This window comes from Anser cygnoides, chromosome 24, assembly GCF_040182565.1.
Source record: "Anser cygnoides isolate HZ-2024a breed goose chromosome 24, Taihu_goose_T2T_genome, whole genome shotgun sequence".
NCBI classification, from domain to species: Eukaryota; Metazoa; Chordata; class Aves; order Anseriformes; family Anatidae; genus Anser; species Anser cygnoides.
Window position 1 is genome coordinate 6,256,594 of NC_089896.1, and position 108,960 is coordinate 6,365,553.

The window sequence follows — 108,960 nt, forward strand, 5'->3', positions numbered from 1 at the left end:
TCACATGCCAGGATCTTTTTTTTTTCTCTCTCTAACCTAGTTACTTGCCCATAAATGCAGCCTGCCCTGGAGGTGTTAGAGCCTCAGTGAGCAGCACCGCAGCCTGCTGAGTCCCAGCTCAGCCGTGGGGCTCCAGCAGCCTTGGGGCCGGGCTGGGACGGAGCCTTGTGCACGGAGGGGTGCAGGAATTAATGCCTGAGAGGGGTGGAATATTTCTTTAGAACGTCTGAGGAAAAATGAAACGCAAAAATAATTTGCAGAATTGAGAAGATACAGCTGGGGAGGAGAAAGACTGAGGAGCAGATGCAGGTGGTGTGACCCCGTGTCCCATGGCTGGCTGCATCCACATCCTCTGCTGGTGTGGGACCATCACATCCCCAAATCTTCCCTCCTCCTCCTCCCTCTCTTCCTCCCAGGGCCCTGGCAGGACCAGGAGTCTCTCCCTGCTGCTTCCCTTGAACTGGAGGCTCGCAGGCAGGTGCTGGTTGTGGTCCGGGAGCAGGGCTTCCAGCCCCAGACAGCTCTATTCCTCACCTTAATTAAATTAGGGCTCTTTATAAATAACCAACTTTCTTCCCAGTCACTCATCATTTATTCATGCAGCGCTCATTATTTTTGAAATCCCTTTGCTCTCCCCCCCCCAAAAAAAGGTGCTCTTCTTTAAGTCTCAATTATCACCCAAACCCCAGATCCTGGCGAGTGTTTCATTCCTCGGAGCGAGGCCGTTTGAACTCTGCCATCGCCGCCTTCAGAGGCATCAGCATTGCACCGAGCCTGCTCCATCACCACTAGCATATGCAGTAATTTATACAGCGATTTTAATTGAATGCTCAGACCTCGGGGTCGCGTATGGAAATTAAACAATACGAGGAGCGGCTCCAGGAACTTTGGTGGCTGCGAGCGTGCACGCAGACACCCGCACGAGCGCGGGGACCTGGGGAGCAAAAGGAGGATGCTGATGGCGTGAGGAAGGAGCTGAGCAAGGTCCCTGCTGCCCACGATGGGGTGGAGGAGGCGGATCCACCCCAGCTGCAGTGGGGAAACTGAGGCAAGCCCATCGGTGGCTGCTGTGTTTTGCTCTGCAGATCCCCATCTCAGTTTGTTTTCCGTGGTTGGCACCGTTCTGGGAAACGTGAAAATAATAATAACCATTAAATGCTATAATATGCAGTGATCCAATGACTCATGGGTTAATTCTCACTCAAAACCAGACATTTATTCCCGGAATGTAAAACATTTTAACAATATTAGTCGTGAAAACGGAATGGGGGCTCTTTTGTCAGGATTGTTTTTTTTAAGTTCCATTAATTCTTTGTTCAATTGATGCATATTCAAAATGGTATAAGTGGGGCCCTCACTGTTTCAATTAGCATTAATGCACAATTATTTTTCTCCATATTTATGCTGCTCTTGCAGGGCATGGTTTTTGGTTGTTGTTGTCGTTGGGCTTTTTTAACATTTGCATGTTAATTCAGCGTTTAAAAGATCTTCTCCCCAAACTGCCCGCATGGTGATAAAGTAAAATGAGAGGGCGAGAGATTTGTGGCTAAAACACCAGAGGAAGAAAAGGCCGTCTATCAAAGCAGGAGATAAATCCTGGCTTTTACCAGACCGTAGGATATAATTGCATCTAAGGTGGAGATCTCACAGATCTGGTTCATCCTTGTTTGGCAGGACCCGGCACCAAACAACCCGGGGGTGCCAGGGGTTGGGGCGCGGAGCCAGCCAGCACCCAGCTCCTTGCCGTGCCCCCGTGCTCAGCCCACACCTGCTGGTGGAGCAGCCCCGTGCACGCAGGAGGGGAGAGCTCGAGGTTTGGGCAACCCGAGATGAAATTGGAGCAGCTCTCCCCGCGCAGTGATTTTGCCTGGAGGAGCTGCTAAATTTCGCAGCGCTGGTCGTCACCTCCTGCCCACGCAATGGGGCGAGCGTGAGAGGAGGCAGCAAGCTTTCCCCATCCCTCGTCATTAGAGATGCGCAAACCTCAATTTTTAAATGCTTCTTTTTTTAATCGAGTGGTGGTTTTTTTTTTTCCTTTTTAAAGTGCGTCTTTCTCCGTTGGCCTTCCGCAGCACCCAGTTTGAAGCTGTGCCCCCACACTGCTGGGATTCAGAGGAGGAAACATCCCCCAGTGACCCAGACCCAGGCGTGCAGCCCTGGGGCACAGCCAGGATCCAGCACAGATCAAGGGGCTGGTGCAGGACCCAGCGTGGTTTGTGACGATGCTGCACGGGCTCGTGGTGCTGCTGAACGTCCTCCCATTCCTTTCCTAGCAGCTCTGCTTAGCAGCTGCTAAAGAAACCTTATTCCGAGGCTAGAGAACGGGCTCTTTTCCTCAGGGCTCCGGGGAGCCACGCAGGCAAACTGCTGATTCGTCTTCCCCGGCCTTTTGGCAGCGAGCTGGCTGGGAAGGAGCAGAGCTGAGCCCAGTCAGTGCCCCGAGCGGTGCTTTAGAAGGGAAATGTTCCCAGCTCCCCCCGGTGAGGGCGGTGAGCCTGCTGCCCGCTCCCCTGGAGGGGTAGAAGGGTCCCCCTCCGGGGTGGGAGATGTCATTAGCGGGGCTGCAGCCACGAGCGAGCTGCTGCTGGCATCCCAAAATCGTACGCTGCTCCTCGGCAGTGCGGCCAGGAGGACATGGAGGGTCTGGCTGTGACCCTGGGGACGTTACACCCGGGCAAATGATGGAGATGTTTCCATGGAAAGGGCCAAGTGGCTGCTGCAGGTCCTGGGAAGGCCTTGCCAGGCTCAGGGGATCTCCTGCCTCCAGGGGGCTGCTTTGTTCTGCATCACTGGCACCCCCCCGTCCCACCCTGAGCCCTGGGCTCACCTCTCCCCTTTGCTCCACCACCATTTTCCCCGGGATCCCTGCACCCATCTGCATGCTGCTGCTTAATGGTGGCTCCCAATACAGGAGCCAAAGTTGCTGTAGGATTCCCTGAGATGAGCCGAAAATAGAAAGCCAGAAAGCCCTCCCTTTCCCACCCGGCTCCATAAATCCCGTATTGGTGCTGAGCCCCTTGAGCCAACAGCTGGAAAGCCCGACCTGAGCTCAGGGCAAGTGGCTGAAATAACGGCCCAGGGCACCCTGTGCACAGCTCCAGCTTGTGTCCTTCATCCCACGAGCATGCAGAAACTCAGAGGGCAGCAAGTATCATTTCCAGGTCTCTTCTCCTGGCACAAAATGACAATTTTCTGGCAGGGGAGCAAGCAGGACAGTGGTGCAACTAATGCCTGCCCAAGCTAACCAGGGCTGCTCCAGCTCTGGGTTGTGGCCCCGGGTAAAAACAGGGCCAGGATCACCTCAGGAAGGAGGAGATCTGCTCAGATCCACTGCAGAAACACGAAGCCCTGGTTGCACACGTGGCCGCAGGCCAAGTCCTTGCCTAACATCAGGCAGGGTCCCTCCGTCCGACAAGTTGACGGAGGATTTAGGACTTAATTTCCCATTAAATACATACAAGCTAAAAAGGGCCGAGGGGATTTCTAATGCCAAAGAACATCTGCAATAGTGAGACGTGTAGTCAGGGACAAGGATATTTATAGATTCATTTATTTTGGCTCTTTTTAAGCATTTCAGAGGCATTCCTCTGTGCAATGCAAGTTGGTTTCTGTCAAAAGCAACAAGCTCAAGCAGTCAGGAGAGCAGGGCTGGGGGGTGGCACACACCGGGCACGCTGGGGACACCCAGATTGTGCTGGAGGGGCCATCGAGGTGCTGCACCCCTGCTAGGGTGCAGTGCTGGGACCTCAGGGACCCTCCTGGGGCAGGGGACAAGGGGAGCGGGAAGGGGCTGGCTGCAGGGCAGCTGGGTGATATTAAGCTCAGGGGATATTATTTAAAGTGCGGTGTGTGAGCCAGGGCTGAAAGGAGCCCCGAGACAGACCCCGGGGGTGTGAACCCAGAGGTTTTCATCCCAACCACCCAGCCCTGCAGTGTTTGCCCTCTAAGGCTGGTGTTCTCACCAGGGCACAAGTGATCCTGGGAGCCAGCGATGGTGGTACTGCACTGGGCAAGCAGCAGGAGCTGCGGCTCTAGCACCGAAGAGCTTGAGGTTCAAGCCTCATCCTTAGCTCATCAAATTCTCTCATGCAGAAAACATTTAAATATTGGGACCCTGTTCTTGCAGGCTGCCAGGGAGGTGTGCATTAGTGCTTCCCTTAGTCCCTAACCTGCCGTTATGAGCCCCAGCAGCTCAGCATCATTTCCATGCACCTTGAATTGGAATTGGGAGCAAAACGCACCCAGGGCCGAGCGTGGGCAGCGCTGGGGACACTGTGCAAGGAGCATCCCGGGCACCAAGGAAGACACAGCTTAACTTGAAAGTAAGCAATAAAATAAGAATTTTAGGAATTAGCTGCCAATCTCTGATTAATGATTTAAAAATGCCACTGCAGCACGTTCTCATGGTTCTGAACTTTGCCAAACGTCTCGCATTGCGCGGGACAGATCCTAACGGAAAGGTCTCACGTTCCTAATTTCATAGTTCAGTGTATTAGAAAATAGGAGGAGGAGGTGTAACGAGAAGGAAATGCTTTAAAGCACCTCACGGCTCTCCACGGCTGAGCAGAGCTGGGTCCTGCATCCCAGCAGACGTGGGAGTGTGAAGTACACGCAGAGACGTGTGCCACGGCTGCCTTTATTTTAGGATGCGCCGAGCGTCGGTTGCAATATTTGTGGGGAAAGCCATATTTTCCTCGGCAGGAGGCAAGAACCCCCCCACTGGGCATCACTGTTACTGCAGGGGCCCAGTCTCAAAGCCCCCGGAGTTGGCTGCAGGTCCCAGTGGCACACGCACGCTGCGCCAGCCCCGCACCACTGGTGCAACTGGGACCGATGGTGCCCGGCTGCCGCTGCCCGGCACTTTCTGGAGGCAGCCTGCCCCGCGTTGGCTGCGCAGGTAGGAGTGCCCTGCAGGCACAAACCTCCTCGGTGTCCATTTCTCCATCACTGTGCCCCGCCGTATGTGCCCGTTGTTCGTGTCTGAAGGGCCTTGAGGCTCTCAGGTCCTGGGCAGGCAATGTCAGGATGTTCTGGGCTACTTTTGTCAGATGAAGAGGTTGAGAAATAATGTTCCTCACCTGACCAAAGTCCACGGAAAATGCCACAGCTTTAGGAAACACCCATGCATTTTCTGCCTCACGCTCCGCGGTTTCTGACTCTGCACACCGCCCCTTTTGTAGATTTTCCTGACAAGCCATCTATTAAAAACGAGATACCCATTTCTCACAAGTTCAGTGCTGAGCGTGGTACCGCCGAAGGGGTTCGGCTCAGGCGGTCGTGGACCCCCAGCGAAGGGCAGCATGCCTCCGGGGCTGCCGATGCCCCCTGTTTTGGGCACCTCCACGTCGGTCGGCTGCGGGCTCCTGCCCGTTGCAACCACCGCTGCCATCACTTCTGAGATCAGAGGCGCTGGGACAGCCCCGTCCCCATACCCCAGCCTGGGGACACTTGGGGTCCTCCGGCTCGAGGCGAGAGGCTGGGAGGAGGCAGGAGACCCCAGGGAGGATGCGAGCAAACCCCTCCGGGCGAAGGAAGGGAGAAGCTGCTCTGGCATCGCCCCCAGCCCCAGGGGGCAGCAGGCAGGGCGCTGCGCCCCTAAAAGACCCCTGGGGCTCGGGGAGGCCGCCGGCGGAGGCCGGGCCTCGCCCTGGAGGCTGCGGAGCGGGGAGCGGGGCGCGGGGCGCGGGGGGCGGGGGGCGGCTGCAACCTCGTCGGCGGAGCTCGGCCCCCCCCTAGCGTCGGCGTGGGGACGGGCAGGGCCGGGGCCGTCCTTCCCCGCCGCTCCCAGCCCCAAAGCAGCCCCCTCCCGGCTGCGGGGTGCGAGGCTTGGCTCTGCGTTTGGGAGCTGGGAGGGCAGGAGGGGAGCTGGGAGGGGTGGGAGCCAGCGGGAGAGGAGATGCAAGCCGCGGGTACCCTGGGCATCCCCTCCCTCCCCCTGGCCAGGGAGCCCCCAGAAGCTCTGTGGGGCTGGGGGGCGAAGCTTCCAGCCTCCCCAGCCTCCCCCCTCCAGCTTCCAGCCTCCACCTTCCAGCCTCCAGCCTCCCCAAACTCCATCTTCCCCAGCCTCCCCAACCTCCAGGCTCCAGGCTCCAGCCTCCAGGCTCCAGCCTCCCCTCCCCGGCCTCCAGCCCCCAGCCTTCAGCCTCCCCGGCCTCCCCAGCCTCCATCCCGGATCTGTGCAGCCTGCAGCAGGGCGCTGGGTACCTGCCCTAACCAAAACCCACCGGCCGGCCGTATCCTGCCAAAATGCCGGAGCAGACGTGAGCTGGCAGAGCGAATTCACACCGGCTCAGCGCGCGGCGTCGTGTAGCCACAGCGGGTTCTTTATCTGGCGCTGGGAGCCCTGAAGCTGGATTTACAGGGCCATGAAACCCCGTGCCTGCTCTCTAGAGATAGGGAAGAAGTTTATCCCAGGAGGAGCAGAGCGCCTTTCAATCCATCTCTATGGGACAATGGGTTTTAATGGAAAGCATTATGCTGCTCCTGTCCTGTAATGCTATTGACACGGTCTCTTTAGATTTTGGCTTGCCTTACCTCCACCAGCACGCAGCAGAGCAGGCACAGGCACTACAAGCAGTCTGCACCACTGTTTATGTACATGCAAATCCCCTCACGTTGAGGCAAACCGAGAAAATCCATCTCCATCTTGATCCAAATCCCTAGAAAAAAAAATGATCCTTCTACGTCCCGCTGTCCCCCAAGCACCTTTGTTTGCCTCTCGTGCATCTGAAATACGGACCTTGGGGCTGAGACATCCAAGATTTCATGCAATGGAGGCAGTAAAGAAAGAAAGAAACAGGGCAGAGGGCACAGAGTTAATGCAAAACATTATTGTTTCTCCTGGTAGGAAGGAAAAAATATTGACCTGAAATAAGCAAGAGAGCTACTGAGCTGGCCTGGGAAGAAAAACTGGCCGAGCAGTGGGCAGAGAGGCTCTGGTGTCTCCGAGAGGCTCTCTGCAACAGGAGTCCACCAAGCTGCAGGGACAGCTCAGCCCCCAGGGGATGCAGGACGGGGGGACGGGGTGGTGTAAAGGAGGAGAGGTGTCTGCCAGCTTGGGCTTCCCTAACACCTCATGTCTGTAATCCCAACCACCAAAACGAAACCTGTGCAGTGCCCCCCGGGGGACTCGTTGCACACACACAGCCCAGCACAGCCACGAGCGGAGCAGGGGATTGTGCCGTGCCCCCCCGGGGCACCCAGGTGCGGTTGCAACCATACGCAGAGAAGGCAGAAATGAGAAAATCAGATCTGAGTGAAACTCCGGGGAGAATCTAGGCCGCTCATGCAGAATTAATCCATCAGGAAAAACAAGGCTACGGCGTCCCTGTCTTTAATGAGGGAACCTACTGGAGCGGCCAACAAGCCGTGAGCTCCGCAGCAGCCAAAAAGGCTGGAGGTAGAGCCCAGCGCCGGCTGCTGCAGGAGAGGAACCATCTGCAGGAGGCCCTGGTGCCTGCATTGCTCAGCAGCCAGCAGGCTGGCAAGCACTGGGTGGGACGGGAGGGCTCCAGCTTCAAGATTTGGTTCTTCCCAGGGTGTTTCAAGGCGCATTGGGTCCTGCTACTGCTGCATCTTGCTTTAACAACCGAGTGGGGAGCCCCAACAGAGAACAGGGGCAGGAGATTCAGTGGGCATCAGCAGGGGTCTCCATGCAAGGGGAAAGCTGCAGGTTTTTCACCCGAAGCAGAGGACACCATGTTTCTTGGTGCTTTCAGAGCTGCTGCTGCAGAGAGAGAAAGAAACGGGGAATTGCTGGCACTATTTGCAGCTTGAGCGGTTTTTCTCTCGCAAATCATAATTACCCTCATTAAATCCATCTCCACAGGAATGGAGACACAGGATTAATAATACACATGGAAAGATTCGAGTGCAGATTCAGGGCCTCGTAAACCCCTGACAATGGCAGGGCCCTGATGTGAGAGAGAGGATTAGGGTTGTCAGCAGAGCGCAGAACAGCCTCTAAGAGGACTCCAACCGCCCCACGTCCTGCCATGAGAAAGAGCAGCAAAGCCGCTGCCTACGGACGGAGCTGCTCGTTCTGCTTTCTAATCCCACCATTGTGCAGGAAAGCCTGGGGCAGTGGTGTGCCTTTTGTGAGGATCCGGGGGGAGGCACCTCTGCTGGGATGCGTCTCGGTCCCCAGCACCCATCCGTTCTTCCCCCAGGGCTGCCAGCCCGGGGCACCCCAAGTATAACTGCACCCTGTTCTTGCTGCACCCCTACTGCTGCACCTGCAGGAAAACTGCGCCCATCATTGCCTGCAAAGCACCTGCAGAGATTTCGGTGGACGTTTCCCAAACCCCAGCCAACAGGTCTCTAACAGCCTCCCGACACACTCCTAACAGGCAGTAATTCCATTTTTAAACTGCCATCAAAGCCTTTGGTTCAGACAGCAACTTGAGGTGTGGCTGGTAAATGCCAGAAGCCTTTGAGGCATCAAAAATCCGTGGCGCGAGCTGTTTGTGGCCACTGCTCGCAGTGTTGCGTGGGGGTGGCTGTTCCCCCAGCCAGCACCTGCTGACAGCTGCTGGGATCTGGCTGTGCTTGGGATGGGGACGTATTCTGGGTGGCACTGGGGGACTCACGCCCCACCACGACCCTGGGTGCACCCCAGCTCAGCCAGGTTTCTGCACGGAAAGCCCCCTGGTGGGTGCTCCCCCCCAGCTGAGCTCAGGGGGCAACACAGCTGCGCCCCACCACCTCCACGGGGAGCTGTTGCTGGGCAGGATGCAGGCAACACCTTTGGGGTTTGGTTTTAGAAATGAGTTTCTTTCAGAAAACATACCCGGGGAAATGAAAGCTGACATGACCTTGATAAAATTATTAAGGGTATTGATCGGGCTGGGAGCTCAGCGCTGCTAATTCCATCAATAAGAAATATGATATTGCAACAGTTGGGCCCGATGATTGATGGCTTGGCTACGGGCTTAACCCCTTGCGCCTCTACAGCATCTCTCTGGATACACCTTGGTGTGTCACAACGTGTCCTGGAAACACTCATGGATGGTGCACCACAAGGGGAGAGCCCAGCCCCGGCCCCACAGAGGGGGGGGGTTAGGGCTAGGGTTAGGGTTAGGGTTAGGGTTAGGGTTAGGGCTAGGGCTAGGGCTAGGGTTAGGGCTAGGGCTAGGGTTAGGGCTACGGCTAGGGCTTAGGGTTAGGGTTAGCTCTGTCATTAGGGTTAGCTCTACAGTAGTGTTAGCTCCTCCATTAGGGTTAGGGTTATGGTTAGCCTTAGGCTTAGTCTTAGGATAAGGGTTAGGGATAGGGTTAGGTTTCGGGTTATTTTTAGGGTTAGGTTTAGGGTTAGTGTTAGGTTTAGGGCTAGGTTTCGGGCAAGGTCTAGGGTTAGGGTTAGGGTTAAGGTTAGGTTTAGGGTTAATTTTAGGGTTAGGGTTAGGTTTAGCACTCTCATGAGGGTTAGCTCTGTCATTAGGTTTAGGGTTAATTTTAGGTTTAGGCTTAGGGTTAGGGTTAGTGGTAGGGTTAGGGTTAGGTTTTGGGGTTTAGGTTTAGCACTCTCATGAGGGTTAGCTCTGTCATTAGGATTACCGTTAATTTTAGGGTTAGGCTTATGGTTAGGGTTAGTGGTAGGGTTAGGGTTACGGCTAGGTGTAGTTTTAGGGCTAGGGTTAGAGGCAGGGTCAGGGTTTTGGTTACTGTTAGCTCTGTCATTAGGGTTAGCTCCGCCTTTAGGGTTAGGGTTAGGATTAGGATTAGGGTTAGGGTTAGTGTTAGGGCTAGGGCTAGGTTTAGGATTAGGGTTTGGTCTAGCGTTATGGATAGGTTTAGGGTTAGTGTTAGGTTTAGGGCTAGATTTAGGATTAGCGTTAGGGTTAGGGTTAGGGCTAGAGCTAGGGTTAGAGTTAGAGCTACAGCTAGGGTTAGGGTTAGGGGGCTTAAGGTCAGGGTTAAGGTTTTTGTTAGTGTTAGTGTTACGTTTAGGGTTAGTGTTAGGGTTAGGTCTAGTTTTATAGTTAGGATTTAGGTTAGGCTTAGGGTAAGGGGTAGGGTTAGGATTAGGGTTAGGATTAGGGTTAGGGTTACCTCTGTAATTAGGGTTAGCTCAGCCTTTAGGGCTAGGTTTAGGGTTAGGGTTAGTGTTAGGGTTAGGGTTAGAGCTAGGGTTAGGGTTATGGTTAGGTTTAGGGTTAGGGCTAGGTTTAGGGTTAGGGCTAGGGCTAGGGTTAAGGTCAGGGTTAAGTTTTTGGTTAGTGTTTGTGGTTCCTTTAGGGTTAATGTTAGGGTTAGGGCTATTTTATAGCCCTTTTATAGTTAGTTTTTTTATTAGGGTTATTTTTTATAGCCCTTTTATTTAGGTTAGGGGTTAGCGTTACAGTTATGGCAAACGTTAGGGTTAGGGTTAAGTTTTGGATTAGGTTTAGGTTTTGGGTTAGGGTTAGGGTTAGGGTTAGCTCTGTCATTACGGTTAGCTCTGCCATTAGGGTTAGGGCTAGGGCTAGGGTTAGGGTTAGGTTAAGAGTTAGGTTTATGGTTAGGGTTAGGTCTAGTTTTATAGTTAGGGTTTAGGTTAGGGTTAGGGGAAGGGTAGGGTTAGGGTTAGCTCTGTCACTAGGTTTAGCTCCGCCATTAGGGTTAGGGTTAGAGTTAGGGCTAGGGCTAGGATTAGGATTAGGGCTAGGGCTAGGGTTAGTGTTAGGGTTAGGGTTAAGGTTAGGGTTAGTGTTAGTGTTAGTTTTAGGTTTAGTGTTAGGGTTTGGGCTAGTTTTAGGGTTAGGCCTAGGGCTAGGGCTAGGGTTAGGGCTAGGGTTAGGGTTAGGGTTAGGGATAGCATTAGGTTTAGGGTTAGGGTTAAGGTTAGGGTTACGGTTAGGGTTAGAGTTAGGGTTAGGGTTAGGATTAGGGCTAGCTCTGTCATTAGGGTTAGCTCTGTCATTAGGGTTAGCTCCGCCATTAGGGTTAGTGTTAGGGTTAGGGTTCGGGTTAGGGTTAGGTTTAGCTCCGCCGTTAGGGTTAGGGTAAGTTTTAGGGGGCCTCTCTGGTTGAAGTTTCAGTATCCTGAGTGCGGATCTTCACCCACCGACACCTCTTCTGCTGGACACCAGGCCCAGCAGCACTTACATGCCTCTTTTGCTGATTATAAGCTGGTGACAAGTGAGAATTTTTCCCTTTTAATGTAATATTCCCCTCTGTTGGTGCGATTCACATTTGTGCACATTGCATCGATTACTGGAGCAAAGCTGGCACATGGCCTTGAGTCCTGTGCCTGGGGACAGCCCTCTCGCCATCACACCATGGGGAGCTCTGGGGACAAAGCAGCTGGGCAGGGGCTGGCAGTGCCCCAGGGGCAGCGTTGGTCCCCCAGGGGCAGCCCCTCTGTGCTGAGACCCGCACGGGTGCCACGAGCCCAGGATTTGTGCACAGGAACAAAAACCGAGCGGTGCTTCCCCCAGCCCAGCCAAAATCGCCTCTCACCTGGAGGCACAACACAGCGCTGGTGGTGGAGATAAATGAGAAACGTGGAGCTGTAATTAACTCCTGCAAAGAGACATTTCGGTTTCATTCCAGGCTCCGATCCGGCAGGTGCCTGAGCATGACAGGCACCGGCGGAATTGCCCGGGACCTCATTTATTCCAGATGCAGAGTTGCAGCGCGTGTTTTGTTGTATCGATTCGCTCGTGTTGAACACGACTCTATAAACAACAAATCTGCTGGGGATTTTCTCTCCTTTTCCTGCAAGACAGGAAAAAAAGAGTGGGAAAAGAGAAAGGAAGGGAAGGAGCAGGCGCCTCTCGGGCAGCACAGAAAAGGCATTTTCAGCAGGCCATAAAAATGGATCTGACACCAGGCTGCTTGCTGACGGGAGCAAGTTATTATGATAGAAATCATTGTTTAGGGGCAATACTCGCTCCTCTTGGGGAACTGGGGGCCAGAGCTGGGCTGGTGCTCAGCAGGGCTGCTCCTCCTGGGAGCCAGGCCTCATCTTGCCCTGCCATCTGGGGCCGTTTCCCTTTTTTCTCTGCTTTCTTCCATTTCCACCTGCCCGTGTGCTCCCAAACGCGGGAAGTCAGAGCCTGCCCTGGGCTACGCAGGGGGGCAGCAGACCCGTTCCCGGTGTTATTTCCCCCTTTTCCTTTGCCTGCCGTGGGGTTGCTGGCACGTGGAGCTTATTTATGTCATGCAACACATGCAGGGCGGTAAATCCGTGTTACACCAGTGCTGCAGGGAGAGGATGGGGAAAACACCAGCATCAAACAGCAGCTGGGGTGAACGAGGGGGAACAGTGGTTGTTCTCCACACCAGGCAGGCTGTGGGGCTTTTAGAAAGCAAGCAGGGAACAGCCCAGCCTGAAAGCAATTATGGGGCTGACGGCTCCCCTGTGGCACCTGCCCGGGTGGATGCTCCCCTCCCCACCCACCTGGGGCTGCTCTGGTATAAATGCGCCTGGCCGGGCAGCCTCAGCTTTTGGGGGGGGGAAAGCAGCCAGCTGATGGAGCCTGCACCAAGGAACCCCCCCAGTATTTCTGTTTAAAAGCTGTGCAAGCCTGGGCCTGGGATGCGGTGGCTGCAGGGAGACACGGTCCTCTGGGGAGGAGCAGGTACTGAAGGGTGGGGTAAGGGGAGGTGGGGAAGGGCTGTGACCTGCCAAGGCCACCTGAGCAGGAGGGATGGGGAGGGAGGGCCAGGAGCCTGCTTGCTTGGCCTCGGCTGGTTGCTCAGCCCTGGCTGGAGGAGCAGGGCTCTGTGCTGTGACACCGAGAAGTTCTGATTTCTCCTCCGAGAGGAGAATGAGGTCAAGAATTAATCCTGCTAATGAGATGTCAGGATTAGTTTGTGTGTCCTTGTCAGCCGGGCAGGGTGACAGTGTGAGAGGTGCCGAGGGGACCCTGAGGCAGAAAGTTGCTGGGTTTTTCCTGGAAGGAGACCAAGCTCCCTGCAGCGCCGTGCTGCGAGCAAGGGCAGCCGGGGGCATGGGCAGGACCCTCAGCTGCTGAGCACGGGGCTCATCCTGCTGGGACCTGGTGCCCTTGGCCACAGCCCCACGGTGCGGTGCCCTCCCAGGCACCCTGTGCCACCAGATATATATGGGTTTTTCCTCTCTGCTGAAGGGAGATGCTGCGAGGAAGCTGGTGCCCTCTGCTTGCGAGCCGATGGTGATGAATTTAGTGCAGGTGGCGTCTGACAGAGCAAGGAGAGGAGCGAGGCACTGATCCTCACCCTGCTCCCCCTTTGGCTGGGGTCCTGAGCATGTCTGTGGGCACTCTGAGCAGCCTGGCTTTGGGATGGGAGCTGAGGGCCCTGCTTTTTGGGGGTGTCCAGTGGCTCCAGCCCCCGCCAGGCTCCATCCTTCTGGTCGCTTTCCACCAGTGCAAAGCAATTAAGTTCATAAGGCATCAGACAATCAGCTAGCAGCCCACAAGACGTTGTGTTTAATCATGTACTAATGGCATGTTCTTGGCAATAATTACAAGATAACAGTGTTTGCAGGCTGTAATCAGAACAACTCTAGTAATTAAATCGGCCTTTTGTCAGCACGTCCCTTCCCCTCTGCCATGTGGCAGAGCAGCCTTCGGACCCCCTCCTGCAGGAGCTGAGCACCCTTGGGGCCGCTGCTGCTCCGCCAGGGTTGGCACCATGAGCTGAGACTGGAGAGGTGGGGGCTGCTCTCCCCAAAACCCTGCGAGGGTTCAGGGGCCATGGGACCACATCCTGGGGAGTGCTGCCACCAAACTGCTCTGGGATGGGTGCTGAGCTGGGGCAGGAGCTCGCCCTGAGCACCCTGCACCTCGCCCAGCCTGACTTTCCTTCTGCCAGCCCTGCTCCAGCGTGCTCACCCGCACACCTCTAACTGGGTCTCTAATAAGGTTTTTCCAGCCTCGTTATACCAACCAGGCTCACCATTATATTTAATTGAAAGGGTTATTAACAAAGGTAATTCCCTGAGACACCATATCAGCTCTTTCTTGGTCTTGGAAGAGTCCGGTCAATTTTTGGGTAGAGCCAGTTTCCAAATTCTGGCCTTTCCTTGGAGAAGCAGGACCAGCTCTGGCCACCTGTGTGCGCATCAGGCACTTGCTTGTCCCTGCCCACAGCACAGCAGGCGGTGGGACGGGGCTGGTTCCCTGCAGGAAGGTTTATTTCCAAAACCCCATGTGCTGCTGTGGGGCACGGGGCTTGCTGAGCCCATGTCCCTGCTGTCCCAGCCGTGCGCCGCGCTTCTGGCCACACAGCACAGCCAGCATCTTAAAAACAGCTCCTTTTTTTTTTTAAGGGGAGGAGAGGGGGGAATCAAACAGTAACCTGAGAATAAAAATAAGCACTTTTATGGCTCCTCCAATAATTAACTTAGTTCTCAGCTGTTAATTTATGTACCCAAAGTCCTCTATTTAATATTCTAATTTGTGGTTAATCATCTGTCGAGAGAGAACAAACGGTGATTAGCTCGTCTCTACCTCCCCGAGGGTGAGGGAGGCAATTTGGGCTAATCAATGCATCGGCTTGCGCAGGGAAACTTTTATCTCATCACCCTGATTCATTCAGGTGGCAGCACTGCCCCTCGCCGCGGGCACACGGGGTGGCCCAGTGCTGCAGGAACGTCCCTGGGCTGGGAGGTGAGGCCTGTGCCTCTGGGTGCTGGGGATTTCTCTCCCCCTGGTGCGCGCAGGGCTCTGGGAAGGGCCGGGAGCTGCTCCCCTGCCTCCTGCGAGCAGCAGCAGCGCACCCAGGTGTGAGGGGTGCAGGTGGCCGAATGCAAGCTGCAGCCACCCGCTGCCGTCCTTGTCGGCTTTGAATGGCAGCAATCAGAGGCCCCTGAATTACTCCAGAAATCAGGCTTTCCGTTCCTTTTAAAGGAGAGGGGACGAGCAGGAAAGCTGCGGCTTTGCAGGAGGGCTGGTGTGGCCCTGCAGGGACCTGCCTTGAGTCCTTCCGCTTCATCCCTGCTGTCCAAAGCAGCTTCCTTCCAGCTCAGCAAATACCTGCAGTGGGTAGAACCCCTTCCTGGGTGGTGCTGAAGGGTCCGGGTGCTCGAACCAGGGCTTTCTCCCTCGGGCCACTGCTTTCTGCTGGGTTTGGAGGAGGCTGGAGCAGCTTCACCCCGGGGTGCCGGCTCTGGGAGGCGAACTGGGCGAGCCTGAAGCCAAATCGCACCACGAGCCCCACGCCTTCACGTCTCTGGAGCTGCACCTACAAGCTCGGGAGCAGCTTTTGGAGCCCCGGCGGTCATTTTAAGAGATCCAGCGTAAGATCCAGCTTACTTCTGCTCCAAAACAAGCTGCCACAAACTCCGCGCCTGATGCTCGAATGACCACAGACGGCGAGCGGACTGCATCCACCTCCTTGCTCCGCACCAGCCCCGTCTCGGGGACGACCCCCGGGGGTGCAGCAGCCCCCCCCCAGCCTCCTGCAGCCCCCCGGGGGGGGCCGAGCCCCGACCCCCCCCGGGCCGAGCCGCGGCCGGGGCGTTCGGCGGGCAGGCGGCTCCCTCTGGCGGCCCGGGGCCGGGCTGTGCCGCTCCGCTGGAGCCCTCCCGAGCCCGGGTGGCCCCCCCAGGGGGCTCGGTCACCGCGGGGGGAGGCTCCCCGGGGCCGTCCCGAAGCGGGGAGGGGAGCCCGAGGGGGCCGGTCGGGGATGGTTTGGGGCTGGAGGCTCTGCGGCTGCTTGGTTTCCACAGCCATTTTCCGTCTCCCAGCTCCACAGCCGCGCTCAATCCGGCAGTTGTTGGGTGAGTATTTGTGAGGGCTCTGATGAAGAGGCAGATTCGGAGCGCCTTTGGAAGCAGCCGGAGTCTGGCCCCTCGTTGAAACGCAGCTGCCTTAATTTCTTGATTAAATTCCGACTTGCAAATGAAACATTTGCAATTCCCTTCCAATTTAAAAAAAAAAAGTCCCCTTAAAGTGAGCTGATTGCACGGTAAGTGACGAGGCAGCGGTTTGCAAAGGGCCCAGGGAAGGTGGCTGAAGTGGAAAGCGAGCACGGGGCGCTGCTGAGGGTGCGGGGCCGTGGGGCCAGGCAGGAGCCGTATGGGAAACACCCTGCTGTAGGGCCAGGTGCGTATGGGGATGGAGAGCACACGGCACTGGCTCTGCCTGGGTTTGGAGCTGCTGCCTGCCAAAATCCCAAATCAGCCCCCCCAGGGGACGTGCACCCACCCGGGGCTGAGCCGCGGCCCTGTTTGCCCGTGGTGCTGTGATGATGCCCCGCGGGACTGCGGCACCCGGCACGCTCGACGCCGTTCCCCGGGGTTTGTTCCCCCGCCAAGCCGAACATGCTCTGCTAATAAACAAAAATTGATTTTTATTTAGCTTACAAAGCGAAGGCCCGTTGCTCCCGCTGCACGGCTTTAATCCTTTCTGCTGTCGATGGCAATAATGAGAGAGACACCTGCGGATCTGGTGAGAGCTGCGGGCTCCTCTTTAGCTATTAGGGGATCGATGTCCTCCCCGGCGCCGCTAATGGCGCTCTGGCCCGCTTGATTGCGAGGGGACCGGGAAGGGCTTAGCGCCGTTTGAAGGTGCCCGACCCATTCCTGGTGACTTTGCTCAGCCCCACGGAGCCGCTGATCACAAGCGCTCGAGGGGGACAAATCGCTGTGCACGTCTGCAGAGGTGCAAGAGGGGAAAAAGGAGCAGCCCTCACTTAAGAAACTGATTGAGAGGCTGAAATTGTCCCCAGGGAAGGGAAAAAGCAATGGAGATGCCCACGAAAGAGCCCTGAAAAGACAGAAAAGCTAGCTGCAAGCCTCACACCATGTCCCCCCACACACACCCAGCACAGACTTGTTTTGATTCAAGGAAATCAACGCATTGTCTCAGTTCATTAACAATCCATCTCGTTTTTATTGTCCAGTTCTTAAAAAGTTGGCGATTTTCTATTCATAGTTATAAAATAATCCTATTTTACAAAGATTTACAGCTGCGTGAGCCTGGCAGTGAACAAGGCTGGCTCTGGCACATCTTAAATAGTCAAACCACAATTTGTTTTTTTATTTAAAAAAAAAAAAAGGAAGACAACGGAATCAGCACCAACCCCTCCCCTCCAGCCCCAAACAGGACATACCAGAGCAAGAGGGTTTGTATAAAAGTCAATTTATTTCTTTGGGATGGGCACAGGGAGGGGCAGAGGGGCTGGTGTTGAGCCCCAGCACCAAGGACAGGCACGGGGGCGATGTCCCTTTGTTCTTCACCCCAACCCGAGCTGCTGGGAGGGGGGTTGATACCAGCTGGGGGGGGTCTGCCCCCACTGGGTCCCCCTGACCCTGCACCCTCCCTCCCAGGCGCTCCCCAGTTTGTGCAGCCCTCGGGGCCGGGATGGCGCAGAGGTGGCTTCCTATGGGTTTGCAGTTTTTGGTCCCTTGCTCCGGCGGTGCCCTCAGTACAGGGGTCCCTTGACAGCGCCCGGCTCCGTCAGGCGCGCCGAGGCGTACGCGGAGGCTCCGAGGCAGGCGGCCGGCTCGCAGAAGCCCGGTAGCCCTGTGGGGCCAGGTAAACCCGGGCGGCCAGCATCCCCCGGGGCTCCTGGAGGGCCCCGCTCCCCGTCCTTGCCATCCAGCGCGTGGCCGGGGATGCCGGGGAGACCTGCGAGGGGAGCATGGCCGTGAGTTGGGGTGCTCAGCTCCGGCTCCCAGCGCCTTTGGTGGAGCAGAGCATGGCACCTGCTGCCCCCAGAGCTGGCAGTGCTGCGGGGCAGGAAGGGGTGCTACAACTCAGAGATTTGTGGGATGAATCTGCCCAAGTTTGCAGGCATGGGACGGAAGCAACTGGTTTTATCCACTGCTTGGGACTGGGGCTGCCATGCCCAGCAAGGGACTCGCTGCTGCTCCATGTGCCCACGGGGGCTTACCTGGGATCCCTGGGGGGCCTGGCATCCCTGGGTGTCCGCGGCCGATGTCTCCCCGCTCACCTTTCTCTCCACGCTTTCCTGTGGGGGGGGAAAAAGAGGGAAGGGAAGGCCAGAGCTGCAACGGGAACTGTGGAGATGCTGGAGGGGGTCTGTGGGGTGGGGGGGCTCAGTATGGGTGGGTGGGGAAATATGGGAGTGGGAGGCAGGGTCAGCCCCAAGGGACATTTCTGTGTCCCATTGTTGCTGCAGGCTGCCCGGCGCGGCATGGAGGTGAGTACGGCTTTGTTTTGGGGACGCAAAGAGAAAATACTGAGCTTTATTCTGCAGCTATGGTGCCTGTCAGAATTGGGGTGGGGATGGGAAAACACGTCTTGCAGACAGCTGCGAGTTTTCACATCACTGAAAACCCCAACCCAAAGAACTCGGCAGGTGGATGAGCCTGCCCTCTTTGGGCAGGGCTGATTATTTCAGAACCTCCTTTGTTTTTTACCCCGACAGAGGCCCAGCCACACCATCCCTCCGCTCCTCATCCCCGAGCCCCCTGCCACCCACCGCCTACCTTTGGGTCCGATGTTGCCGATCTGCCCGGCGGCCCCCAGGATGCCGGGGACACCTCGAGGTCCCATGGGTCCATGTGGGCCTTGCTCCCCAGGTGGGCCTGGGGGCCCAGGAGGTCCGGGGGGGCCCATGGCACCGGCTCCCCCCAGGGCAGCTCTCTTGGCGCTCACGGCCACCTCCGCCAGCTGCTCTGTAGGGCAGAGAGGGGCCGGTGTGGGACGGGACGTGGCAGCAGCCCAGCCGGTGGGGTCCTGCTCATGGGGTGTGCATGCACTGGGTGCCACTCGCCCCCTCACCTTGCAGCATCTTCAGCACCACGTCGACGATGTGCTGGTCCCCGGCGTCCCGGCCCTGCAAGCAGCAAGAGGAGGGATGCACCATGAGGGGGCATCACACCTTCCTTCCCCAGAGCTGGCCCTGTCCTGCTCCCCCAGCCCAAAGCACCTCCCTGCACCCTCGTCCCCTTCCCAGCCCTTCTTTGTTCCCCGTTCAGTCCCAGTACAGGTGCTCCAGCCTCAGCTCGTGCTGTGCCAGCCCTACAACCTGCTTGCCCTATTCTGCAACTCTAAAATCAAGCTTATGTTGGAAAAATTCTGTTCTGGGAAACAAAGGATACATGCAAGGGTGCACGTTGGACCTAAATCCACCGCCTTTGCTATGTACAGGGAGAAAAAAAGAGCTGAGCTCCTCTTTTCTGGAAAGGTGGGCTCCTGAGTCCAGCTCAGCCCTCCTGGCGAGCTGCAACGCGGGGCTTATTCTGACATAATCAGCTCAGCTCCAGCTGTCCGGAGGAAGCAGTCGATAAGGGAAGGTCAGATAACAACCGAGACGCTGGTGATGCCCTCGGATCACCGCCTGGGTGGGCATGGGAGGTGCAGGGTGGCCGGGGGATTTTGGGCTACTCACCGCTACGCCCCGCTGGCCGGGCATCCCCGGCACGCCGCGCTCCCCGACGAGTCCTCGCGGGCCGGGGGGGCCCGGGTAGCCTCGCACGCCGGGTGCGCCCGCGTCCCCCGAGGGGCCGGGGAAGCCGAGCTCGCCCTGGACGCCTTGCTGCGGGGGGATGGAGCAGTGTCAGGGGTGGTGAGCTCAGCCCCACACCGAGCATGCACGGGGCTAAGGGTCACATCCAGCTCCACGGAGGGCGATCGCCTCCAGCTGAGGGTCCCACGGAGCTGCTCAGCACCGTGGTGCAGGGCTCTGCTCGCCCCCAGCAGCCGGTCACTCACCTGCCCCTTTGGCCCCGGCTCGCCCGATTCGCCCTGGGGACAGACACAAGAAATGCGATGGGGAAGCAGCACACATTTAGCAGTGCTCTGGGGGAGGCACATGCACCCCCCCCCCCAAGAGCTGACCCCATGCCCCCCAGGAATGCCCCCCAGGGTCACCCCTGTCCCCAGGGCCCTACCTTCTCGCCCTTCACCCCCGCGAGGCCGTGAACACCGGGGTCTCCCTAAAGCAAAGACAAAAAAGCTGTGAAACCCCCACCAGCGCTGAATCCCACCCCCCCCCCCATCCCACTGCGTTAGAGCTGCTGCTCCTCCACGCAAAGGCTCGCAGGGGGATACTCACGATGCCACCTTTGGGCCCAGTTTTCCCTGGGGAGCCCTGGAGAAAGGAGAGAAGGGGGTCAGCCAAGGAGCGGGTGCGTCCCACGAGCACCAGGTGTCTGCTAAAAGCTCCCCCCGTGCCTCCCCCCAGCCCCGAACCCCTGCGCTGCAGCGAGCCCTGCAGCTGTCACCTTGTCTCCTTTGACTCCTGGCAAGCCTTGGGGTCCTGGGATTCCTGGCGGACCCTGCTCACCCTTGGGCCCCTGGAAATCGAGGTAAGAGAAGGAAAAGAGGAAAGTGAACGGCAGAAGCCCTGGGGAACGTCCTCTGCCCCCAGCCGAGCATCGTCTGCAGAGCGACGGGCTGCAGGGTGCTGCACCGAGACGGGCAGCTCTGACCCTTCCCACGGCTCCACCACCCTGACCCGACCCAAATCCCACAGCTGCGGGGACACAGGGCAGGATGGGAGGAGGACAAAGCCCCCGCTCCACTTTCGTGAGCTGGGGGGGGGTTCTGCAGGGAAGGGGCTCCGGCCCCATAAGGACAAAGCTCACTTTGGGGCCGTTTTCCACCCTGGGAAAGCCCCCAAAAGGGGCCAAGCACTCACCCCGTCAGCTGCCCCACTCTGGCAGGGCAGGGATGAAATTCCTGCCCCCCCCCCGGGGGCTGCTAATCCCAGCACTATTCGCCCTGCTGGCTAATCCCTCACCCCGCTGCGATCAAAGCAGTGGCTCCAGCCTTGCCCCGAGCCGTCCCCCCCCTGCACCCGTGTCCCCCCCGTGTGCTCACCGCTCTGCCCTGCTCGCCGGGGGCACCCACGAGGCCGCGCTCACCCCGGTCACCCTGCAAAGAGAACAAAGTCAGGGGCAGTGCCCGGCACGGCCGCAGCCCCCCCGTGCCCCCCACTCACCTTCAGCCCGGGGACGCCCTGCGGTCCCTGCTCGCCCCGGGGGCCGGGCTCGCCCTAAGGAGGAAAAACAGCCGGAGCAGGGGGTCAGTGCTGCAAGGGGCAGGGGTAGTGCAAGGACTGCTGGTGCTGCCCCCGCTGCAGGCGGGTGCCATTGTGAGCCCTTCGTCCTTTGCAGGGGATGCTGCAGGGGACGCGTGGCCCCGTCCTGGTGCCATGCAGCCTTGGAAGGGCGGCTGCTGGCTGCAGTGTGTGGCCACGGAGGGGTTCAAGCCAGGGCTGGAGCCCCAGGGAGTGTAATGAAGGTGCTGAGCCACATCCCGTGGGCTCCGGAGGGGTTTGTGACAGCAAACGGAGGGGAAAGCGCAGCCCCGCGCTGCTGGGAAGGCTCGTTTGGGTCTCTACTCACCAACTGCCCCGGGGCGCCGGTGATGCCTGGCTGGCCCCGAGCACCCACTTCACCCTGAGAACAGACAGAGGCACTCAGGGACGGGTCCCTGCTCCCCCCAGGGCTGCAGGAGGGGAGCAGGACGTGGGACGTGCTGCAAATGGGGAGGGGGGCACGGGAGGGGGACGAGGCTGCAGGCTCAGCCCCACGCCCACCTTATCTCCTGGGCCACCTTTGCTTCCCGGCTGGCCCGGCAAGCCCTGCAGAAACACAGCAGGATCAGACCCCACACCTCGGGCAGGGGGCACCACCCCGTCCCGGGGGGTGACATCCCCGCAGGGTGCTGGCCCTGCGCCCAGCACCCACCGGGGGCTCCCCTACTCACAGCCTGTCCCCGGTGTCCCGGAGGCCCCGGGCGGCCGGGCTGTCCTGCGCTGCCCTGCGGGGAGGAAGAGGAGGTCACCGGAGCAGGGAACGCGGCAGAAATGGGGTCACCGTGGTGGGAGAAGGGGAGTGTGGTCCTTGATCTCATGGGGACGGCCACGCTGCCAGGTGGGGACATGCCCCACCAAGGGCCAGGAGCCTGTGCCACCCACCGTCCCCGTTGTTCCCAGTATTTATATGCTGGGACGAGGAGCAGCGGGTGCTGGTTCCCCAGTGCCCAGCAGCCCCCCGCAGCCCCTCACCTTCACGCCGGGGATGCCCGGGGTGCCGTCCTTGCCATCGATGCCCGGGAGACCCTGCGAAAAGGGGACGGGAAGCTCGGTCTGACACCTCCAAGGGGCCGGGAAAGGAGGGGAAGGGGAAGGAGCCCAGCAGCCCCGCATGCCCCCGGAGCAGCCAGGTGCTTCTGCAGGCTCACAGCCCTGCTCCGAGCCAGGGTGTGAGGACACGAGGTGGCCCCGAGGGGACAGAAGGGACACAGAGGGGCTGCTCCTCACGCAGGGCTCAGGGCACTGCCAAACGTACTCACATTCTCCCCCTTGGGGCCGATGTCTCCTTGGGGGCCCCTGATGCCGCGGCCACCCTGCAGTGGGAGAGAGCAGGGGGGATTTCTGCAGCGCCCTCAGCACAGGGGATGGGGCTGATGGGCACGGAGAGGGAGGGGGTGCCCAGAGAGCCCCTCTCCACACCAGGGAGCGGTGCCAGGCTGGAGAAAAGGGGCTGCTCGCATTGCCCGTGCACTGTGGGTTACCTACCAGCTCTCCCTTCTCGCCCGGCTCCCCTGGAGGTCCCCTAGGGCCTTCCCTGCCCTACAGGGGAGAAAGAAAGGTCTGAGCGGGGAAGAGCAGGGCCACCCACCCACCAGAACCCAGGGTGAAGGGAGGGCACTCACCGGCTGCCCGGCCGCGCCGACGGTCCCCACCATTCCCTTGTAGCCGGCAGGACCCTGCAAAGAGAGCACGGAGGGGGGATTCCTCCCAGCCCAGCTCCAACCCCATGAGCTCCGACCCCATTAGTGAGACCCCCATCACCCGTGTTGGTGATGCTCCTGGCAAGCAGCCCCCAGCCCGCCCCTGCCCTGCCTCCCCCCGGCGCTTACCGTCTCGCCCTTGGGTCCTGCCATCCCCGGGTAGCCCCTCTGGCCCTGTGGTCCCTGGGGGGAGGAAAAAAAAAAAAGCCAGGCTCAGCTGGAAGCTGCCCAGGTACCAGCCAGAAGCACCCGGGGGGAGCCACAATTAAAGCAGAATCCGACGCAGGAAATCAGCCACTTTTGCCAAACGCGAGGCGTTTTCGCCCTAATTCCGCCGGAGCCCAGCAGGCCCCTTTCCAGCTGTCGCTCCAATAACAGCAACGGCCCCAAACCGGGGCTGCTTCCCCCGGCAAAGCTCGGGGCTTCAAAGCAGGTTTGCCCTTTGCTGCTCCGGAGGGCTCAGCCCGGTAATTGCTCTGCATCTTCAAAGCGCTCAGCGGGCTCACGCGGCTTAATCCCCGCGTCCCAGCAGCGAGCTGGGCACCGCAGCCCCGGTTCGGCTGGGATGGGGGGGGCTCAGCGGGAACGAGGGATTTGTCCCAGGTCACCCAGTCAGTCATCGTGACCCCCCGGCACTGGCAGCTCCACCGCCGGGAGGAGGGAGGCGGAGGGGACGATGGCTCGCCCCTGGTCCCAGGGGTTGGTGCAGGGACACACCGACACCACGTGCCCCGAGTCTGGGGGCACGAACCAGCCGCCCCCAGCCCCTGCTCGGCCCCGAGCACCCCGGGAGAAGAGCAGCAAAGAGAAATAAATACGGTACTGGAGGGCCTGGGATGCCTTGCTCTCCGGAGACGCCGACGTCACCCTTGGGGCCCTGGGGAGGGATGGGGAGAAGAGAGGTGAGCGCCAGGGGGAAACACCCGGGGGAGCTGGGACCCCTCCCTTGGGACCTGGCAGGGGATGGGGATGGGATGGGGTGGGATGGGGATGGGGATGGGGATGGGGATGGGGATGGGGATGGGGACGGGATGGGGACGGGATGGGGACGGGATGGGATGGGGATGGGGATGGGGATGGGGATGGGGATGGGGATGGGGATGGGGATGGGGATGGGGATGGGGATGGGGATGGGATGGAGCCAGGTTCCCCAGAGAGCACAGAGCCCCATCCTCCATGGGAAGATCACCCCCCGCCCTCCTCCTCCTCCCAGCCCTCATCTCCCTCCTCTCCTAATGATCTCTTCCCCGCCTTCCCCCTTTCTCTCCCCACTGCCCCTTGCCCTCAGCCCCAGCTCCCCGAGCCTCCCACCCCTGTCCCTGCTGGGATGCCCCTGGGGACTGGCTCAGCCCCACTCACCTGCCTGCCCTGCTGGCCAGGCTCTCCCAGGGCACCGGGACGGCCTCTGTGTCCCTAAGGGAGAGGAGGAGGAGGAGGTGAGCTCCCCCGAGCAGGGCAGCAGCCCTGCTCCCCCCGGAGCCACCCTGCCCACCACGTCCCCCCCAGGTGCCGGCTGGCAGCAATGCACCAGGGCTCAGCACCCCACGGCCGGCTCCGTGCGTGCGCATCGCCCCGCTGCTGGGCGGCCTGGAGCTGCCTGCGCCTCCGGACCGAGGAAGACCCCTTCAATCCTTCAGCCAGCCTCCACAGCAACGGCAGGGACGGTCCCTGGTTGCACCCCGCTGGCTCCGGGGCTTCCTCACCTTCAGTCCCTGCAGTCCTTGGGGGCCCTTGGGACCCGGCGGGCAGCTGGTCGGGCACTGGGGGGGAAGAACAAGCACGTGTTGGGCTGTGGAAGAGCCGTGCCCAGGCACTGCTGCCCAAAGGACAAGCTCACGTGTGTAGGGTCGAGGCCGGGAGATGCAGGAACCCGCCGCTCGCAGCATCACTGCATTTTGGGACCCTGCTCCCCCCCCCCCCCCCCCAGTCACCAAATTACTGATGCATTTTGGGCCCGTGCAGCGTATGCTCTCCCAGCTGCTGGTAAGCCGTAAAAGCCCGTTGAAGGGGCGAGGTAATGGCAGCTCTCACCAAGAAATCAGCGCTGCCCTCCAGTCCTTGGATGTGTCCCGGGGGGCCCTGCGGGGAAGGAGACCATCAGCGCCCGTGGGAGCAGACATCGTGGGGTAAATGTGGCACCCGGGGGGGAGGAGTGTGCCCACCGAGCTGCAGCACAGCCTGGAGCAGCACCCGCGTGGATACTCACGGGTTTCCCTGGAGGGCCTGGGGGACCCCGCGGGCCGTCGGGTCCTGGGTCACCCTAGGAAAGAACCCCAAGGAGAGGGGATTTAGGCCTGGGTGGGCAGCAGGTACTGCCAGAGCTGGCAGGGAGAGGGGCGACGAAGCGCCAGGGACCCCGGCTGTCACACTGGGAATGGGGACATCCCTGGCCATGAACTGGGGGGCTGATGGTGCAGGGGGACCTGGCTGCAGGTGCTGAGTCCGTCCCCGCTGTAGGGGATGCTCACGCACATGATGGGGTCTCCCACATTCGCCCCAGGTGCCCCAAAGTGCTGAGATGGGTTTAGGGAGGGCTCCTGCCCTGCGCTCCCTCCAGCCCCCTCACCTTGGGTCCCAGCGCTCCGATCTCCCCGGGGAGTCCAACCTGGCCTGGAAGCCCCTTAAGGAGAAGAGAGACATTCAGCGAGTGGGGGAGGGCGAGCCCCAAGACCCCCCCCCCTTTGGCAGTGCTGAGATCTGAGCTCTGGCAGCACCCCCCCAAGCCGGGGGCCTGGCCGACCACCCCAACCCAAGCACAGCACTTACGGGCGGTCCTGGCAGCGAGGGGCCCTGCAACAAGAAGAGACACGGTGAGCCAAAATCTCCTGTCCCCCCAAACCCAACAGCATCCCTGCTCCGTGCGGGGCGATGCCCATGCCACCCCCAAGGATGCATTGGGGGGTGGTCAGGGCTTTGTCCCCGCTCTGTTCCAGCCCCGTTTGTGGGTGCTGGAGCCAGGAGCGGGTGTATCACGCACGGTGCCGGTGCCCAGGGAGAGGCGGATACTCACGGGGAGTCCCGGTGGCCCTGGGAGTCCGGGCTGGCCCTGCCAGGACAGAAGGGAAGACGTGAGGGTCTGGCCCACCCTGCCAAGCCCTGCTGCTGCTGTGGCAACTGCTAAAATCCCCCCCCCCCCAGCATCCTGTCCCCATGCCCCAGCGCTGACCAGTTCCATCTCCCCGGTCCTGCAACCGCGTGTCCCCTCCACGGCGCTGGGACAGCCCCAGCCTGGCCAGGGCCCCGCTCGCTGCAGGAGGGGCAGGTGGGGGCCCCGGGGTGATGGTCCCTGCCCTTACCTTCAGTCCTGGCCCCCCCATGGGCCCAGGCTCCCCTTTTGCTCCCGTGAGGCCCTAAAAGAGGAGAGAGCAGGAGGTCACTGCCACTGCGCCCGCCGTCCCCTCCCTCCCCGAGTCCTTCTCCAGCATCCCGCATTTTTGCTGGGGCTGTTCCCATGGCGGGGGGGACGGGGGGGCGAGGGTGGGGATTTCTCTTTGTTACTCAGCCACGAACACGTCCCAAAACAAATCGGGGCTGGTGCCTGTGACGAAGTCGGGTGGCACAGCAGAGCTGGGGCAGCATCGCGGTGATGCTCTGAGCCCCCGGCTGCGTTAGCCCCGGTCCCAGCAGGCAGAGCTGGGACAAATCCTGACCTGCCCCATCCCTTGCTCAGCATCCTGAGAGCTGCCCCAGCTCGATGAGAAGGGTTTCATCCCCCCAGCTGATGGCTTGAGCTACCCCTGTTGCCCGGGCTGATTCTGCACGGTGCAGAGCAGGCGGGGATGGGGCAGGGTGAGCCTGAGCTGAAATCGTTTTGCAGGGCGGGTTAACCTGGGTGAATAACGCATGCCTGCTGTGACATTGTCATCCTTATTTATTACCGAGGAATAAATAAACCCCAAAAGGTTTACGAATTGACGTCCAGAGACACAAAAGAGTTTGGGTTTCCTACTGATAAGCAGGTGAAGGTCTGATGCTCACAGATGTGGATGCACTCAGTGCCGCACTCGGGAGGGAGGCACCAAACCCATCCCGCACGCCGCGTACCCCACAGCAGGGACGAGGCTCCAGCCCCTCTCCCCCGGCTGTGACAGCCCCAATTCTGCCAGGAAGGGGACAATGGGGACATGGGGGTGCCACCGGGGTGGCTCCAGCGGAGCTGCGAGGCTGCTCTGGGTTTGTGCTGGAGGAAACGAGCCGAGGCAGGGCTCGGGGCAGGCGCTGTGGCTGAGGTCGAGGAAACGTGTCCTGGAGCCTCTCTGTGCTCCGCAGGAAAGGATGCCAGGGCTTTAAGCTGCACGAGGCTTCTCCACGGGTTGTCTGAGAGGAGACAGCCCCGGTCCTGGCCAGCAGATCGCCCCCAGCACCCCCACGCTCAGCACCCCCAGCCTGCAGCTCCCCGTGGGGCCCCAGACATTTGCTGCGCCGCGGCGCCGTGGGACGAGGGCTCGGTACTCACGTCGATGCCCGGCTTCCCTGGGGGCCCGTCTGGACCGGGGGCTCCGGGCTCCCCCTTGGCACCCTTGAGAAGAAAATGGCCATGGTGCAAATTAGAAAGGGCTCCTCCAGGAGGGGCGAGACAACCGGAGGGCTCGGAGGGACACGGGTACTCACCGGAGAGCCGGGGGCTCCGGGCGAGCCTTTGTCACCCTGGGGAAAAGGAGGAAGGTTACAAATGGGGTCTGTCACCCCGCAGAGCTGGGCCCCGCAGCACGGGGTGCTCAGGACCAGCTCTGTGCCTCCTGTGAACCTCCCAAAGGTGGTGCAAGGCTCCCGGGGCCAGGATGGGGATGGAGGTGAGAAGAGAGAGGGCTTTGGTGCGGTTGAAGGGTATAAATAGCACTAAAAAAACACCCGGGGCCGGGGTGGAGCCCGGGGAGGGCAGGCAGAAAGGGCACTCTGAGGCTCACAGATCTCCCCTCTGTTCAGGCTCCCACCCCGCAGCCCCGGGGAGGCTCCAGGAGCCACGGCCACTTGCCACAGCCCTCGGCCACGTCGCTGCTCCCTGGGCACCCGGCCTGGGGGTCCTGCTGCCCCCAGTCCCCCTCCTCACTGGGCAGGACCCATCCCTGGGGCCACCCAGACAGGGGTGCCCTGAGCACCATGGACCAAAAGCTCCCCAAAAAAGCATTTCAGGCCCCGTTTCCCGAGGAGGCTACAGGCTGCTGTCCCCAGGCTGTCCCCAAGCGCCAGCTCGCGCTGCCACCGGCGCTGCCCAGAGCCACGGGGATGCTCCGTGGGGGCCCCGCACCCCAGCCCTGGAGCAGAGCAGAGCAGGAACCCGTCAGCATCGCAGCCCCTGCCTCTGCCGAGCCTCTGCCCCGGCACAATGTCCCCTTTGTGCCGCAGCCCCCCCCCCTCCCCCCGCAGCCCGCGCGGGCTCCCCGCCGCCTGCACTCACGTCAATGCCATCCGCTCCCGGCACTCCTGGTGGACCGGGGGGCCCTCGCGGGCCGGGCTCTCCTGGTGGCCCTCGCTAAGGGGAAAAGGGAGGGGAGCCGGGTCAGGAAGGAGCAGCCGGACCCCGGGAGATGCTTGGGGTTGGGGCTGCCTGGGGTGAGGCACTCGCCACCAGCATGCGCCGGGGACACTTCTCCGGAGGGCTGGGCCGGGTGAGCACCCCGTGGCGCCAGCACTCCTGTCACCCCCTGGGCCCGTCGGTGCCAGCCTGTGCCCCCTGGGAAAGGCACGGACGGAGACACCTGGGGAATGAGGAACCCCCCCCCATGCTGGCGCAACGCCCCCATCCCCGACCCCATCGCTGCCCTTCCTCCCCTCCTGCCCTGCTGCCAGCAGGGCTCCGGCCCCGGCCGGGAGTGGGGGCTCAAGGGGTTGGTGGCATTGCCTGCAGAGGCTCCCCTCTGCTTGGGGTGAAAGCTCGGCACCAGCATGTCCGAAAGGGGTTTTAGGTGCCCAAAGCCCGGGTGCGAAATGGGAACGGTGAGCTCGCTGGCTCGCTGCCCGGCCAGCGGTGAGCGCGATCGCGGCGTCGCGCCGCGGCGGCTCACAAAAGCGCCATTCAGCCCGCGCCGAGGGAGCCCCCGAGCAGCCTGGCCTCCAGCTTTGAGGTTTTCACAGGAGCAGCTCCGCAAAGAAACCTCTGTTATCCTAACGGGGCGTCTGTGGGGAGGAGGCTCTGGTTGCAGAGCCCGAGCCCCTGGCATTCCTGGAGATGAAAATCGGCGGCGGCTGGGTCTGGCACACCTGGGCTGCCGCAGCCCTCGAGGCTCATTTATTTTAAAAGATGTATGAGGACGGGGGGTCGAGCTGCTTCGTTCACAAAACTGAGGGTGCCCTGGCTTCGCCTTGGAATTAAACCCTGCAGTCGGGGCCGGGAGTGAGAGTGAGCCCCCGGCAGCCCCGGTGAACGGCACCTTTGTGCTCCCCAAACCGTTTCCAAACGCTCCCTTGTCCTGAGGCTCCCGCGTCCCAGCTGCTGCTGGCCGGAGCTCCCCGGGCAGACGGAGGCAGGCAGCCCCGCGGGAAGATTTTCCCAAAGCTTCCCCTCCCGACCTCCAAAGGGGACTGCTGGCACTGCGGGGCCATGAGGGCTCTCCTCTGCTCCGTGCCCCCCGGAGGCACCCGCCGCAGCACCCGCCCCGAGGAGCCGAGGGATGCGGCCCCGTGGCTTCTTCCCGATTGTAATTCTCCTGCCTCTGGGTAAGTTTGGCCCCCCCAGGACCCCGGCCCCCTGGCCCCCAGCACCCCTCTCCCCTCAGACAGCCCCCACAGAGCTCTTCAGGGGGGCTGAGCCCCCCCCAGAGCCCCCGCAGCCTGGCTCCGCAGCTCGTCCCGGCAAAGCAGAAGCAAAAACTCCAAAGCTAAAATTGGGATGCTGCTGGGGGGAACCCCCCCCCCTCCTGTCCCGAGGGGACGACGGAGAGGTTTGCTAACACGTCCCCAAGCCTGAGCCGCGCTGCCCAGCCCCGTCCCTGTCCCAGGGAGCTGGAGGGGCTTTGGGCACGGGGCTGGGGGTCCCGCCTGGGGCACGAGGGAGAAGCCGGCGGCGTGCCGGGGGCCAGGCTGGAGGTCCCAGGGGTGTGCGGTGCTGCCAGCCGGCATCGGCACCGGGGGGCACGGGGGGATGGTCCCCTGGCACCCCCCCACACCCCAGCGCAGCACGGGGGGCTCGGGGGGGGACAACTCACGAGCTGGGCCAGGCAGAGGCAGGCGTGGAGGAGCAGGCAGAGGCCGAGGCTGCGGCCGACCATGGCGGGGGCGGCCGGCACCGAGCGGCGGGGGCTTCGGCGGGGGCTTCGGCGCGCTGCGGTGCGGCTGCTGGACTGCTCGGTGGGACGGGGAGGAGGAGGAGGAGGAAGAGGAGGAGGCGAAGGAGGAGGAAGGGGCTTATTAATATGGAGCAGCGGGGGGTGAGGGCAGGCGCAGGCCCCCCCCCCCGCAGGTGAGCGCGCTGCTATTTTGGGCTGCGCAGGCCGGACGGTGACGGTGGCTGGGGGGTGGCAGCGGTGGCACAAAGGGGGCTTTGATGCAGGCCAGGGGCTGGGAGATGGGGCCGGGGGGACAGAGGGGGTCTGGTGTGCCTGGCCCCCCCTTTGCCATGTGAGCCCCCCAGTGGGGCTCAGCCCCTGTGCACCACGGCGGCTGCCCCACAGGTCCCCAGCAAGCCCCCAGCACAGCGCTGGGAGGGGACGGGGCGGCAGGAGCCCCTCGGGTACACATGGGGGGCCACGGTGCTGCCCCCCAGGCGGGTCCCATCCCCACGCCTGGCTCTCCCCCCTCCGCCCCCCACTGCCAGCCACCCCCGGGCTCTGCCATCCCCAGGAGGCTCGGGGATGATTCATCTCTGCCAGATCGCCTTCCTCCTCCTCCTCCTCCTCCTCCTCCTCCTCCTCATGGAGGGCTCGATGGCTCCGCAGCGAGGACCGCCGCAGGCTGATTCACCAGCAGGGTGCTCGGGGGCCCTCGGCAGCCCCAAGCCCCGTCGGGTGGGAGAGGCGCAGGTGAGGCACCGGGGCTGGGGTCTCTGCTTCTGGCCCCCCCCAGGAGCAGCCGAAGCTGCCCCCCCGTGTCGGCGGGCAGGGGAGCGCTTCCACCCCGACCTTGTGCCTTCGAACCGAGCCCCTGGGGGGCTGCGCCCCTCGCTTCCCAGGCACCCAGATGGGATCCTCACCCGCCTGAAGGTCATCCTGGAAGCCCTGCGTGACCCCAGGCACCCCCCCCGGATTACTGCACAGCGCCATTCCTGCACCCCCTGCCCCCCCAGCCAACCTCCCCCAGCCTCCACACCCCCCCAAAGCCCCCTGATCCCCCCAGTCAACCCCCCCCAAGCCCCTATGCTCCCCCGAGCCCCCCTGCTCCCCCAGCCAAACAGCCCCCCCCACCCTCCCTGCACCCCCCAGTCGCCCCCAAGCCCCCACGTCCCCCTATGCTCCCACGCCCCCCCAAGGCCCCCTGCTCCCCCCAGCTCCCCCCAGCCAACCACCCCCACACCTCCCTTGCACCCCCCCCACCCCCAGCCAAACCCGCAGCCCCCCCCCAAAGCCCCCGCCCCCCCCAACCAACCGCCCCCATTCACTCCCTGCCCCCCTAAGCCCCCCGATTCCCCCAGCCAACCGCACTCCCCCCACCCCCAGCCAAATCCCCCAGCCCCCCCAACCCCCTACAGCCCCCTCTCCCCCGGCCCCCCGCCCCCATCCACCCCCCCCCCCCCCACTCACCCCCCGCCCCTTCCATTCACTCCCCGCCCCCCCACTCCATCCCCCGCCCCTTCCCAGCCCGTCACGTGACCCTGCCCATTCATGCCTCCCCCGCTCCCCCCTTCCCTTCCCTCCCATTGGCTCCCTCGGGGCCGCGACGCTCTCTCAGCGAATCAGCGCCGGGGCACAGAGCGAGGGGGCGGGGACGAAGGAGGTGTTAAAACGCGCGCGCTGCCTCCCATTGGCTCCTCCCCACGGGGAAGCCCCGCCCACTACCGGCGACCGGAAGCAGGAAGCGGCGGGGGCCCGGCGGCGCCGTGACCCGCGGGCGGGCAGCGGCGGCCGCGCCATGACGGGGAAGTCGGTGCGCGACGTGGAGCGGTACCAGGCCGTGCTGGCCGGGCTGCTGCTGGACGAGGCCAACAAGTACTGCGCCGACTGCCAGGCCAAAGGTACCGGCGGCGGCGGCGGGCCGTGCTGCCGCCGTCCTCCTCCTCCTCCTCCCGGTGATCCTGGGGGTGGGGGGGTGGGTCTGGGAACGGTAACGGGACCGGTAACGGGAGGGGGGAGGCGGGGCCGGGAGCGAGGGGGGGCCGGGGGGAGCGCTGGCCCGATGGGGCGGTGAATGGGGGGTGTATGGGGGGGGGGGTTAGGCAAGGGTAATAAAAAATTAAAGCTAAAAAAAGGGAAAGAAAAAAAAAACACGGATTTGGCTGCAGAGCCCGGCCTGAGGCCCGGGGACGGGAGCTCGGCAGCCTCCGGTGTCTGGGGGGAGAAGCCGCGGAGCGTGGGCACGGCGCGGTGCTGGCGGTGGGGGTGTTGGTGGGGAGGCTGGGGGTGACCTCGGGGGGGACACGAAGGGGCACGGGGGGGGGGGTCACCTGGTCGTGCTTTCTTCCCCCCATTGCTGGGGGCAGCCGGGGGGTGTCGGTGTACCAGAAGGCAGAGGGGAGGCACGGCCCCGACTCGTCCCCCTGTGATGTTGGAGCCTTCCTGCAGCTTGCTGCTGGGGAAGCAGAGCGTTTCCCGTAGCGAAAGGGTTAAAGGTACACCTGTGCATACTTAAAATCCTGTTTTAATGAGCTCTTATAGTGGTTTGGAGGCTGGGACTTGAGGCTTGTCTCCAAACAGCCCCAATAAATGAGCTCGAGTTGGGGGGGGGGGGTCTCTGTGTCCATCAGTGTCCAGGAGCTGCAGTGTGACCTCTAAAAGCTGCCGGGTGCTGAACAGCATTAAAAGGGTGCTGTGAAGCTGTGCCCTCAGCTGCTGTGCCTCACCTGCCTGCTCTGCCACCCTTCTGCTCCCTATAACGGGCTCTCAGCAGGTTGTCAGGGAGGAAGCCCCAAAAGCAGTACCCTCGTAGTAGCAGTTTGGTTTGGCAGCCCCTCACACCTCTGCCTGGCTCTGCTTGACCCCGCAGGTCGGTCACAGCCCCGCTGGCAGGGAGCTGAACATTACTGCCTGCGAGTCTCTTATCTCGTGGCTCCTAATGCCAGCACCAAGGGCACAAATAGCTGTCTTATCTCGTCTTCTGAGGCGTGAGACAGTAACGTACACAGCAGGGACACGTTCTCATCACGGTTCCTGGTTACTCGTTGTGGTACTGTTATGTAGCTGCTCCTGTTGACAGTGTATCCTGGAAATGCAGTATTCCTGGCACTAGTTCTTAAGTCAAAGCGTACAGTTAAGCCTTACCACCAAAGCCTTAAGCTGCTTGTGTCTGGGAAAACACCTGAGACCTGTCTGGAGGAACAGGCTGCTGTTGTACTGCGTCCTGCTTGGTAAAATAATGTTCCACTATCCTAATGAGACTCGTGGAGATGTGAGCGCTCAGTCTGGAGAGCTCCTGGCTGCGGCAGGCTGTGCCCAGCGAGCTCGCCAGCCAGGTGCCAGCCAAAGCATCGTGTTTTGTGCTTCTGTTGTGGCTTTCTCTGGTGCCCCCCCAGCAAGTTGCTGGAGCTGGCTTGCAGCAACAGCAAAGAAGGCCTGATGGTCATGCTTGCTGCTGCAGTGTGCTTGTGCAGAGTAAAGAGCATGTTTCATTTGATATACGGCTTAATAACGAAAACTCTGTGCAGGTCTGCACTAATGAGACCACGTGGCGCTTGCTGGCTCCAGATGGTTTTCCTCAACGTTTCCAGTGCTACCTGAAAGAACGGCAGTGCTTCTGTGCAGTTGGCTGTTTTATGGCTTTAGGCAACTGCAACGCTGGCTGTGCCAGCTGAGGTTTGAGCAGGATGCGTGTATAGGGAGATCCTGATGTCCAAAATCATCATCTTTCTTGCAAAAGTTCAACTTTTATGTGCGAGGCGTTGCAATGCACTTCGAGCAGGCTTTGTGTCCTTGGTTAGCTGCAGATGTTGGTGCTGCAGCTCTGTGTTGGGAGCAGGCATTCGCCAAGGTCACCGCTGGAACTGGGTCGCTTCGTTAATGGTGTTGGGGGTGGCTGGAGGCAGGTGGCACTTCTTGCCTGCTCCTCCTGTGTCGGACAGCTCGTGTTCAAGGTCATAAGGATCTCTGGGCAAGTTTCAACAAAGCTGAGGGCAGAGTAAGAACCTGGCGGCTCCCCCAGCACCTGTGAAGGCAGTGCTACAATAAAACACTGGCTTTTGACTCTGTTTTTATGCCGAACTTACCGGATCTGTAGTGTTTTGCTGCTTGATCTGTGCGTTTCAAAGCTAGCATGACACATAAGCAGAGACTGTTCAGATGCCACCCACACTTCCATTATGCCTGTTCCCAATGACCTAACTGCCTGCTGGGTTCCATTACTGTATTTTTTCTACTTCTACATACAGAAATGAGACTTCGGTACCTGCAGGTGTCAGCTGCAGTAACTGCATGTACCCACCTGATTCCGTACCTCTACAGAGACCTCAGCATCAGTCTGGGCCCTTCTTCCCTCGTGTGTTTGGGATTCAAGTGACTTCCTCAGCACACATGACTCCTTCCAAGGCTTTGCTTCTGTGCAGCTGTCCTGTAAGAGCCACACAGTAAGAGTGAAAGGAGAAGTGTGAGCACAGCGGCTTCCCTCGGGGCTTCACACAGCTGCCCATGGCCAGGGCTAAGTTGTTGGAGGCAAAAAAAAAAAAGACAGGGAAACTGGGAAAACAAGCTCAGGGTGGGTTGCTTCTGCAACAACAAACAGTGTGCAGTGCTTCGAGGCTCTTGTTTTGGAGGAAGTGGGCGAGATCTCTACCCTGCTTCTTCCTCTTTCCATTGCAAAGCTTCTGTCAGTGTTAACTGCGGGTAAAGTGGGCAGTCTGATCAAAGGCAATGGACAGGTGAGTGTGTCTGGTGCTGAAGCAGAACATGGCTAGGCTGCTTTCTGGAAGCTGAGCTTGAGTGAAGACTTCAGTGTATATGAGAAGGGTCTTCCAGTGCTTGAACAAACCAGGCTTGATCTCGGTGGCAGCCTTTAGGACATCATCTGGCAATGTTAGGCACAAACAGAACAGCAGATTTATCCTTGCAAGCACTATCACAGGTTTTCACGTGATGCTATCAGGATACTAATTGTAATGATCAAAGCGGTGTTCCTGTGTGGAGTCCTAGCACCACCTGCGATGGCACAGCTCTCCTCAGGACTACCCGGTGTGGCTAAGGTGGAAGGGTGGATGTCTTCACTAGAAGCTGGAGGGACTGAATTATCATAATCCGCTTTATTTGAAGGCCTTTGCTGCGGTATGAGTTGCTGGAGTGCAATCCTTAAAAGAGAAACAAGCTGTTGGTGAGTGGGATCCTTTCTATAGGTGCGTTTCTTGTGGAAGGGGCCTTCTGAGAGCAGCTGGGGTTTCACGTGTGTAGGATGTCGGGGCTGTCAGGCAGTCTGACTGCACTGACCGTTTGTCAGAAGCCAGGCTGCCGAACACCAGCGTGAGCCCGGAGGCTGGAGCTGTGACGTAGGTGCAGGAGGGATGTGGTGTAATCAGGAAAATTGGTCTTGACCTCAGATGTCTTCCAGTAAGTGGAAACAGTCTTGTGTTGAGTAATACTTAAATTAACTGGAGTCTTCTCTGCGTTTCTGACTTTAAAGCTCTGTGCTGAACCAGTGCAACATACAGCTAATTCTGTTTGATTTTCTCCTTCTCCCAAACTGTTCCCCTCTGCTCTTCCAGTCCTATCTATCCAACAGGCTCCTTGGACCCGGTTTCGCTGGCACCAGAACCAGTTCCTCCAGGGAGCACCAGCGAGGACTGCTCTAGCTGTTCATCACTTAAGGTTGCCCTGTGCTCCTCCTGGTTTGTCTGACTCTTCCCTCCGTCCCTTGTGTCTTGTGAGAGCTGCCATGCCCAAATCAACCCCTTCTTGTAACCTGAGTGGTTTGACGGAAAGCTGTTTGTTCCTGAACGCAACCTGAACCCTGATCTAATGCTTCAAGCAGTTGTTTCTGAAAGAGGGGCGGAACTTTGCAATTACCTGTGAAGAGGCAGTTAAGTACTGGATGGGATAGGAAGCGGTTGGCAAACAGGAAGGGTAGGATAAGAAGCTTGTGGCTACAGCAGGTACGCTTCAGGAAGGGTGACCTCCAGTAAAATGGGGGTTAGTCATTTTGCAGTTGGTTTAATCCAGCCAAACTAGTACTAATATGAAGCACGTTGCTAATATTCAACGTAAAATCTGCTGTGACTCAAATCCTCCATCAGCAGAGGAAAGCTATTGAATCACAGGTGACTTTTTTCAGTAAAAGCAATGTGAAGAGTAACTCCTGAAATACTTGTCTAAAACAAGTGTCATGAAAAATCATGGGAAAAGGGAGCAGTGGATAGCGCTGCATGCTGTTTGCCTGCAGTCAGCTTCAAAAATCAGAGCTGTAGGTCTAAAGCTTCTCAGCTTGCCTTAGAAATCTTGTATTAGGAGAAGCTTGCTTAATGGAAGCTCGCCTGAAGGGGTGCATGTATCTTTGTATGAATACTCATTTTAATTTTTAGCTGTGGTCATAATATTCTGCAGTTATCATATCGAGTGCTGCTGCTTTTGCAGTGTTCTACTGAAGAACACTGGGTTGAGAAGTCAGGGCTGAGAGGAAGATGAAATGAACTTTGCCCGTGAGACTTGCTTTATCCTTCAGGGGTCTTTGTCCTGGGGGGTCTGAGTGGTGCTGCTGTGGTGTGGGACCCTGCCTGCGAGGGAACCCAGCTCAAACTGGGAGCCTGACCCCTGTGCTCTCCTGCGTGAGGTAGGTTGCTGTAACTTCCCATCCAAGCTGCCCACCTGGCAAAAAGCATCCTCCTTTCGAGAGGGACTTACTCTGGAATTGGCTTCTGATTAGTAAAGAGTTACTTGAAGAAATCCTTTAAGAAAAGATATGCAGAGCTGAGTCACAGAGATGCAAGTCTCTGTATCTGACAGAAATAGATAACAAAGATAATCCTCTGAGTAGAGGGCATCTTGGCAAACCGTGTCTATTTTAATGCTGTTGTTGTTCTCTACCAGCTATATCGACCCATCTGTGGAGAGCCAAAGTGTGGTGAGTGGCTGCTACAGCAAAGGGTGTAAATTAAGGGCCCAAAAATGCCATGTGATTCTCCAGTCATAGCTGCAACTTCAGTGGAAGTTTGTTCCTATAGTAACTGCCAGATAAATTATATAAGGTAGCAAACACTCAGGAGCTTGTGCCAGCCTCTTCAGAAAATGCCTCTGGTTTAAAGGTAACTCATCTTCTAAAATACAAGTAGGCTATCAAAACAAGCTAGAGAAGCAAGAATAGCTGCATGTAGTCCCCTTCAGGTTGGTGCAGAATAGTGATTACTTCATGTGTCCCAGGAAATCTAGGGCAGAAAAGCTTGAGCTTTTGAGAGAAACTGTCTCGGATCAGAGCTTCCTTTGACTGTGAAGCTGGATTTGCCTGTGCCGTTTGGCCTTTCAGTGCCCAGGTAAACTGCTCACCTCTGCTATTGTCAAACTATACATTTCCGTGCTGGCCAGATTATGCCCTTTTGTTATGAATATCAGGTCTTTTTTGGTGATGGATTGTGGAGTTCATTTCTAGAACAGGTTCGCATTGTAGCAAAAAGCAGCCCAGAAGCTGACTGCTATGTCAGGAGCTACAGTAAGGGCTTTGACTCCAGACCTCCAAACTCAAAAATCTAAATGGAATCTAAATATTAAAAAATACAGCTGCATGAGCAGACTTGATGGTAGAAAAATTCAAAGCTGAATTGCCTGAAAAACAGGGCTTGTTTACTACCTAATTTTTTTTTAGCATTTCACAGTGATTCAAGCCTCCTTGAAATAAAGCTGTTGCTTTTACACTAGCAACTCCTAGGATGACCTGTGTGTGGCTTTGGCCAGACCCCAGTGACCATTCATTTATTATCAAGTCTCAGGAACACTGATGTCCTGTTCTTTGATGTTGACCATCTCTGTTAGGACTCCTGTGCTGACCTCCACAGAAAACATGGGGTGCCATGGGACTTCACTGATTTTATATATTGTTAGGTGGTGTTGCCATCAGCATTGGTAATGTTAACCAGTTGTCTTGCATAGAGTCTTAGTATAGCATCTGCTTGAAATTGTTGCTTTCATGGTTTATCTACCGAAGCAATAAACATCCCTTCCCTAAAACAGCAGGAAGAACCCACCCTGCTGTTCGCAGCATCCATTTCAATTTCCTCTGCTTTGCTCTGCGTCTGTATCGTCGCAGCACCTCTTCAGAGAGCAAGATGGTGACAACGATAAGACTTGGGTTGAAAGCTTCTTCTGCAGGCTTACCACTGCTCATTGTTAGATCTGGTGTTCTGGGAACAACAGGTCAAATTCTGCTATGTGACTGCCTTCAAAGCCACCGGGCACTTGGACAGTAGGCATTTCGGGTAAACTGCAGAGGCTTCATAACCTGCCCTGGAGAGAACTGAGCCAGCAGCATTCTGCTTGATCTGAGTTGGCCAGTAAGGTGCCTGTTGTAAACACTGTGGTTTGGGGAAACAGTACATGGTTGCTGATAACATAGCTAAGAAGAATTTAAAGGCGAAGCTCCAAGCTGTTGTCTGGAGCAATATTCTCAACCACTGTAGGTGCCTCTGGCTCTTCCTTTTTCATGCGAAGAACGGCTAAGGCCTGTAGGTACTGCAGCAGGCCTTTATTTGGAAAAACAAACACCAAAAAAAAGGCCACTAATTTGCATGTGTTAATAGCTACCTGACATAATCAAGAGATCTTGAAGTTAAGTTTAACTGTCTTTTTCACTTGCCAGCAGAGTTTACCTTGTTTTCCCCAGATAATCTGAACACTTGACTGCAGAACAGACATCTACAGTCGAGAGGAGAGGAAGCTGTTTTGTAACACAGCTTTTGTCATAGCTTCTCTATGAATGGAATGAATTTCAGTAAGTCATTAAGCAATCTCTTTCCAGAATAAGGAAACCACAAGTCAAAGGAAGTTCTTGGATACTTGGCTATTTCCTCATTTGGCTCTGCAAAAAGTAGGGCTTTTCAGCTTTGACTCAGTGAGAAATTTCCAAGTGCTGGTGAAGGCTTGTAGGAGAGGATGTGGATGTCATCTCGCTGGGACTACACCTCTCCAAGGAGCATTTCCCACATCCCCTTGCCTTGTGTGTGCAGAGGGGGTGGTTGTACCATGCCGGAGCTCAACACATGTAGTAGTGTTAGCTGGGATCAATGGGCCTGGCAGGCACACTTCCCAGTTACAGCTGGGCTTTTGCTGGATTGCCTGCAAGTCAAATGATTGTTTGCACCAAGAATATTTCATTAGGCTTTGAATAGCTGTGCACTCTCCTTCCTGCCTGTGAAAGCATCTATTTTTCCCTGACACCCCCCCCCCCCCCCCCCCCCTTTCTCAAAAGAGCAGTGGCTTTGCAGCCAATTTCTGTTTTATTTTTAAATGCCTTCTGGAGGGTTATTACTAAAGGAACTTGCACAAGTAGCTTGAGCCAAAATGTAATGTCTGAAAGGATGAGGAGTGAATCCCCTTGGGTTTCCTTGATTAAAAGCACTCCAGGGTGTGAACTTTCAGCAAGTGGCTACAGTGTGGTGTGTGCTAGCCAAGCTGGGCTTGGGTTTTAAAGGGAATTCAGAGCCTTTTCACCAAGGGCAGATCATTCAGACAGTCCTTGTAGGCATTAATGATTCAGTCGTGGGTGCTAACTTAAGCTGGTATGGGCAGCCTGGTATGCAGTGTTTATTTTGACATGCTGGGATATAAAACAGGCCATGAAACCAGCTCATGGAAGCACTGACTGGGCAGCAGAGTTTCTCGCATATAGCTCCCTAGTCTGTTCTGGCTGTGGGCGCATCCCCCTTTAGAAATGCCCTGTCAGGCATCCAGTACAGCTTTCTTAAGTGACAGCTGACTGGGATCTCTCTGCAACCATTCTCAGGCTAGGAATATACCCGAAGGTGGTCTCATCCAGCCTTAATATTGTGCTGGAACTGAGTGCATAGCCAAGCTCTTGAATCTGCTTTGATTAATATCCAATTCTTCTTCAAAACTGCCTTTTCCTTTAATCTCTTGTTCATCTGCAAATGGCCTTCTCCAGGAAGGGTTTGTGCGTATCTGAGGCAGTGTGCAGATTAATGTGTGATTAATCAGAACCGAGCAAGTGATGCCCAGCTCTGGTTAGTGCCAAGGAACTTGCTTTGCTTTCCATGGATGTTAAAATTCAGTATAATACTGAAAGGAGCGAGCGCAGCACCAGGCTTGCGTGTCTGGTGCTGGTTGTCATTGCAGCAAACTTCAGTTTTGCATATGGAAAGTGAGTTTTCATTTGGGCCTCAAGCTCTAAAGCCATCTGGTAGCTGTGCGGATGCCAGCCTAAAGGGAACTATTTTTATGATGTTAGTGAGTGTATTCATGCAAGGACCAATTTCTTTCATGTTTCTTTCTACTGGTTTAATAAGCCAAATGCTTCTGTGAGCTGTGCCTTAAAACCTTTGGTCTATGAGGGCTCGATTTTTGTGATTCAAGGAACCTGGAGGGCAGAATGCTCCCTGTGGTGTCCTGGGCCCTCATGAGTGTCCGAAGGCCTCGGGGGGAGATGAGGCCTCTGGTGGCTCCAGCAGTGCTGTTGAATGCTGGTGGTGTTCTCTCAAGTGGCTTACTGATCTAAAAGGCATTTTTCTCTGAGAAATTGTGCCTGTGGCTTTTACAAAAGTGTTCTGCCTCTTCTGTCAGTGCTCAGTTGCTTTAACTGCTGTGCAATTTTCAGCTCAGTTTAGTTTTCGGGAAGTTCAGTGCTGTAACATATGACTGAACTTGCTTCTGTAAATACCTTCACCTGGGGCTTTCTGCAAGTCAGTCACCTTGAAAATAGCATGTGAAACCGTGGGGAAATGACTGCACAAAAATCTCCCCTGCCAGATCTCTCTGGGCGCTTCCTCATGCGATTTCTAGAGCGAGCTCCTTTGCTGTGGCCTCAAAAGGGGGAAGTGGGAGCCTTGTTTACATCGGCACCAAGGCTGGCCTCCCCCTCGCCCTTGAGACTAAACACTTCTTGAGAAACAAAGCAGTGAAAACATTGTTTTGGCTTTAAGGTCGGGGGCACTAGGTAGCGAAGCTGAAGGCCTGGTAAAGGTATGCGTGTGACTGGGCTGGCGCCCCTAATTTGGGCTGACCAGGGCCTTGGGGCTTCACCCACTGCTTCCTCAGCAGCCTGGCCAGCACCAGCCATCTCACATGGGGTAACCCTGCCTCTAGAAACAGCCCTGTAACCTTCCCTGCTGCCCGGGGTGCCAAGTGGTAGTTTCAACCAGCACAGAGCTATTTGGGCTCTGATAGCTGGGCAAACTTCATTTGTCTCGTTGCTACTGCTTGCTCTGCTCATCACTGATTATTCAGGAGCTCCTCTTGCCTGTCGCGTGTGGTCTTGCTGTGTCAACCTTCTGCTGCTGCCTCTTGTGCAGCTGCTTATCTTAAAGCAGCTTTTTACTCTGGAGGGGCATAGTTGTGTCTTGTTCCTCTTTGAGAGACCTCAGGCAGTGTTTCAGAGCTGTCCGAGTACCTGCTGCACACCCACATGTCCGTGAGCAGACTGCTCAACTTGTGGGGTCACCACCTTCCTCCTGGCTCAGGCCACAGGAACAGCCCCACATTGCCAAAATTCTGACCTCTCTTCTGCTCTGTTGGTCTGAAGTCCTCCTCACGGCACTTCTTGGCACTGCAAGTACTGCTGGGACAGCCCTCATGGAGGAGAACTGCCCTTCATTGTGTAATATCTGCATTTACCACCAAGTGCTAGCTGCTGGGAGGCTTTCAGAAATCCTCTGTTTAAATGTTAGCTAGTATAATGGAGCTGCTTCTACAGCGGTGTCTCCCAGAGTGGCACCTGCCAGCTGTTATCTCAGCACTCAGCCCTTGCTGTTTCAGGTCCTGCATCACAGCTGGGGTGACACCAACGCAGGATGGGTGTCACAGCACCATTGAGTCACTCTCATCCTGTGTCACAGGGTAGGAGGTTGCAGGGGCTTGAACTAGCCCATGTGACAAACTTGAGCTGATTACTATAACCCTGATGCAGTATCTAGCTGACTATTAATCCTTTTAGTCCTATAAAAGCTAAATATATCTAGAGTTTAAATCTAACCTTGAATCTCATGCTTAATCCTACCATCAGTCTCCCATATTATAGCTTTCAGGAGCAGTTAAGATGAGACAGGGTCTGTCTGGGAGAGAATGCTACCGAATAAATCAAATGGAGGATCGGAGTTTCTGGCTTTAGCTCAGTGGGCTACAAGCATAATGCTGAGCAAACCGCAGACCATTTATTTCCATGCGTTTCTTTGACTGGCATGCTGAGGTGATGCTAATAGGATGGACCTCTCCTTTTATTTAATCACTTCTAGACTTGGGTAGATGTAACACATTAAGTTGCAGTCAAGAGGATGCTTTTATAAGGTGTTCACCAAGAGCTGTTCCTAGGCAGGGAAATGACTTTGATCAGCATCATTAAACCAGTGCCTTTCCAAAGGATCATTTCTAGTGAAAAGGCAGAAATAAATGTTGGGCCAGGCCAGAAAACTCAGGAAAGCTCTTTCAAAAAAAAACCACAAAACTGGATAAAACTGGATAGCTGCAAGAAATTCTTCTGGGGATACGTTAGGGGTTGCATGTCTCTGCCTTGGAGGGGACCATGAGCCAGTGATTGCCTTATTAGTGTTAAATCCCTCAGGATGCTCTGGACTTCCCCAGTAAATTGGAGTTAAACTTAACTTTCCTGGATATGTTAGATGGCTGTTAAATTCAGTGCTGCTTTTCTCGGGCTTTGAAATTACACTTTCCCCCTCTTTCTCCTCCCACTTCAGTATCATTTGCTTTGAGGATTGCTATTTTAACTATGGCAAGGAAAGGCAGAATAACTCATCAGCCATAATGCCTGTAGTCCCTCTAAAAGTGTTTCTTAGATCAGCTGTGCTAATTGGGTATATCAGCAAGGAAGTTTGACTTGGAGCAGACCTTCTTATCCTGTAGCAATAAAAGTGCACCTCATGCTCCTGGACAGGTGGAGGGAAATGGGGAGCTCTTCATGTATCCGCTGTGGTTAAAGCTGTTCTGCTCCAGAGCTGGAGGCTCTTGGTTCTTACTCAGGATGTGGCTTTGCTGTAGGCACCATTAGCCACAACGATACCCAGCTACGACTTAACCACGCAGGTGGCAGCTCCAGCCAGGTTATCTTGTATTTAAACCTGCTTGTCTCACACTGCAGAGGACTGCTTCCAAAGCTGGTCTTCGGTGGGACCGAGGGTTTCAGTGGCTGGGGTCTGTGCTGGCCCTGACCGGGGATGGGGCTGTGCTGGGCTGCGGAGCCCCTCGTCCCCCCTGTGATGTGCTTCAGCCTTCCTTCAGAGAACTGTTTGCAGTGAGTAAAACAGCTCATTAATCTTTCCCTCGTGGTTCTTTTCCCTGGCATGATCTCCCTTCCACACCTCAGAGCTCTCCTGCCTGTCTGAAAGCCGCATGCAAAGTGAACCTGATTAGAGCTGTAGAAACTGGGGAGTGAACTGTTCATCGGTCCTGGGCCAGGATCTGGCCTGGGGGTCAGAGCACCGGGCTTCGTGCTGCTCTCCTTAATCATCTGCATCTTCCTGCACAAGGCCAACAGAGAAGACTTGATGCAAATCATACGTTTTATGCTGCTTTTCTTGGAGCAGCAGTGGATATTCTGGAGCTGGTTCTCAGATAACCCTATTGCAGTGGAAAGGTTCTTCGTTGTTAAAGCAGGAGCAGACCTATTTTGCCGTGACTGTTTAAGCAAGGGGAAATTAAGGTTTGTGGTCTTGAGTGGTTTGAATGCTTATTTTATTCCCTCTTCCCCTTGGAATTATTTGTGTAGAGCTCTCAAAATGGAAGAGGGAGGTAATAAAATACTGGTTCTAACTATAGTCATTGGGAGACAATCTTTAAACATTCTGCTGCTGTCTAATTCAAACTTCTAACCTGGACTCCTCAGTCCCAGTTCACTTGGTGCAGTTTCTCAGTTGCTCAAGGTGACTACGGATTGACTGGCTGGTATGAAACACTTTTATCTCTTTGCAGGGCCACGATGGGCATCCTGGAATATTGGTGTATTCATCTGTATTCGTTGTGCTGGGATCCACAGGAACCTAGGAGTTCATATATCCAGGGTAAAATCTGTCAATCTTGACCAGTGGACACAAGAACAGATACAGGTAATAATGCAAGTGAAATGAATGGATTGTTGTAGTAGCGGGGGTTTGTAAGCTGGGAGGTGATGAAGTCTCAGAGACCAAAGAGGTGGGAAGTGAAGCAAAAAGATAATTGGGATGAGTTAAATTGGGAGGGGAAAATGTCATAATTACAGCCTCAGCAAACAGAGCAAGGACAGACACTTTGCAGGTTTCTGTAAAACTGCTAAGGGCTGCTGTTGTCTGTAGCTGCTGCTCACCTCCTTTCCTTGAGGCTTCCAGAAGGCAAATACTGGACTTCCAGTTCGATGTTAGGTTGCTGATGTGATACTTATTTTGCCTTAAAATACTGTAACGCAGTGCTCAGGGCTGGCTAATTCTATAGGGGTCATAGCAGCTGCATCAGGGATTCCCAAACTGGTAGGCTTGCACCAAAAGCCTGAAGAATAGCTTTCATGTGCAGAACAGACTTCAGAAGTCTATAGGCACCTTCTAGTTAACATGGATAGATTCTTGCTTGGTAGCCTGGCATGTTGGTGTAAGAGCTTTAATGTCTGTGAAACTGTTTAAGAATTCTTTTGAATTGCAGTGCATGCAAGAGATGGGGAATGGAAAAGCAAATCGTCTTTACGAAGCCTTCCTGCCGGAGAACTTCAGGCGACCTCAAACAGATCAGTATCCTTTCTTCCTCTGCTGCTGGGGAAACATGGAGAGTTTTCACCTTGTTGCTTAGTAGCTGCCCTTGTTGCATAGGAGGCTTAACTTCGTGTGCATGGGCATCAGCTGTGAGAACAAGTTCCTAGCTAGGCACCCTCTGGCATTGCTTTAGCCAAAGGCCACTTGCTTACAAAACAAAGTGGAAGAGCTAGAAGGATTGTTTCTAAGCTGTGAAGGTGGAGAACTGGAACATGAGTGTTACAACCTAAGCTTTGTGTGAGATGCACTTCAGAGTCCGTGGCAAATAGGAGGGTTGAGCATTTAAGATCCTTAGTGGAGACAGCTGAAAAGATTCAATGCTTCTGAAAACGAAGCTGTAATTTTCTATTACATCTATTACATAAGGGTTTCTAGATAGGTAGTGCAAGGAGTTTTACAGATGTGAACTTAAGAAGCAGGAGCACCTCTCTTCTCAGTTTTAGTCTTAAGCTGGTGGTTGAGGTGCTCTTGTATGCATCAGATCCATTTATGTGACCGCTGTGTCTTGTGCTGATGACACGTATGCTCTTAAGTGATGTTCAAAGTAAATACACATCAAAGAAAAAAGCACAGTAGGAATTAAGCCCTGATTTAGTGTACCTTTTATAGCACTGTCATGCTTTGAATAGTCCAAAGGAGCAAAAATTGAGTAGCTAAAGTAGTTGGATCCAGGACTAAATTATTTTAAAGTTACTGCTGGAAATGCTCTTTAGACAGTCATTAATTTAGCTACAGCTTGTATCTTGTATCCGTGTGTTAAACAATGCTATTCAAATTTTCCATTCTTGAATCATATGTCTTTAACAAGCTTCTTGCAGAGCTGTGGAGGGCTTCATTCGTGATAAGTATGAAAAGAAGAAATACATGGACCGAAGTATTGACATCAACGCATTTAGGGTTAGTTCCTAATCACTTCTATGAAGGCTTGAGTACTTGTTAAGTGTAGGTCTGTCTCATGAGTAAGCAGTGAGTGTATGAAAACAGGTTTAAACTTCCTGTATTAGTGACTAATTTCTACAAGGCTAATCAGATTCAGTCATTCTGTAGAGAATAATTTAAGTTAAAAGGGACCTCTGAAGGTCGGAGCAGGACTAATTTCAAATGTAGGTCTTCAGCTATGTATCTGTGCTGTTGGAGGGGTAGCTTGCTAGGAGTTTGAAATGAGCAAAAGATTGAGGCTTTTTAGGTTACTAACAGCACATAAAGCTCTATCGTTCTTATTGCATGATGTGAGCTTCGACCTCATGTCAGTGTTTTTCTTTACAGAAAGAGAAGGATGACAAATGGAAAAAGAGTAATGAGCCAGTATCAGAAAGAAAACTGGAACCTATCATCTTTGAGAAGGTGAAAATGGTAAGACCAGAAGGCATGGCCATCGATCAATTGTAAAGACTTGTCTGGAGCAGGACAGAGGTATTCCAGCTTCATATGGAAGCATTTTTTCAGGCCTCAGTCATAGCAGTGGATGCATTGAGTCACACTAATGGTGGTAGCTTGTTTTCCACTGCTCAGACGGATACTGAGCAGATGTGTTCTGCCTTGCAGTGCAGAGCAGATTGGAATCCAGCTACTCCCTGCTTAGCTTTCTAACTTGAGCTGTTATTTTTCCTAGTTTAGAGCATGCTTAAGTTTGTTGAGGGGTTCCAATAAAACAGGACAGTAAAACAACTTTGGAGTACTTGCTCTGAATTTCTGTTCACTTTCAAAGCATTTATGTCCACTGGAAAAAGGATTTTTAAGGGGTTTAATCTCTCATTTAAAGCCTCTGATACATCAGAGTAAAAACAAGACTTGAACAAGACTTCTGGTGTTCTTTCCCTAGCCTCAAAAGAAAGAAGAAACCCAGCAGTCTAGAAAGAGTTCTCCTAAGTCTACTGAACCAGTAATGGACTTGCTAGGACTTGGTAAGAGCCTCTCCAGCCTTATTGCACTTGTTAAATTGCCCCTGTGTGCCATCTTTGGTCTTGTGAATTTAGTGAACTTTGAGTATTTGATTTCCTTCTCAGGTCACTGCAGCAGAAACATCTCTTTTCCCTTTTGCTGGTGCAGTGGCTGTAGTATTACAGGAGCACTTAATGGTCTCCAAACACCATGTGGCTCCTGGCTACTCTGAGGTTAATAGGACAGATATGGCACAGTGTGCTTCCTTGGTCCTAAGCCAGTTCCTTCCCTTCACCAGAAGGGAGAGTGAAGAGCTGGCAGTGTGCTGGTCGAAGTAGGTTACAGGTCAGGTCACTGGGTTGAGTGGCATATGTGCAAACTGCTTAATTGGCAAGGAGGCTGCCCCTCAGCCTGAGCCATCTGTGTGCCCGTCCGTCACAGCTTTCTCTCTCCCAGATGCTCCCGTGACAAGCACCCTTACAAATGGCAGGCCTAGCAGCTTAGAGAAGGATCTTGATCTTTTTGCATCAGTGACATCGAACTCTGACTCCAGGAAGGTAAGCAGGGAACATCAGTGTTTGCCAAAGAGATGCTTGAATGAGGAGACAGTGATCTCCACCTTCCCTCAGTGCTGAATGCAGCTGATGCACTTGTGCTGTCTCCTTGTCAGGTCACTGGTTCTATGCCAACGTCTGGAAGTGCTGGTTCTGTTCCTGAAAACCTGAACCTTTTCCCTGAGCCAGGAGGCAAAGGGGAAGAAGTGGGGAAGAAGCAGCTCTCTAAAGACTCTATCCTCTCCTTGTACGGCTCTCAAACACCTCAGCTGCCTGCGCAAGGTAACAGATCTCAGAATAGAGCAGTACACTAATTCAGAGTGGGTGGGGGTGTCCTGATAGCTGACAAGCAGGGGTGTGGGAGTGTAGGTGGTCCTTGAGAACTGGTGAGGAGCATAATGAGCTGCGTAGCCTGGATGTCATGGCCAAGTGAGCGTTGCGGCAGTCTTTGATTTGAAGGTCAGCATTTCAGCCCCAGCAGTGAGCGTAACACTTCTTCCCTTTGTTTCTCTCTTTCAGGAGCAATGTTCATGGCCCCAGCTCAGATGGCGTATCCCCCAGCAGCTTACACGAGCTTTCCAGGAGTGGCCCCCTCCAGCAGCATGATGGGAGGCATGATGGCACCCTCGGTGGGAATGATGGCCCAGCCTGGGGCTGCAGGGATGGTGACCCCCATGGCCATCCCAGCCGGATACGTGGGCAACGTGCAGGCGGCTGTCATCGGTGTTCCCAACGGGATGATGGCTGCGCAGCAGGCTGGCTACGTGACTGGCATGGCAGCAGTTCCCCAGCCCGTCTACGGTGTGCAGCCAGCACAGCAGCTTCAGTGGAACATCACTCAGGTGAGGTGATCTGCAGCTGACCCGAGGGTGGATGGAGGGCAGGGGAGAGGCACAGGCAGTAATCTCCCTGTTGCTTGTGCTCTCATAGCCTGTCTCCTGGGGCTGGGTGAGGCACGCTGATACTGCAGGCAGGAATCTAAAAGCAGTAACTTGTTCGGTGGTCTCAAGGTTCATGGTGGAGACCAAAAATCAGTGTAATATCAGCTGAAATGAGAACTTCCTCACCCTGATGGATGGGCACGCACCTGAGAAATTGCTAGGTAGTGATCCTCCATTATCTAGGGAAAAATGGAAAACAAAACCTTGACTCTCACTTCATGTAAATATTTGAGGAGAGATGGAACTAAATGGCAAGCTTGTAGACAAAACTAATGTCCTGTATAGAAACTAGAGCTTCGTGTGGGCTGAATGATGGAGGTTTGTGTTCATGCAGTAGCATCAGGCTGCATCTGTGTTCCGTGCCTTGCCAGAGCTCAAGGAGCTGGGCTGGGGACTCACAGGCTGATTTGAGGTATAGCAGGGGGTGCTATAAAACCCTGTTGTGAATCAGGAGGAGTGCTAGTAGCGCTAGCACCAGGTGATGCATGCTCTTCTAAGAGGCTGCTTAGCACAGCAAAGAAAGGTCAGATAATAGCACACACCATGTTTCAGCAGCGCCTCGGATTCTGTAATATGAAAGGTGTGTGTACTTGAGAATGAGTGGAGTCTGCTTTTGTAAGTCTAACTTGGGGTTGACTGTAGAGGACTCTAACCTTTAGGGTATCCTTAAATGAAGCTTTATTGCCTTGTTTAAGTCTGTGTTCGCTGTAACTTTTTACAAGGATTTGCTTAAGGCTAATATGTTGGGGAGCAAGAGTTTTAGGGTAGCTGGCTGCTGTGGGCTGGCACGTTTTCCCTGGCATAGCCGTGACTTTCTTCTCTTCTCCCCTTTGCAGATGACCCAGCAGATGGCTGGGATGAACTTCTATGGAGCTAATGGTATGATGGGATATGGACAGTCAATGGGTGGAGGAGGTGCCCAGGGAAGCAATCAGTCCCTCAGCACTCAGATGTGGAAATGATCCCATGCGTTGTGACCATTTTTGCCTTCTGTTCTGTTCTTCAAAACTGCTCCATGAGACATTCAGGGTTTTTCTTTCTGGCTGGCTGCCCAGCCTGAACCTCTTTCCATAACTGAGACCCATCTCTGCCTTTTCACTGTCAGACACGGTGAAACCTCAGTGACCAGAACATGAGCTCCCCTGTATTTAGCACAGTCAATGCACACTTCTGGGGTGGACCCCCTCCTTGCACAAACCTCCACTAATGCTTCTGGGTAGCACTTAATGTCCTGGGGTCTTAGCAGAGGTGTGACTGAGGAACTTGGGAAATCTGTACTTAATAATACTGCCTGTAATTTCAGGCCTTTTAAGAACCACTTAAACTCTAGTATTAGTAGGGGTTTTGGTTAGCAGAGGGGTGGAAACCTTGTTTGGTGCTGAGGAACTGGATTTTAACCCAAGCCCGGGGCAAGCAAGCCTTGCTACCTCTTCCCTCGAGCAGCGTTCTCTGGAGCTGAGGCCTTGCTGTGCTTGGCTCGCCAACCCTCATTGGAACCAAAGTCATTTTGAAGACCCCTCTCCCTCCCCCCATGAGCAAGCAGGATTCTCGCACAGTGTGGGGGCAAGCTGTTTGGAATGTGAAACTTGCACTTCAGAGTGGCTTTTCTGTCTAATCTGTGGTATCGATGTATTTAACTTTTAACGAACTAACTGAGAGTTAACTTATCAAGGGCTGAGAGCCCACTGCAAGTTTTCTTACACTTTTAAAATGACTATGACATCCTAATTTATACTTTTTTCATATTTTTTTGTTCCTGTGTAACCCTGGTACCCCTTCCCAGCTAGCTTTAGACATTTTAATCTAGGCATAAAAAGTGGGTGGGTCAGATTTCTTTCCTCATCTTCAGTAGAACACAACTGCTTAAACTCATCAGCGTGAGCAAGAAGTCAGACTTCTGCAGTCTACTCTCTCCTGTGTATATGTAAATTCCCAAATAAAATATTGCAGTGAAACCTCAACTGACTTATCTTGTTTTTCAAACAGCATAACAGATTGTGTTGAATGCTGCTCTCCCTGGTGCGAGTTGTTCACTTCAGGTGTCGGGATTGGGAGCCTTTCATCCAAATCGGACTAGCTCCATCTGCTTTGTAGCAAGGCTGCGTCCCAAATGTCAGGCAAGAACAGTGTTTGCCTGAAAGCTGAGGGCTAGGCAGCCTGCAAAGAACCAGGCTCAGCAGGGGCGAAATCAGGTCAGTTGACAGTTTTATATACAACAGAAACCTGCAGCTCAGGGGTGCGGGTAGATGCAGCATTCCTGCAGCTGGGAGGAATGGGAGAACTGCAGCCCCACACTGCAGTTCAATAAAACCTGACCAAGGTCTATTCAAAAGGTACATTTTAAGCTTTCAGAGAAAGGGTTGGGGGGATTTTGAGTCACATAAAGAAGGCCAGTTTTCTTAGGGCTGTGGGTGGCTGTGCGCAGCTGCAGGAGAGCTCGGTGAACTGTGTGAGCCTTGAGTTGATGTTACTCTGCTTGCATATTAATTATGGTGCATATTAATTATGGTATTTTTCCTCCAGTAAAAACTGTTCTTTTCAGGTGGGGAAAGAAAGGCTGGTCTGTCAGAAAAGAGGGTTTCTTCCTCCTCCCTAACATCTCTGTTTTGGGGGAGAGGGTTGGCTCTAAGCTACACACGGTTTGCGGCTGGATGCTTTGTGAAGCTCAACTCAAGCCCAGAAGTTGTTTTCAAGCTGGCTTTAATCATCTTCACTTGCTGCCCCAGTACTGTACATGCAGGTACAAGCCAATGAAAATGTGAATACTTCAGTTTGTTCCTCCTTGGGAAAACTGGCTAAGAATATTTTACAAAATAGCGTGCACCCTCACAGCCATCAGTCCTGCTGCATATAAACCACAAAAATACAAGAGTTTTACATTAAGAAAGACCACGCACATATAAAACATTACATAACACAAGTATAAAATTGCCATTTGCTTTTTTTTAAATCTATAACCATTCTCAAGTATCCATCACAAGCCCATCCCCTTGTCTGGAATACGGAACTGGGGCTTAAAGAAGCCCCTGGTTCACCCCTCGGTGGCATTTATTTTAAGGTGGAGTTGTTAAACTTATGAATCTGTCATCAAAGCAAAGTTTACTACAAAATGAGTGGATTAGTGAAGGCAGCCAAATCTGTTCACTAATGCAATTACATCCTGACTTCCAAAAGTGAAAAGCTACCCAGGGTAAGTACTGTGAGTTCTGCACCTAACTCTCCTTTTCCTCTTAGGTCCCGGTACACGGAGACCCACAGCTGGCGTCTGCCGCTCAGAGGGGGAGATGTCTGCTACCTGCTTTGTCTGAGGTTGGAAGCTAAGCTCGTAGTAGCAATTAACTCGTGGCTAATGGTGTTCTGACAACTCTCCAGTCTAATCCATCTCTCTTGGTTTAGGTAATTCTTTCCAATGCAGTTTGTTGGGTACTTTAGGAGTGAAAATGTGAAGTAGCATAGGTTTGTGTACGTGTATGGTTGGATCGCTTCGGTGTGATGCACCCCGGTCAGGATACTCCTCTTAGCCTTTTGAAGCAAGCTACCTGGAGAGAGAAGGCTCTGGTTAGCAGCGGCTGGCTGAGAAGTCTCGGGTGCATCTCATTGCCTCGTACCTTTAACGATCTTGGACCCTTCTGTGTGAATTTCCTTTGTTGGTGCATGTTACTAACTGCTCCGCTGTCCTACTTCGTAGGGGGCCAACAAAGTTAAAAAGGCATAGGCTGTGTGTAAAGAGGTTTAAGGAATAGGTAAAATCCTTCAGATCTCGTAGGTTGGAAATAGAAATTCTGAGTTTTTTGATAGAATGAACACTTCAGTTCAGGTGCTTCTAAAAACTTGGTGCTTTTTGTGTGCTTAATTGGGTTTGGTATTGTTTTTTTCCTGTTGCTGCTAATAATCAGATTCAAGGACAAACTGCAGTTCAGCCTTGGAGCTGCTACTTTGTTATTAAGCTAGATGTATACGCTTGTTTTTATATTTGAGGTATAAACTTCTGAGATCAATGACAGATTCTTGAGTCCTGGACAAACTTTTAAACGGCCCAGGTGCTTGTTCATTTAATCTTTGAGGTGGGGAATAGGACAACATGATGGGGAAGATTTAGTTCTAACTGCACGAAAAGATCAAGCCCTTTAAGAAAACAAGGCCACCAACTTCAAAGTGCTAACGTTCACCAGGCATCCACCGCCGGGGCCCTGGCCACTCGGCTTTGAGGAGGGGAGTGCTGCTGCCCCCGGACCTCGACAGCAGGCACAGCTTCGTGGCTCTCGCTGCGTGTGTCAGGTCAAAGGTCCCTTTTTTCTGGCCAGCACCAGGATCCAGCAGCTCTCTACAGATGGCATTCCCCATACAACGCCTTCCTTCCAACTTTTTGTGTGCTCCTGAGGCTTCTTCTCCAGGAAAAAGCCTGCAGAGGGAGGTGGTGGGGATGTGCACACCCGGGAGCAGCAGCGCTGTCCTCAGCTCCTTGCATCTGAGATGCTCACCTCGTTGCTGGCCCTTTTTGGGGAGGTGCAGGACTGAACACCCCTGTGCCAGGCTAAGGAGTAGCCCTTAGGTGCTGTTTATCCACCTGCTTTTTAACAGGAGAGACGACGGGGTGCCTGCTGCCCTGCCACACCATCCCTCCCTCCAAAGAAGCGCCCTGGCTCCTGGTGTCCCTGCCCTCCAGCTCAGCCATCAGTAGTGCAAGTGCTCAACGAAGCAGGGGCTGGACTCGCTGGAGCCAGCATGGGAGCAGGTGGTAAAAGCACACCCAAAACAATTGCTCTTCATTGCACAATTACAACAAAAAATAACCTGAATGTGACAGAGTGCACTAAGCTCTGGTTCTTAAAGAGGGAAAAGGAAAAAAAAAAAAAAAAAAAAAAAGGAAAAGAATCAAATGAGGTATACCGATAATCAGCGCTCCAGCCAGGCACAGCGGGGTCCTGGTGTCTGTGCCCGGGGCAGATGATCGGGGTTTAACAGTGTGGCGGTTATTCAGACAGCAAGACAAACACTTAGGCCCTTTACTGTACATTTTCTGCCTTTAAAACCTAAATCTTCACGAAATACGGACGAGCTCAGCTAAGGTGACCGCCTAGGCGGGGCGTTATCACAGCTGGTCCCTCCGTCTGTTCTGCGTAACCCCTTGTTACACGGGGCGCTGCTTTACCCCCCGGTTCCCAAACGTGCTCCTTGCAGATGGTTCTTTTTCCATAGGCAGTCATTTCTGCAGCCTTTTTAGCTCCTGAACATAATGGTTGCACCTCTAACAACCAGCCGTGGGGGTGTTCCCTATGCTTGTGAACACGGTGTAGGAGGAAGACTTCCAGTTGAAACAGCTTCGCTAAAGGAACAGTGGAAGGGGCCATCATGCCTTTGGCACGTCATGGGATGCGAACCTTGCTTTTACAGAAGGTAATTTTAGAAATCTGTCTAGAGGCATGAAAACCTAAAGGAAAGCAGAGCGAGCTCTTAATATGTTTCCATCTCTTATGCAAAACACTTTCAGGCTTTGGACTCAGCCACCGAGAAGAACGGTGCCTGAGCACTGTTCCTTGACCTTTAAAATGCAGTTATTTTCCAAATCAGTAACCAAACGCACACCCTTAAGGAAATTTACAGATGTGCATCGTCCAAGCGTTTCACATCAATCTGGGAAGGAGTGTCTGAGTCAACTGGAAAAAAATAGGTGGGCTCTTTTCACCTGGAAAAACATCACCAGGGCTGTTCTTATAAATGGCCTTGTGGCAGTAAAGACCCTTACATCGTACACTGCTGCTAGGTATTTCCAAGCCGACTGAAACAAGCAAAGGTTTTTAAACACGTTAACCTCACGCACACAAATACGAGACTTAGAGCAAAGCGTGTCGCTGCTGAGAGCAGTCTCGTAAGGAGCTGAACAGGAATAATTCCCTATCAGCAGGGGCAGTCCTGGCCCCGCTCCTGCAGGAGTTTCTGGCCTCCTGTTTGCAGCCCAGTGCTATGCTTTAACTGCTTCTGCAGGAAAGGTTTTAAGGGGTGGGAAAGGTGGCCGTGGAGGGAATGCTTCCCACCATCTCTGTTGCTCTGTGGCATTTTCCCAAGCCACCTAACGGGTTTGGTTACTGCGGGCAAGTTCACTGGTTCTGTACCTCACTTGGTTTCAGGACAGCTCTACGTCCAAGCATCCTCTCCCCGTGCTTTCAACATGCTGTGGAGCTGATGAAACAGGAGCTAATTTCTGACTGTGCCCGGAAGCCTGGCCCGGTGCCCTAGGAAATGTTCAGTTGCTCAATTTTGGCAAATAAGGCCCATCCCTGGCTCGTAGAAAATCCAGGGATAGCTCAGGCTTAGGCATGAAATCCTGTGGTGGTTTCTGTGCTTTGCTGCGTGGCTGCGACTGGCTTTTTGACAGGAATTTAGGGGTTGTTTAAGTATCAGTTCAAGGCTATTTTGGCAAAATCCACCCTTGTTACTGAACTAGGGCGCCTCGATTCTGACACCAGGGTAAGCTGCCCCATCAGCTGTGCTATAGTAAGATCATCTGTGTCTCAGGTGGGTGCTGCTGCCTGCTGACTTACTGCTGCGAGTGCTGGGCGTAAAACGGCCTGCAAAGCTTACTTGGTTTGATATTAATAACTTTTTTTCTAGGGGAAAATATCTGCAAAGTAGAACGGCCTGAATTTCCTTTCCTGATGGAGGGCGGAGGAAGGAGATGAAACAATCTAACGCGTGACACCCGGTTAGTGCAGCCACCTCTTGCAAATCGGATAGCACACAAAAATGCCCTCTGCAAGGAAACATCCCCCCGGAAAAAACCTGAGTCCAGGAGCTCGTGGTTTTTCTGGTGTCCCATGTAGAAAGCAGTGGGGTAACTTGGCTGTTTTGCTCTCGTTTGAGGGGGGGAAACGTCTGATGCACGGCTCATGCAGTCAGAAATGAGAAGGAGCTGATGCTGCAATGTAAACATGGGTAAACACTTGGGTTGCTTCTCCCTCTGTCATTTCTCCATGCCAGCATAAGGTGGGTCGTGACCCAGGGGCTTCCCCAAAAAGCGAGCACCAGCTCCCTGCGGGGACCAGGTACGCAGTGCTGAGAGTGAAGTTAAGGTTTCGATGGGTTTCAGTGTCTGGTGAGTAACGGCAATCGCTTGAAGTCACTGGCACGGTGGCTGCACCTCGGTGGGCAGCAGGAGTCACCCCCAGGAGCCCCTCGCCTTGCAGCAGACAGGAATACACCACCGAGAAAGGATCGGGGAGCGGTTTGTTCTGATCCTGGCTGTACCGTTATCCTCCAACGCGTTATCAATTCCTTAGTGATAAAAAGTAAGCCCAAATATTTGGGTTTTCCATGCTCCCTGGAGCACCCAGCTGCGCCCTTCAGGCGCTCCCTCTGGGTGCTGGGTTCTCCGAGCGCCGGCTGCGGTTGGTTTTTGGGGTTGGCGCAGAACCAGGGGAGCCTTTGTTGGACCTCAGCACCTGCTGGGGGTGCGCACCCGCCTGGCTCCGTGCTCCCGCAGCTGCTCTTCTGGATCTCAACAAAAGCACTGTGCTGCCTGGGGGGGAGAAGTAGGGCTCCAAAACTCGCTGGAGAGCCACAGAGCCAGCGATGTGTCCGAACTGGCGAGCAGAAAATCCCCGCAGAGCTCCAGGCTTTGCCCGCGCTGCTGTCCCCATTCCCTGTGCTCGTGGTTATTGTCCCGCTGCTGAAAGGCAGGCTTCTACTTTTTTACGATGAAATTGAGCCGGTAAAGCAAACAGAGTTAGTTCCAAGGAGGAAGGCCTCTTTTAAACCCCTTGTTTATGCCTGCTCCAGCGAGCAGGGCACCGAGCTTGCCTCCTCAAACCGCAGGACCCCCCCAGCTTGTGCTGCAGCCCCGTGCCAGGCGAGGGCTCGATGCTTGGCCCGGGGGCGGCCCTGTGGTCTTGAAGCAGCCCCTCGCCACCCCCGGCCAGCAGCACCCTGCCTGCTCTCGGAGGTGCACGGCAGTTGTGGTTTGGTAAAGATCTGACATACACGATAGCAGCTGGAATTCCTTGACACGATGATGCTGAAAGCGGGGTGTGGGGTAAAGCAGCTGCTGGGCAGTGGGGTTTCGCTGCCCCCCCCCGGTCTGTTCTGCGAGGGGACAGCTTCGTCGCAACAGTCTTTTCCTTCAGGTTTGGTTTTGTTCCTTCGTGGCGACGGGTTCGAGCTGGTTCATCGGTCCCAGCATCGCCGGGAGAACCGCAGGTTGTTCTTGTGCTCTGTGCATTGTGAAATCCTCTGCTTTGCCGACAAATAATTGTAAAAAAATCCCAACTGTGCTGTTGGTTGGTTTGTGTTAAAGACTGAAGGCCAGAGCCATCTGGGCAGTAGAAATTCCCCATTAACCTTTTGTCCTCTTCCAGTCTCAAGACTGCTCGTGTTTTGGTGTGTTGTGGTTTGCTGCTCTTTTCCCTCTCTTTTGGAACCTGATCCTTCAGGACAGTCATTGTGTGAAGTGTATCTTACGAAGAAACCAGAGTTTCTAGTGGTGTCTCCCCTGAGTAGTTTCAGCAAATTTCATTAGGCACCTTCAAAAAAAGCTTCCGTAATTCTCGGTTTTGCTACAAGAACTGGTCCCTCGGGGGAACCAAAATGCTGCTTTAAAAACAAACAAACAAAACATACAAAGAAAAAAAAAAACAACACTCATCCTGAAAATAAACTCAAAGCATCGAGTCCTTTGTTCGTAACCTCTCAGTCCCCCTAATTCCAGATCAGCAGAAGACGCCGTTGAGATGTTCCCCTGTAGCGTACCCGGGAGCTGGGACCCCCCAGCACCCCCCTGGAGGCGTGAGGAGGAGGAGGGTGGCGGAGGAAGGCAGGGGCTGGAAGGCAGCGGCTCAGCCAGCGTCACCCCGTCCCTGCTCCCTCGGGGCTCTCGCGCTCACCTCGGGCAGCGCAGAGTTGACGTTTTGGGGCTCGCCGTGGCCGCACGAGACGACGGTGAGCAGTGAAACACAAGGACAAGACCAGCCCGTGCTTGGAGGGGGTGGCGCACGCCCTTGTCCGTGCTCTGTCCCTTTGGCAATGTCACTGTCACAGGCTGAATGCTACCAGAGTTAAAAAAAAAAAAAAAAAAAAAAAAAAAAAAAAAATGGTCACCAGAACGGCTTGCTCAGCGTCGCAGGGTTTGTGTCGGAAAACGAACAAACGGGCAGTGTCTGGCAGATGTATCCGTCAGCGCCGAGTCTCAGATATTGCAGTGAGTGTGGTGTTAGCACGTGGCAAGCTACATAATCGAAGATGCTACATTCCTTGAAGAACAAAAAAAATAGTAGTGCTGAGTTGGATTTTTTTTCTGAGTTTCTTTCCTTGAAAAGCTACCTTTTCCTCGGAGGCAAGGAAACAAAATCGAAGGAAAAGAAGTCGAGGCGTCATGCTACTTCTTGCAGTGGCGCTGGATGAGCGTGACCGGGCTGCTGTGGCCGAGAGGAGCACGGCGTCGTGCCCGTCCTCCCCGGGGGGCTGCGGCTCCCCCCCTGCGGCACAAGGGCCTTCACTGCCCCCCGTCTTGATGCCCACGGTCCCCGCTCCCTGAGCGCTGGGGCGCTCGCTCGGGGAGGAGCGTGCCGAGAGCAGGTTTGCGTCGGGAAGGAGATTTAAAAAAAAAAAAAGGAAAAAAAAAAAAAAGAGGACGGGATATTTACAGCCATCCACCGACAGTTTTGGTAGGTCAGGACGTCTCCTTCCCCGCCCGGCCTCTGGTACCGAGCTGCCGCTACGGGCAGGAGGGGCTGGTGGAGCTCTCCAGGGACGACTGGGAGAGGCGGCGCGCCAGGGGCCCGATGCTGGAGTCGGCCAGGGAGGAGGTGGGGAAGAGTTTGTACCAGCCCGTCACCGCGCTGGAGAGGTCAAGCTCCTCCAAGACGATCTGCGCCATCCCCATGAAGCACTTGTGGTCCATGCGCCCGTAGTCGCCCCACACGATCACCTGCGGGGCAGAAACAGCGTTAATGGAGCTGCTCCCGGGGTCGGGATGGGGATGCTGGGTGCGTGTACCCTGCCCTGCTCCCCCCGTCCCCGAGGAGCTGCTGGCGGCTGCACCAGGACATCACCTGCAGGACTTTGCCCTGGGGGCTCTCCTCGAAGAGCAGGGCCTGCTGGTAGGACGGGTCGCAGGTCTTCTTCACCACCTTGGTCTTCTTCTTGGCCAGGCAGACGCCGTTCTCCAGCAGGTAAACCTTCACGTAGGTGGCTGCGTTGGGAAGGGGGGAGAAGCGCTGGCTTGGAGCCCCGACATGGTGCTGGCTCCATCCCCGTCCCTCCCCAGCCACCTACCAGGGATGGATTTGGAGCCCATCTTCGGGATGAGTCCCCTCGCCTGGATCACCTCCACCTCCAGCTGCCCGCTGCGGTCGGCCATGCCCACGTGGACGTCGCCTGGCCAGGGGAAGGGACGCGCTCAGCACCCTTCCCGTGCCCATCTCCCACGGGGACGAGCTGCAGCCCGGGGCTGGGACAGTCCCCGGCCATCGGGGTCAGTGCTGGCACCCCGGTGTCCCCACCCCACCGCCTGCCCCCCCCATCCTCAGCACCCAGCTGAAAGCACCCCAAGCATCCCCCCAACAGGATTTGAGGAAGGACAAAGCCAAAGAGCTGGGTGTGAGGGGCTAAGGGGGACCGGGGACGGCCACCTCCTGCCCCCTTCCTGCCTGGGGCAGGGGTGCGGAGCTGGTGCCCACCACTGCCGTCGTCCCAGGGGTCTCACCGGGGTCCTGCCCTGCAGCAGCAGGAGGAGGAAACACGAACGGGCACCTGTGAGCTGGCCGTGGTGGTGCTCTCCCACTTACGCTGTCCTGCTCGTACATACGCGTGTCCCGCGGCCGCCGCGTCCCCGTCGCTCGCTGCCTTGTGGCCTCAGGGAGGCGGGGGACAGGGAAGGGGCGTGCTGATGTCCCAGCGGGGTTTAATGGCAAGGAGATGAACCTGGATGTTCTCAAAACACACTCGGCGTTTCAACGGCAGGTCAGGCTCGGCCCAGCACGGCACGAGGAGCCGGAGAGGGGAGAGGAACGAGCTGATGGTGCCATGGGGAACGGCAGCACCGCAGGGCTCTGGTGTGCCACGGGCAATGCTGGTGTTACTCTGGGGATCTGTCTCCTTCCCTTCCCTCCTGTCCCACTGGGAATGGGGCTGGTGGGAACAGATCACGGTGCTGCAGGAACTGGGGGGTCAGGAGGTGGCCCTGGTCTGTCTGCTCCCCCCTGTCCCCATGCAGGACACAGGGCAGGCACCTGGGGGTGCCCTGGGAGCAGTGGGGGTGCTGGCACTGGCCAGAAACAGCAGCAGGACGGGGGCGTCTGCAAGCCATGCATGGCCCCAGCACGTGTCTAGCAGCGAGGGGTGCTGCTGGGATGGATCCTGGTGCTGGTGCACGTGCGGCACCCGCAGCATCCTCCTGCCCCAGCCCCGGGTGCAGCGTGGAGCCCCCCCAATCCCCCCGGCACTCACCCATCGGGGGGGTGGCCAGCGTCTGCCGCCCCACCAGCTGCCCCGGCCCCAGCCCGTCGAGGAAGTCACTGAACTGGCTCTCGGCGCCCAGCCGCGTGGTGGGGAAGATGAACCTGTGTGGGATGGAGCAGAGTGCTGCCATGGACCTGCAGCACGTGCAGGGCACGCACCCGATGGCCCTGGGGACCCCTCGCCACCCCAGACCAGGTGCCCGCGCGCCGGCCGGGCCTTACGTGCCGTCGGAGCTGTTGCTGTTGGTGCTGCCGTCGGTGGACTCGCGGCTGCCTTGCCGGGTGACCCTGGTCCTCATCTCCACCGCGATGCCGGTCTCGGTGCTCCGCCGGATGTTGCTGCGCAGCTTTTTGGGGCCGCCCTCTGCGAGCAGAGACACGGGGTGAGCACAGGGAGCCGGCGATGGCACACGGCGGCAGGAGGAGCGTGGCCCGAGCAACCCCCCCGGCACTGCCAGCAAGCAGCGGTCCCGCAGCGTGGCCAGCCCGGGGGGATCAGGTTTGTCCTCTGCTGATTTAGGGCTGCCCCAGGGGAGCGCTGCACACCCGGGCGTGGGGTGGGGCGGAGATTTAGGCACCCACACCTCTTGTGCAGTGTTTGCCCGTCGGTGCGTTCAGCCAAGCGCTGCCGCGATGCTCCCCAGCACGCGCCCGCTGGCGCTGCCAAAAGCTGCCGGGCACTGGTCCAGCCTCGGCCCACTTCCAGCGCCCGGCCCCGGGACGAGGGGATCGCTGAGCTCCCACCCCGACCCCAGCACCGGTCTCTGCTCTGGCGTTCCTCCAGCTGCGGGACCGGTGCAGACCCCCCGGTCCCCTACCCGGTGCCACAAGGCTGGTCCCCAACACCCCCGAGTGCCTCCAGCAGAGCGGGCAGGACGCTGTGATCGTTGCTGTTGTTTTTTTATATAAATCCAACTGTCTTGGGTCTTTTAAGGTGATGGGGGAAGGCTGGGGGCGGCGGCCAGGACTGGCAAATGCTACTTAAGCACGAAGCCATGGCACGGGCGGCTCGCTCCTGGAGCCACGCTCAGAGAGGGGCCCGCAGCTGCTCTGCTGGCCAGGGAGGTGCAGCCCTGCTGGCCCCAGGTGGGCTCCTGCTGGCCCCAGGTGGGCTCCTGCTGGCCCCTGGCACGCTTGGCTGGGCTTCTGGGGCTGATTACAGCCCTCCCGTAACACCCTGGGTGTGCGGGGCTGGAGGGCTCCAAATGAACTCCTCTCCTTATAGAACATCTCCTGAATCACGACATGCCAACGTGAGCCATAACTGAAAGCAGTAACTAGAGGAAAAGCCTGCACTAAACCGAGCTTTTTGCTTCCCCTGCCTGTTGAAAATTTAAATGTTTCCCATGGTCAGAGCACCTGACAAGTCCTTTCTGCGAGTTCTCCCCTCCCTGCCAGCCCATCCCGAGCTCCAGCTCAGGTTTGCAACGCCTTCAGCACCTGGGGGAGCACGGCTGAGCCGGGAGGGACTCAGGACAGCTTTTTTTTTTGGCTATTTTAACCAGAAACGGGCAGCTGGGCTGTTGCAAATCCCGGGGTCGGGGCACTCTGGGGGGGGGCGTGCCCCCCGCTCACCGCTCTGGTTGAGCTGCAGCGTGCTCTTGCTCCACTGCGACAGCCCCACGATCGCCACCATCTTGGCGCCCAGGCTGGAGCGCCGCTTCTTGCTGGCCATGATGCTGACGGAGTCGGCGCTGCCCCGCGCGCTCTTCTCGAGGCTGTACATCTCGCCGCTGATGCTGGAGCTGCGGACGACATTCCTGGCGGCGGAGGAGCTCGCATCCCCGTTGAACATGGTCGGACGCTGGCTCGCTCGCCGGCTCTGCTGGGTGGGATCAGCTGCGGGGGGGAAGCCAGGGGTCACGTCAGCAGCGGCTCGGCGGTGGCGCTGGGCATGTCACCGTGCTCCCCCTGCGGCGGCCCCGGCTGGGATGGATGGTCCCTCCGAGGCATTCACACGAGGAAATTCGGGCACTACGGCGTGTCAGGGCCATTTGTCCCCACCCCAGACCTGCACCCCCTGATGGCCAGGGGCAGGAGGGTGCCGTGGGGCTCGGGGATGGCCCCATCCACCCGCGCTGAGGGTGCCCAGGGGAAATCGCACCCAGCCAAGTTCCCCCCGCGCACGCCTCCTTCGCCAAAAAGCAGCTGCAGCATCGCTGCGTGCTGCTCCGGCCCTGCCGCTGCTCCGCCCCGAGATGGCTGCCTGCCACGGGGCCGCATCCAGCCCCAGCCCCGCAAACCACACGGGGGGCTGCTGGCACCCACCTGGAACCCTGGCAGCGGGGGGGTGCCTGGGGAGCCCCCCCCCAGCCACACCGGGACTGGGCACCGGGGTGTCACCGGCTGCAGAGGCTGTGGGGAGGCTGCCCCCCCTGCACCAGCCCTCGCCGCCTTCCCTTCCCTTCCCTTCCCTCGCCATGAATATTTAAACTCCGGCGGGATGGGAGCATCCATCTTCCAGGGAGAGGTGAATTATTAACCGCAGGCCAAGTGAAGCCACTTTACGGTAATGCGCGAAGGCAGCGCCTGGGAAAATATTTCTCTTTCAGGAAGGCACAAACGGGGAGGCTGAGTTAGAGCTGGGCACGGGGCAATGGGGGGGCTTCTGCTGCCCCCCGGCTCTGCCGCACGGGTCCTGGCATCACCTGAACTCGTGGAGTTATCGGTTTTGGAGGGGGCAAGCGGTGGCTTAGTCCCTGGTACCGTTAATTGGCTGCCAGGGGACGCAGCCGCGCCACCGTCCCTTCGGGCTGGGGTTTCTGTGCCTGTGGCTGGTTTTCCAGGGGAGGCTCCGCAGGAGGAGCCCCAGGAGCTGGGCTCCTGCTGCCACGGGGGTCCAGAGCCTCCGGGCTGTGCCCTCGCAGCCCAGCAGCTCCTGTCCGTGCTGGTACCTGAGGTCCGCAGCTGGCCGCAGCAAGCCACAGAAAGCCTCCAGGAGCAGCAGATGCTGCCCCGCGCCGCGTGCTGCTCTCCCTCCGGGCTCCAAATTCGGCCCCAACTCGGCCTCTGCGCGCCACCTCCCTGCGCCATGCCTCAGTTTCCCCACCTGTAACACTGGCACTGCCCGGGGCTGAAACAAACGCACAAGGGCTCGGCCAGGCCTTTCCCCACAGCTCTGCGGGCGAGTGGAGCCACAGCACAACGGGGCCGTGGTGTAACGGGGCCGCGGTGTAACGGGGCCGCGTCGCTCCACGGCCAGGAGGGCACCGGGGGGCTCCTGCGGCCGTTTTCCCTGCCCGGCGCTTCGGCTGCTGCGAGCACCGAGCTCTGGTGGGAGCAGACAAGATGATGAGAGCAGCGCGCTACCAGGTCCGCTGCCAACGCAGCCCCCGGGGGGGATAACCCCCCGCCACTGGAGAGGAGCGCGCTCCTCAGCCCAAAGGAAGGATTTTCTTTACCCTGCCCTGAAATTTACCCCGGATCGCTTTTCCTGATCCGCTTACGGCTCCTGCAGGGAGCGGGGCCGGGGGGGATGCGCGGCTCTCGGTGCTGAGATGAGCTCGGCTGGAGCCCTGAGCCAGCAGCCACCACGGAGCCGGCCTCAGCACCGCCACCAGCGGCCTCAGCACCACCACCGCCTCCCCGAGCGGTCCCGGCGCGTCCCCGGCCGCGGGGGTCTCTCCCCTTCGCCCACCCTCCGGACTTCATTCCTTCTCCCCACGGGATCCCCAGAGCCGCAAGGCTCCGGCAGCGGCTCAGCCCCATGCAAGCCCCTTCCTTCCCTCCCCACATGGAGCCCCCTGGCCCCGAGCCCAGGCCGGGGGGAGGTGGCAGAGCCCACAGCCCCCTCCAGCCCCTTACCACCGGCCTCGTGGGACGCGACCGCCGCCGGCAGCGCCCTGATGCTGCGGGAGCCGTGCCCCAGACACCGAGCCCCATCCTCCCCGTGGGCTGGGCTCAACGCCGAGCCCCCGGGGACCAAGCGAGCGGCCGGGGGGAGATGTCACAGCCCCGGCACCCCCCCCCCCCAAGACCCGCGGCTCGGCAGCCGGAGCCGATGCGCAACGTGCAGGAGAAGCGCGATGGCCGGGATCGCGGCTCCCCTCCTGCGTCTCCATCACCACCGGAGCCCAGGGGGGCTGCCCGCAGCCCCGAGCCCCCCCCCCCCCCCCCCCACACACCCCCACCCCAAAGGCACAGGAGAGCAGCAGGCCCCTTACCGCCCGGTGCAGGTCGGGGAGCGGCAGCGGGCACCCTGCCGTCCCCAGGCTCGGCCCCCCCGGCCCCGCTGCCGACGGAGGGTGCCAGCCTGGTGAAATCCTTGAAGGTTTCTGGAGAGCGGGGCTGTGCCGGCGCTGCTTCAGCATCTCCATGGTTACCCGGCTGACCCAGTTCTCCTCCCGGCCCCGAGCCCAGCACCGTGGTCCAGCGCCGCGGGCATCGCCGCGCCGTGGGGGTGGTGGGGGGCGGCGGGTGCCCCCAGCCCCCCCCGTGGGGGGTCCCCGCTGGATGATGCTGGAACTGGGAAAAGGGGGGAGCGGGGATGGTCAGAGGGTGGGGGTCACGGGCATTTGGGGGGGGGGGGCCCAGGGAGATGGCAGAGCCCGTGCAGCGCTGTAGGTGTCCCGGTGAGGGCTGCGGGGGGGGGGGGGGCCCTGGCCCCAAGCACCCCACCAGGAGGTGTTTAACAATGACAGCAATAATTCAATAACGAAGCACTGACGGAAAAAGGGGGATGTTGACAAAGGCTCCGAGGGAGGGAGGAGCCAGGCGGGTGCCCCCCGCACAGGTGAGGAAGGGTCCCTCATGGGGGTGGGGAGAGGGGGAGGAGGAGGAGATAAAGGAGCACCCGATGGGACCCTGCCTTGCTGGGGAAGGGCACAGAGGGGTCTGGGGGCTGGCTTGGGGCCCCAGGGGGGTGTCCCCAGGGATGGGGGGGGGCTCCCTGTGCTCTGGGGGCTGCCTGGAGCAGGTGGGCACTGACATTGGCACCTCTGGGGAGAGAAATCCTCGCTGTGGCTCGTGCTCCGAGGTCCTGCGGACCCTGAGCCAGGCACAGGGGCGAGACGTAGCGGAGCAGCTCACCAGCGCGCGCTGCTCCTCGTACCAGGGAGTAAGGTAAGGCTTTATTCCCCCCTCAGGTACTTAATTCTAATTAAATGCTCCAGGTTTGATAGGCGGCTGCTCATATAAACGTAATTGCCCAGCAAGAGGTGTGTAATTCAGTGCACCCGAGCTGAGGACTTGTAAGGAGCTCCAGCTACTGGAGCCAGACGCCGGACTGCTCACGCGGGTTGCAGAAGCTATGTTCTGGGTGAGCCAAGCTGCAGGCGCAGCATCGGTCCTCCTGCATGACCTCCAGGGGCAACAGGAACCTCGAAATCCAAGGAGGGGTCTCCGCATGCTCCGCTGGTGGGACGAGCGGAGCTTACGGGAGAGAGTTCTTCCCCCAGATCCCAGGGTTTGATCCAAACACAGCTTTTCTCCCTTTTTTTTTTCTGCCTCTCCTTACAACCGAGCTGAAAGCACCGCAGCCTGACCCAGCAGCACGTGCCAGGCTCGAGGGGCTGCCCGGGGGAGGGGGGGGGGGGGCACCGGGACCCTCTGGGGAGCCCCCGCACCCAGGAAAGGGCCCAGCTGCCGCACGACCGAGGTTTTATGAGGCTGAGGATGAGGAGGGTGTGCTCCTGCCTGGGCCCTGAAGGCCCCGCAGCAGCCGGGGGCAGGGGGCTGCGGTGCTGGGGGCTGCCCTCGCCGCCCGGTTCCCCTGAGCTCCCCCTGCCCGGCCCTGCCCCGTGGATGGCGGTGACGGGGACGATGCCGCGGTGGTCCCCAGGGGCCGAGAGAGGTCCTCGTGGAGAGGGGCAGCTCCTCCTCTCGTGGGGTGAGCAGGCTGGGGTCGGGCTCTGCGCGGCCTCGCAGCTCCGGGGGCTCTGCTCCGTGCTGCTCCCCCGGCTCAGGGACAGCCCGGGGGCACTGCCGGGACCCGTGGCGGTACCGAACCGGAGCTGCAGCCCCGCACATGGTGCCCAGCACAGCCCAGGCAGTGACAACACGAAACGCCGACCCCCGGTCCCACGCGGGAGCACGCCTTCCTCCCTCCTGGCCGTGCCCGCACAGCGCCTTGGCCACGGTTATTTTTTTTCCCGACCCGATTCGTGAAGCAGGCACCCAGCCCCTGGCTCCCCGCGTGCCGCAGCTCCGGCAGGACGGGGTGCTGAGCACCTCCACGAGGGACGGATGGGGGCACAGCACCCTCACGCGCCCACCCCGTGGGCGTGGGGATGGGTGTGCGAGCGGGGGGCACCCCCCTGTGCCCCTGGGCTGAGCCCCCCTGGAGATGCCAGGACCCCCCGGGGCCAGCGCCCCGACCGCGCCGTCCCTGTCCCCGTGTCCCGGCGTGACGTCGGCGCGGTTAAATCAGATCTGTGCCGAATCCCACCGTTTCCCAGGCAACGCCAGGGAATCAGAGGAGCCCAAGGCACCGGGGGGCTGCAGCCGGGGGGGGCGGCCGGGTGAAGCCACCCCACGGACCGGGGCTGGCGGCGAGCATCGGGGTCACCCCGACGCCGCGGTCCCCTCGGTGCTGACCCCAATCCCTCGCCCTGGGGAGCTGCTGCTTACGGGGTCCCCATCCCTGCCACCAGCCTGTCCGGGCGAGGCGAGAGCACGTTTCTCCCGCGGGTGGTGTCTCCCATGGGTGCTGAGGGGGCTGGGGGCAGCGGTGCCGACGCGCCCCACGCGCGGGGCAGGGGGCCCTTCCCGGCACGCAGCCGCCGCTGCCTTCCCGGCCGCCCGGCGCGGAGCTCCGCAATGCAGCTCACGCCGCTCGTCTGCTGCGTGAATCCCATCAATATTTCATGGAGCTGCTTCCTCCAGGGGAAGGGCTGCTGTCAGCTCTGCCTCGCTGCCGCTCCTGCTCGCGCAGAGAACATCCCATTTCCTTCCACTGGCGGCCAGCACCCAGCAGCACCCCCCCCCCAGCCCCCCCTTTCCCCTTCCGCTCCTGCATTAGCAAATATTGCTTCGCCTTCCAGGGCTGTGCCCTACCTACGTGGGCTGAGAGCTGCGAAGACCCCTCGGGTTTGAATCCAAATTCCGATTATTTTTGTTCCCAGATGCCCAAGCCCGCTCGCAGCGGAGGTGCCCGATGCCACGGCCTCACGCTGGGCTCCCCAGGATCAGCCCACCCCCCAGCTCCAGGACATGTGCCCCAACCCACCGGGGGGGCTCCGGGAGATCGGCTGCTCCCTGTGGCCCCCCCCAGCTTGGTGTCCAGCAGCGGGCAGCGACCGTGGCCCCCGCGGCAGCCCAGGGTCCCTCCCGGCCGCACCCAGCCCCGCGGATCCCGGCCCGCTTCAGAGCCCAGCAGGAGCCGCGGGTGAGGTTTGCAGGAGAAGTCGCTTTTTGGAGCGCGAAGACCGCGCTGCTCCAGCAGAAAAAGGGCTCGGCAGCAAACCCGCCCGCCCCGGGGAGGCTCACGGGAGCCGCAGCGACACCGAGAGCCCGCGGGAGCCTTCCCCCACCACCCTGAGGCTAAAGCCGGGGCATGGGGCACGGGGGGCCGTGAGCCCCCCAGCTCCATGAGGGAAGACGAGGGGCATGGGGAGGCTCCTGGGCACCTGCTGCGATCCCCCCGCAGTCGGACACAGCACCCCCGGAGCAGGTGGGAAGGACGGGACCCCCGCAGCCCTGCGGGGACCCCCCGGGTGGGGAAGGCAGCGAGCAGGGCGTGCCAGCGGGGCTCTCAGTCCCGCGCCACATCGCTCCCAAGTAATTGCCAGCCGAGCCCCCTCCCCTGCTCGCTGAGGCGCCGTGACAAAACATCTGAGGCGCGCTGAGATGGATGCAAGGAGACGGCGCTGCGCTGCCTGGGTTTTTAATGAGCAGGAGGATGAGAACCAGGCGTTTTCGTAACCTGGAGTTGCGTCGCGCATCAACGCCGTGCCTCCCGTACGGCCGTGGTGCAGCGGGAGCCCGCGGGGGGGCCCCGGCTTGGCTCAAGGGGGCAGCAAGGGATGGAGCTTAGGGGGGCTGGGGGGGCTCACCCCCCCAATTCGGGGTGCGTGAGGATGACCGAGACACCGTGATCTCAGCCCCTGTGTCACAAGGGCTCCTGCAGCCTCTGGGGGAGGGCCTGGAGCAGGGACGGAGAGCCCTGAGTTGGGGGTGAGACCTCAGGGGGGAGCAGGGAGCGGTGCTGGGGGGGGGGGGGGGGCACGGGTTTGCCCCCACGGAGGGGTGGCGGGGAAGGCCTGGGGCTGTTTGAGGCGGGCGAGCTTGGCACAGGGTGCTGGTGAGGAGGGGAACGGGGACGCGTCTGAGCCAGGGCTGGGGGAGAAGCTTCGGGTGGGAGCCCGGGAGCGACCCCACGGGGGCTGTGCTGACCCAAAGCCCATCCCCGTGCCCCCCACCGGGGGGGGGGGGGGCCGCGGTCCCCTGCCTTTGCAGCGCACCAACGAGGCGCCTCAGGACGCTCCGCCGAGCGATGCCGGTCAGCTCGGGGCTCCTGGAGCTGCTCGCCCCACGGGATTCTCCGCCGGCCTTCGCTGAGCCCCGCGTGCTGCAGCACCGTGGGCACATGGGGGTGGGCATCGGCACCGTGCGGCCCCCCCGGGGAGCAGCGAAGCCACCCTGAAACACTGCGTCCCGGAGGTGCACCAGGCAAGGAACTGGACGGGGGTGGCACCGGGCCTGTCCTGCCTGGTGCCGCGGAGGCTACGCGTGCCGTGCCAGCTTCTTCCCGGCTCGGTAACCCCGCGGGACCCCCGCCCGTCCCGCAGCACCGGGGCACCCCTCGGCAATCCTCGCCGGGACCACCCGCAGCACCCACGGGGGCTCTCCAGAAGCGCCGAGTGGGACGGACGGACGGAGCGATGGACGGATGGACGGAGCGCGACCGGGAGGCGAGAGGTGAGCGCCGGCGTCCCGCGGGGCTCAGCGCCGGGACGGGGCCACGAGGCGATTCCCTGAGACCCCCACCCCCCCCGGGACGGATGGACCCCCCACCTCGGCTGGTCCCTACCCCCAGTGTCCCCCGCGGCGGGGCCAGGCGTGCACGGGACGGGGTTGACGTCAACGGGCTTTCAGCGGGGATGATGGATGGCACGGGAAAGCGCTCCCGTTCCCGAGCCGCTGGCTGGGAATCGCCACCCCAGCCCAGAGAACGGGGGGTGGGGGGGTCCCGGTGTGTGGCCCCCGGTGTTCGGCTCCGGGAGCCCCCCCCGGGGGTGCTGGCAGCCCCCCCCCGCAGCCCCCCCTGTTTGGGCACGGCGATGCTCTTGGGGTGCCCCCGTCGCCATTCGGGGCGGGGGGCTCCAAACCGGGGGGGTACCGGGGGCACCCCCAAGGCTACGGGGCGCGCACCGGGGCTGCCCCCCACGGCTGGGGACCCCCTTCCCCCTGTGCTGCCCCCCCCAACCTCGCCGTGCCCCCCCCCCCCCCCTCCCCCGGGGCTACCGGAGCTGCCGTCCCGTTCCTCCCGGGCACGACGGCATCCCCCGGCCCGCCGCCCTTGGCGGATGCGGGGCTGCAGGTGCGGCCCCGCTGCCCCGAGGGGACCGGGGCGCCCCCGGGGCGCCCCCCCCCCCGCCACCCCCCCCCCGCCGCCGCGGGCACTCACCGCCACCGCCGCTGCCGCCGCCGCCGCCCGTGCCCGCTCCTCCCCTCGGCCCCGGCGGGCTGCTGGGAGCGGCGGGCGGGGGAGCCCCGGGCTCGGCCCCGACGGTGCGGGGCCGGGGGAGCCCCCTGGAGCCGCCCCCCCACACACCCCCGGAGCTGCCCCCGCAGCCCGGAGCCGTCGGTGGGAGCCGGGAGCTGCCCCCGCTGCACCGCCCCCCCCCCGCCCCACCGGCTGCGCCTTGCCCTGCATCAGCCAGATCCTAAAGACCACCAGCGGGACCTTACAGCCGTCAGCCGGACCCCAGGAGCCCCCAACAGGACCCTAGAGCCATCAGCCAGACCCCAGGAGCCCCGGGTGGGACCCTACAGCTGTCAACCAGATCCCAAGAGCCCCCAACAAGACTCTACAGCCGTCAGCCGGACCCCAGGAGCCCCCAACAGGACCCTAGAGCCATCAGACAGACCCCAAGGGACACCAGCGGGACCCTACAACCGTCAGCCGGACCCCAAGAGCCCCCAGCAGGACCCTACAGCTGTCAGTGGGACCCTACAGCCATCAGCCAGACCCTGGGAGCCCCCAACAGGACCCTACAGCCATCAGCCAGACCCTAAAAGCCCCCAGCGGGATCCTACAGCCAACAACCAGAGGCCCCTGGAGCTGCCAGCAGGACCCTGCGCCCATCGGCCGGACCCCAGAAGCCCCCACCCCCGGAGCCTGAGTCCATCGGTTGGCCCCCGAGAGCTGCCGAGCTGCCCCTTCTCCCACCACCCGGATCCCAAGAACCACCCCAAGAGCCACCGGCTGCACCTTGCTGCACATCTGCAGACCCCAAAGCCCCCAGCTGGACCCCAGGGCCGCCGGCCAGGCCCTGCTCCCACCAGACGGACCCCCCATGAGCTGCCCACCGGGTCCCGCTCCCCCCGGGGAAGCCTCCAGCCGGACCCAGAGCTGCCAACCCACGGGCGACCGCGGTGGCTGCTCCTCCTCCGGGGGCACAGGGAACACGTAAACCCCCAGAGCTGATCCCAACCCCATGAGCTGCCCGCCCGGGAGGTCCCCGCTCGCCGTCGGTGCCCCCAGCCCACAGGCAGGGCCTGCGTTGGCCGTGCCATGGGGCCATGGGGCCATGAGGGGGCCGTGGGGCTTTGGCTCGGGCCCAAACGCGGCTCTCCCGGGGGAATGGGGGCACCGCTGTGTGCCCCGGCCCCTTCCGAAGGCGACAGAAGGTCTGAGGGGAGAGGCGGCCCCGGTGCCCGCGCTGCCCTTGGACTCACCTTGGCTCTCCGAAGGCGCGCACTAATTTCCCTCGGAGCAGCGACTCGCTGTCCTCATGGCAAATTCCTCCCGCGCGTTCCCTGCGTTGCCTCCGCAGGCTGCGCACCGCGGCTGGCATGGCAGCCACGTGCCACGAGGGAACCCTCCTTCGCCCGCTTTAACTCTGTCCCTCCCTAAAATAACGCCGCGCTCGGCCTTCCCCGGGCTCCCCACCGCGCCGTGAGGGGGGCACGGGGCTGCGGCCGGCACCGAACCCCCAGCCCTCGTGGGCAAAGCCCCTACAAGTGTCCCTGTGCCGGGTCTGGGGGGGGGCGATTTGGGACTCAGTGGGTGGAAAGGTGCAACGGGCTTCTGTGGGCGTGGGGAGGACGGGGGAGAAAAGCCCCTCGGGGTGCCGGAGGGGAAGGGGACGCGGGGACGCGGCAGGTCCCGGTGCTGCGCGGGGAGAGCTGGGCGAGGAGCAGGAATAGCTGAAAGAACTAAATATGGCAACGCGGATAAAACAGAGCTGAAGTAGGGAGACGGTTTCCTAACAGAATTCAAAGCGTATAAACAAACTCGGGGAGGGAGAGAGGTTGTCTGGAGGGGGGCCTTTATGAGTAATATTTAGAAAAACCAGCTGAAAATACCTCCGTAGGAAAGGCCAGTCCATCAAACGAGGCTGCGGCGTGGCGGGGACGGCGTCGCTTCTGGGAACGAATCCGTTCCGGGGAAGAGATAGCGACAGCACGTGCCTCGCTGGTGGAAGGCTGCTCCCATCTCCCTCCAGCAGCTAGTTGGTTTTTTTGTGTTTTTTTTTTTTTTTATTTTTTTTGGCCTGCCGTGTTTCGATGATAAACCACGACTTATAAAATCGGCAGGTCGCTCCGGGACCCTCACCCAGCTGCCGCCGATGCCTCGTGGTTCCCCAAGGAGCTCCGCTCGTCGGATCCTCGCCGCTTCCTCCTCTAGGTTTTGGGTTTGCGCTGGGGGAAAAGGGTTGTGTTTTTTTTTAACGCCATTGCTCCTGTAGGGGTGACAGAAGAGGACTCACAGGGCTCGGCTTTGCGGTGCTCAGCCGAGCCGAGCTGGATCCCAGCTCCTCGCAGGGCGCCGCGCGCTCGGCCCGGTGCTGGCAGGGCCCGGTCGGGGCTGGGCGGCTCGGCTCCTTCGCAGCTCTTAAGGCTGACAGATTTCGTAACTCCAGGTTGGGTTTTATTTTTTTTTTAATGAATTCTGCAAAAAATCTGCAAAACGTGGCTGGGCAGGTTCCCGCTCTGCAGCCCTGGCACCGGTTCGGGTGCAAACCCCCTGCAGCGCGTCCCGTTAGCTGCTGTGCTCTGGGCTGCACGCCGCCCTTGGGCAAGGAAAGAAGGTGCTGAGCAGCTCGGCAGGGTGCTGGGGGCACCAAGGGAACGCGGGCTTTGAGCTTCCCCAGCTGCCGTGACCCACGGCCCTTTCGGCAGGGGGTGGCACCGGGTCCCTCCCCTCTCCTGGTCTCCCAAGGGATCCTCTGGCAGCAGCCGGGCCGCGCTCTGTCCTGCTGCTAAGCCTCTCGTGGTTTTCCTTCCGACGCCCCAGGTTTCTGAAGATCCTCCAAAAACACGTGTCCGAGCACAGGGTTACTGAGATGTAATTAAACACAATCTGATTAGATATCGAACACTATCTCCTTGATAAGATCTGGCCCTAAAAAGCTTCTTTTTCCCCCCCCCAATTTACAAGGCGGGGTGTGCCCACGTCCAGGCAGATGCCAACACGTCATTTACATCCAGATTTTAATTTTCTACTCGTTTCTTTGCTGGGGGATGGCTGCCCCAAAGCCGCAGCTGCTTTGGGGTTAGTCGAGGCCTGCTGCAGTGGGCTGGGACAGCAGAGGGCTGCCTCGGGAAGGGCCAGGCTGCAGCCCCTGCTCTCAGCTTTCTGCTTTTTCCCATTTCTGAGGTGTCAAACCCTTCTCAAACCTGCCCAGAGTGCGCTACAGCTCCTCTGGGTCTGGTCGCTGGCACAGGAATCGGCTGAGCAGGTAGCAGATGGCGCTAAGTGTGAAATCAGCAAACCACAAAAAAAAAAAATTATGCAAGCACCAATAAAATGGAGAGTGGAAAAAAGCTTTTTTTTTTTTCTTTTTTTTTTTTTTGGCTGTTCTGCGTTTCGGGCGGGCTGACACAGAGAGCTCTGTGTCCGCAGCTGGCTGCGCTCCTCGGGGAAGCCGGGCTGCGCCACACAATGCAGCCATTGCTGCCGGGAGAGCAGGTGGGGAGGAAACGGGGCAGCACGGAGCCACGGAGAGTCAGGGGGAGAAGGGCTGGGCGGGGAGGAACCCCGCGAGCGGGGCCTGCGCCCCGGCAGGAGGAACAGCCGGCTTGTTTGGCAGCTGCGCCCGGCAGCAAAGCCAGCGGCAGTTCTGGCTAATTGATTTATAAATGAGTCATTTCGACAAGGGGCCGCGCGTAGCTCCGCGGAGCACCGCTCCCAGCCGCTGCAGCCGAAGGAGCCTTAGCCGGGAACTCGTGAGAATGGGGAGGGGAAGGAAAACAACCCGGCGGCAGGCGTGGTATTTCTCTTGGCTGCTGCGCCTCGTGGGCGCCCTGAGAATCATGAAGCCGCAGGACTTTCACTGGAACTGCAGGGATTTGCTGCAAGACATCTCCCTCCTCGGCGTCAGGACGCAGTCCTCAGGGCGGCCCAGCTTTGAAGCCAGAGAGCGTGGCCGCGGAGATCCGTCCCAATTGCAGCGTTTGGGCAGAGGTCGCGCAACGGGCCCTGCATCCTGCCCGCGTGTGCGGCAGGCGGGAGGGCCCCCGCTCCTCCGGTGCAGGGCACAAGGCACGCGGCGAGCTGCTTTACCGGAGGCCTCGTGTCCCCAGCTGTTTTTTACCACCACCGAGGGGCCGGGGCAGCGCGGCAGCCGCACAGGACTGGGCTTCCCCATGGCGAACGCCACCCCGGGCACACGACCGCGGGGTTATCGTTATCGCGATAAATAAATCGGCCGCGATTCGGGCAGCAAGGCGGCTAGCCCGTTATCTGGCAGTGTCGTTTCTTCACGGGAAAGCCGCTGCCGCCCGCCAGTCACCTCAGCGGCGGCCCCTGGGCGCTCCCTGACAGGGCCGCGGGGCCCCGTGAGGGGCCGGGGTGACTCGGGCAGCGCGCTGCCGTGACAGGGGGACCGAGGGCAGCCCCGTGATAACGGGGGGGGCTACGGAGGAGCCCCCACAGGGCCCGGCAAGGCCTCGCCGGACCGCACCGGGCCTCACGGGCCGGGGCCTGACGGGACCGGCTGCGGCCTAGGCCCGGTGCAGGCCCCGCCGCGCTCCCCGCCGCCGCCGCCTCCGCCGCCTCGCTGCGAACTCTCGCGAGACCTCGGCGCGGGTCACGCGCCTGCGCGCTGCGTCGGCGCAAGGGGAAGGGGCGGGGCGCCCTCCCGAGCCGCCTCACGGCGCCGCCGCCATCTTGTTCCGCGGCCGCTGGGCGCTCGCCGGGCTCCCGCCGCCCCCCCCCCCCCCTTCCTCCTCCGTGTCCCTCCCGCCGCCCGCCAGCCGGGCCCGGGGGCAGCGCGGGCCCCCTGGGCGCGGAGGAGGCGCGGAGGTTTCGCGGCGCCCTTGGGGCCGGTGAGTGGCGGGGCGAGGGGCGGGGGGGAGGTGGCGGCGGCGGCGGCTGGCGGAGGGGGCGCGGGGCGGGGGCGGCCCTCAGGGGCTCCCCCCCCCGCCCCCACCCCGGGCGGCTCCGCTCCGATTGGCCGCGCCGCGCCGCTCCGCGCCCGCTGATTGGCTCGCGGGGGTGGAGGCGGGCGAGGGGAGCTCGGCGCTCATTGGCTGCCGCGGGGGAGCGAGGCGCTGGTTGGCTGCCGCGCGCGCGCCGGGCGGGAGGGGAGGGGGCAGGAAGCCGGGGCCGTGCGCGGGGCTGGGGGCGGCGGGGGGGGGGGGGGGGGGACCGGGAGAGGCGGGGGAGGGGCACCGGGGGTGGGGTGGTGCGCGGTGTTTTTGGCCCTTTCCGTGTCTTTTTGGGGCAGTTTCTGCCCCGGAAGCCTCCCTGGGGGGGTCTCCCAGAGGGAGAGGCTAAAGCCCGGTAACGGCCCGAGGCCTCCCGGTGCGCGGCGTTAGGCCCGGGGGGGTGAGGGGCCTGCAGGCCGCGGCGCTGCCCTGAGGCGGGGCAAGGCCCGAGGGCGGCCCGGGGACAAGAACAGGGCGGGGGCGGGCGGGAGCTGCTCGGGCCCCGGCCCCGTTTCCTCCCCGTTCCCTCCCGGGCCCTGCCGGTGCAGCGCCGCGGGCAGCACGAGGCCGCGGTTGGCAGCTGCCGGGCCGGGGCCCGGGGCCGTGACGGGCTTCGCGGTTGGGATGGAGTCGCAGCCGCCGAGCCCAGCGGGCTGCGGGCACGGGGTTAATCCCCCGGCCCCGCGTCCGGAAATCGGACCTCGGGCCGCCAGCCGTGACTCGCCGCCGTCCCCTCGGCCCCGCTGGGTCCTTTGGCAGGCTGGGCTCTGCCCTGTGTAGACGAGGGGAGGTTTTGGGCCCAGGCTGCTCGGACTGGGGCCGCGCTTGCCGCGTCCTGATGCCGGCCTCCGGGCGTTGGTCAGGGGCAGACGCACCCCGGGGTAACCCCGCTGCCGTCGGGCATCCTCCTGCTGCTCGTGCCTCCGTCAGCAGGGCTCGCCTGGGGCGCTGGCGGGTGCCCGTGACCTTGGGCTGCCGAGCACAGCAGGTGGAGGATGCGGGGGTAGCTGGGAGGAACGCGGAGCTCTGGGCGAAGCAGAGCGCGGCGCCTCGCGGGGCTCCGTACCCCAAGTGGGGACGGGGCGCTGAGGGGGGCGCGGCCGGCTCCCGGGCGGCTGCGTGACCTTGAGGCGGGCGCTGGCCCCGCGGTGCCGGCCGGTTCCCCGGTGGCTTCGCGCCTCCGGGAGATGCCCCGTGTTCGGTGCCGTGCGCCTTGTGCCACCCCGGTAACGTCGCTGCCGCTCTCCCCTGAGAGCCCCGCCTGACGGCGCGGGACCGATTGCCTCCCACGCGCCTCCCCGTAGCCTCGTGAGGCACTTGGCGTGGGATTGGGGTGGTTCTGGAGCTCAGTTGCCCGCCGCCACTCCAGAAATCAAATAATAATAATAATTAGTAACAATAATAATAATAATAATAATAAACAGTTGTATTGGTACCCATGTCTGGGCCCGTGTGCTGCCGGGGGGCTGCGGGGCAGCCCCAGTGAGGCAGGGAGCAGCCTGGGAAGCAGCTTTTACTGTGTTTTATTTTATTTATTTTTTATATTTTATTTTCTTTTAATGTAATTTTTATATTTTATTTCCGTTCAATTTTATTTTATTTTTATATTCATATTTTATATTGATATTTTTATGTTTGTATTTTTATTTTTTAAATTTTTTAATATATATTTTTGTATTCTATTTATTATATTTATTTAATTTATTAATTTTTGCCCCCCCCCCCCCCCCGGCCCTGACCCCGCGCCCCGGGACGCGCCGCTGGAAGGGGCGGGGGGGGGAATAAGCCTCCCTGAGCGACAGCCGCGCGGGCCAATCGGCGGCCTCGCCCCGCCCCCTCCGCGTGCCTGGCCGGGAGCCGGACGGCCAATAGGAGCCGAGGGGCGGGGCCGCGCCGCCGAGGGGCCGCGGGCGGGCTCCGCTCTGACCCCTGCGCCGCCTCTCAAGGTAACTTGAAAACAGGAAGCGGGCGGCCGGGCTGCGCCGCCGGCGGCAGCCAATGGGAGCGCGGGGCCGCGGCTCCCCCCGGCGGCTCTCAGCCAATGGGCGCGCGCGGCGCGGGCTGGGCGGGCGCAGCAGGGTAGGCTGAGCGGCGGCCCTTAAAGGGGCCGGCGGCCCCGGTGCGGCGGGGACGCGGAGCGGCGGCGGGCAGGGGTCAGCTCAAAGACGAAGCCATGGCGGGCACCGCCGGCACCCCCCGCGTCGCGCCGCCGCCGTTCCCTGCGCGGCGGCGATCGGGCCCCGAGCCTCCCGCGGCCCGGTAAGGCGAGCACGGCGGCGGGGGGCGCGGGGCGGGGCGGCGGCGGGGTTGAGGCCGGGGGGGGGGGGGGGGGGGGGGGGGCGGCGGGGCCCGAGGCCGAGCCCCCGGTGGGGACTGGTGGGGGGGGGGTTGCCCGGCCGCGCCCTGCGCCCCCCGGGGCCGGTAACGGGAGGGGGAGGGGGGGGCACGGAGGGGGGGGGGCAGCAACCGGCAGCGCCTTCCCCGGTGCCGCCGCCCAGCCGCGGGGGGGCCCCGCCGGCGGTGTCCAGCCTCCCGGAGCCGGCCCCGGTAGAACCGGAGCATCGCGGGGGGGGGGGGGGGGGGTGGCGGCGGGGCCGCGGTCTCCCGGTAGGGCCCGCAGCCCCCCCGGTAGGGCCCGCAGCGAGCGGCCGCAGCCCCGCTGTGCGGCTCCCCGCTGAAGGTCACCGGGTGCCGCAGCACGGCCGGGCCGGCGAACGGCTCCCGGGGCCCGGCCGGCGGCAACCGGGGCTTCAGCGGCAGCCCCCGAGCTCCCCCCCCCTCCCCTCCAACCCCCCCCGGGGGCCCCGCGGGCCGGGCCGGGCCCCCGCAGCGGGAGGGGAGCAGCGCCAGGCCGCCCCCTCGGCGGCACCGGTGACCTTGAGGCTGCACGGCCCCCCCGGGGGGAAGGACGAAGTTTGTCGGCGGCACTTCGGCAGGGAATAAATAAAAAAAAAAAAAAAAAAAAAAAAGAAGAGGTGAGGAAACGGCGCTGCGCCCCGGGGGCACGGGGGTCGCCCGCAGGTGGGAACGGACGGGGTTTGCTGCCGGGGGTTGGGGCACGGGGCAGGGGTTCCTCATGGCCTGGTCGTGGATGGGGGTGCCGGGTGCCCTTGCCGCGCCGAACGAGCCCCGTGACGTGCCGCAGGCACTCGCAGCCCTGCTCCCGGGCCTTTTCCTTCCCCACACCTGCCGGTGGTCGGCCTTAAAGCTGCCGCCTTGGGAGCTGGGGGTGCTGGCGCTGCCCGGCACCTTGCTGGAGGCTCGGCAGAGAAACAAGCGCGGGTGCTGAGCCCGCCTGGCACGGCGCCGCCCGCTGCGAGCTGGGGGCTGCCTCTCGGCGCCGGATTCAACCCGGGAGCCCCCCGAGCTGTGGCAGCCCTCGGGTGTCGTTTCGGCTGTCTCAATCCGAATTGAGACCGGCGAACGGCGTCACCTTGTCGCGGGCCGGGCTCTGTGGCTTTCGGTGTGCGGCGCCGGTTTCAGATCCGAGAAGGGGCAGAGCGAAACCCCCGTTGCCATAAGCGGTCTGCTGGCGGCGGTGCTTTCGCCAGGACGCCCCGGTAGCGGCGAGTTCTGCGGCAGGCCGTCGGGCAGAGGCGCAGGACGTGCTGTGGGGATGGAGCTCGTCGCCAGCACCGTTCAAGCAGAAAGGAGACGTTTTAAGGTGTTTTTCCTTGAAACGAGGGCGCGCTCGGCTGCTGCGCGCCTTTGAGGGGTAGCAGAAGGTGAGGGAACGTGTGGCTGCCTTCATGGAAATCAAAAATCCTGCAGAAGTCCTCGTTACGGCCAGCATTAACCACGTTTCACTGCTGGAGCTTGCAGAAGGCAACGCGGGTGTGAGGAAAGGTGCTGCCGGATCTTCACAGGTGAAAAGCAGCAGGAGAGCCACGAAGCTTGGGAAGGGATTTGGTAACAAACTCTGCGAGTCGCTGACTTTCTTGTAGCCCCGTAAGGGAGAGGAAGGTCCCCGTACCCCCCTCGCTCTGCTCGGCGGGGTTGGTGTGCTGCCCGTGCCCCGCTGCGAGCAGGCTCAGGAGCCAGGCTCTTGGTTTTCTTTGAGGGACTTCTCCCTGCTTATTTTTTACGCTGCCTTGGCCGCAAGCAGCAAAGGTTTGGAGGAGGAGTTCCCAGTGGGATGTTCCTGGCGGTGGGCGAGTGGGAAGGAGGTGGCGCCCGCAGGAGGCCACCTTTCAGCCAGAGCAGAGTTCCTTCTTGCTTTGGTTTTAAATCGGACCAGGGTCCTGCGTTTCTGGGATGTCGAGACATCCGCATTCCAGTAGCGTGGGCACGTGAAGCGGTTTCCTAATTCCAGGGCATATCAGGCTGCCGGTGTCGTAAGTGAATTAAATTTGGATGGTTGTCCACTTAAACTCTTCCCTTACCATTTTGGTAAAAAAAAAAAATAAAAAATAAATAAAGGACAATTTACTGTGTGCCTTCGAGTGTCAGAAAACCGTAGCGACTGTTACAAGGGGCACCGGCTGCAGGATCAACCCTCAGGATCGCTGCCAAAGCTCCTCAGGAGCTCCAGGAAGTTTTTTTTTGTTGTGTGTTGTGTTTTTTCTTCTCAACAAAAATATTTCTGTGTGCTGAGATCTCACTTGGGGGATTTTCTTCCGCTGCCTCCGGCTTGCTGTCGTGTTCGGTCACTTCCTGGTGAATCGAAGTGGGTCACTTTCAGTCGCCTCCTTCGTTCGCTGAAGGTGACCCAGAAGATTTGCATGTTTATAGCACGGGATCGTTTAAAAACAAGAAGGCCCGCGCGCCCCATCCTGCCTGCCCACTGAGCAGCGTGGGCTGTGCTTCACTGAGGCGAGGTTTTCTGATCTCGGGCGGCAGAAGGCTTGTGCTTGTGTCTACGTCAATAATTGTTTTTAATTTTGCAAGATGCCATTTGATGATTTAACTCATAAAATTGAGTAAGGAGGGAAATAGGAACACTGAGCGTCCTGATGACCCTGCAGCCCCTGAAAGCCATGCGTTCACTTTGTTTTCTACCAGGCCTAACAAGGTTCTCAGCAGACGTGCCCGGTTACAGCTGGCACAGCCTCTCGCTCTGCTGTAAAGCTTTTGCGAATAACTCACGGTTGTCATTCGTGTTGTGTAGGTTGTATCCGTGGCTGGAGCTGCCGCGGTGCGTTTTTAATCGCGCTTTCTGCCTTGCCCTCTTCCCTCACCAGCAGCGTAGCGGTGGCCGAGCCTAGAAATGCAGCAGAAGAGCACAGAAAGGTGCGGTGCTCGGGGCCACGCTCAGCTCGAAGCACGACCTTGCCCTCGGTGTGCCGCAGCCCCCGCGTGTGGGCGCAGCGTCGGGTGACACCCGCCCTCCGATCCAGCTGCTGCCCAGCGAGCACCCGGTTCGGCTTCCTCAGCCACTTAAACCGTGAGGGGTATCGAAAGGCTGAGAAAATGTGAGGGCACTCACAGGACTCGCTGCACAGAAGCTCGTAATTTCATGCGGCGTTATTTATAAATCATTCAGAATATTCCAGGACTGCGGCTTAACGGCAGATTCCCAGGCTGTGTCTGGTCGATCCGTGCTAACCAGGCGTCCTCCTTGCGCTACAAAGCGGTGGAAGAAACGTGTGCGTGATGTGGTCAGAACTTCTGTCGCCTAAAATATGGGCAAATCCGCCCAAACGCCAGGTGAGACCCCGCTCATAGCACCCAAAATGCTGCCATGGAGCAGCTTTGGGGAGCCATTGGGACTTTAAGGGGTACCTGGCTGTTGGTGGACGCCGAGCAGGTGCCCCAAAAGCTGAAAGCAGGCACTGGGCTACAAAATATTCGAAGGGCTTTCTCAACATGAAGCCTTTCACTTTAACGCTGCTGGTGCCAAAACAGTGCCTATGGTTCTGGAAATATTTTTGCCTGACTTCAGCTTCGGGTTATTAGTACGCCGCGTGCCTTCGTGTCGTATACGTCCGGCTGTGCGACAAGCACGTGTGTTCGGTGAGCGCCTGCTGGTGCCGCGGCGTGAAACGTCATCCCCGGAAAGTACGGCTCTGGTGAGATGCCGAGAGCAAGGAGCTGCTCCACGTTTCCCCCCAGTGTGCTCCGTGATGGTGCAGACGCAGCTCTTGAACGCCGAGGCAGTGTAAAACTTGGTGAGGTGAGCTTGGTGTCACGTTTTCCATGGCATCCCCGTTAAGACTACGGGTAAAGGGGAGCAAACAAAATGTACGTGCTCCAGGAGCGGGAGGCGCATCGTGAGGCGTGTGGCTTGTAAGATCTTTTAAAGGAACGAGGCTGCAGTACGGTTTTGCTCGAGGTTCCTTGAGGTCTGAGGCTCTGAAGCGAAGCACCCGATCTGCAGCCTTGTTCTGGTGTGTGCCAACTGCGTTGTTGTGTGAAGCAGACTCGCCTAACTCGAACGCTCTTCACTTAAAAGAGCTTTTCCATTTCTGCTGGATGTTTAATTTAGGAGCTGGAGAGCCAGCAGGGTTCATCGTAGACACTTGTTATTATTTGTCTGGGAATTTTCTTCCTTTGCTTCTTGCTCTGTGCGCCTGCCTGCCAAAATTGCACTGCGAAGGGCAACTATTTAATAATGTTTAACTGTTGAAATACCAAATATCAAGTGTGACCCTTGTGCTCTTTCAGTCAAAGAAGAAAGGAAAGTAAAATAACCAGTGCAAACAGCAATTCAGATTATTTTGTTTGCTTTAACTTTTAAAAGAAAACTAGTCCGGCGTTGGTTTTTTTTTTGTGGTGGTTTAATATTTGCAGCCTCGATTTTGGCTTGGTGCAGCGCCGTGGCGAGGCCAGCTCGCAATTTGTAGTGCGGTTTCTGTGCCATGCCATCCTTCTCGTGGCTTTCTCGTACAAGCCTCGGGTGTATTTATGTGCAGGCACAAAACCCTGCCCAGAATTAAAAATAGCCTGTGTGTGTGTCTTCGGTCTTTCTGTGCACGATTTAATGAGGACTGCCACCGGGCAGGGGGCTTTTAGCAGTGCTGTTAGGTACTTGGTGCGTTGCAAAGAGAAACCTCAGGTTTTATAAAAGTGGGCACAATTCCTGGGATTTTTGTTCTCCTGAAGGAGCGAAGCCAGCTGACAATGGCCTGCCTGAGGCTGCCGCGTCCCATTGTGTGCCGTAGCGATTGCCTTTACCTGCTGGGTCACGCCGTCTCCTGCATGAAGGTACGGAGCTCACCACGTTTTCTCTGGGTGCTGTAGGCTGTTCCCTCGTCCCGTGTCCCCGAAGCAGTTTGCAGCGGCGGTTCTCGTTCCTGCCGAGTCTGCCCAGCCAGCGCCGCGTCTGGCGGGAGGTTTGGGCTTGGTGGTGCTTTGGTGCAGCTCTCTGCAAGATCCGGGCTGTAATTCCATATCGAACCCGGTATCGGAGAGGTTATCGGGGCAGTTTCTGCTTCGCATGAATGAATTCAGGTTGGTTCCTCGCGCTTGCCGCCTCTCACAGGGAGGAGCAGGATTGGTGCTGGGGTTGGAGAGGGCGCAGGGGTGGCAGCAGCAAAAGCCCCAAAGCCCCACGGTGCTGCTGGTGGCGGCGGATGGGCAGCGGGTGTCCCAAAGCAGGTTTGGCCCCGCTGGCTGCCGACGCAGCGTGGTGGGTTCAGGGAGCTGTGTTGGAGGTGGCGATCCAGGCTCCTCTCCTCGGCTTTGCAGCTCCTTTGGGCTTAAATCAAATGCTGTGCCTCGGAGGAATGAGACCAGAAGTAACGTGTTGGAGGCATTAGGGAGTTAGCGTTCAAACGGTGCTTTGAAGATAAAATATATACTGCTAAGCGCTCTGAGAAGAAAGGGCTGGAAGACACCTGAAGAGGTCATCCTGTTTATGCTGCTGCCCCAAGGCAAGATCAACTCGACGTGAGCCCTTCCTGACTTGTTTGTGCAACCTTCTCTTAAAAACCTTAGGCAAGAAGTACTCGGTACCCTCCACAGGTAATTTAGTCCGGGATTTGACTCTCCTGACCGCCAGAGAAATCTACAAGTGTGCACCTTGTCCGGCGCCCTGGAGTGATCCTCCCGTCAGCCGGGACCAGCGGGCTGGGGTGCCAGCTGTGCGCAGGGACTGTGTGCGTAATACAGCAGAAGGGAGAGGTTGGAAATAAAGCTGAGGAGTTGCAGAAGCTTCTTGTGACGGCGCGCTGGGAGGAAGCACTTGGATTTTGAAGTGTGTTGGTTTTGCAGAAAGCCTCTCGGATTTGCTTTGAAAGTTAAAAGTTTGTGTTTTCGTCCAGAGCGGGGCTTCAGAACCTTGTAAGCTTCTCCCACTACCTGAAAGGCTGCCGGAGATATTTCCTGTCTTACAGGAGCAGAAGAGAGTTCCCGTATCTTTGGGGTAAAGGATTTTGGCCCATATTTTAGCATTAACTTTATTTGTAATTTGTTACCCGTGTGTAACGATAGCAGTTCTTACACTGTAATGACAGCAGCATCACCGCTGTGACGTGCTGAAGTAACTGTGGTGTACTTGTAGTGGCACCGTCAGTTTTGTGTTATCTTCTGAGCGTTTTCCACATCGTAACGGTGAGGTGGAGCTGGACCACTTCGTCTATGGCTGGAATTCAAGGATTGCGGCCTGAGGGCTTTGTGTATGGTGAAAGCAGCTAAATAAATTTGTACCCGTAAGGTGGGAGTTGATCGGTTTTACAAAGCACCCTGCGTTCTCCGAAGGTGCCTTCAAATGAGGCGAAGGTGGATGTAGGTCGGGATGGATGTACGTTGGGAAGGCAGTTCTAGGACAATCCCATGTAGGCGTTGGCTGTGATGGATGTTGCCCCAATCTTATCTGAAAAAAAATCGTCATAAAACGCAGCGATTTAACAAGGTGCTGGGATCCGACTACTTAGTTAACGTAAGCTTGATCAGTAAATACATTGTAAGGCCGCAGGGGGCAAAAACAACAAAGAAGAAACATGGGATGGTTAAGGGGATCCGAAGGAGATTGAGGCTGAAGGTCAGAGGCTGCTTAGGCCAGCTGGGGTAAATGAGGGGAGTGGTTTTAGGGGAAGAAGCCCTGGTCCTGTTGCCCGTGCACCCTGGCAGATCTCAGTGCTGGCACAGGGGAGGGAATGCGCTGCTGCCTTCTGCTGCCAGCGCTCTGTTTCTCCCTTTCTAAGTGTTCATCAAATCCGTTGAGCTTCTGGTGAAGTTTGTTTCCTGTTGTAGTCAGAGCTATGAGCAAGCTGGAGTGCGCGTGCCACAGAGTGAAATGGTGCTGGCACTGCTGCGTTTTGATCGCTCAGCCTTAAACGTGTCGGTGTGTGAGGTGCTCTGATCCCGCACCGCAGCAGAAGCTGTGCGCATCTTGGTGGCAGTAACGTCTGCTTCCTTACCTGGTGGGCTTCTGCCTCCTTTTCGTTACGGTGTGGAATACTGGTTTTCGTTCACAGCGGATCTGGTTTCCAAACCCTGCTATATATAGCTCTTTGAATGTGGTTTCCCCCGGCGTCCCCCCATGCCCTCGTTCAGGCAGTGTTTTCTAGGCAAGGTCTCTTCTCTGCTGCCTCGTTGACGTGTCGGAACTGGAGGCTCGGCCGGATGCGCATGCTGAAAGGATTCAGGATTCCCCCTTTCGGAAGGCACTTGGCACGTGGGAGAGGTGGCAGCACGCACCGGCCTGGCGGTCTCCGAGCCCAGTTCCCAGGGTGCACATCCGCTGGTTTTTCTCATGGAATTGCTCAAAACATCGAGACCCAGAAGCTCGCCTGTCCTAGCCCCTGACCCCGGCACACTGGGCTTGGGCCTTTCCTTTTGCCTCAGCAGGGCCAGACACCAACCTCAGCAGCAATCCTCCCGTCTGCTGCAGCTCCTTGTCTTTTACGCCTCTGCAGCAAGGCTTCAGGCTTGGTCTGCTTGGCTCGTGCCACCGGGGGCAACCCGTGGCTCTTCAGCAGGATTTGGTAGGACCAAATTTAGTAGGATTTGGCGGTGCAGCGCTGTGTTTCCTAGCTGGGGAGCTCCCTGCTGAGCAGGACTCGCTGTCGGGTGCCCATCCGCGGTGGTGTTCCCTGTGGCCACGAGGACGTCTCATTTTCACGCCACTCCCGTTGCTGTGTCAGAAGCCAGGTGCGTCCCTGTGGTGTGTCGGCACAGCCCTCGCCGCTTTGCTAACCAAAGCTGGAGCTGTGATGGACGGGAGGTGCAGAAATCGGTACGGCAGCATCCACGGCGCTGGTTTGGCAGAAATATCTGCCCGCCTGTGGTGTCAACTCTGCTGTCACCGTGGCTCAAATTTCCCAACTACATCATTAGTTAAAACCATTTCAGGTAACTGCACAGGCAAGGCCTGCAGAGTCAGGAAGAAGAAGCAGCTGTTGATCTCGAACAATAGTTTTATACCCCAAAAGCAGGTAAAAGTAACTCTGTTGTTGTTGCTCTGGCACCTTTGTGTTTCCAGCCGTGCGGTGTACTTGAGCTCCTGGGCCTTTGTCTGGGGAGCACGCGGCTCGGAGTTGTAAGTGCGATAAATTTGGTCTTATTTCACGAAGGGAGGCTCGGCCGTGAATTTGAAAATACCTGCGTTGCCTTGGGTGGGTCCTGAAGCAGAGAAAAATCAAGGCGCGGTGTCTGTGGGAGCAGCTGTAGGCCATCGGTGTGACTTCTCAAAGGTTTCTTTTAAAATCCGTTTGTGAGGGGCTCGACGTCGTGCGCAGGGACAGCCTCAGCACGGCTTCACCTGCTGCGGTTGTCGCCAACGCCATCGGTTGTTGTCGTGGCCCATCTCAAACCCCATTCATGTTTTGCATTTTACATTCCGCCGCTCCCCCGAGCCAGGGCTGCGGATCGCCGTAACTGCGCTAACGAGAGCGGTATCTCGCAGAGGGTGCTGCTGCGTGGCTTTGTCATCCATCGAAGGCTCTTCCCTTGCATTTAAAGGATTGCGTTGCTAAACTCCCGTGAAATTGTGTATGTTCTTCTTGTGAAACTGGTTCTTGGTTGCTAGATTGTTCCTCCTGCTCCTGGCAGGATCAGGTGTCTGCCTCTTGCTGCTACACGGAGCTCATTCTTCAGATATGCAAGTGCGGCTCTGCACATTTTACTTTTTAATCAAGGGACAGGCTCCCAAAACAATGCTACAGTTCTGCGGGCACATCGGGCCGAACGTATCGCAGGGTGCTGGACTGAGTGTTTATTCTAGATAATCGCTTTTCAGCTCTGCGGCTCTACGTTTAATTCTTCAGACTGCCAGGCTCGGTTTTTGCTGGGGCGCTGTGACGTTGTTTTCTTGCTCTTTGCTATTAAAGGTGGTATATTTAAAAAATAAAAAGAAAAAAAATATAAAAAAGGAACTGAACTGCCTCTTTTTCCTTTTCTGTAACGCCACTTCTTAATATAGCCTTTTTGGTGAATTCTGCGTGCTAGCAGATGATGTAAACCCAAGTGCATCTTAAAGAGGAGTGTGGTTTTTCGGGGAGGTGGCGGCGGCGGTTCTAAGCACTCTGTGGAGGTGGTCATTCTATATTTGAATGGTGGTAAAATCTTGCGGGGGGGCTTTTTTTTCTTTTTTTTTTTTGCAGTGGCATTTTTCAGAAATATTTGTAGCTGTAATTGAAGGATGTTGAAGCAAAGCGTTTGTCCGAATTTCCATCTCGTTGCTTTTCAGCCTCTTCCTTCAGATCTAGCCATCTTTTTGGGGCCTCTGGATGGATCGTGCCTCTGCATAAAGCGGGCTCTTTCCCATAAAGCTGGTCCTGGGAATGTGACTGCTATGCAAAGAACCCGACGTCTCTGCTACCACCACAGGCCCGCGGTTCTCGATGGCCTTCTGGAGTTGGTGCCTCCTTCCCTGCCAGCCTCGGGGCTTTTCAGCGCTCCCCTCTGGCGCTCGCGGTTTGCATTTGAGGCATTTGAATGAATTTCATTCCGGTCTGCTCTCCGCCCAGCAGATTTGGCTCAGCCGATTTCAGTCGGGGGCAGCCTGGGACTGACTTGAAAGGAGGCAGGTCGACGCGGGGCCGAGCTCTCCTCCGCTCCCCTTCCCCAGCTCGCCCAGGGACGTTCAGCGGCCGTCGGCTCCTGCCCTGCTGCCTCTGCTGGGCTCTTCCCAGCCGCTGGTTTTCCAGCCGAACACCTCCAGGTGCTCGCTGCGGGTGGAACTGCGAGGTCAGAGCTCTGAGCTTTATTCGTGGTCGTGCTGTGGCTCGGGTTTTCAGTACAAGGTTCCTGCTGGAGCATGCAGATCGTAGGCATCCCAGGTGAGACAGCTCCGTTGAGTGCTTCCCCCTTCCCGGGGCATTACAGAAAGCCCCAACGAGGATCTCGTGTAAAAGAAAACAGCCGCGGACGCCGGCGGTGTCCTCATGGTTGCTTTGTGCTTCTGCGAAGTGAGCTTCTTAAGCGCGTCAGCTGCCCCAGGATTTTGCAAGTTCAGTGTTTGTGGAAGGTGGTGTGCTCCGGTGAGCAGAAGAGCTCGAATTGCCGCGTGCGGATGGCGTGGCTCTGGGACGTGCTGGCTGCTGGGCTCTGGGAGCACCTCCGGGCGGTTTGGGGCCAGGCCTCAGCGTTTCGGCCTTCAGCTTCTTTTTTCCTGAGTCTGGAAACAAAATGCTCACCTTCACGGGGCGTATTCCAGGCTGTGCCAATGGGGCATGTGCTGTCAGAGCAGCTGTATCCCAGCCCCTCCTTTCTTATGCCCTTGTTTCTTACCCTATGTGTGTTTTGTGGGACTTGGGCCTAGGGCTTTGCTTGTTTTCCTGTGCCTCAGTCAGCACCACGAGCAGTTTCCCCCTGGGTGAAGGAACTTTCCTAACTGTGCACGAATGGTTTCGTTATTCAAGTTGGTTCCACGGAGCCAACGCTGTAGGTTTGCGTGAAATGTTGGGTATTTCGTTTTTCTTCAGTCTTCCTCTAATGGCATCCTCCAAGTCATTTATGTATCTGTCTATGTCCTAATGTGGGCTTATTTCTGGAGTAGTGTTTTGAGTAGTTTTAACATGCTCAGGCTTTTATTTTGGTGTCTATAGGTATTTTTTCTATAAGTTTTTCCAGAAAAATCACCCTATTGGCGATTCTTGGTGCTACTTTTACTCAATTTCCTGACAATCCTCTTCAGCAGTCACCTGAGGCTCAGCTGTCCCTTGGTCACGCATCGGGCTGTTCGTTCTGCCTTCTGAAATCAGGCCTGGGTCTGCTTCAAAGATAGCAATTTTTTGGATTAATCGAGAGGATTTCCGAATTATAGGTGATTAGATGAAACCATTTCTAGCTCTTCTTCATAAGTTTGGCTGAATACAACGGAGGCATGTATTTAATCCACATATTTAATTCCCCTTTGCATGTGGTGGGGGGTACGGCTGCGATGATGCTGGCATTTTCTTCCCCTCTGCTCCGTTAGCTTTTGTTCCTTTTCTTTAACCTGTTGCTTCCGAGGGTTTTGTAGAGCATTGTACTCCGGCAGAGCGTTTAAGTGGGTTGAACGCAAGTCATTTGTATTTCTGAATAAAGCCTTGAAAAGTGATTTGGCTTGTCATCGGGATGATTCGCATCCCCAGTTGCAGAAAAGCCCCTGTCTAGTGTTAGTGTTGAAATATTGCCAGTACAGAGCAGATCTGAAGCATTAGCTTTTATTTATCTGCCTAAACTAGGCTTTGTCTGTATTTGACACTGCAGATCAAGGGGGGGAAATCAAGTGCCAATTTAAAATTTTCAGTAGAATATTTATCTCCCTGTATTTTCTTATAAATACTTGAAATATCTTAGTTTGTGGGCGGGTAGTATTGTCATGCAAATAGTTGTGGAAGAGTCATCAAGTAGCTTGTCAGCCGCTGATTTCCATAGGAGCCTTGCCTGCCGTCCTTCCTCTCTTGAACTCTTGCCTCGAGGCTGAAAATACGATCTTCTGCACTCCTCCTTGTCATCCTTCCCAGGTTAATTAAAGAAAAATGCAGCTCTTCGTAGACTCTGCCTTGAAAGCGTAGGCTGCGGAAGGTGCTGAGCTAATTAATCGTCCAGCGTTCGTCTCTGATCCGCTGACGGGACTTCGTGGATCGCCTTCGCTTTGGACTTTAGCTTTTGCCGTTGCGTGGTGGTGCACAGCTGTCTGGGTCTCGTGATCTTTACAGAAAAGGTAACGCCGCCGTTCCCCTTACGGCCGCTGCAGGCTGTGCAGAGATGCCTCGTTTGTTCACGGCGTGTTCGGGGGGGCCTCAGAGCTGCTCTGGGTGGCCCCGGGAGCGTTTAACGCCAGTAACCCACGGGCTCCTCGCTGCCGCTCGCTAGAGAAGCACGCGGTGACTCTTCTGGCGTTCACCACAACGCCTCTGTGCATGGGAGGTGCCAGCCCTGTCCCGCGGGGCTCTGCTCCTCGGCCCGTCCTGGATATAAGTGTGTTGGGCACATCTGCCCGCTGCGCGGCCCCTCGGGAATCTTGCTGGAGCCAGGATCCTGCCGGTGCGTTAAAACAGTGCAGATCCACCGAACCGGACACCTTTCAAACAGGCACAGAAGAAACTGTTTAATTACAGTTTTTAGAAGTAATATCAGGCTGACGTTGACGTTCTGGCTTCACCTTGAGGGGAGTTTGGTGCCGCGTCCCGCGCTGTTGTTGGCTGCAGCAAGCACCAGAATAAATGGTTGTACAGCAGGTGAGCACCGGAGTGTGAGCTGTGGCTGGGCACGGTCGTGGTCTGTAACTCCTTGCGGAGAGGCAGAGCTCGAAGAGGGAATCAGGAGCCTATTTCTGCTTTCAGTTCCTTTTCTTTTTTTATATGTTCTTTTTTAGTCTTTGGAAAAATAAATAAAATCAAATAAAAACACTTGCAGAGGCTGTGAGTATCTTTTACATTGTTGCTGGAACCTGCACTGGCATATTTTACTTTGCCAATTTTCCTGGCAATTAGCCAGGCTGGCCCTTTTCCTGTACTCCTGGGATTCGGAGGGGATCTCTGCGTGCGTGCCTTTGACTCCTGCATCCCTCCCTCAGTGCTAACGCTTTCCCCTTTTTTCTCCCAGTTACCAGCATGTCCACAGATGGCGGCTTCGGTACAGCTGGCAACAGCGATGCCCAGCAAAGCCTCCAGTCCTTCTGGCCACGGGTCATGGAGGAGATCCGCAACCTCACAGTGGTAAGCGTCTCCACCAGTTGTGCCGTTTCTGAAGGATAAGCCTCTGTTTGGACGTGTTCCTGCTGCTTGTGGGATCCAGCAGGGCTGGCTGTTTACACGCTGCGAGGTGGCCCTAAAAGCTGATCATCATCCAGCCGGGTTTTTGACTGTTTGCTACAACTCTCAGAACCTGAGACAGGCACTGGATGTAGCTGATGCACGGCGTGACGAGCTGTAATCATCACACGTTCAGCTCCTTCTGGACAGGTATTTAGGTAGCTGCTCAGCCATTTTAGCCAGCGGGAGATCGAGGGATCTGAGGCCATACCTCACGCTGTAGGCAGGCTGTTTTACTGCTGTTCAAGCTCAGCAATATAAAATCTGTGACAAGCATTACTTCCATGTAAGGATATCCTTACCAAAATACAGCTCTTAATCCTCCCCACCCCCGTTATGAATTCAAACATCTGGCTATTGGCAGACAGTTACAATTTTGTGAATGAATTTTTGGGTTTAGACTTCTGTATGCAACTGTCGTGCCCTCTTTCAGTAAAGTCTCCTTTGACAAGCCTGAAGTCTTGAAACTCCCTTGAATGCCAAGCGCATCATCATCACATGCTTTATTAATTTAAAGGCGTTTGATTAAGAAAAATCGCGTATAGGTTGAGAATAAGAATTGGACTAAGTAGCTTCTTTTTTTTTCCATCCCCAAAAGAGATGTGCCTGAGAACAAGGGCATATAATAAAAACGACTTTTCGAGAGAGATTGGTAGATCACTGTGATACAGTGGTCCTGAAAGCACGCTGCCGTGCGTTTAATGTGACTGCAAACAAAAGAACTCCAGTGGAAGACGGGCTGTTCAAAGTGAAAACCCCAATCAAGGAGTTTGAAGATAAACTGCTTTTTTTCAGCCCGGGTGCGGATAGTTGATTAAAGAAACAGATGTAGAATTTTGTATGCATAACCAGAATTAATTACTTTCCTCTTTCAGTGCAGTGAATTCTTGTGTTCGAGAGCTGTAGTTTGTCTTCATCTCCACATGAAAGGGGTTTATTCTGCAGCTTATCAAGTATGGGCAGCTTAATTTTTAACTGCTGCATGAATCTATTTATTGCATCGCAAGGTAGTAAGCCCCTGAAAATTAGCTGAGGACACTGAAGGGGAGATGGCAAGGAAAAGGGATAACAGCAGCGTAATCAAATCCTGATTTTTTTTTTTTGTGCATCTTATTGAAAGTGCTCCCGTGTAAGTACCCTTGGAGCTTGTCTGCTTGTACTGTGTAGTAGAGGTCAGAGCAGCTCTTTGATGGAAAAGCCTGCTCTGCTCGCCTGCTTTTCACAGTTCCCTCTGGCTCTGTGCACTTGCCAGGTGCCACCACTAGCTGGAATTCAGGGGAAGAAAGAAGGGCGCTGCTTTATAAGAACAAACCAGAGGTCCCTGTTCTCTGCCCCGCAGGACAAAAGGGACTGTAGCCTGGTCTTGGAGAAATAGGAGACGGGACTGGGCTGAAACCAGCGCTTCAGCTCCACAGTGAGTTAGAAGTGGCCTGTGAAAACATGAGACCTAATTTGGAAAAAAGAAAAGATGAAGAATTGGTGCCTGAAGTTTGTTGTGCTGGGCAGTAGCCAGTAGTGGTCATGCTTCCCTTCACCATGGGACTTGCGTATTAATTTTGATTTATGTGACGTTTGCCCGTCAGCCTTAAAGGAATAAAGGAGCCTTAAATTTCTGTAATTTCTCTCACTGTCTCTTTTCTCTAATGATTTTAATAGCATCGTACCTTGTGCAATGCACTTGTAAGTGCAAGTGTCTACTTGCAGCTCTGCTGTTCGTGGAAGTTAAATGCTTAGCACCATTAAGAGTCTTACAAATTAGGAATTTTGTCTTCATCTTTCTTTGAGGCTTGCCCAAACCTCACGGGGCTCTTTAAAAGGGAATGAGCTTAAGAAAATAAACTCCAGAAAACCTTTGGGATATTTTTTCATGCCCTAGCAACCCCTTAAGTTGTTTATGTGGCGGTTACTGGTTGGAAGTGCCACCCCGAGCACGCCGTGCGTTCGAGCACCGGGCCCAGCCCTGGCTGCTCTCTTCTCCCATTGCCCCAGGTCCTTCCAAAACACCACCCCTGCCCTGCTGCTGCCAGCAGCACCACATTCGCACTTCTTTCCAGAGCAAGGGCAGACTTCTTTATTTATATATATATATATATATATATACGTACACAGCCCTAAAATATAATTTTTTATATCTAAATTAAATAAAATACCCCCTGCTGGAGCGCTGGCTGGGCCATGTACAGCTTCCATATTTTGTTTCAATAGAGAACAGCATTTTCAGCATTTTTTTCCCTCTTTTGTTTCACTAACATGTCTTGCAGTGCTTTCTTCCCCAGAGAAATGAGTTTCCTTTTACTTCTTTTGACATTCTTGTAAAGAAGGGAAGATGTTTTTGAGAAGCCCTTTGTGGGCAGGGATTCTGCATTCCTGATGCAGGGGTACGTAGCCTCGGCCTTTATCCCTCGTTTAAGGGACTGCTGTTAGCAACACTGCATTTTTTTTATTCCTCTGTATCTTCGGAGAGGGGAGACCACGGCCTGTAGTGAAGCTCAGCAGCTTCCCTCACCCTGAGAGGGAGGTGTTGGTGCCTCCTTCCACGCTCGGTGGCACCTCTGTTGCTGCACACGCCGAGTACGTGCTCGCAGCTGAGCGGAGCAGGATGATTGATTACAGTGACAGCCTTCTCTCTCTCCGTCTCTTAAACCATCATTACACCATTTTGAGTCAGCGGTTCTTTTTTTGCTGGAGAATTGCAAGAAATCCATCTAAAAACGGGAACGGAAGAGGTTTTTGAACAAGGTTCTTGCGGACGTTTTTGACGCCAGGACCTGTATCGGGCAACAGCGAAGAGCAAGTAAAGCAAAGATTTCATCCTGTGGCCCCACAGAGCTCTTGTTTGCCTTCATTTTCTCAAGTGGCTTTTTGCAAATTCCATTGCTTTCTGGGTCCTAAGACACCTAATTGAATTAGTTGCTTCAAATACACATTTCTGCCTCTATTTATAACATCAGAAACATTCTGTTCTGCAGAATGACTTCAACTTTGAGGTGAAATTGTAAGTGCAAGTGTCTGACAGAAGACTGAAGTACAACTGTACCAGTATAAAACACAGAAAAACAGATGAGAATGCTTGGATCTGCAGAGAAACTGCCATCCCTCAAAGAAAATAAGTTATTTTTATCTAGTTTTAGCCAGTTTAGTTTTGGACAATACAGATTTATTTTAACATTTCTTTCTTTTGTTTTCAGTTAAGTATCGCTAAAGAGTCTCTCAAATCTGAATCTCTCCGCAGAAAGACTTCCGAGTTCAAGAGCTGCCCCTGGCTCGTATTAAGAAGATAATGAAACTAGATGAAGATGTGAAGGTACAATCATGGTTTTTTTTCTTAGGTGTTTATGACCCTTTTGGTGGATGTTGTAGCTATAATTCCTTGCAATTCATTACTTGTTATTGTGTATAGTTATTTTTAAAGCACATTATAGAACAATTGCCTGGGATGCAGTATCAGCTGGCCTAGTATAATTAAACTGAACTGGGAAAGCAGAGTCATTTGGGATCTTTGCTTAAGACTTCTGCAATTGTGCTCTCTTCTGTTAAATAGCGATTTACTGCATCATTCTGGGCATTTTCTCTTTCATTTTTTTCTCTAGTGCTTAACTGTTTTTTCTTGTGTTTCCTCCTTATTTTTCTCAACTCTTTCTTTCACAAAGCTGTAGGGTGTTTAACATGAAGTGATACCACGTAAACGTGTGATACGCTGTTTAAAGTTCTGTGGAAAAATAAGTATTAATTTAGGTAGATAACATGGGTTTGATACCAGTATTTGAGCTGAACCCTTGACATCTGACTGATGAAAATAACACGTGAGTTGACTGATGAAAACTTAGCAGCATAAAAGGAAAAGAGAAAGGAGTCACCTGTGGGGTGTTGATGCTTGCACTGCTCCCGTCCTCCCTGTTTTCTAAACTGGAAAACTATCAGACGTGTCTCTCCTAAGAGAGAAGAGAACGGTTTGCACTTTCTTATTGTTTTTCTCAACGTGACACCATCCTTCTCGTAGGACAACCTTTAACGTTGAAAGGACATTCAGGAAAAAGGTGTGTGTTGTCCTCCTGTACAAGGGAGCTATTCATTCGGCCTGTAACCGGAATGAACCCAAGCCGCTGAGGTCCCAAGTTACTGCCTTAACCAAACGAGTGTCAGTTTTTTGATAATGAGGGGAAAGATGAGATTGAAGGGGAAATAAGTCTCTGGCCTTCTTTCAAGCATTATTTAACAAGAAGAAGCCTGTACTAGGAAGTCCTCAGTAATGCCAAACCAGCTAATAATGAAAGTGCTGAACTTGAGCTAGATGCTTCTTAAGGCAAAGGAATTTGGTAATTTGGTGAGGCACTTACGCCTCCAAACCTCCTTTGCAATTTCTCCGTTCATTTCAACTTATACTGGTGTTACAATTATAAAGTAAGGGCCAGGTTTTGTAACGAGCCCTCAGCCTGTCCTGTTCAGTTTCTGCCCTCATTCAGAATCGTACACACGTGCCAGGAGGAGGTGCTGGTTGTTACACGTAGCCGAGTACGCACCGATGCCATTTGTAACTGCACGTTGCTGGCCTACCATAATCCAGCACAATACAGAGCTAACGTCTAACTAGTCACGTATGAAACAGGCTTGGAAGACAGCCTGTATACGAGCAGTACTCCTCACAGCGTGTTTAACTCAAGGCTGGTAATTATTTGGAGTGTCAGACCCATAGATCTTCTGTTACGGAAATTCCCCAAGCTTCACCGTTAAACAATGCAACCGTTCAGATTTGAGTAACATTATAAAGTTACCCTGACTACCACTCAGCTGCATTAGAATATTGATGGTAACCTCAAAAAAAAAATCTGTAAATTTAATTACAGATGATCAGCGCTGAAGCTCCCGTGTTGTTCGCCAAGGCAGCTCAGATATTCATAACAGAATTGACTTTGCGAGCGTGGATACACACAGAGGACAACAAACGCAGGACTCTGCAGGTAACAGAGTTGCTCCTACCTAGCCTTCATCTGCTTCGTATGCTGTTTCCAAATTTTTGTTTCCATAATATGAGGTATGTTTTGTAGACAGTAACTTTAGTACCTGTGTTTATCACTACATACCTGGGTACAAAGCACAGTGCCCCGTGTAACTTGAATGCTTTTTGCTTAACTTGGTCTTAAAAACAAACAGACAACAATAAAAACACACAAAGCTGCAGCTGTGTGCTAATTGTGGCCTGCTCTGATTACTCAGGGTACCTGTAACTGTTGAACTTCATCTGATTTGTTTGTCAGTAGTGATTCTCCTAATGTAAGCTTGTGGATGTTAGTCTGGGTTGATAAATGTGCAGAGATGAAAACAGAAATGCCCACCTCTACAACAGATTACTGTTCCCTTTGGACTGGGAGTCAATTCTTAGTGGTTCAAGAGTAAACTGTAGCTCTTCAGGGTCTTTTATGAAAAACTTTGACACTTGCTTTGTCTTACGTATTGATCAGAACTACCTGACCCTGTAATAACCATCAGTCCAGGCCCTCAGATCAGAGGTGAGAGACAGACGGTTAGGGCCGTGCTGGATCTCCCACACTCTGGTGCGGAGATCGCCATAGCGGCGAGCAGACAAGTCTGACTTCAGTCCAAAGCCGTGCTGTTGAGTGGGTGTCTAACCACTCAATCTTCACTAAATTGGGCTAATGCAACTTCCTTAATCCAGGCTTTAATGCAGTTACTGTGGGAAGGGTGTATTTGGTACACATACCAATAACGTGATGCTTCCTAAGTGGCAAGTGTTAACTCAGGCACGTCCTGTTAGCAGCTTTCAAGTTGTTATTTCAGAATTGTGCTTAAATCCTGATCCTAATGTATAAGACCTTTAATTGACCCAGGTTTTCTTTCTGAGTGCTTTGCCTTCCACAGCAGCTGCCATCCTGGAACAGCTGCTCCCCGCATGGTCAGTGCAGCTGGAGGAATGCAGGCTCTCTTATCAAGTATTTGGGAAAAAATTTCGAGTGGAGAGGTCTGGGTTATGGCAGTCTATTCCGAAGGAAATTGGATTGAACCCAATCCTCAGCACGGAGAATGAAATACGAGAGACATCTGTTCAATAAAAGTTTTCTTCCTGGTGAAGATACTTTTATAATGTATGCTGCCTGCAGAACAAAAGAAATGTCTCTCTTGTGCTTTCTACGTGATCATTGTTTGGCACTTAAATGCCAAGACAGTATAAGGTTTAGAAATGTCAACTAACCTGAAATGTGAGGATTGATTGTCTTTTAAATTTTACCCACTCGTTAGGCAGCGTAGGCATCTTTGTCTCAACTCATGTTCATATACATGCTTTATAAATTTATCTTCAGCTAATGAAAATGAGGCTTTTAATAGCTTCTTGAATCAGCTCTACTTTTTAAGGTGGCTTGCAAGAATTTTAAGATGACATTTTAAGAGAATTTTAAGATTTTAAGATGACAGTGCCTTTTTTTTTCCCTTCAGATCTTAAGCAAATACATTTAAGTGATGACTTATTGCTGGCTGACTCTTTGTTCAGGTTTTTAATGTTTTGACCTGATGCTAATGTTTGGTTTTCTTTTTTTGGTTAAGATACAAAGGAAAAGGTTTATATATACATTGTATATAGCAGTTTTGAGAAGATACTTGCCTTGCCAATTTTTCTTAAAAGCTCATCGGCTCTTGCACATCCTTTTTCTGATGCATGTTTGGCCAGTTTGCTAAGTATGTTTTAATCTTCCTGCTTTCTTTTAACTATTTTGCCCTTCCACATGCTGAAGCTTGTTCTCTCAACATCTCTTGGGATTCCCCTGCCCTGAATAAGATGATCTTGTGATCCTGTGATTCTTCTTTTTCCCTCCTCTCCCCAATGTGTATTCTACATATGTTTCTAGTAATGCAGTTTCTAACTGTCATCTTCATCTTTTTGCAAAGCTTTTTTGCACAGATCTTTGGAGTAGGTTTTTGTTTGGCCTTTTAAATTCTTCATTTTTAACGATTCCCCTTTTTTAATCTGCTAAAAGGTTTATGTCTGTTGTCATGAGCCCTCTAGTGAATTACATCAGTGCTGTTGTAAAGAATCTGTTTAGGCCTGGTGGGTGAGTGGATGACTGTAAAAGCCTGAGTTTGTGAAACACCTTTGATTAAAAAGCTTTAAGTTTATTCAGTGACAAAACCGACTTCTAAAGCTGAAGAATGGTTTTCTTTTTGTTGTTCTAGAGGAATGACATTGCCATGGCAATTACAAAGTTTGATCAATTTGACTTTCTCATCGATATCGTTCCAAGAGATGAACTGAAGCCTCCAAAGCGGCAGGTGAGACAGAAAAGCGGTTGCCCTGTTGTCTGTCCTTTCCTCAGTGTGATTTCACTCTCTAATTGGTAGAGTGTTAATAAAGAAGTACAGAATCTCAGATTTAACCATGAAGTTCATGCCTCTCTTTTTTCACAGGTTTATTCACAGCAGTTTTTGGGTTCTTAATTTTTTATAGCTTGTATGGAGATTTACAGGAGTTTATCTTGGGGATTTAATTAAGTAACAAAAACATTACTAAATAGCTCTGAAAACAAATGTTGCCAGCTTTTAAAAAAATAATTTTAAAAAGTGTGCTGAGTCTGCATCCTTTGAGTGTCGTAAAGAAAGAAACAGGCATCTTTGCATAGCAGTAGCACCTCCTGCATCCTTTGGGGCAGTCATTGCTACTGTAAACATCCTTGACTGGAAGCTGTAAGGTGTTAGAAGGAGCTTTCAGTCGGATGTTTACAGCGGCAGGCTGCTGCGGTCATCTGAGCACAAGATGTCCTTTGAAAGTTAACAGGCTCGCGCTTCACAAAGCGCTTGTTTCCCTCGTGTTTGAGACGGTGACGAAATTGCAGCGAGGTGGGGGTGAAGCTCTCTTGCCACTTCAAATGCACAAAGAAACAGATCCAGTTCTCTGGTAGACTGATTCATCTCCTTCGCTTAAAATCTTGTTCTTTTTGCTGCTAAAAGTTCACCAGCCCAGTGACTGTTGGTCTTTTTTATCCATTGCTTGAGAAAATGGCTGGGCTCCTGCTGCTGGTGCAGCTCCTCTAGGGAAGAGTTTGGGCAGGGCTGCACCTTGCTCAGCAGCTCCTGGAATCCTTGCCCAGGGCTTGACTGCAGCAATTTCTTCTCTGAACAGTAGATTGCAGTGGCTTATAACAATTTATGTGCTTTCTTCAGCTGGTTTTCTGATACTTTTGGAGGTTTGCAGTGCCTTAGTCTTTGAAATGTGCAAAATGATCCTTAAAATATCTTTTCTTATGAGTGCTACTGGGGAGGCTGGAATAGTGTAAAAACAACTTGCTGGCAAGTGTTTTACTTGGAATACAAGAGATGTCAAAGAAAAGATTCCAATATAAATCAGGATAGCGTGTAAGAAGATACCTACTGTGAGCACAGAGACAGCCTCGTTGTAGATCTGGATTCTGGAGGTTGCTGTTTGACTTTTTGTCTTGAAGTCCTCATGGTTCTACTGCCGTGACCGCCAAAGGGAGGAAATCTGCGCTTCATCCTTTTTGGTGACACCCCGAGTGGAGTTTAACCCTGTGTTCTGATTTCCGGAAGCATTGTGACTTTCTAGTAAGTGAAGAAAATGCCTTTCCGTGTCACAATATATGCAGGAGTGTCTATGCCACTGCTGCAATCAGCTGTGGTTACAATTAGCAGTATCCCAAGACTTCGCTACTGGTGTGGTGGGAGCTCTGTAGTCCATACACACGGTGAACATCCCCTGTGGGAGCACGGCACAGCTCCTGCTCTTCAAGAGCTCCCTGCTGTATCCCTGCAGTAGTACAGCAGAGATGACTTACACAAAGTTCATTAGTTCAGTGTTAAATAAAAAGACTAAACAGCAGCTGGTGCAGCTGCTCTCAGTGTTGTGCTTAACTGGGGGGAAAGGGAACCCCTGTTTCAGTTTGGTTCACGTTGTAGTCGGAGGTAAGGCAGGTGTGTTCTGGCATTGCAAATTCAGTTCTTTTAGTGCCTCATTCAGTTATTCTACGTTGTAGTGCTATATATATCTATTTTTTTGAGTACTCAGTGTTGGGGAGGGAGAACATTGCCCATGTTTTCCCTTGCTGGAGCCTTTTGATTTACAGCAAGAAGAAACCCCTCATGATTTAGAACCAAATTAATGCGTGAAGTATTTTAGTAACATGTGTTAGATGCATATAAGTTGCTAGGTTCACTTGTCTTGATGCGTCACACCACAAGTGTGTCTGTAGGATTGCACAGCATCAGCAGTGGGACCCTGTCAGGTTTGGATTGAAATAGGCCTTGGAGATCTCTCTCCCACAGAAATATTCACTCTTTCTGAACGCCGCTGAATCACTAGAAATACTTCTAGCGGCAAGAGAAGTTTGGAGAAATAGCTGCCTGATAACAGCACAGGTTAGGACTTTACAGTGGAAAATATTCCTCTGATTCAACAGTGTTGAAAAGTAGCTGCCTGTAGGCTGACAGCCTGCGCTTCTTGGCTGGGGGTGCAATCTGTATTTTATCTCTACCACGGAAAAGACTGTTTGACAAGTTAGCGTTGGTTACGTGGAAGAGCTGGGAATGAAGCCGTGACTGTTATGTTGCTCCGGTAACTAGAGCTATGGCTTGAAAATAAAGGATGGCAAGCGATGCGATATAACCTACTGCAAGCAGATTGGGCTTTAAAGTCATTTTGGTGTCTAGCAAAGGCAGCTTTAACCTGGAATAGATACCTAGGGCCTTAACCGAGGTTTCGGTTAGGAACTGAGGATTGGAGTGCTCTAGAAATAGTGTCTAAGGCCTGGGCTTCACAGAAAGAGCGACGGCTCTCCTGGGCGTGCAGGTTTATGATTAGCTGGAGACGTGTCCTGTTGAATATATATTTTAAATTTGTTATTAATCCCTTCCCTAGAGGATTTGATGAAGCGAGGAGGAATTAATCAGTGAACCACTGTGTGTAGGAAGTCCTGTATGTGTCTGATTGCAGTGGCTGGCAGTGCTGTGGGGCAGTGCCGATGTTTGCTCTGAGCGCCCCGCTCTGAAGTCGCTCCTTGATTACAGCCAACTGTGAACAGCTTAACCTTTGGGGCGTAACCTTCTGGTAGGCTGTTGAGAAATCTCCCATTGCTAAGTCCTTTGTTTAGCTGCTGTCCCTCTGAGAGACTAGCATCTAGGGGAAAAGGCTCTCTTACTCAAGCCTGGTGCCCATCTAGACAGCATACACCAATTCTGTTTTAACACAAATTCTTCTTTTTCCGTCCAGTTGGGTATGCTGAAGGTAAGCCACAAGTGAGCTGCTTCTAACGCAGGGGAGTGGAAGAGACTCGTGCAGCCTGGAACCTGCCATGTTGTAGCACGTGTAAACATCCTACACTCTCAGCTGTGAACTCGAGGTGGCTGGGAGAGGATTGTTTACGCCTTCTGCCATGGAGTGAACATCTGGTGAGCCGCATCCTCCGCAAGGTGCAGGGTCTGACTGCTCCTCCGGGGAGCCTGAGAGTTTGGAGTCTTCAGCGTTAACTGCTTGCCACTTAACATAATCTCTCAAAATCTTGCCTAAAATTCCTTGCCTAAGATACTGTTAATCACAAGGGGCTTTTCTCTTCCAAAGACATCCTTAGATAAAGCAAAACATCAGACAGTGAGCTAGAGCAGAGGCTTTTTCTTCACGCTCTTGAGAGATACCTGCTACCAGCAGAATCAGGCTGCCAAGCTGTGGTGCAAGATGAAGTTGTTACAGTTCTGGAAAAGCTGGATTTAAATAAATAAATAAATAAAGGCACTACAGTATACATCAAGTGCAAGCCTTCTATTCTGAGGGGCTTAACATCAGTGCTAGATTAAGATTTGTGTTGGACGTGTGGGCTGAGAAGAGGGTTTCGCTGACAGATGAGGCTCTGTAAGTCTTCCTGGTGCATTTGCAATTCATTCTGTGCTGAGATAACAGGCGATGATGGAATTTGCTGATGAGGAGCTGCGTGGTTTTCAGCTATGGTAATTTTATACATTCGCTTCTCATAATGAAATTGGTGACTACATTATTATACGTAAGATATTGGAGATGGTTTTGATTTCCATATGGCTGAATAAATCAGGAGAGCCGGTTTGGATTTGTCATCTCAGGGTTACTTGAGTTAAACTGTTAGGGCTGAGGTATTGATCATGGTTTCCCGTGGGGTCTGCTTATGGGGGGGGTGTTTGGATGGCGGATGGGGTGGGCAGTTTGTGGATCAGTTCCCTCCCCGTTCACCTACTTTTTCCCTGTGCTGCAGGAGGAGGTGCGTCAGGCTGTGACCCCAGCCGAGCCCGTACAGTATTATTTCACGCTCGCCCAGCAGCCTGCTGCAGTGCAGGTTCAGGGGCAGCAGCAAGGGCAGCAGACCACGACGTCCACGACCACCATCCAGCCCGGGCAGATCATCATCGCCCAGCCGCAGCAAGGGCAGGTGAGTGCTGAGCGGAGGTCAGGGGCTTTGCAGCCCGGTGGAGCCACTGAAACCTTCGACTCTGCGTGTCGTGCTTTGCACTCTCCGGTTCTCACTGCCCAGAACAGTCAATAACAAAACAGAAATGTGTTTTCCTTTGCAACGCAATGAGGTGGCTGAAACACTGAATTGCACTGATCTACTAAACAGAGTAGAAATATCCTTTTGCTGTAACGTAAGGTTGTGTTGTTTTATAGGAAGTGCAGTGCATTGTTACTCAAGAGCAGTGGCAGCCATAGGATGAATTCTCTTTTCCCCATGCAAGTGAAGCTGGAATAAGTTCGAGGCTGTGTTTGTACACTGTCAATCATGTGACTTACACGTGTGTGTTTTTTTTCTCCACTCCTCACCTTTATTAATAGCATACTGACGTTAGGAAATAAATTTATTTGAAAAAAACAATGAACAGATGCTTTAAGAGGCACAATGTTGATATTGATAGAGAAACGGGGCCTGCTCTGCTTTTCCTAAAAGATCATTTTCCTTTATCTGGCAAATAGTCGTGGTGTGTTGGTGAGGCTGGTATGGCACCTTTTGCTTTTGTAGGAAGCACGTTCCAGTTACCAGGCCACTGCTCTCTTCAGAGCTCTGAAGTCTCAGTTTGAGCCCTTACTGGCATGCATTTTCTTGAATAGATTTGGCACGTCTCTGTGCCTCTCTTTGGCACAGTTACCTATCTGTAAAATCAGAAAATCAGGTTCCTGCTTCACAGCAGTGCCGTAAAGATAAGCGTGCAGGAGCAGGCCAGGTGTTCAGAGACCTTAATAACGAGGATCACGTAGGTCCCGGTTTCTCTTCAAGGCTGTTTAAGCATCAGGAAATAACGGTGGGTCTCGGAAGCAGTCTGCCTGTGGCTTTCGGCATCGTGTGGCTGGCTCGCCTGTGTTCGGTCCTTGCTTGGCCCTTACCCGCTGTTCTGAACGCAGACCACCCCTGTGACGATGCAGGTGGGAGAAGGCCAGCAGGTGCAGATCGTGCAGGCCCAGCCGCAAGGACAGACCCAGCAGGCGCAGAGCGGGACCGGGCAGACCATGCAAGTCATGCAGCAGATCATCACCAACACAGGAGAGATCCAGCAGATCCCGGTAAGGCTTCTTACCACTGGAAACGTGTAATGTTGTAAACAAACCGTCTGCTGGTGTTCTGGCATGAGACTGTACATGGATGCTTTTGGTTTTTTTAACTGTAAGAGGAAGTTTGGATTGAGTGGTGTGTTTCCTGCACTAGGAGAGGAAAACTAACCAGGTGTGACATGAAGGGGGAAATAAATCCAACCCATCTAGTGCAGACTCAGTGCCCACCACCACCACTTCCCCCTGAGTGGAATACTTACAATTAGGAAGCAATAAATAAAAATACTTCCTGGGTAAACCTTAGTTCTCCACTACAGCATGGTTTCAATAAAGCGTAATTAACTTCTGTTGCCTTTTCTTGGTTTTGCCTCTGCAAATCTGAAGTCGTGACCTGGCAGACTGAGTGGGAAAGGTGCCATCTGTGAGTTATTAATAAGCTTTTATGTTATAAAAAATATTTTACGAAATACTTTGGAGGAATGGCTTTGCAGAACCAGGAAATATCTTCTCGCTTTCACATTAGCATAGATCTGCTGAGGGCTTAAGAATGGGATTTTGAGTACCCAACATCAGAAGTAAATTTTGGCACATGTCCTAGGTAAACACATGGGTCAAAAAATGGCATTTTTTTCCCCCTCTTTGTAGCTTCTAATGACCACAAAGCTGGGTCTCTTGGTTCCCATCTGGAAAATTTCGCACCTCTTAAAGAAAAAAAAATCCATCCAGTTCTGTGTACTTAACCAGCATACAAAGGTCAGAACAAGTGACCGAGACACTCACTTCACTTTGATTTCTCTTATTATGAGGCTTTTAGCCATGGCTGGGGCAAAACCGATCTTTTACACAGGTCTGGCTTGTCAAGATTTGCTAAGCTTCCCTCTGTCTCTTTGTGCTTTGACACAGCATCTTGAGAAAAGTTCAGGTGGGAGGTGCTGCCAGATTTTTCCAATTCACTTCCCACTTCTCATCTCTTAAATCTTCAGCTAATTCCGACTGCTTGGCTTAAGGTGTTGGTCAGAAAGGAAGCACACTGCTTGCCAAATGCAGTGTTTTACTACAAGCAACCTTTTTTCTCCTCTGCGTTCTCCACTGCCTTTCTCTTACATTCTTATTTTTTCTTTCTTTCTTTATGGAAGTCTCTCTGAGATACTTGTTCTTAAAAGCCTTTTGGAGGGGGATCTGCACCCATGTCTAAGTGAATCTGTTACAACAGTACCAGTGTTGCAGCATCCTCCCTTGGTTTGGCAACAGAAGAACAGTTCAAACTTGTTTTCCAGTCGTCTCTGGTGAATGCTGCAACTCCCTGCAAGAAAAGGATTTGGAGATCTACTAAGGGAAATAAATATTTATAAAGCAGCTGTGAGGGGACGGTAGTGTTGTGCACAAAGTGCTGTTCTACGCATAGGTGCATCCAGTTTTAAGTGATCGTGTGCTTTATGAAAATATGTGTCTGGAGACTTTTTAATTAGTGCCTGGTTTTGGCCAGGCACATTCTTCTACCATCCTCTTGCCTGGTAGCATTTAAGAGTAGGTAGTTATGTCTGGTCCTCGGATGCTGCTTAAATTTGCAGACATGAGATTGGAACTGTCAAGTGCCTGAGCATGGAAGCTTTGTCTTCAGGAGCACTTGAGTCTCTAACAAGCGTAAGACTATAAAACAGCGTAACTTCGGAGTGGTGTTTTAATGAAATACTCACAATTCTCTGCTCAGTATTTAGCAGAGATGCTGTTTTGCCTGTAGTTAAATAGATCTCCTTTTAATCACAACATGTTGAAGAATCACAGTTTGTGACAGATGAAACACCTTTCCCCCTTTTTGCTTCCAACAAATGAAGTACAATGGGACGCGGGAGCCGTGCACTCACCACAAGAGCTTGTTAGTGCCCCAACCCGGAAAGCATTTTGTAAGGTTTCACAGAACGGCAGTGCTCGGTCTATTCAGTGCTGCCATCCATTTCGCTCTTTCTGCTGTGCTTTTATTTTTCCCTTAAGTTTCCTTTCTTTCTCAATATAGTTACCGTTGTCTTCTGATGGTTCTTTTTTTTCACCCTGGTAGCTGTTAGGATTCAGCTAAGAATCCTTCTCAATGCAAATACAAAAGTTTGAAACACTCTCGTAAAACAGGGAGCATCTCTGATGATTGCAAGAGTGTTGAGCGAATCTTACCTAAGTTCTCTGCTGGGTTTCTACACGCTCCTGATACTCTGCTTCTTCCCTGTGTTTGCTCTAGGACCGTGGGTTGCCTGTGGGAAGGTGGCTTTATTCTTTTTAAAAACTAGTAAAGTTGGAAGGAAGGAAGTGTATGCATCAATTAATGGTAATCATTTGTTTTCCCATGTTAATTTTGTGTTAAATTTCATCTGCATCTTAGCCTAAGCATCGCCGGGCCAGCTCTTTGGAGCTTACTGACATTTCTGGAAGAGCAGTTTTTCTAAATCACTTTGATCCATTCCGTTAGTAGTATAGTTAAAATCTAAGCAGGAAACCCCCAGTGTGGAAAACATGCTCTGCAGGCAGATCTCAGTGCAGAAACAGATTCTTTATTGAAATGTTTATGCTCATGTGGAGTTTATTTGCTCTTGAAATAATATTGGAGCTTTTAGACACAGCTGGTGAAGTCAGCGGCGTTTGTGTAAATGCCAAGACCATGTTCTAGGCACTTCCAACCTTTGTCAAGTGAGCCGTGTTCAAGTGTTTTGTATGTCTGTCTTTTACTGTTTTTAAAAAGAAGAAAACTTAAAATATTTTTGTGTATAATTAACCTTAAGGCTATGAATCTATAAATAAGACAAAATGAAAAATTCAAGAGTAATATCAATCATGTGGTGAACTTTTTATTGCTTCTCAGATGGGTATTAGCAGTATTAGCTGTTTGTATCGCAGAAAATGCAAAATGAGAGGTGAGGTTACTACGATGACACTTTCTTCACGTCCCACTCCCCCAGGCATCTGCCCTTGCAAGATCTGGGTTGTAGGAAATAAATCTACGTGTGAATGTAAAGCACAAAGCACTGACGCAAAGTATTGGCCTCTGCCAGGTGGGGAAGAGCCGTATTTAAAGGTTCCAAATACTATCTTGCAATATCCCTGGGTTTTGCCATCTCCACTGTCTTCATTTATTTGAAAATTTCCCGTATTTTCTTTTTATATTTTTTGGCAGAATGTAATAGGAGTGTCGTTATGTGCGGCTAGCTCGTAAGAGTTTTCTTTATGTGAAACGATACATCGAAGTCGTAACTCGGTTCTCGTACTAAAAGACAAATGAGTGTCCTTGATGCTTTCAGAAATTTAGCAATTAATATGCTTTAGCTACTAACTGACCACTTCCATTCTGGAGAAAGAAGTGATGTTGTGCTTCTTTGGGGTTTACTTCAAGAACCTGGAGGAGTTCTGTGGACATCGTTCTTGCTTTGGCAGGTAGTGGTAGTTGCTCATCTCAACCGGTAACCAACGGAAGCTTCCCAGTGGCATCTATTACTCTGGCTTCTGTTGTGGAAACAAGAAGGCAAGTTTGTGTGTTTCAGGTTACACAGTTACCTGTTTAATTTTCTTTCCCTGCCCCCTCCGCTTGTCTCCAGGTTCAGTTGAATGCTGGCCAGCTGCAGTATATCCGCTTAGCCCAACCTGTGTCAGGCACCCAGGTAGTCCAGGGGCAGATCCAGACGCTTGCAACCAATGCACAGCAGGTATGCACTCTAATGGCAGGGCTGACATTAACTGTTAAAGTGTTGTTCCCTAGCTCCTGAAACTGCAAAGTCCAGTTGAATTTACCAACTCTTGGGCTAGGGTTCCTGCGTTTCTTTTCTTCCTGTTACCTTCATCAGAATAATGAAGCAAGGAGCATAGGGGAAGTTTCCTTTACCTGTACGTGAAAGCTGCATGCGTGTGTGTGTGTGCGTGCGTGTGTCTCTCACTGTACAAAGCTCGTGCTGCTTCTGAGATGATTGCAGGTAAAACTTCATCAGCCTTTTCTTTACTTCTGCTCCTTCTGGCTGGGTGAGGGAGGAGCAGCAGCGCACGCTCTCAGGAGAGCTGTTACAGAGGTGAAACATCAGGGCCAGCGTTGCTGCCAGCAGGTTACCTCGTGGTCTTGGTGAGGCTGGTCACTAAGGGATTCTTCTCTGCCTTCAGGGGATAGGAGAGCTGCTGCTTTTCTGTGATCCTGGAGGCCGCATTCTCCTTGTGAAAATCAGAGAGGACATGCTTGTGTTTGGTTTGGAACAGCTGAATCCCATGTCCCTTGTTCTTGACTTGCAGTTAGCACCAGCATGACTGCAGTCCAGCGGCATAAGATGTATCTTACCACGCGGTGGGGTGACGAAGTTTGGAAGAGTCTAAATGCTCTTGAAAGGCCGCGGCAGAATATTTTGTGGGGTCCTGACCCTCTCCAAAATGCCCTCAGTGATCATCCTTCTGTTATCCTTGCAGATAACGCAGACAGAAGTCCAGCAAGGACAGCAGCAGTTCAGCCAGTTCACAGATGGACAGGTAAGAATTTGGAGGTTGTTGATGCTACATCCCTTTGAAGTCAAAGGTTGAAAGACAGTTTTAAAATCTGTGTGTTCTGGCAAATCGACTCCTCCAGATAAAACCCTGCTACTGCTACCAAACCTGAAGCAGACACAGGATAAGTGAATGTTGTGCCGCTCTTAATTCAGGTGGATTCTTTGTGTTTGGCTGCATCTGCTCCAAATTAACCCAGCCCCTTGCACTCTGCGTAGGATCCATTTTAATCCTAACCAATTCAAGAATAAAGGTCTTAACATTTAGCTATTGACTATTGCATAAGCAGCGCCAGCTCAGTCTGGGCATAAGAAATTCACAGAATTACTTCAGACATCCATTGCTTAAATCGTACCAGCGGCTCTTCGTGGTCTGTTTTCTGGGACAGATATTACTTGGACCTGGGAGCTGCTGTTACCACCACCACTAAATTCGTAGGGTTAATGCATATCGTTGTGCTTGGAGGAGACGAACGCTGTGTGAGATGAGAACTGACAGTCCTTTCTTCCCCCTCTTCCGTCCCCACCAGCAGCTTTATCAGATCCAGCAAGTGACCATGCCTGCAGGCCAGGACATCACCCAGCCCATGTTCATTCAGTCCACCAACCAAACCTCAGATGGCCAGGCCACGCAAGTGACGGGGGACTGAGCGGACGTCGTGTCTCTGTGTGGAAACAAACACGTTACCAGCCCGACGTTCGCCGTACCAACCTGGTCTGATGAATCCATCTGCTTCTCTGTATCCATGCTCAATATTCAGCCTATAGTAGGCTGCGGTCTCTGGTGCACTATACGCCTTCCTCTGGTGGGTATGAGAGAATATCCAGCAGACACTGACAAGAATGCAATATTTGTATTTTTATTTTTAGAAGTCAATATTTCAGTGTATTCAGCTGCTTGTTCAACCCCCTGGAAACTGAAGAGAACTAATCGAAAGGAATTTGTAGCATCTCATTGAGCGATGTGTAAAACGTTTTTATCTAGTGAAATTATTAAAGGGTACTGCATCTGGTTTGTTGTAAGAGCTTTATTCCTGGTATTCTGTTTGTATTTTTCTCCGAATAGAGCTAGATTCAGTCCTACCATCTCAGTGGTCCATTAGGGGCGTGGGGGGGGAGTGTGTATGTGTGTTAGATTTTCCTCTCCTGCCTCCTTTTTTGGTAAGCCGGAGCATTGAGTATATGCAGCTAGGGGGCAGGGAGTAGGGGAAGAGTAATTAAAGTGAAAACAAAAACATTCCTTGTATTATGACTGTATTTTCTAAGGGCAAACGATTCTTTAATTTGGCCTGGTTTATTCCAGAAACACTAATGGAAGCCTGGACAAACCCCAGCCCTGCTGTTAACTGTTGTACTAGCTTCAGTCGATGCATGTAATATAAGCTTCATAAAACAAAATAAATTTCCTTTGTAAGATAACGTCTGCACTTTCTTTGGGAACCGGTGCCCAGCATCAACCTGCCAAGCGAAGAGCATCCCGAGTCCCTGAAAAATCACCCCGAAGTGGTGGAACCTGCAACAGGGCTTAAGGGTGGCTGCAGAAGGGGCTTGGGGGGGTCTCTGGGAACATGAGCTGTGGGGTGGGAGCTCTCCTGGTGCCCACCAGCCAAGGAGGTCTCCATGGGGACGTTGTACAGCGACTGCCTCAGCAGAGCAGCCCTTCCCCTGTGCCTGCCAGCGCTCCCTGCAGCTTCTGAAGCAGCGAGGGGTTTAGGACGGGTTTGAACGAGCTCCAGAAGCCAGGTTTAACTGAGCACACTGCGAGGAGCCTGGTGGCGTTAGGGCCAAGCTTAGGTCTTGGCTAAAACACGGCTGGGGTTTTGTAACTCGTAATCTTTGTGTCCAACATCAGGCAATTTGACATACTTGGCACGTTGTCCAGGAGGGGCTCTGTGGCTTTGTGCAGCGCCTTGGCAGAGCTGTGTGACAGCGCGAGGGACAGTGCCAGCACCAGCAGCTGCTGCTTTTTCCTGGCAGAAGAGCCGAGTTCGCCATGGTTTTGCAGCGAGGAGCAGCACCAGGAGTGGTGTAAAGTCCATAAACAGGGCCGGGTTGTTCCTGGGTGGTGAGGGAGCTCGCTGCGATTCCTGCGCCTCCAGGGCCAGGTGAGGTCAGGTCATCCATGTGAGTCCTAAAAGGGCTGGGAGCCAGCAGCGCCCTGCAGCCCTCAGCTCCCTGCGGGGTGGGCACCGTCACGCCTGGCGCAGAGCGTCGGTGGGCAGCCAGCGTGAAGCCGGGGGGGAAAAATAAAATACGCTGGGTGAAAGCTCCGCGTGTGGGCTGCGGCCACGAGAGGGCACCCACGGGTGGCTGCTGCAGGGGGCTGGAGGCTCGTGGGGTGGGAGGCTCGTGGGGATGGAGGCTCACGGGGACGGAGGCTGGCAGCCGCACACGCTGGGCTCTGCCCGAGGAAAGCTCTTTACCCAAAGCTGTGCTCTGCCTTGTGTTTGCTTGAAGGAGTTTAAAGTGGGAATAAATAAATATATAAATAGATAGATAAATAAATAAATAGATAAATTGCTCGAAGGACAGAAAGTGTGTGTGAGCTGCGCTGCTCCTGAAAGGAGAGCGCTTTGCAGCGAAAGCCCCCACCTGTAATTGAAGGCAGGCTGCTCTCAGCACGCTCAGCATCGCCCCGAGCTGCCTGACATCTGAGCTCAGCCAGGGGTGCGAGAACTGCACCGGGAGGCTGGTACCGAGGCTGGAGATGTCAACGTCTGGCTCGTAACGGAGCTGGGAGCAGGGATGACACATCGCCTGCCGCTCGGCTTCACCCTCAGTGAGCAGCGAACGGCGTCTCCTGAGCAGGTCGGGCCCCGGGGCAGCGCTGGCCCCGCTGTGCCGCCACCGCTCTGGGACCCGCTGCTTCTGCAGGGCC

The 108,960-nt window shown here is 55.7% G+C and overlaps 4 protein-coding genes across 12 annotated transcripts; 2 read left to right on the forward strand and 2 right to left on the reverse strand.

The window, feature by feature from the left end:
- Window positions 1–16,778: 16,778 nt before the first annotated feature.
- COL9A2 (collagen type IX alpha 2 chain) lies at window positions 16,779–29,858 on the reverse strand. The gene is made up of 32 exons (XM_066982746.1): window positions 29,768–29,858; window positions 28,021–28,095; window positions 27,234–27,269; window positions 27,079–27,141; window positions 25,919–25,972; window positions 25,633–25,668; window positions 25,389–25,412; window positions 25,189–25,242; window positions 24,829–24,882; window positions 24,654–24,701; window positions 24,326–24,382; window positions 23,982–24,035; window positions 23,446–23,499; window positions 22,752–22,805; window positions 22,545–22,598; window positions 22,408–22,461; window positions 22,182–22,235; window positions 21,895–21,948; window positions 21,594–21,647; window positions 21,424–21,468; window positions 21,230–21,283; window positions 20,824–20,877; window positions 20,703–20,756; window positions 20,105–20,176; window positions 19,936–19,971; window positions 19,772–19,816; window positions 19,593–19,625; window positions 19,270–19,416; window positions 18,660–18,714; window positions 18,365–18,553; window positions 17,806–17,883; window positions 16,779–17,540 (listed from the first exon to the last, which is right to left on the reverse strand). Exons 1-32 carry the CDS (start codon window positions 29,828–29,830, stop codon window positions 17,335–17,337), a joined length of 2,064 nt encoding a protein of 687 aa, XP_066838847.1. The 5' UTR covers window positions 29,831–29,858; the 3' UTR covers window positions 16,779–17,334.
- Window positions 29,859–31,545: 1,687 nt separating this feature from the next.
- Window positions 31,546–49,908, forward strand: SMAP2 (small ArfGAP2). Its single transcript, XM_048054266.2, has 10 exons — window positions 31,546–31,728; window positions 43,766–43,899; window positions 44,465–44,550; window positions 45,390–45,468; window positions 45,838–45,924; window positions 46,394–46,475; window positions 46,909–47,009; window positions 47,123–47,288; window positions 47,526–47,848; window positions 48,784–49,908. Exons 1-10 carry the CDS (start codon window positions 31,626–31,628, stop codon window positions 48,907–48,909), a joined length of 1,287 nt encoding a protein of 428 aa, XP_047910223.2. The 5' UTR covers window positions 31,546–31,625; the 3' UTR covers window positions 48,910–49,908.
- A 722-nt stretch (window positions 49,909–50,630) lies between these two features.
- On the reverse strand, window positions 50,631–71,072 carry RIMS3 (regulating synaptic membrane exocytosis 3). Of its 3 annotated transcripts, none has more exons than XM_048054267.2 (7): window positions 70,867–71,072; window positions 60,973–61,236; window positions 59,620–59,761; window positions 59,387–59,499; window positions 58,214–58,315; window positions 57,991–58,130; window positions 50,631–57,866 (listed from the first exon to the last, which is right to left on the reverse strand). In XM_048054267.2, exons 2-7 carry the CDS (start codon window positions 61,190–61,192, stop codon window positions 57,654–57,656), a joined length of 930 nt encoding a protein of 309 aa, XP_047910224.2. In that variant the 5' UTR covers window positions 61,193–61,236; window positions 70,867–71,072; the 3' UTR covers window positions 50,631–57,653. The 3 variants fall into 3 exon arrangements, with proteins under 3 accessions (XP_047910224.2, XP_066838846.1, XP_066838845.1); XM_066982745.1 differs by lacking the exon at window positions 70,867–71,072 and adding an exon at window positions 68,963–69,027; XM_066982744.1 differs by lacking the exon at window positions 70,867–71,072 and adding an exon at window positions 63,561–63,888.
- A 2,585-nt stretch (window positions 71,073–73,657) lies between these two features.
- NFYC (nuclear transcription factor Y subunit gamma) lies at window positions 73,658–107,501 on the forward strand. 7 transcript variants are annotated; one of them, XM_066982739.1, is made up of 10 exons: window positions 73,661–73,830; window positions 88,849–88,961; window positions 92,290–92,361; window positions 93,902–94,015; window positions 96,243–96,338; window positions 100,295–100,468; window positions 101,434–101,592; window positions 105,159–105,266; window positions 106,009–106,068; window positions 106,616–107,501. In XM_066982739.1, the coding sequence occupies exons 2-10, from the start codon at window positions 88,857–88,859 to the stop codon at window positions 106,730–106,732; spliced, it is 1,005 nt and encodes a 334-aa protein (XP_066838840.1). In that variant the 5' UTR covers window positions 73,661–73,830; window positions 88,849–88,856; the 3' UTR covers window positions 106,733–107,501. The 7 variants fall into 7 exon arrangements, with proteins under 7 accessions (XP_066838843.1, XP_066838844.1, XP_066838840.1 ...); XM_066982740.1 differs by having other exon boundaries at window positions 73,663–73,830; window positions 101,455–101,592; window positions 106,613–107,501; XM_066982738.1 differs by having other exon boundaries at window positions 73,664–73,830; window positions 106,613–107,501.
- The last annotated feature ends 1,459 nt before the right edge of the window (window positions 107,502–108,960 follow it).

Bases quoted from the DNA above. Each gene is read 5' to 3' on its own strand.
- COL9A2 (XM_066982746.1), bottom strand. From the start codon at position 29,830: ATGGTCGGCCGCAGCCTCGGCCTCTGCCTGCTCCTCCACGCCTGCCTC. The intron at 23,500-23,981 runs GTGAGTGGGGCT...ATCCCTCCCCAG, and splicing joins CTGGCCAGCAGGGCAGGCAG to GGCCCCAAGGGTGACGTCGG. The intron at 17,541-17,805 runs GTAAGCCCCCGT...CTCCCCTCGCAG, and splicing joins AGGCCCCCCAGGGATCCCAG to GTCTCCCCGGCATCCCCGGC.
- NFYC (XM_066982738.1), top strand. From the start codon at position 88,857: ATGTCCACAGATGGCGGCTTCGGTACAGCTGGCAACAGCGATGCCCAG. The intron at 94,016-96,242 runs GTAACAGAGTTG...TTGTTGTTCTAG, and splicing joins ACAAACGCAGGACTCTGCAG to AGGAATGACATTGCCATGGC. The intron at 96,339-100,294 runs GTGAGACAGAAA...CCTGTGCTGCAG, and splicing joins TGAAGCCTCCAAAGCGGCAG to GAGGAGGTGCGTCAGGCTGT.
- RIMS3 (XM_048054267.2), bottom strand. From the start codon at position 61,192: ATGTTCAACGGGGATGCGAGCTCCTCCGCCGCCAGGAATGTCGTCCGC. The intron at 59,500-59,619 runs GTAAGGCCCGGC...CATCCCACACAG, and splicing joins AGCAACAGCTCCGACGGCAC to GTTCATCTTCCCCACCACGC. The intron at 57,867-57,990 runs GTGATGTCCTGG...TCTGCCCCGCAG, and splicing joins CCCAGGGCAAAGTCCTGCAG to GTGATCGTGTGGGGCGACTA.
- SMAP2 (XM_048054266.2), top strand. From the start codon at position 31,626: ATGACGGGGAAGTCGGTGCGCGACGTGGAGCGGTACCAGGCCGTGCTG. The intron at 47,010-47,122 runs GTAAGCAGGGAA...TCTCCTTGTCAG, and splicing joins CGAACTCTGACTCCAGGAAG to GTCACTGGTTCTATGCCAAC. The intron at 47,289-47,525 runs GTAACAGATCTC...TCTCTCTTTCAG, and splicing joins ACCTCAGCTGCCTGCGCAAG to GAGCAATGTTCATGGCCCCA.